This window comes from Coptis chinensis, chromosome 3 (genome assembly GCF_015680905.1).
Source record: "Coptis chinensis isolate HL-2020 chromosome 3, ASM1568090v1, whole genome shotgun sequence".
Taxonomy (NCBI): Eukaryota; Viridiplantae; Streptophyta; class Magnoliopsida; order Ranunculales; family Ranunculaceae; genus Coptis; species Coptis chinensis.
In genome coordinates, this window is record NC_141458.1 from 59,825,194 (window position 1) to 59,953,479 (window position 128,286).

General features: G+C 36.4%; 1 protein-coding gene, 1 non-coding gene and 1 pseudogene across 5 annotated transcripts; 1 reads left to right on the forward strand and 2 right to left on the reverse strand.

The window, feature by feature from the left end:
- Positions 1–20,412: 20,412 nt before the first annotated feature.
- Positions 20,413–30,496, reverse strand: LOC147510229 (cleavage and polyadenylation specificity factor subunit 3-II pseudogene; annotated as a pseudogene).
- A 16,514-nt stretch (positions 30,497–47,010) lies between these two features.
- Positions 47,011–80,776, forward strand: LOC147510230 (thylakoid lumenal 16.5 kDa protein, chloroplastic-like). Of its 4 annotated transcripts, none has more exons than XM_086602247.1 (4): positions 47,011–47,734; positions 49,458–49,597; positions 49,709–49,781; positions 50,190–50,417. In XM_086602247.1, exons 1-4 carry the CDS (start codon positions 47,350–47,352, stop codon positions 50,297–50,299), a joined length of 708 nt encoding a protein of 235 aa, XP_086458373.1. In that variant the 5' UTR covers positions 47,011–47,349; the 3' UTR covers positions 50,300–50,417. The 4 variants fall into 4 exon arrangements, with proteins under 4 accessions (XP_086458373.1, XP_086458374.1, XP_086458376.1 ...); XM_086602248.1 differs by lacking the exon at positions 50,190–50,417 and adding an exon at positions 51,641–51,907 and having other exon boundaries at positions 47,300–47,734; XM_086602250.1 differs by lacking the exon at positions 50,190–50,417 and adding an exon at positions 80,709–80,776 and having other exon boundaries at positions 47,301–47,734.
- A 1,680-nt stretch (positions 80,777–82,456) lies between these two features.
- Positions 82,457–82,563, reverse strand: LOC147510231 (small nucleolar RNA R71). The gene has a single exon (XR_015219618.1). It is a non-coding gene; the product is annotated as a small nucleolar RNA R71 (small nucleolar RNA).
- Between the last annotated feature and the right edge of the window lie 45,723 nt (positions 82,564–128,286).

Here is a 128,286-nt window from a genome sequence, read left to right on the forward strand (position 1 = left end):
TCAAACTCGTGATCCACCACCATCTACAAACCCCAATCGGGTTCAAACTTCAATGGCGAACGACGTAGAATTCTGCCGGAAAAACGTTTGTTCTCGACAGGCCAGAGGCCATTTTATGACGCGGAGATGTTTAAGAGAAATTGGAACGGACTGTGGTATTCGACAGAGGATTTCTATCACTATGATTTGGTAGAACAGTTTTATAAGAAACGAGAAGTGGAGGGAAATAGGATTTTCATTAGGATAGCAGAACGGAGGGAAGTTACGAGACGCTTGTTGATCGAGCTATTAGGAATCACCCCAGAACCAACCTAGATATCGACCAAACAGAATCCCAAGATATCGCAGTTCCTATTTTGATGAAAGATACGGTCATAGAGGGTGAATACAATACGATATCTCATTGCGTTCGCCGACGATTCTCGAGAACCAATCAACCGGTCAGTAGCTCGCTGGATTGGTAAGAACGCCCTCGGAAAGACAAAGTCACGACATCGGACTTCATTAATCCGTGACGTTCTCCGAATTTGCAAACGAAGGAGTATAATTTCTGCATCCTTGATTTAATTTTGAATGTGATTAGAGGAGGGAAAGAGCCTAGCGCCTCTTCCCGTATTGATCACTAAGATTATGCTCTCATTTAGAGCCGCCGCTAGATCTGCTCCTATTAAGATCAAATTGCCTTCTAATCCAAGTATTTATAAGGAATGCATTCAAAAGACTTGGCCGTTGTCCGCAGAGAAGGAAGTTGAGTCGGATAATGTAGGGAAGATATGACATGGTTGGTTGAGGATAATTTTGATAGTCATACTTCTAATTTAGAACGATTGATAATGCCGCGAACCTGGTTTCATGATGCGCTTATCATATCTGTGGAAGATATTAGACATAGACAAATGGTACTTCGAATAAGCAAAACGAACCTTCGTGACGATAGTTGAAATGCTCGTGAAAGGGTCGGGACGATATCTTGTCTAACATGGAGGTTATCCACAATAATCACCAAGCCCAGTATGCCGTACTCAAGACTGAGATGGAAGCACAGCGCTTGTTCAGGATAGAGATGCTACGACGCATGCCACTCGTGGATGAGTCTGTCTCAGCTGAGTCTGAGAGGCATGAGCGTCGTCGCCAAGAGCCGATGGCTCAAGCCATTCGTCACCACCACAGAGCCAGTCTCCATCTCGTGGACCATCTTCTTCACACTGCGCCTAGGTGTTCACCATCAGTTGTGTCCTTTAATTACATTGTTTTTATTGTTTTCTTAGTGGAATTTTGTTTCAGTAGTTAGATTTGAGTATTAAGTTGTTTGTTTTAGATTGCTTGGATTTCATATTATTTTAATATAATTTATTTTTATCATCTTCAGATAGTTGTCTTGGAAGTAAAAGTTGAAAATTATCGATACCGCATATCTATGATTTTTTTGTAGTGGTAGCATGATATGTAGGAGAGTTTAGAAGTTATCGTTCTAAACCAAGTAAAAGATACCTGTGGTTGTTAGGAAATCAAAACAATGGTTAGTTTCGGTTTGGGTTTGGCAGTTTTCTATTTCCCGAAATTGCCTTTAAAACAATTTGGCAATTTGCCGATTCGCTTTGGAAACCTTAACCTATTTAAACTTCCATCATACTACACTCATAACCCACACTACACACCACAATCATCTTTCACTTTTCACTCCAACCTTTTTTTCTTGTTTTTCTTAGAAACTCACTTTTCGCGACCTCTGGCTCACGCTTCAAGCAGAGCGACTTCGCCTCTATTATAATCGTAGAATCGAAAAATCCCTAGAAGCTACGCTTCAAGTAGAGCGCCAATTCGCCACCAAACACCGGAAATCGAAAAAAATCACCGAAGATACCGCTTCAAGTAGAGCGACCCGCTTAAAAACATCGTAATTTCAAAACCAAAGAGAGCGACTTTCGCTTTTATACGAAGCGCCACGCGCTCTCTCCAAGAATCACGTAGAAATTTTCGATTTTCCGAGGTTCTTCCGTGTTTTCGCAGCTATTCTACAAGTAGTGTTGAGATGACACCACCTATAGTGATTCCCGAACAGTCTTTTGAAGACTTGATGGGAACCTATACCTATGGAGCATCGTTCGCGAGCGGATCGCGGCAATTAGGATGGCGGCATCTTCTCGTAAGTGATGACGATTCTTTTTCACCTAAGCTAACTGAATTCTTCTATAATAATATTTTTTTTTTTGTACCCAAGAAGGAGAACAAAAATTTTCCCTTTACTATTGATGGTACGACTATGGAATTCAATAAACACTTGATAGCTTTTGTTTTCGGATTGCCATTACCGACCCCTATGCACACGTGGGGATATATGATGATAACTCATACCTATATGAATATGCCTATTTCCATGAGTATTATGGGGAGGGGTATTTCAGATCATGGACCAAGACCAATATAACATCGCCTCGAAAGTAGCCTATCACTGAATGTAGGCACAACCATGTTATTCATCATGATGAACATTCTAGGGGAACGGCAGTTTTACGCCAATAAATACCGCCGGGTGACGTTTTCCTTGCTTTAGCCGAGGGACGCCGAGGTATGACATTCCCCGAAGTTTTAGTTGCTACTGCGGCGAGCCCATACCTTGAGGCATAAGTACCTTCTTATGCCTGCCTTGGTTTGTCGCCTTTACGCGCGCTTTTGCCTACCCAGATTCTCAGATTACGCATTACCAGATTGGAAAAGGGTCGAAATCATGAGACCCACCAATCATGTGGTAAGATCATTCCGAGCCATGACTTGGCCGGGATGGCAGGTGCAACCACATTTGGTTGCTCCTTACACCCCATCAGACCAAATAACACTAGAGAGGTTAGCATTAGTTGATGATACACGACGTAAGGCGTGGCAAGTTGTTATGGCATGGCAGGATGCGAAAGAACCTCATATAGAAGAGGAGGATGACGAGTAGATGTTGGGGTGCAGGTAAGTTTTAGTTAAGTTAGTGTCTGCTTATGTCCCAAGCAATTTAATTCTGTTAACCCCATAATGGGTGGAACTCTTTATAGTGTTACGCTTTTATTTCCTATATTAGCACGCTCTAACATTGTTTTGCGATGTTTCAATTTCCGCTTTCAATGGTATTTTTCCTACCCTCTTTATTTAAACGCTTTGAGGACAAAGCATGCTTTTGTTTGGGGGCATAGAAACACGGTAATTAAGACATCTGTTAGGATAGAGATATGTATAATGTGCACTTGTTTTCTAGTTAAAATTTCAAAAATTCAAAAATATAAAAAAAAAAAATATGCTATACACTTAGGAATATTTGTATTGTTTTCTTCCTCCATGCTCTTAACAATCTAGAAGTCTCACGTAGGCTGTTGATCGTAATAATTGTTAGAAACTTAGGTTAATATGTATGTAATAATCTTTGCATCTATCTATAAATTTATTACATGAGTATCTATGATTGCTAGCAAAGTAAGTTTCAAATCTAGGCTAGAGTACTTATTCTACAAATCCTGTGGAGAATATAGCCTAAAGCCTTATATGATTTAAACATTTGAGAAATGACACAAGGGAGAAGTAAAACCGGATAGAGAAATCACACGCCCACTTGCTTGATCACTAAACCATATCCTAAGCGAGAATTTAGGCCTCTTTGGATCGATATATTTTAAATTCAAACCTATGAATTATGTTCCACTAGTCGCCCTCCGAGCCCTTTCTTTAGCCTTCCATAAACCACAATTCCTTTACCCTCGCTACAAAAACAAAACAAAATAAAAAATCAACCTACCCAATTTAGAATAAGTCCGAGAATAGAATGAGGAAGAAAGAAGAAGAGAAAACCCGTGGTAAACAAAAAAATTAGTTAGTTGTTTCTTAAAAATAAAGAAAAGAAGTTTCCATCCAAAAGAAAAAAAAAAAAAAAAAAAAAAAAAAAAAAAAAAAAAAAATAGAAATAAATAAAAAACAAAAAAAAATAGAATAAAAGGGAGTCAAAGGCCAAAGAAAAGAAAAAAAAAAAAAAAAAATATGGCTAAGGATGGAAACAAAGTGTAGAAGCAAAAGTAATTAACAAGGTTTTTCTAAGTTACATAATATGAAGACTCTATTATCTCAGACTTGTCCTTTTGAATATCCATTTCCTTCCTTCTTAAACCATCTCCTAATCCCCAAGAACACCTAATAAAGACCTCTAGCTCAATTAGAAATAGGTTAGTGTGATAGTAAAGTGGCGATGTGTTTGATCGACCCCGCTTCCTTGATGTCATTGAGATTTAAGGTAAAGTGTGCCCACCGCATTAACCGGAGTAGCTTAAACTTGAGTGGAAAAATCAGAGAGGTTTTGTCTTGACATTTATGTGAGGACCTACTTAAGGACGCTTATTCCGAAGTTCTAAAACAAACCTCTCTTGAACATTTCATAGTATTACTCATTGTTATATGTTTATTGTAGATGATTGTTTATTATGCATATATTAACTTAGGTTTTGATGTTATTCTTATGTAATTGCTAGAGAGATGTATAGATAGTTGAGCATGAATAAGGAAACAATAGTTTTATTTTCTTAGTCGTTGTAGTATAGATGAAGTTTGTAAGTACCTTCATCGAAAACTCTCACGAGGCTATAACTCGTCCGCTAGGGAATTCCTAGTGGTTTAAGGCCTTGTTGCATATGGTCAATGCAATCGCGACTCAGTAAACGAGAGTAGTTAGAACTCCATTTTTGGTCACTTATTCTAATTTCTCATCTTTGCTTGAGGACAAGCAAAATGCTGTTTGGGGGTGGTTTGATAAGAGCCCAAAACTGTAGTTTTAACCCCTTAATAATCATATCTTTGTTAGACCAATTATGTGAATAATAAGTAAGAGTTAATAATCGATTACGTGTTTCTATGCATTTCAGGCTTCAAAGTCCATTATGTGCAGAAATGTGCCACTTTAGCGAGATAAAGGAGCAACAGTCAGCAGAACTTCCGAATGCCATATCTTTGGACTCAGACATCGGATTGAGGCCTACCTTATGTCAAAACGACCGCTCGGAAAGAGCTTTCCAATGGTCCAAGCCTTGACCCAATCAGAGGAGCAGAAGTGGACAAAAAGTCTGTGGAAGCCAACTGCAGCTGAAGAGGCCTTTTTGATCGAAAGATTGGGTTTTGGGCCCGATTCTCCGCCCAACCCATGGCTCCAAGCCCATGCACGAATTTTGGATCTGGATGTATAAAACAAAAGCTTAGCTCTTTGTTAATGGTAGCTAGTTAGACCTAAATTAAAAATATAGAATTATAGATCTAGTTTTATTAATGAAATTAAGTTTTAGTTCCATTTAAATTTTTTGTTTTAGATTAAATCTCCGAATCATTGTTCTTGATTGATTAGATAAATAAAATAGATAGTTTGTCAATTTCGAATTTGTCATTTCCATTCTAGATCTAATTTCAATTCTTGTTCCTATTTCATTCCAGCCATTAAGTTAGATTCATTATTGTTCAAATTAAGTAAATCTAAATTTCTTACATTATGTTTAGTTTAGATTCAATGGGAAATGTTAGATTGATGATTCAAGGCTAAACCTCCATTAGAGGGGTTGATGAAGCCTTGATGAAAACTTAGTTGTTTAGTATAGAAACGTTGTAGCATCTATTCCACTCTAGAAGGTCGTGGTTTCGCCATGAAAATGGGTGGGCTTAACCTCACATGCTAGTTAGTACTTGGTAGAAATGCCATGAACACTAGGGATTAGACTTCGAATTCTTGCCGTTGGAAAACGTAAGGATCGAGATACCACAATCTGTACTAGGTCATTAAGTTGGATTCGAGGTGGATTCGATTCCCCTAAATTCCTTTATCTAGAGTCAAACAATAGTATTTCCATAGCATTTGTAGTTAATTTCTAGTAATTATCTTAATTAAGTATCGTGAGTATAATATTTAAGTAAAGCTCTCATTGACTTAAGACGGACTAGTTAGACTTAGAAAACAATCCATGCTAGGGAACTAGGAGTGGAACGAACTTCGTACTCCATTTAGTGCAATTCGCATTGAGAGTAGAAGATTTGATAATTGAGTATAAAAGAATAGTTTTAGTTTACTTACGTTTTGAATTCATAGTTCATTTCGTAGGTAGACTAGTCATTTTACAGTTATCAATTCCTACCACATTCAAGGAATACCCATCATACACTAACAGGTCATTTATTGCACATTCAATGAATACCTTGGGTCATTCCTGCCACATTCAAGGAATACCCATCATAACATTAACAGGTCATTCATGACACATTCAATTAATACCTTGGGTCATTCCCGCCACATTCAAGGAATATTCATCATAACACTAACAGGTCATTCATGGCACATTTAATGAATGCCTTCCTATTCTATAACATCTCCAGTCATAATATATCATTACCAAATCCTGAGGCGTGGAGAGTTCTAAAGGTGTGGTCGACTCGTTGAAAATATTATATTATCAGCTCATTTATCATTGTACTAGCATTAATCATGCACAACAATTGATCACACATGCAGAAAGTTATTTTCACTCATCATTGGAAATAAATCACGCATTTAAATATCATTGAATGTAACACGAATGCTCATCAATCAAATACAATTCAAACAGCCACAATCGCGTACACAATTAAATACTAATATTATATACATATAGTTATCACAAAAACCAATATATAATATATAATATAATGGCTGCACTTGTACATAATGCTTTCTACGTATCCAATTTTTCAAGATTAGAATCAAGCCTTACTTAACTCTTAACTAATAAATATCAACATCATTTTATGTACCTTTAAGGAAAACAACAAGCAATAAGTTTCAAATACTCCCATAATCATATACATAAAGTTTCATACCCAGAGATACATTATGAACGTTTAAATCCAAAAACTCATAAATGGATATTTCTCTACTTTGATTCTCAAAAAAACTATCTTATGAACCATGTCGGTTCTAAATAAAACCGAAGTCGAAAAGTAGGCTACAAACACTATATAAAACACCTAAAAAAAGTTTAAGAGACTCTTAATTCATTACTAGACATATTTCCCAAAATAGGTTCATGCACATAAAGGATAACACAGTAGGTTTTCTAGCTAACTTGTCAATGCTATAGTTTTTCCTACATTCATCCAAATGATACACCACAGGATTATTTGACAACTAGGATATGTACACTTTAATTTCCATGTAGAAGTCAAAGTCCCAAACTCAGCCCATCTAGAAGAAAACTTAGGTCGAAAATGGTAAAAATTCTAATTTTTAGCAAACTAGATTTCTGACAGACTATCTTCCGAATGTCACAACTCTTTCCACAAATATCCAAATTCATCGAGGATTTTTGCGTTGAAAAGCTGACATACAGAACTTACTTTCTTATGTTTTAAAAAAATATTCAATCTCATTCAAAATATGCCAAAACTAGGCTCGAACACAGTGCGCATAAACTGATTTCTGACGCACTATTTTCTGTCAACCAAACTTCAAGACATTATTATATCTATCTCCATAGACCTCGTAATGCATCAAGTCCAATTGGGTTGGAAAGAAGACTCAGAAATCTCATTATTTTATGTTTTGGAAAGAGTTTGAATCTAGCCCTAACTATGTGAAAACTCGATTCTAAACCAGGGGTAGACCTGATTTCTGCAGTCAGAAAATTCTGACGTGCTAACTTCCGAAGGGTGTAACTCCTTCTACATAAACCGAAATGCTATGGGGCTTTTTGAGTTTGAAAAAAGACGAATAACACTTACTTAACGTGCTTTAATCAAAACCTATATCAATTTCTAAAGACACTGAAAATCATCTCCAAATCAGACAAAATTCATGACTTGAATAGGACCAAACAACACCAATTTTGCAACAACATAGACACTCATGTCAGTACTTATACATCCGTTATTATTATTAGATATATATATACGATTTCTCATCTAGGGTCTATATATAAAAGCAAAGGTAATAGATAAGTTCAAAACTAAAATAAGGTTAAGCTAATGCATAACTAAAGTGTGACGACTTAGCCTTGTACCATCCATCTGAGTAATCAAAACTCGTCTAAAATACCAATATGTTGGCATCCTTTGTCATGGTTTATTTCTTATAAACATTCCAGTGCACAAGCAAGATGAACAAATAGTCGACAGTGTATTTCAAGCACACATAATTATCGTTTTCCAGATGCTAGATATCATCTTGTGTGTCGCGTCAAGTAAGACAATTTAACCATACATGGAACAGATGAATGTATATATCCATGCTTAACAGTCAAGCACGTCCGGTTATTGATCACATATATTATTAATTGAAAGAGTATTCTAAAAAGTTGTTTCTATAGCATGTATGACAATCAATCATTACCACTTATATTTTATAATTCAAATTCAATTCAAATAAGTTGCACCAGTAACTAAATATAACCACCCATACCTTCTATTTTATTTTGAGGTACTTGAAAACAACTAAAAAAAATAGGCATGCATACGGTTCGGTAGAAAACACTCACGAAGAATTATATATATAGCAAAAGGATTTTTGGACGTCAATAACTCATTATGGTTTTGATCAAACTAAATCATTTCTTTGTACATCAACGATTCCAATCAACAAAATAATCAAATTACTAACTAAAATATATATAAATCAATCAAACAAAATTTTAAAATAAAAAGATTTAGACTACTCACCGATATTAATCGAAAAGCGAAAACGTTTGTTTACGTAACAAACTCGAAATCCGGCGAACTCAAAAACTGGCGTTAAGATAGTTTTTCTCATTCGAAACCTTCTCTTTACCAATCTCGAGGCAGTAGCACTCTATCTCTCTCTTTTCACTCTTTATGTCTCCTTTTGTTTTCTTACCATTTATTTTTTCTTTTTCTTTTTTCTTATTTTTTGAAAGCCCTGAAAATATCCCAGAAGGAGCAAAATAGGGTTCAGTTGTAACTAAACCCCTTTTCTCTCTCTCCCCACATTTTCTCTCTCTTCTTTTACCTTTATCTTCTTTTCTTATTATTATTACTTAACTTAATATAAATTTAATTAAAAAGGAGAGTAAAAATAGGAGTGTTATAATATACACACCTTAAAGGAATCTCGTCCCGAGATTCTAGGAAAGAATGTAGATTCACCAAACAAACACTAGGCCAAACAATAAATCTTTATAGAGTATAAAGTTAACATATTATATCTTAACGACTAAACTTTATGTGATAATCTAAAACATGCCAGCAAGATTAATTACACTTCATTTACAGCTTACACCAAAAGGTCATGATAAACAATTATCAGAAATGAGATATAAGTGTATACCCAAGTATACACACCTTAAAAGGAATACACATATATAATATCATATATTCTTACATGTAGACATACGTAAATACAAACCACATAATGAGAATCACCACTTTATACAAAAATGCAGAAGACCAAAATCCAAAACGAGAATAAAACCAACTTGGAGACAACAAGGAACTTAACACCAAAAATAAAAACACTCTCACCACCCATATACCATAATCCGAGGATCACCTAGACCTTTTCATTCTAGGCTAACCCAAGCTCTGATACCAAACTGTCACACCACAAATTTCCAGAAAATTAAAATAGGGAATTATCCAAGATATAATTATCTCAATTATCACCCTATTCCATCTTCTGAAAACCCAGGATGAAATGAAACCCTAATAACCAATACCAAACACAATATAGAAAAATGAGATCAAATTAAAACCGAAAAAACTCTTCATTCACAAATAAAAATTACTAACCAACTCTATTACATCTGTTTCAAATCAAAACTTTCCACTTTAGAAAACTTAAACCACTAAGGCTCCAAAAGCGAACCCAAATCAAACATCGTCATCCACTGCATTCAACCATATATGTTTCAAAGAACACACCCACGTTGCAAAAGAAAACAAACATGGGTCAGCAAATTGAATTTGCTGGTATGAATAAGACTAAATATAAAAACAATATGTTCAATATTTCAATAAAGAAATATACTATTACAATCATTTTAATTTGGAAGACAAGTTAGTTCATTTTTCTCAAAACGACATCTAGTTTCTTCACAAGTAAGATTTCACCCCTAATATACAATTCCAAGAATCTCATATAACAGTACTCATCATTCCTACTTTTCAAAATAACTCACAACATAAATACAACTTACATTCCACTTATTAAATGCACATATGATAACCTAATTAAATATGAGTTTGATACACCTTACATTTAAGCCAACACGTCGTCTTAGGGTAGCATATTTACGTCGCTGCATAAAATATTAATAGATCCTACCCTCCTGCAAAACAGGGTTAAACATCACAATAAAATGATTTATCTCAGTCAATCAACTTTCCATTCATTATCAAACCTCATTTAAGACATTTAAGTCTAATTGATACAACCTGGTTCATCTCGCATATTCGAGGAATACCACTTATCATAATATCCATATCAAGGGTAGTCATTCACATGACATCATTACGTCATAAATTTTCTTCGTGCATAACCATAAATCTCAGACTATCACAAGTTATTAATATTTTTGTAATAACATATCAAGTTATAGTCATTTCACAATCACATAAAATATCACAAGCATTCACTAATATTATTCACAGTCACACTTCACATCCATAACATCACACAAATTCACATACTTTTAGTTCATTCAATTCCAGAATGTATCTTGTTTATTAATCACTTATTTACTGACCTCACTTTTAGTTCCTACTTCATAATTTGCACTTCACACATTTGCCAAATCACACATACCCATGTGCCTCTTTCACACCGAGTACCACTACAAGACATATGTCTCAAGCAGGGATATCGCCTCCAGGAACATATTTACATCTTGCAAACTTGTAATTTGTGAGTCATAGCCATCTCTAGGCTTTCCATGTGCATAATCACAGCCTCTTATGGGCATTCAAAATCTCAGGTCATTTCATGGCAAATTCAATGAATACCTTGGGTTATTCCTACCACATTCAAAGAATACCCATCATACACTAACAGGTCATTCATGGCATATTCAATAAGTACCTTAGGTCATTCCCACCACATTCAAGGAATACCCATCATAACACTAGCAGATCATTCATTGCACATTCAATGAATACCTTCCTATCACATGACATCTTAAGTCATAATATATTATTACCAAATCCTGAGGCGTGGAGAGTTCTAAAGGTGTGGTTGACTCATTGAAAATGTTATTCTCAGCTCACTTATCATTATACTAGCATTAATCATGCACAACAATTGATCACACTTGCAGAAAGTTATTTTCACACATCAATGCAAATCAATCATGCATTTAAATATCATTGAACGTAACACCAATGGTCATCAATCAAATACAATTCAAATAGCCACAATCACGTACACAATTAAATACTAATATTATACACATATAGTTATCACAAAAACTAATATATAATATATAATATAATGGTTGCACCTGCACATAAGGCTGCCTACGTATCCAATCTTTCAAGATTAGAATCAAGCTTTACGTAGCTCTTAACCAATAAATATCAACATCCTTGTATGTACCTTTAAGAAAAACAACCATTTATACTATATAGAATCACATACAATAAGTTTCAAATATTCCCACAATCATATACGTAAAGTTTCATACCCAGAGATACACTATATTTGGATCAGTTTACATAGGTACTCTCTCTCGATCAAAGGAATATCTCTCTCCTTATTTCTCTCAACAATTTGGGGTTTATTTTGGGAGGTATTTTTGAGATTATAGGGAGAAATATTTTGAATATCTGGAGTGAGAAGTTTAATGAGTTTCAAGTTGTATCGATGGAGTATCCTGTACCTATATATGTACCATACCATGTGGATATGGGTGCAATGGCATAACTGTCGTATCCGTGCATATGAGCGACAATATATGATCAAGCCTCGTAGTTATAATTCGACCCTACTGTTTGCCTTCTCATAAAAAACAAGATTGAGAAATGAGACCTAGATACATGTAATATTCATCACAAAGCACATAACTGTAATATAAGAAAAGAGGTTTATCAGTTAATTACCTATGACCTTCTCTGGGCGGCCTTTTGGCTGGTCTCAGAATTTCAACGTTTAATATCTTCACTTTTGACTTTCTCCAACTATTATAAATCATGAAGCAATGCTATTCTATATATCATCCCTAACTGAACTAAAAAAACGAAGAAGGTTAAGCAAACCATTATTTTTATCTGTGTTTCAAAACCAAATAGGTTAACAACTTCTATAAAAATTCAATTGCAGTTCCCATGTGTAATGTGTTAAAGCTAAGTTTAAACCATTCAAAGGCTTCTGCACGCTTTTGGTTTTTCTCATTTCTACTAAAGGCCTCTAAGAATGATGACAATAGTCTGTACTATATACCACTCAAAGGTTTCTTTAACTTTAGTATTCTCCCCCTTATAATCATAGTTAATCTTTAGTAGGTAGCATACGCATAATATGAACCAAAAACCTCAAATATAAGTCCAATTACGGCCTGACTCAATAATTGCAATTGGAGAAAACAAAACTTAGATGAATTGACGTGACAATAACCTTTCAAAAACAAAAATTATTTTGAAAATGGGAAGTAATAAATGGGTGGACAATCATACTTTGAGCAATTTCAATAATATCACATCATTAACAGGTGGTTGCTTAGCTGACAATTGTTCATGAAATCAAATATTAATTTAAAAAATTGAAAGTTGTCTACACACAAAAAAAAAAAAAAGTCAATAGGGGGTTAACTTTGGAACATGGTTAAAAAGGGGCTAGGTTGTTTGCTTTGAAATCACTACCCAAATTACCAACCATATGCCTCTGAATTCTTATCAACAACTATAAAATCCATGCATACCGTACAAAAATGAAGGCAAGCACCAGTTGCTGACCAGACATAAGGATAACATAAGCCTTTAAGGCCATACCACATAAAAATGCTCATGTTACAAAGACAAAAGGTCGCATAAAAGAAAACTCCACATTAACTATACTTTAAAAACATTGATTTAGATGAGCACTAACAGTATAGGGAGAAGCAGAATCTGTGTGCATGAAACCAATTAGAAACAGAAGAACATAATGTTTGAGAAAGTACCAATCTACCACCCTCATCTACAAATCTCAGACAAGATGTTTAACTGCATCAACTGCAACAAATCACCCAACATGCTTAGCAGTTATAAACAATGTCACTTGAGACAGAAAACATAAAGGAGTACAAAATGACACCTGAATGTCATCAAGAAATGAAAGAGGAAATTAATAAAGATGATAGTGATTTACACAAATTTAAACCAAGAAACAATTGAAATTGCAAACCTCAATGAAGAGAATTCAGTAAGGTCGACTTAAAATGGAAATACATGGGAGTTTTTTTAACCTTTACTTGTAATCTCCAAATGAATTGCATTCACGTACAAAGAAACAAAAAAAAATAGCTTAGCAATGAATTCGCTGGCCAAAATAATCACAAATTAACTCCAAAAACATAACCAAAATGGGCAAACATTAAAAAAAAAAAGGGGGTGTCAAATAAATTTAGTAAAAATAAGAGATACACATGTTAAAAAGTGGTGGATGAAAGCCAAGATGAAGAAGGAAGTAGTTAAGTACCTAACCAGAGAATTACGAATGGGAACAACTATCTTTCAGTTTATCTAAGCCCTTGAAGAATCTAATTCAATCCATCAATACAACTGAATGGAACCTCAATCACTGTCTTCTTCAAGCTTGATTTGCAAATTGTGTGATGATAGTACAAACTAGTAAAGTGGCTACGCCATGAGAATAATGTAGATGGGGAACAATGGATGAACTTTGAAACCCATCTAATCTCCCACCATGATATCAGTTTCAAGCCCTACACAAAACATACGTTCTTTGTAAGACTATAGTCAAAATAAAAGACTAAAAGCATAATGTGACAATCATACTACCATTTAGTGGAAAATCTTTAATCTATAAGCTCATAATGTGAAATCTGTAACATGAAAATTAGATTTATTGGACAATTGGGATGATGTTGATAAGAAATAAGAACATATAATACCACCCCCCACACACACACACACACACACACAGACACACAAAACACAAAACAAAAGAGCTTGGGTTGGGCGTGGTATTACTGGATATTAATCTTTTGATTCCTTGAGCAATGATCACTGATGAGAGATGAATTGTAAAGCCAATAATGCAAACAAAAGGGAACATGGAACTATAAATGCAAATATTAATAGAGAGAAATATATTAACACAACAAAAAATTTGATTTTCAATGGAACATATGGAAAGATTAAATTGATTCTGAGAAGAAAAGAAAATACAATAAAGAAGAATGAGGTAATTACTAACGTTCATGTCCAGCATCTAAGAGTATTTGATCTCATTTAAAATAGGCTAAGCAATAAATTTTTTAAAAAAAAAAGAAAAAAAAAAACTTTCATGTGAAACCTGAACTCCAACAACGTAGGTAGAGAAAACAATCACTTAGACAAATGGGTACTGAAAGTGACACTAGAGAATCAATATACTTGAAAAATATAGTACTTCAAATTTCAAAAAAGAAATCACATATGCTTTGGCAGCAATTTCAAGCACCAACGATTTCAACAAATGAACCAATTTTTTAAACAAACCATATACCCAAACCTACAAATTCTCAGACAAATGAGAGTATTTTTTTATCATGCAAGTGAATAATGTTTTTGTTTTATTATTGTTGTAGATAAAGGTTTTGAGTAAGAATCATATGCATCAAACGAATTAGAACACGAAAAATTGTGAATTAAACTAGTACCAATTGTTTCTGGCCTAATAATTGAAGATGATTAGAGGCTAGCTGTTGGTGAGATGGTACACAATCTATCCGATCACCATCAGGACTTTGCAACAAGAACTCAATTCATTAATACCAAAACAGAACATAACTAAACCAATTAGGAGCATTGTACACAGGAAAGCCTCACATATTTTTATACTTCGATTTCTATATTTATTCAGTTTTTGAAGACTCAACTCCCTCATAACTTCTTTAAGAGTAAACAATCCCTATTAGATTATGTTTTGAGCATCAAAATATCTCATCTATTAGAAATCCCAAATTTCCAACATCAAACCCCATTTTTACTTACTTTTCTTCATTTTACTTTTATTTTTTGGATTGAGGTTTAAGTCTCAAAGCCTCCGAGGCTAGCCTCAAGCCTGACAGAGGGCCTGAGTCTCAAGGCTCTGATGCATTTTTTAAACACTACTCCTTACCACCAATTTGGATTTGACTCTTTGGCTTGGTCTTACTTGACATGCTTTATTGAAGTTCACTTACCATACTAATACTATAGCTCTCCTTGCATCCTCGTAACTGTTTGAAGTATAAATAACTAGAACAAAATGCATCATGAATTTATGATAAACTAATTACTTAACAGGTATCCACAAATAAAAAAAAGTCACAGATATGAGTAAAAATTAGTAATCCCCATAACCTGATGGCTAAGGAAAGTCAGTAAAACACGCTAAGTGCCAATCAGAATTTTGATGAACAAACCGAGCTATGCAAGTGCTTGCAAAAGCTGATGTTCACCTATAACCGAGCTTCCATGAGAGTCTTGCATATAACCTGATTGCTGATTGTAAAAATGTCCATATGCATATAGTTGCTGATGAGAGTACTTACATCGGTACTCTATTTAAGACAACTGATGAGAGTACTTACAGTTATTTGGAGTCTGCAATTTCAGTAGCTTGATAAAAAATTTTGGCAGCCATGGACATATTGGGGTGCATCCCACCCCCGTGGCCCCCTTCAAACATGTTATACGTCTCTTTTGGTCATAGGTGGTAAAGAAATTCAAGCACTAGCAACCTTCCTTTTCAACTTAAGGAATGCAGCTAACAGTGTTATAAACCCCTTGTCCCTATTCCTCCAAATTAGAAGGATAAAGAGTTGGTTTTGTTGATCCAATGGTTTGAAAATACTACACCAATTCAACTGGCGTAGTCTGAAGCCTTGTGATTTGGTGGGGACACAAAAAATGAGATATATCGGAAATATCATAGATATCCATTTTTTTTGTTGACTAGTCAAAATTTTGTTTTGTATGTCAATATATCAAAAAATATCAAAAATATCGTTGATATATTAATAAAAATCGGTCAAAGTCAACAATTTATATCGTATATATTGTATATATCAGTCGATACATATCGATATATCAGAAATTGTGATATATATCGGCAAAAACAAGATTTAATATTTGGTGGAGATATATCAAATATTTCCATCTTGTATACCCAAAAAACAAGATATATCGGTAATATTTCATAAATCTTGGCGATATTTTGGGCCTTGCTTCAAATGGCGCCAAATGACATGTATTTTTTTTATTCTGCCCCAATTCAAGTGTCGGGGCATTTGTATTTTCTAGAATCAACTCTGCATTCCTCAAAATCACTCTCTATATTTAGGGAGTAAAATCCGGACGAGGAGTGAAATCCGCCACTTTCCACTCCACTTTTATGAGGATGCGGAGCCATTGAACTCAGCCTTAATTAGTCTAGTGGTTGAAGGAATGACAATGTGGATTTCAAGAAACATCAGATGGCTTACGCTTATAACTTTCTAAACATTGAGATGGTTCAACTAGTCTATATAGATTATTTTGTTTTTACCTCAATTTGTTTGCCATTCTCACCAAATTGAACTTAAACTCGTGCACATCCAAGTGTTTCATCCATCATGAATGCATTAGTAGCATGGTGCATACATTCTTTGTAGTGTGCATCAGATCAAAATATGGTGCACACATATCAGTAATATGTTGGGCAGTTAAATTGTTTAGTACTCCCCGAGTAATCAGTGAGTAGTCGTTACTCGTTGCTTTGAGCCGACCCGACTAACAATTTAATCCCTGATCACGATCGGGCTCAAAAACTCCCCGAGTACTAGCCCTGATTAGCTGATTGCCAGTTAGCCGAGTAATTATGTTAACTATTTCACTGTTAAACATCGAACTCGACATTTTGCTGATTCAATCACCTCCCGATTCTTTAAAGTTCTACACTTTAATCATATTTATTTTAGTTGATTGAGTGTTTTGATTGTTTATTGATTGATTGGGTTCTTAATTGGCTCCATATGTTGGTATTTCAAGGTTTAAATATATTTAATAAGTATTTGTAAAGAAATATAGTGTTATGAAAAATCGCCCGATTAATCCCCGGCCGATTACACCTACTATACTCGCTACTTGCTTTTCAAACGAGTAGCGATTTAACTGCATAGGTAATATGTCGTTGTCCTAAAGTGTGTTAAACCTAACAAAACATCTAATCGACGCATCCTTAGTTGAATAATTTTCTCATTATTTTGTTGTTACTACAGGTGTTAAATACTTGGAAGATTAACCATAACTTGTTTACAAAGAAAACTGTGTCAGTGTTCATCCTTCAATGGAATTATGGGTTTTTAGCCTAGTTCCTAGTTCCTACACATGCAAAATCTTGTCATTTTTCTTCTACACATGGTTCAAATTACCGATGCATGCATTTTCATCAACAAAAAGAGTTTGGGGCCTCATGGGACCATTTCAAGAATTGTATCCAATGCTAGAGAGATCCCGACCTTCCGAACATGTTCTAACAGATGCATCATATTCTTTTCCCAAATCATATTTGATCAAAACATTATAAGCCTCATTCAACATCAGTGTGTACTCATGCCCTTGAAACCAGAGTTCTAAAAACCAGGCTAAGCAACCAGGCGCTAGTAGTGCCCAACCGCCTCGCCTAGATAGGCCTAAATCGGTTAAAAAAGTGGTGGACCAATTAGGCAGGATAATCGGCCTCTAGGCGGTCTATTCGGGATCAAGTTTTATTTTATTTTTTCTAATTCTTTTTTTTGGAAAATGATTTAATGTCGAAAATAAGAGGCCCATGAATACTTAAGATTTGAATGAGTTTAAAAGACTAAAGCTCAATGTAAACTATATGCCACTTCAAGAAAGAGAATGTGTTTTTATATGAAGTTGGTCTTCGGTCTTCCTATTCAACTTGAGTAGATCGCTTGCCATCTTCTTCAATTGTCACACCTATTTGTAATAAATATTTTTGTTTGTGTTTAATTTTTTAATTATGAGAAATGTTTGATTTATTTATTACTTGTAGTATGGTTGTGTATGACTATATATATATATATATATATAGTTGGAATAATAACTGCCTAGGTCCTAGCCCATCTAGCTTGGTGCTCTCCCACCGCCAGACCACTCCTAGCATTTTTTAGAACATTTATCTGAAACAAGGTTAACAAAGCCTACACACCAATATCAATAGTGTAACATTCAATGAAATTTTATATCCTAGAAACATCCTTTAAGATTCCATTATATTACCTTACAATATTAGGAAATACTATTATTTGATACTACATCTTGATTCAAATTACCATTTATCAGAGCAGGTTGACTTCTATCAAGAGTGACACCTAAGTGGTTTTGGTCTTAAAGTGATCTAGATCACATAGTAAGAATATACACATGGTGTCTACATCATTAGTTGAGGTGTGTTCTAGATGAAAAATGTAGGAGGCTTAAATTGCTTCGAAACTTGAAAAGAAAAATAGTTTGTACATACATACTGACCTACTGTCCTGCAATATCTGGATGGTGTTTCTTTTAAAGCTTCCTGTAAGTTTCATTGATTGCTTTTGGATTTGAATCAACTGAAACTCTAACAAACTCATAGTAATTCTCTGGTATAACACTCTGAGCAGTGCTTCGAAAACACTTGAATACCTGATTACTATAAAATTCTTCCTCCGTCTCATAACAGGAAAACAGAAAAAGGAAAGACAGACAACAATAGTGAGATCATCAAGTAAAACATCAATTCACTTGATTATAGTCAGACTGACCTGAGCATATTAGTGCCGTGGATATTACTTTTGAAGGTCGGGAAAGAGACATAAACTTTTATCAACCTGTAGATATTTTCAAAATGATGAACAAATAATTTTTTTTTTCATTGTCCTCCTTTTTATATTTACTTTTGGGTGATAAAGCATTAAAAGCCCTTGATGAGATAAGAAGTCTGCAAATTAAAATTGGATTGATGTTATAGTTGTTAGCCTTCTGTAAGACTCAACTAGTTTGCACAACGTCCAACTTTTATGAGAGTTCAATCCTGCAACATATATGTAGAGGCCAAATTACTGTTTACTAAAGTAATTAACTTAACCTCTAACAACAAAGGGAATGGCGGAATTGATCCGTACATTTTTAATCAATTCGATACTCTTATCTTGAAACTGTAAACAGGAAAAGTAGATAAAGAAATACAATAAGGGAGAAAATCTCCCTTGATCTTTCTTTACTATATGTCTATCTTCTTATATATGCCTAGACAATGTGAGCCATGTACAGTACAAAACATAACTATTTGGATGAAAAGTACTATCTATTCCTTACTTCATTAGTTGTATACCATTATTACATAAGGAGGACTAGCCTCTCCCCCAGGGCTTCCACCTTTCTATTATTTACAAATTTCTACATCTCATTCCATATCATGCCTATTACTCCACCTCAACAATTCCACCTCATTCATTTATTTCATGCCAACTCATACTTATGATGCCACTTCATGCTACAAGAAATCAGGTGTGTCAACTATTTATCAAGAGTCTTGTGGCCACGTGTCACTTTGTTACTGGGTTAATGATTAAGCAATATTAAGTCACTTACATTATAGAGTAACCCAATTGGTATTCGAATCCAAAAAGAGTTTCTTTAATAGTTCGCTACAACTACATGATCTAAAACCATAATCAAACCATTTTTGTTGAGTTCTATATCATGTTCTGTAAAAATCAAGAATTTAAAAGAATTCAACAAGAATATGAGATTAATTCTTTCTCTTTTGACGAGTATACGGTCCTTACATTATCATAATTATTTAAAGTACAATCAACAAGAACAAAAAACATCATATAACTAATTGGCTTATAGAATTAAACAATCAAAAGCAGCCATAAATATTAACAAAAACCAAAAATCTCCATACATCAAAATCAAAATTACGAGCTAGATACCAATCAAAATTTGGATGAATGAAGACCAAACAATGCATGCGCCTATGAAAGCTTATGGACCTGCTTATAAGCGAGCTTCCATGAGGGTCTTGCATAACACCTGATTCTAGATTTTCAAATTTTTACCGGGCCTAGTTGTCATAAATAAGTGCCCAACTTCAGCAGAATATACTGTTCAGGCAAGTATAATCATGGTTCAACACGAGAAACATTTCTAGCCGATAGAAAATACAAGAGAAAAGAATTGTTCTTTGGTCTCATATACCGCAGAACCTGACACTCAAGTTTGTGTTCTTTTGACTTGCAACATCGACAAAAGTTTATCCTGATACACAACCTTTGGTCGTTTTGTTTTGTCTGATCTATAACCAATATACCTTCAACTACCTTTTATCATCTGTTTCCTTTACAGGGGATGAAACCAGTGTCTTTGCCCCTTAAATCAGAGGTACCTTCGACCTTACTACCAAAAGACTTTGCATTTGGATTTATGCAATTATCAACAAATGTTTTCGTGGCATCCATTTCCATATAATGAGGTGAAGTTATGTGGACCACATCATTGTTTGTAGGATCATAACACTTGATTCCCAATTCATATTCTATTTTTCCTTTCAGCTTAGCCATCTTCGGCTTCTCACCATGGACAAGAATCACATTCTTCAGAGAGAGAAACTTGACTAGATCCATATTCCCTTTGGAATCTATATGAGGACTAAATGACAACTGATGAATTTTGCATCAAACGTCAACCTGAGTCTCTTTGTCCACCTGAATCTTAGCCACTTTGCCAGACATCAATTTATGTCCTATAGTTCCCGCCATGCAGTACCCAGGAAGTGTAATAAGATTTATTTCTGATGGAGCCCATTGCTTGAAAACCTTAAGTGAAAATCCACCACTAATCATACAAGGTGTTGCAAACAAAACACAAGTACCACGATCATTTAACATAGACCACTCAAAACTGCAAACATGCTTGAAGTCGAACGCATTGCGATAGGAATGTTCTTCAAATTCATTTTCTCCTAATAATCATCCAATAAAATACAGAGTTCTTGCGCCCTCCCCAAAGCAAATGTAGGAATTAAGACCTTGCCCCCATTACGGTTGGAGTTATCCCTCACATGAGGATGAGGAAGAGGAAGAAGGGGAGAGAAATCAAGACTGTTCGCATGAAAAGGTTTGAGCGCGTGCACGCTCAGATTGGTCTAGCCCAAGGCATGCCCTCGCCCTTGTCACTGGAAAACGGAACAGACATTTGAGGGCGCGCGCGCTCGAAATTGGTCTTACTGAGAGCACGCCTGCACCCATGCCTATATTTGCAATTCTAATTCGCTACAGTAACCGCGAAATTGAAAGGGCAATATAAAACCAAAAACAAGGTTTTGGAAAACCTAACACAAAAAGGAGCCAACACAAGAAACCCAATTTTGAGAACAATCAAGATTGAGAGATAACCTTTGTAGAGAGAAATGCCTGTAAAGAGAAAGGAGTGATCTAGTAAGGTGGAGAAACTTGAGAGGAGTGATTGTAATCTTCCTTACCACGTTATAAAATGATTAGCTCTTGTCAAAGTAGGCATCATTGGCCGAACCACGGTACATCTTTGTGTTGTGGTATGCTTTATATTTTCCTTACATTATTATTTGTTGTTAATAGTTGTTTAGAGAGTTGGACATGCTAGGTTGGTTGTAGTAGATATTTAGAATTTGTCTGGAGTAGTAGTGTGTTCATATTACAAGTTATCTATGTAGTGATCATCAATTGGAATCGTTATTCCCCAACAAGTGGTATCGGAGCTAGGTTAGATTAACCTAGGTTGTTATCTGAATTTTGCTCAGAAGGTGTTTAACAAAATTCCTGAAAGAAGGTTTGAGTTGAAATAGCTTGTAGAGATAGACCATTCAGTGAACACTTTCATGACTAGTCTGAATAGAGCGAACTATACTATTTGGAAGGCCAGGATGGAAGACTTGCTCTATTGCAAGGACTTAACACAACCCATTGAAAATGAAGGAGAAAAACCGAAAACGATTGTTGCAGTTGAGTAGAGCAAGCTTGACAGAAAAGCAATATGGTACATTCGACAGTAGATTGACGATAGTGTCTTCCACCATGTATCCTAAGAGACTATTGCTTTTGGCTTGTGGAAGAAACTCAAAGACCTCTATGAGAGGAAGTCGGCCGGAAACAAAGTGCTGCTCATTAAAAAGTTTGCCAACACAAAGTATAACGAAGGTTCTTCAATGTCTGAGCATCTTAATGAAGCATAGAATACCATCAATCAATTGCACTTGATGAAGATTGATATGCGAGACAAAGTTGAGGCTTTGTTCCTATTAAACTCTCTACCCGACAATTGGGAGACGTTAGTAGTTTCTCTTAATAGAGCCGCTAAGGATGGAGTTATTTCCATGGAGATGGCTACCAGGGCATTGTTAAATGAGGAGACAATAAGGGGTTCAAGAAGCAGCTCTTCTCACTCAAAGATCCTTGTACAAAGAAGCAGGGGAGAGGTAAGAGAAGAAAACCATCTCATTCTAGAGGTGATGACAGAAGCAAATCTAGGGGTGAAGCTAGAACTCCTAAGGCAGAAAGACAATGTTATTATTGTGCTACCAAGGGTCACTTCAGGTATGAGTGCAGAACAGTGAAGATGGATGAGAAAAATAACTGTGTACATGAAGACGTGGTAAAGAGGAACGGAAACACAGGCAGAGATACTACCACACTAGTCGACGATGGTCTAGTGGGAATTGTGTCAGAATGTGGTGTGTGCTGTCTTAGTACCTCATGCCAGGATACAGATTGGATGATAGATACAAGAGCATCCTATCACGTCACACCGCACAGGGGATTTTTCACTACCTACAGTTGTGGTGAATTTGGTGAGGTAAAGATGGGTAACATTGGAGTCTCGAAGATTGTATACATTGGTGATGTTCATGTAGAAACCAATGTCAGATACACCTTGACACTCAAGAATGTAAGACATGTCCCTGACATTCAGCTAAGCCTAATTTATGATAGAAAGTTAGATGATGATGGCTTTCTAAACTCGTTTAGTATCGAGGTATGAAAACTGAGCAGAGGTTCCATTGTAGCAGCCAAAGGGAAGAAAACTTACTCTCTTTACAAGACATATGCTAGTTTGTGTAAAGCAGAAGTAAATGCGGCAGAAGAAGAAGTTTCCCCCGAGCTATGGCATAAGAGACTATGCCATATGGGAGAAAAAGGCATGGAAGTTCTTACCAAGCAAAAGGCCTTGCCAAACATTAAAGGTACTGTAAGACCCCAATTATTTTTACATTATTTCATAACAGTATTTAGTATTTTGGAATTTGATATTTATTTCCTGGTCAACGTGCTATTAAATGTGGGCTTGACTTTTTGATAGAAAGAGAAAGGAGGGAAAACAAGATGGTATTTTCGAAAATTTGATTAAAGGAATTTAGTGTTTTGAATTTTAAGTTTTTGTGGAGATTTTTAATATTCGGAAAGTTTTCAAATAAAAGTGAAATAAAATATTAATATAAGGTATATAATAAATATAGTACTTATAATATAGAAAAATATTCTATAGTTAGGAATAGAGATATTTGGTAAAATAGGAAGTTTCTAAAATGTTAAGCATAATATAAATTCTTTAGAATGGAATGGTTTATGATAAATTTAGGATTTTTAAGAAAAATAAGTTTTTACTTAGAACTAGACAAGTTAAGTAAAAGAAAGAAGGAGAAATGGCAGATTCGTGCATCTTTTAGCTAGCTTGGGATCAGATTTCTGGCGTAATATTCTCGATACTCTTTTTCGCAGTACGAGAGGTGAGTAGTTATTTTTTTTTTTCTATTTCACCAAAACGAAGAAAAAACTTTACTGTCAGAGTTTTTCCACTCCGTTTTTGTTCTGCTTATTCTTCTTTCAATATTTCTCTTATACTGCCGAATTGTTAAACTAGTTAAATGTTATATATTGTTTTTCTTAATTATTGAAATTATTGAAACTGTTGGAACTCTAAAGAAGTTAATGGCCGTGTAAGCCCAAAGAACAGAGAAATCGACCTGTATATTGTTTGAACCTTTATTATGTTTATAATGTTGTTATTTTGGGCTGTTGGTTGATGTCGGGGCATTAAGGGATTGATGTTGGTTGTTGGTTGATTAGGTGGGTGCTGTTGAAGATTGAAGGAGGCGTTAATGGCGTCGAACGCGATTTGTGAGGAGTGAGGATTTTTGGGTTTTGATTATACCCAAAGGTTTAGCTTTTGATGGGGATCATAACCCAACCATTTGGTGGTGGTTGGTGGTTGGCAGAGGTGCTGTTGAAGCTCCGAAGACTCGTTAATGGCGGTGCGATCGAGTTTTGGAGCAGCGAGGGTTTTGAGTTTTGATTGTATCGAAAGATTGGGTTTTTGGTGAGGGTTAAAACCGATGGGTTTAGAAGGGCCAAATGTGGGTGGTTGATGGTGGCTGACCGGTGGAGGGGTGAGCTATTGAGGAAGAAGAAGGAGGGGTGGCGATCCTGTTTCTTTTTTTGGTTGGGCTTGGGCCGGAATAACTTAGTCTGTTTCTTTGGGCTGGTTTCTATTTTTGTTTTGGGTCGGGTCCATATGACTTTAAGTGGGTCAATTTGAGTTTTTAAGTTGTTTAGACTTTTGGGCTTTGGTTTTGGGCCTTGGTTTTGGGTTTTGTTTTGGTTAGTTGGATTAGGACCATGGGTTGAAGTGTTTTACATACGGGTTTGCGTCAGGACCCGTATGGATGAATACCGGTTTGGGACTATTAGGCTTGACCTGTTGACCAGTCAACCCTTTGATTGTTGACCGTTGACTGTTGATTGTTTATTGCGTTACATTTTGTATATATTAAATTTTATAGACTAATCCAATAGTAGCATGTTGTGGAAGCCTGTATAAACTATTTTGTCATTATCTAAGAAAGATTTGACGTTGATATTGTCCAATTATTAGCACATGACGAAAGTGAAATTTTAAGAGACATAATATTCTTAAAACACTATAAAAATGTTATACGGTACATTTGGAGCAATTGTGACATTATGTGGTATCTTGAAATTGTTGTTCTATTAAATGATATGATATGTTAAGATATATATATATTAAATGCAATATTTTTGAGAAATAAATGTAAACGCTCTGTCATTATATCTGTGAGATGCTACTATGAGATATTATAGTGCTACTATGAGGTATTATAGTATTTGTGGATATTTCCAACGGGATTGTGGTTTAGTACAATATATTTTATTTTGGCGTGAAAGAATGAAAATAAAAGGTATTGTGATATTTCCAAATATGGTGGCTTAGTGCAATATTTTATTTGGCACTTGATAGAGTAAAATGGTTATGAGATACTAATGTATGATACCTGAATAAATTACGTAACGAAAATCCTAGAACCTAACTACCACGACTCATGTGATTTGGCCCTTGTGTAGGGCGTATGTGATATGATTGGCCCTTATGTAGAGTGTATGGTGATGTTGATTGACCCTTGTGTAGGGCAATCATAGCCGAATAGTGGCTTGATTATCTCGTTCACAAAATTAGAATGAGATCGCGATATTTTATGCCGAATAGTGGCAGTACCCACATAATGGCGTTTGTGTGGGGGTTACCGGTATGCGATATCCCACTTAAGCTAACTACGCACGGAGTGGTTCATTATGTGAGGGGAGGCATGTGGATGTACATGTTCGGTGTAGGGAAGCGATTGTGGTAGCCAGGGAAACTAGGTAAAACATAGAGACGACGTGATTCTAGAGACGCTTGAAGAAACTCTAAACAATAATTGTGATGAGATATCAAAGTGTACATTAAATTTATAATAAATGATTGATTGTGGTTGTGAAATTTGTTCAATGAGATGATTGGAATTAGGTATATGATATATTTGTTTTATTGTAAATTTATTTTGCATTCATAATGGTTTTGTAGAAGGGTGGGTTAAATTGATTATTTATGTAGGTGTGACCTACTCTGTGATTAGGCAAACACCAGTTTAAGTATAGAGTAAGTTTTAGTTTTGTTATTTTATTATTAGATACAATTGATCTAGTATGATTTGAAGCTAAGGCGTCTCGGTGGAGAAACTAAATGCCTTGTTATTATTGAATTAGAAGCTAAGGCGCCTCAGTGGAGGAACTACCTACCGTAATTATTGTAATTAAGAATATTGTATTAGTCGTTGAAAGTTAAGGTGCCTCGGTGGAGGAACTAACTATCTTATGGATTGTGTATATATATGTATAAGTATATTTTGTATTTTTATGGCTACTCATACCAGCATTATTTATAATGCTGACCCAATTTGCATGTTTGCTTATCGGGTGTGTTCATAAAATGAACATAGTTAATAAGTCTTGACAAGATTAGTGTTGAAGAAGGTTGATTGTTACTTGTGGTTTGCGTTAGCATCTCATTACAGAATATGTTTTGTTTTCCCTTGAGGTGCAATAGATTTTCAATTGAGACAATGTTTTTTTGTATTTTCAGTTGTAATTATAATTAAAGAGTTATTGAAAGGAAATTTGTAACTTAATCATATTTGTGAATTTTTGTAATGAAGAGAACTTTTGTTTATTTAAGATTTTTTTATTGGTTTCCAATTATTGGAATAATCAAACGGATAATGGGTTTTTTGGAAGTTGAGAGTGCATCACACCTTGAAAATCGAAGAGTCGGGAACAAATATTGTTTTTCTGATTTTGTCGAAATTCGAGGTATGGCAGGTATGTATTTAAATAGATGTACTCATTATTTGGTAGGAAAGCAACACAAGGTGTCTTTCCAAAGATTCTCGTCTCACAGAAAGAACAATGTCCTTGAGCTAGTTCACACTGACTTATATGGTCCTATGAAAGTAAAGTCCCATGGGGGAGCTTTGTACTTCTTGACTTTCGTTGATGATGCTTCAAGAATTATATGGGCATATAGTCTGAAGACCAAGGATAAAGTACTTGGCGTGTTCAAGATCTTCCATAGCATGGTGGAAAGAGAGACAGGGAAGCTTTTGAAGTGTATTTGCTCAGATAATGGGGGTGAGTACATAGGGCCATTTGAAGAGTATTGCAAGAATCATGAGATTCGTCATGAGCAAACCATTCCCAAGACACCGCAACAAAATGGTATAGCCGAGAGGATGAATCGTACCATTGTAGAGAGGATGAGATGCATGATGTCTCACTCTAAGTTACCGAGAAATTACTAGGTAGAAGCAATATACACAGCCGTACATGTGATCAACCTATCTCCGTAAAGCCTCTAAATAGTGACTATCAAGAGAGTATGGTCAGGCAGAGATGTTGATTATGGATACTTAAGGGTATTTGGGTGCAGGGCATTTATTCATATTCCCAAGGATGAGAGATCCAAGCTTGATGACAAAGCTAAGCAATACATTTTTCTAGGTTATGGGGATGAGAAGTTTGGCTACAAAGTCTATGATCCGATTAACAAGAATGTAATCCGAAGTAGAGATGTTGTGTTCTTGGAAGACCAAACCATAGCAGACTTTGAGAATGGTGAGAAGCTAGAAGCTAGAAGCTTTCACTAATGATCTTGTTAATTCAGAACCAGAAGTTCCTACTGTGAAACGTGTAGAAGGCATTGAGAATGTAGAGAACCATGGGTTTGAAGCACATGATGATGATCTTATTGCCCATGATGGGATAGAACCTATTGATATAAAAGATGAAGATGAAGTGCATGAACCACCACCTTAGCAAGCAGAAGTGCATCATCCTGAGCCACAAGAAGATGGTGCAAGGAGGTCAGACAGAGAGAGACAAGCTTCAACTAGGTATCCACCACATACGTATGTTTTACTATATGATGGTGGAGAACCTATGTACTATCAAGATGCTCTTGTAGGTTCAGACAAAGAGAAGTGGTTGAAGGACATGCATGATGAGATGGATTCTTTGCATAAGAATCACACTTATGAGTTAATTGAGAAACCGAAAGGAAGAAAAATTCTCAAGAATAAGTGGATCTACAAAGTCAAGCATGAAGAAAACAATCCACACCCAAGGCACAAAGCTCGCCTTGTTGTGAAGGGATTCGGTCAAAGAAAAGATATTGACTTTGATGAAATTTTCTCTCCTGTAGTTAAGATGACTTCTATCAGGGTTGTATTGGGTCTGACCGCAAGTATGAACCTAGAGGTTGAGCAACTAGATATTAAGATAGCTTTTCTTCATGGAGACCTTGAAGAAGATGTCTACATAGACCAGCCAGAGCGGTTTGAGGTCGAAGGCAAGGAGCACCTAGTATACAAGCTGATAAAGAGCTTGTATGGGTTGAAGCAGGCACCGAGATAGTGGCATATAAAGTTTGATTCCTTTATGGCTAAGAAAGGATACAAGAAGTCTACTTCAATCATTGTGTGTTTGTTTAGAAATTTCCAGATGGGGATTTCATAGTGCTCTTGTTGTATGTGGATGATATGTTGATAGTTGGCCCGAATCCAAGCTGAAGAAAGACTTGAGTAAGTCCTTTGAGATGAAGGATTTAGGTCAAGCAAAGAAGATACTTGGGATGTGGATAACTCGTGACAGAAAGAGTGGGAAGTTGTGGCTTTCTCAAGAAAGCTACATTGAGAAAGTGTTAAAGAGATTCAACATGGATCAAGCGAAGCCAGTTAGTTGTTTGCTTGGTGGGTAGTTCTGCATGACCAAAGAGATGTGTGCAAAAGGTGAGCATGAGCAGAGTTAGATGGAAAAGATTCCTTATGCATCCGCAGTGGGCAGCTTGATGAATACAATGGTGTGTACAAGACCGGATATTGCTTTCACCGTTGGTGTTGTAAGCCGATTTCTGTCAAATCCGGGTAAGGAGCATTGGGAAGGTGTTAAGTGGATATTGAGATATCTCAAGGGCACTTCCAAAGCTTGTTTGTGTTTTGGTGGAAGTAAGCCCTTACTTGAAGGCTACACTGATGCAGACATGGCAGGTGATGTTGACTCAATGAAGTCCACCTTCGGTTATCTATTTACTTTTGCATGGGGAGCAGTTTCTTGGCAATCTAAGTTGCAAAAGTGTGTTGCTCTCTCTACTACAGAAGCCGAGTATATTGCAGCCACTGAGTGTTGTAAAGAGATGTTATGGATGAAGAGGTTCTTTAATGAACTAGGGCAAAAGCAGAAATAGTTTGTAGTTCTATGTGACAGTCAGAGCGCCATCTATTTGAGCAAGAATCCGAGTTTTCATTCTAGATCCAAGTACATACATGTGCATTATCATTAGATTAGAGAAGTACTCGAAGACAAGCATTTGTGCATTGAAAAGATCCATACCGACAAGAACGGGTCATATATGATAACCAAGGTCTTATCGAAAGGTAAGTTTGATGTTTGTTGTGCTACCGTCGAAATGGTAGCACACTCCTCCTGTTGATTTGGAAATTGCATGGAGGTAACCCCCCTCACTGTTCGGGAGGGGGAGATTGTTGGAGTTATCTCTCACATGAGGATGAGGAAGAAGAGAAGAGAAATTAGGACTGTTCACATGAAGAGGTCTAAGTGCGTGAGTGCTCAGATTGGTTCAGCCCAAAGCGCGCCACACCCTTGTCACTAGAAAATGGAACAGGCACTTGAGGGCGCGCGCTCGGAATTGGCCTTGCCGAGTGCGCGCCCGTGCCAATGCCTATATTTGCAATTTCTAATTTGCTACAGTAACTACGAAATTGAAAGGGCAGTATAAAACCAAAAACAAGGTTTTGGAAAACCTAACACAAAAAGGAGCGAACACAAGAAACCCAATTTTGAGAGCAATCAAGATTGAGAGATAACCTTTGCAGAGAGAAAAATCTATAAGGAGAGAGGAGTGATCTAGTAAGGTGGAGAGACTTGAGAGGAGTGATTGTAATCTTCCTTCCCACTTTATAAAAAGATTAGCTCTTGTGGAAGTAGGCATCATTGGCTGAACCAGGGTACATCTTTGTGTTGTGGTATGCTTTATATTTTCTTTGCATTATTATTTGTTGTTAATAGTTGTTTAGAGAGTTGGGCATGCTAGGTTGGTTATAGTGGATATTTAGAATTTGTCTGGAGTAGTAGTGTGTTCATATTACAAGTTATCTGTGTAGTGAGGATCGATTGGAATCGTTATTCCCCAACAATTACGAACACATTGATGAACCACTTTAAGAAACTCCCTCTTGGGAGCATACTTTGACTCACGTATAGTCGTAGCATACGTCGATTCACTTATCACCAAATCCAAATACAAAAAACTTATCAATACTTGGTGCCCTGAGATGCCTATCAGGTGTCATATTATAATCCACAGTATAAACCACTGCACTATCTTTAACATTTGCATAAAACATTGCCGCTCCAATCAAACATTATACGCTTTCCACCTATTGTAACTATTACACAACTCTTTCCTACTTCTTGTCCTGCCCTTAAAACTAGACACTCAATATTTTCCATGACACGTCACAATGAAAAGCAAGCCTGATTTGAGGGTTTAGCAATGAAAGGTTTTGAAAATGAAAAGATGATTTGGTTGAACTAGTTTTTAGAGGATGTGGGATGAGAAATAGGAGAGAGATGTAGTTCAAATGTTTGAACTTCGGACCTGGTTAATTGATTTTCAAGTAAAAAGCCCACCATCAAGTTGGCACACTATCCTTTGGGCTCTCCAATTCTTGGCAATTGGATTGCTTTGCTACACGTGTCTGCTAGAAATTATATTTTTGAACGAATTCCTTCAGACAAGTAGTACAACAGATATAGTCCTTGGAAAAGCTATTAATTCCCTCGCTATGGCTAGTAGTATTCAAACCAGCAAAGAACATTGTTTGATTATACACTGGAACCCATGCCTCTCTATCTTTATAAAGTCCGTCCAACCAAGCATTTTCGGTCAGCCCATATTTAGGTATCAATGATTTCCATCTTCTCTCAAAATCCTAAATCCTAAATGTAAATCTCAAACATTCCTTTATGCCCCTTTTGAAACTTGATTTTTTGTAGGACAAATATCCTAATTTTTTTACCAAACTTCTTCTTAATATGCCAATAACATAACCTGTGTCGTGTGGTAGGAAGCACCTTAGAAACAACAACTCTCATGGCTGGATCTGAGTCAGTAATAAAATAAATCGGAGCCTTTCCCCCCATCGCTTCCTTCCAAGTCTCGAATACCCATAAGAAACTCTTCTCCATTTCGTCTTGTAACAATGCACATCCAAATTGGATAGTTTGAAAGTGATAGTTTACACCAGTGAATGGTGAAAAAGGTAACTCGTACTTTTTTAAAAAAAATAAGCGTGGCTTATAGCAGACCCTAGCCTGTATTAATTAAGATAACCTTGAGTACATTTTACCTTCCTTGTCCTCTTTTATAATTTTGGACAGGCAGTCATCAAAGGGTGGGAAAAAATACATGTATCTTTCTGGTGCAGTGTTAGGGAAGGGGTGTCCTAGTGAGGCTTGTTAGTCTTGTATGTTGTATCAAAAGTGACTATATCTCCTAACTATTCATAGGACATGCGTGACCTAGCATCAACCCAAAAGAAATTAACAACTCCCCCTTCTAAATCACACTGATGAGCATGGTAAAACTGAGGATTATCAATTTTTCTTCTTTGGAAGTGATTAAAAACCCATTGAGCATCACCAACATCAAGTTTTTGTCTCACATCACGAAGATGATTCCAACAACCACGATCGTTGACACCAAGCACTTCACCTCCAAGAACAGTATTGACTTTGTTTATCTTTAGATTTGCATCATAAAAATGCTCAACCATACCTTTCACTGCATCGGGCATTTCGATTTAGCTTTAGGTGGTTTCTTTTTTAGGGCGATACAAAGGAGTGATTATGCTCATCACAAAACTGCCTAACCTCCCATTTCATTATGGTTCGAATGAGCATAATATGAATTTGTTCTTTGAATTCCCCTCTTTGTGTTGAGGTATTCAATCGTGGCCTTGACACCTCCTTATTAAACTTTTTTTTGTAAGACCCAAAATGCGAGCATGCAAAAGAGATGTTTGTCACTTTATCACAATTACTCTAGGATTTGTTAGACGATCGATCTTCTAATGATTGAAAACCCCTTGCTAAGACCATACTTTTCGTAGTATTCTTTCGCCTCTTCGCTTGAATCAAAACCCATGCCCTCAAATGGTGTTTGAATATTATGTTCAATATCCTTATAAGGAAATCCGGTGACCTGCCTCATATCTTCAAACAATTTTGTACATGATTCTTCCATTTTTAACAACACTGCACCTGTGAGGGCAGGCGTGCCTTGGGTGGTTTGTTCAGAACTCAAAAGAAGAAAGAGAGGAGAGAGAGAGAAAGTTGGGAGAGAGAAATAGAGAGAGACTGTAAAATTTTGGTCAAAGGCTTGCTTACCCATTAGTTGAGCCGAGCCATATTTTCATCATTTTTTTAGAGTCAATTATGACAGCTGGACCCTAGGATTTGGTGTGTTGTAAGGTCCACATTCATTGTAAGATCCGTTATACAAAATATGTTGTATACTGATCCCTCCATTTTATCCATTTTAACTGTGATTGGCAATGGCAATTTGACAGATTTTGGGAGGCAGGATTCATCTCTTTCTTTTATTAATTCGAATCAAGGTGAGAAATTTAATGGTTTTCACTTTTATCACTCTCCATATATATAGAGAGTATTTTTGAGGAATGCGGAGTGCATTCTACTCGAGTTGAAATGGCATCAAATGAAAAAAAAACCCAAATGGCGCTAGTTTAACTGGAGCGGAATGTAAAATAGAATTTCATTTGAAGCCATTTGAAGTGGAGTCATTTTATTGTGTCCCCACCAAACCACATGCTAATTATGAGAACAGTGAATTACTATAATACCCCCACTACTTCTATTTTATTACGAATGTGTCCTTTTACTCAATTTAATTTAATTTTGTTGTGTTTTTGCATAATTAAAACAAAGTTTTCCAAATTAGTTAACAATTATAAAATAATACAAGTTGCATAACATAAAAAAAACATTCCATTATTACAACACACACAAATTAAAATTGCATAAAATAAACACAACACTTTCAAAAGATATACAATTTCAATCGGAATCTTCGTCGCATTGGGTAAAGCCCAGGTTCCTTGATACACCAGACATACATGCTTGCGTGTCCAAGTTAATTTGACGTTTCATCCCCTTATAATACATTTTCCCCTTTGGTGTCATATTTGAAATATTTGCGCTCATGATTTTTGACTCCCACTCCAATCTCGTGAGGGCGGGCTCCTTCTCTTTATTTTTACCACGTTAAGATTTTTTTTCACTGGATTCGTAAACTTCATAGGCATTTTTCCCACAGTCACGTGAGTCTTCAATAGCCTCCATCACTTGTCGAGAATATTCTTCAGACTGGATGCATTTTGTGATTAAGCTCTTTTCACTTGTTTTGCTTTGTCAAGCCCACGTACCCTTGTTGACGAAGAATTTCCTGGCATATCGGAATCAGGTGTTGCTCCAGTCTCGACACCAATGTTTACCGACGCGGGTGATGTGAAATTCATATTGTTAATGGAGATGCTAGGTGTAGGTGGGACTTTATGTGGAGCCCATTTTGGTTGTCTTTCAATAGTTCCCATGCGTGATCCAGGGTGAAATTCTTGTAACCTGTTGACCTTTCAACTTACATCTATTTTGCTTGTGCCATCTGTTAAGAAAAATTATATAAACTGTAAATAAAATGAAATACAAATTAAAATTAATAATACTAGTGAATTTACAATCAGTACTTACAATATGTGCTTCATTTGCTCTAGAAATGTTAAAAGATTCAGCTTGATGGGCACAACCACAAATACAAAGTTATAGCTTTGTTGATCATTCCCCATCGACATTCCAAGCTTTTTGTGGTTCGATGAATATAACAGAACTTCAATCTCTCTGTCTCGTAGTGATTTGCAATATTATCCTATAGCATGTTGTAGGACTGGTTGATCCCGATAATTAGATAAATTGAGAATTGTAACCATGCTTCAATCAAAATTGTGTCTTCCATTGGGTTAAACGACGATTTCCTAGAAGACATTGCTATAAAACAACAAAATTAATACTAAATGAGAAAAAAAAAATTTGAGAGAATGAGATTTTGGTTTTTGTTGGTTCAAAAGAGAATAAGAAACATGTGTGAATTGTACGATGAGAATGGATACGTATTTATAACTAAGAAATATAATAGTCATTATTAGATATGTTATCTTTATAGGATTTCCAGGAAGTCAAGTCATTTCAATCTTTTGGCAGTGAATTGAAGTGAAGTCTCATTTCAATCTTTTGGTAGTGAAGTGAAGTCAGGAAATAAATGTGGCGTTTGCTCTGATCTTCATTATCAATTATTATCCATATTATTAACCAATCTCCAATATCCATTATTATCCAATGGTAAAGTTTAAATATGCTAATTTCGTAGAAATTGAAACTGTAACTTTCCATTAGTAAAATTGTTACAGTAAAATTAGTAAGGTAAATTTCCTTAGGTAAATTTGAAACGGTAACTTTCCAATAGTAAATTTCAAATATACTAATTTATGAAAAATTGTAACTGTTACAATCTAATGGTAAAACTGTTACAGTAAAATTGGTAAAGTTATTTTCCAACTGTAAATTTTTAATAGTAACTTTCTAATGGTAAATTTGTAACGGTAACTTTCACCCTTCACTTGGTGCCAGCTACACTCTCCCAAATACCATATATGTACATGAGCTCCAAACACAATCGTAGGTCAATCAACTCTTTAGCCCTCTGAACGTAATGATGTGCTATGTAACCCTTCCATGGCTGCCATATAATAGAAGCCCAACTATGAAACTCTAACTATTGTCGAACTAGGTCTAAAATATGATGACCTTCACTCGAAGCACGCTGATGAAAACTTGGTCCCCAATTATTTATAGCTGGAAACTGGTTAGGCTCAGGTACTTTGCAAACGTGCATGCCATTTTGGCAATAAGAGTAATCCCAGTATTGAACACAATTAATATAGATTAACTCACAAATTAAAATAACTAAGTACTTAATTTCATAAATAACATGTAATTAATTTTCATTACCTCAAGCACTTGCCATATCGCCAACATAGTTTTAGCCCCAGGTTCAATGCCATAGCAACATACTCTATCTAAAGATCGAATTAGGTATGCATACGCAACTCTTCCCCAATCATAACCACAAATATCAACTATAGTAATAAGACTCGCCAAATACCCCAAACGCACCGTGCTATTGTTTTTTGGACACAAAATATGACCAATAGCAAACAACATAAAAGCTCGTAAAAACATATACCTTTCCACCTTTTCATCAAAATATGCATAACACGTATATTGCTCCAAATGAACCAACTTGATGCCATGATGAATGTCATTTTCATTCAGCAATGTGAATATTCTTCAGCCAACTCAAATGACTCAAATGTCTTATCATAAGTTGGCGACTTCTTGACAAGTTGAGAAAGTGGGAGTTGGGTTTATTGTTCATCTTAAATTATTAGGTTGGAGGAATGATTTGATGGATGGAAAAAACTCTCACTAAACTCTCTAAACTTTCTTACTTTTTTTTTTACTATTTAAATGGTGGAAAGCACTCTCTACTTTGAAGAACATGAAGGACATGAAAGCAAATAAGGACTTTGATGAAAAACAATGGAAATTAAGAATAAAGCAATTAAAATTAAATAAAAATACTTGAAATTAAATTTAGGTTACATTACTCCGAACAAACGAAATGGTTTGGACCCTAAAACATTGGATAACTAATTCTCTACATCTCATTGGTATATATATATATATATGACACTATTTACAATTATACCCTTCCTTCTAGAAACAATCTCATGGGCTTTTGACCTAAGCCCATACAATAGAAGTCTTTAATTTAGCTTTAGGTCCTTGGGTCAGTAGCTTTCAGTCTTGAGTCCTTGAGTCTTTGACTTTGACTTTCTGGCAACTTTGCTCTTAAGCTGGAATCTTCCCAAGCATTGTGAATATCCATCATTTGTGTGTTAAATGACATGTATCCTGCAAACGGTAGCAAAAACTATAAGTTGTTTGTTCATTAAGTATAAGAAGGGCATATTCAAAGCATTGTAAATGTAAGAAAACGTAGATTTAGAGGCTAATCAACTACCCCCAAATAGCATTTTGCTTGTCCTTAAGCAAAAGATGAGAGAGAAAAACTAAGATCACAAATGTGTGATTTATTATACTAGTCTTGTTTCGCAGAGTGGGATTGCATTGACCATATGCAACAAGGCCTTAAACCACTAGGACTTCCCTAGTGGACGAGCTTAAGCCTCATGAGAGTTTTCCAGAGAAGGTACTCACAAACTTCCTCTATCTAGTACAAAAGGTCTCGTTTTCTTAATTATTCTTAGAGGTTTATACATCTCATTAGCGGGGAATAAAGAAAAGCTCATTTGAACTCAGAATAGTATATATACAGTAGTTTAATCATCTAAAAATAAACGTGCAAAACATAAGCGGTGAAATGCAAAAGCAGAGTCGTTTCAGAAACTTTTGGAGAGCGTCTTTAAGTTGGGTCCTCATAGGGGTGTGTTGTAATCACAACTCTCTGATAGATTCACTCAAGTTTTGTTTTCTCAAGTACAGAGGGCACTTACATTCCTCACATACTCGAATGACGTCCAAGGAAACCGGGGTTGATTGATCACAATATCCACTTACTATCACACCATCATATGTCTAGTTGAGCTAGAGGTCTTTTATTAGGAATTATGGGGCTAAGGTAGTGGTTTAGAAATAAAGGGAAGGGAAAACAAACTCTGATAAGTTGAGAAATTGGGTCTTCATCTCATTAGCGGGGAATAAAGAAAAGCTCATTTCAACTCAAAATAATATATATACAGTAGTTTAATCATCTAAAGATAAACGTGCAAAATATGAGCGGTGAAATGCAAAAGCAGAGTCGTTTCTGAAACTTTTAGAGAGCATCCTTAAGTTGGGTCCTCATAGGGGTGTGTTGTAATCACAACTCTTTGATAGATTCACTCAAGTTTCATTTTCTCAAGTACAGAGGGCACTTACATTCCTCACATACTCGAATGACGTCCAAGGAAACCGGGGTCGATTGATCACAATATCCACTTACTATCACACCATCATATTTCTAGTTGAGCTAGAGGTCTTTTATTAGGAATTATGGGGCTAAGGTAGTGGTTTAGAAATAAAGAGAAGGGAAAACAAACTCTGATAAGTTAAGAAATTGGGTCTTCAAGATATTTGTAACTAGAGAAGAACCTCGTTTTGTTCTTTACTTCCAAAATTGTGATTCATTCTTTTAGCCCTTTGGCTTTGTGACTCCATATGATTTTGAATTTTTTGGAGTTCTAACTTTGATTTTGTTTCTTTTGAAATCGACTCCTTTTTTAACTTTTGGGAGATTAATTTCGATCTTTGAATCTTTCTTTCTTTTATTTCTTTTTCTTTCTTGTCTCTTTTGAAGCTTCTAACTATTCTGTTTTTGTACAAGGCCTTCTCTTCTCTTTTTACATTTCATCAAATTCTCAACTCGTCAGCTGGGTAAGTTTTTTATTATGTGTAGTAACAATTCAAGGATTGATGGCGAAGAATTAAAAAGACTTTTAGAAATTGGTGAAGGCTCAAGGGGGGTAACTAGAGAAAAACTATCTTTTTGGGTTTTGAACGTTTATTTGGCTATATTGATCCAAAAATGGCCTGAATTCTCTCCTAGGATATGGCGTAGTAATCAAGCAAGTGGACGTGTTATCTTTCTATCCGGATATCCTTGTGTCATCACTCAATAATCATTCAGATGAGGCTTTTGGCTAGATTCTAACAGGATATGGAACTTAACTGTTCTAACCTAGGTCTCGGAAACTCACTGCTATATACAATCAAATATTGATGCATGCCATTCATGAAAAGGTGCAGAAACTATTGTATGTATATTAGTCTGAGTTCGAAGAATGAATCTTTACTTTATTGCTATAATGAGACTTCTAAACCATTTATTCATCATAGAAAAAAGAAAACAAGACTTTTGGTACTAAACAGAAAAATATTTTTTGGTCGTTTCAAAATATTTGAAGAAAGAAAGAAATATAGAAAATCTATCTAATATAAGAAATGTTATATAAATAAATGCCTAGTTTTTGTAAAATGTTACTATACCACCCCCAAACATAAATATGATTTGTCCTCAAAGTATGAAAAAAAAGAAAAGAGATTACCATAGGAACTTGAGCAAAAATAGCAGTAACCTGTACTATATTCTTCGTGATGAGAATATACTACCCCCAAACAAGTTTGGAGAGTGAGTTGATAGATATAGAATGAGAAATACATGGTTTATCTAAAAGGTAAGCTACGTAATTATTTTACTATGAAATACTTAACATGCATGCAGAATTATATTTAGAAGTTAAGAATTAAAAAGATGGGAATTGAAATGCAAGTATGTAAACAACTATCTATATGAAATGTGTGTGTGTGTGTTTTTGTTTTTTTTTTTGAATAAGTTGTTTTTCTCAATCTAAATGTATCTCTAACCATATATAGGGTTTATACAAGAGAATAAAATCATACGTTTATCCAGTATCATTTTGGTTACTCTGGGACGTAAGATTTTTATTTTTATATCCTCATATTTTGAAAACTATTTAGAGATGATATAAATAGACTCGTACTCAAAAGCAGTGATTGAAAACAAAGCATAACATGTGATTTTAGGCAACTTTCGTGTCGGCTTTTCATTGAACCCAATCCAGTCAGACTATGGCTTCAGTTATGTGTGTTGCGGGATTTACTGCGTAGAACGTAGTGGGATGGTTTATCTGATTGGACACTAGTAGATGGTGGAACTAGGTCTCTTTGGTAGATTTTGATAGTTCTTGTTAAAATGGGGTGGAACCAATGCTTTATTCTGATTGTTGTAGGTACTTTGTCTTTATCTGAATGCAGTTGGTGGTTTGACGAACCCTGAAGGTGGTTGGGTTTGTGTCTTTAGGTGTTGCCTCCATGGTGCATTTGGTATATTGAAAGCACAGACTTCTTGATGGTATGTTGGTGCGCAAGGGATAATTGGTATCTATATGGGTTAACCTGAGACAGAAAGTGCATGGTGATATGGGCGACCCATAGTAACACATAACTGATCCTCAAACCGGCCTTAGAAGAATGGAGATTGCGTACTTCTAAGGGTTGGTCTATGTGGTATCCATCGCCCGTTTTGTTTTTGGAAAATCACATAACTATTGATGTATCGAGAAACTCTATTATAAGCACGGTGAAAACAATAATTTTATTAAAGAAAGAAAGAAACATTTGTTTTTGGCTTTTTGGTTTTTATGTTCCTAAATTACTATGACAGAAAAATATAAACTATAAAACTACTAAGAAAAATCACTATGACGAAAGTGATCCTCCCAATAGAAGGTGCTTAAAATTAAGTGATTCTAATTGAGAACCTGTGTGGGATTTGGCTTGCCCTAGATTGTGCACTTCCTTGTTTTGCAAGAAAGCGAATCTAGTGAAGAGGACTAGCTCTATTGCTAGATAATCTAGTCTCTCCTCTCCTAATCTCTAGTTAGCCCTATTTTGTAGTTATTCCATCCAGAGAGAAAAATGAAGCTTGAAACAATTAGAAATCACCCATAGAAGGAAAAAAGTTTTCGAAATCAAGGGCTTCAACTGCCAACCATCCCACGGTATGGCATGCCTATAGAAGACGAGACATGCTAAACAACCATAATAGACAACCGTAAGACACCTTCACTCAATCCCCATCACCCTATGCTTTGTTTCACATCTCTTCTTTATATAGGAAAGATTACTCAGCATCAAAGGTGAGAAAAAAAAAAATGCTTATGTAAAGACAAAAAACGTAAAAACAGAAAGTAGGTAAATGAAAATAAAGACAGGAATTGTAAATGACAAGAGTAGAAAAAGCTATTCTAAAGAGAGTGTAAAATAAAGGGAAAAAAATTGTATACTTGCTCCAACGGGGCATACTACTCAAACTACGAGTAAAAGTGCGAACAAGGAATATGCAAGATATTCGTGGACTCAAGGCTCGGCACTTACAACCACACACTCCAAGTGGAGTGGTCCGGTTACCTTAAGGATGCACTCCCATGGAATGCATCGAAAAAACCCAATGTTTCTTTTATAGTCAAGACTATATGTGGGTCGTTTTAAGTCAGATTCCCCAAGATTATATGCATATGATGGATGATATGTTATTAATTAGTTATATACTAATAATCTAAACAGTTAGGGATCTTTATAGAAAAACATGTAAAAGTATACACCCCCAAACAGAATGAAATGATGCATTTGGAGTGTAAGATACAGAATGATAAGAGAAATTTTATGCAACCCATCATGAAACTTATGCAATAACCCGTCATAGTTGAATTGTTCAAGGGAGTGTAAGTGTGGTAGCAGTTGTTCTTCATGAGGCTTAGATGATGCGACATATGACAAACTGGGTTTTTCAACCACTTGAATAAAGGGATCATCGTATGCTCTCAAGAGCTCATATTCCACCTTAGATTCTATTTTCTCTTTTTCTGGCACTTCAAACAATGTGAGGCTCTTCTCAACTGGAATGATAGTCTCGGGAGTTTGTATGTTGGGCAAAGTCTCTTTACTGGGAAGGTTTAGAAAATTATGAAGGATTTCAAAGGCAATTGGCATAAGTGCGAGCTTGAGGTTTCTTTGAAATGGTTTAGAGGTGCAGTCCTCAGAATTTGGTGGATTTTTTATGAATAGAGGTTGGCTTTCGAGAGGTGTCAATTCGGGGGACTAATGGTCGGGTGGTGCTTCTTCATATGATCTCGAGGACTCAAAGAATTCTTCATCTAGCTTTGCCGTTTCCACAAATTTGTGGTTCATATCGGCAATATTAGGGATCGGATGTCACAAATTTGTTCCATCGATAAGTCTTTAACGACCAAACTAAAATTAGATCCACTTTCCACTATATAATTTATATCCTCTTTTCCAGGCACTTCATTTTCTTTGTCTTCTTTATCTAGAACTTCATAAATTTTCTCAATTTCATCATCCAAGTTTGTCAAGTTACTCTCCAACACATGTTCTAGAGTTTCTTTTGTCGGAGTGGTCTCATGCATATAGTCATCATCATAGAATCTGGAATTCACATGATAGTCAGGTGGATGGTGATGTGGCTTCAATTGGTCATAAATATCAGGATGGGCTTTAGCAATTGGCTCTGTTATAACAACACCTTGTTCCTCTTTTTGGTTGGGTTCTAGACTGGTGGGGAAAACATTAGTCTCAGATGTGGTATTGATTGAAATGGATTGGAGAGAACAAAAGGTCTTTGCTACTATTTGCTATTTGCTGAATTTGTATTGTTTGCTCAACCATTGCCTGATAAAGTTGGTCTGTGATAGATGATGGAGTAGAATATGAATTGGAAATGGATGGTGATATGAATGGTAATGGACTTTGGGTGAAACCGTACTCTGACTGACCATATGGATGCATGAATGATGGTTGACTATTTGTGGTGGAATTCAATGAATTGTCTGCATGATTAGAAAACTCTGGGGTATATTGGGTACTAGGAAAATTTGAAAATTGAGGTTCGTAATCGTAAGAATATTCCATAGGAGGCTCGAACTCGGTATATGATGTGCATTGAGACGCCCAATGATACGGACTACCACAACAAAAATAAGGTTTTGGGCTTGTATTGTAATTCCATGACGGTTGCGATGCATATCGATAAGATATGAATGCTCAAACAAGAATGATGCATAATTTGCAAAAATTCATTTGTGACCATGAAGTTTTTGAAAAGTTTGCATGCAATGTCTATAGATTAGAAACTATGCCCTATTTAAATTTAACAGTGGGCGCGAAACTGGGTTTTGGGAATTACACGCATCAAGGGAGAAGATCGTTACTTCACCAGATGGTGTGCCACAAAGAATCTCACCCACGGTATTTTTTAGGGAGGGAGTGAGGAAAGTGGTTGGTCTACTAGAATCTGGTAGTTCACTACTCTCTTTGTTCATGCTAGATGTTTGTCCTGATGGACGTGACTAAATTGGCTCTACTTGATTGATTTTATCTTTTAATTTGGTCTATGTAACAAACATTTCACGCAACATTCGTTCAGTGGGTTTTAATCCCACTTTTTGTTCTTTTAGGGCTCGGGTTTAGCCTCAGCGTTAAATGTAAAGACGAGACTTAAATGTAAATCACACAATCATCCAAGCATGCTTAGTAACACACAAGTATCCTCTTACACTTTGTAGCAAGGAGATTTAAAATTACCACCCAAGGTGTGCATACACGACCCTTGGGGTGAAGGCGATGTGGTAGGGTTGACGAAGTGTTTGGTGTCTTGTGTGTCAACCCACCATTCGAGCTTTTCCTTACGGTTACAAATTTAATCTAACTAAGAGCCACAAGTCGGGTCGAAATGTTGGGAAAGCCAATAAGTTACAATTGATTGGCTTCGTGGGCCTAAAACAAATTTGCCTTCGTGGGCTTAAACTATAAAAGTTGTAAACATGAAAAATTAACTACGTTTAACTTAATTAACTATTCACTTAATTAAACAAAATACGTAAAAGTTTGGAAAGTGTTCGTCAAAGATTGGAATTGCAACCCCCAAGTTGGGTTGAGATGCGCGAGCGTGATGTTACACTACTCATCTCGCACATCAAACCGGTCCAAGTTGGTTGAATCTCCAACTCTTAGCAAGTAAACTTAAACAAAAAAACTAAACTTTCAAAACTTAAACTATTTTGTATTTATCCTAATTTTTATTTTTTTAGTTTTTATTTTATTATTATTTTAATACTAAAAAATAAAAAAAACATAATAAAGATAATGTTAAAATATGATATTATCCTAAAAATCTAACATTTTTCAAATAGTGAAAATTAACTAATTATTTTTATGTCTTTTTATTTTTTTTTACTCAAACTTTGCAAATCTATCTACTTTTTATCTACAAACAACTGAATTAAAAAGACTAGGGGAAACTATAGATCTTTTACATACGAAGAATCTGATCGAACAGAATCTTCGCTGGAAAAAATCAAGGTGCGGCACGGGTGAAAACAGAATCTTCACTGGAAAAAATCAAGGTGCGGCACGGGTGAATGAGGCGCGGATGCGTGTCGCATGCGGACACGGGGAAATGACGTGTGGGTACGTGTGTTATGCGGGTGCGTGTAAATGATTTGCGAGCGCGTGGATGACAGGTGCGGTGCGGGTCAATTTGCTCTGTTTGCGCTCGTTTTTCTCTAGCAGTCTCCGGTGAATCCTCTCGTGCTATTCCCGGGATCCGTTTGCGTAGAAATGTGTTGGGAACATACGAAAACGAAACATCAGTAATGAAATTAAGGAAAAAAAAATAAAAAATTGAAATAAAGATTGAGTAGAAAGTTCAATGGTTGTTGCTTTTCTCCATCTTCCTCTTCCCATATGAATCCATGATGGCGGCGCCATTTGACATGTTGAGAAAGTGGGAGTTGGGTTTGTTGTTCATCTTAAATTCTTAGGTTGGAGGAATGATTTGATGGATGGAAAAAACTCTCTAAACTTTCTTACTGTTTTTCTTACTATTTAAATGGTGGAAAATACTCTCTACTTTGAAAAATATGAAGGACATTAAAGCAAATAAGGACTTTGATGAAAAACAATGGAAATTAAGAATAAAGCAATTAAAATAAAATAAAATAAAAATACTTGAAATTAAATTTAGGTTATACTACTCCTAACAAACCAAATGGTTTGAACCCTAAAACATTGGATAAGTTCTCTACATCTCTTTGGTTTATATAGGACACCATTTACAATTATACCCTTCCTTCTAGAAACAATCTCATGGGCTTTTGACCTAAGCCCATACAATAGAAGTCTTGAATTTAGCTTTAGGTCCTTGGGTCAGTAGCTTTCAGTCTTGAGTCCTTGAGTCTTTGACTTTGACAGTTGACTTTGACATTCCGACAACTTTGCTCCTAAGCTGGAATATTCCCAAGCAGCATGAATAGCCATCCTTTTTGTGCTAAAATGCACGTATTAGGAATATGGGTCCTAAATGACATATATCTTGCAAACGGTAGCAAAATCTATAAGTTGTTTGTTTATTAAGCATAAGAAGGGCATATTCGAAGCATTATAAAGGTAATAAAATACACATTTGGGGGCTAATCACTTCCCAACTCCAATACACAAACTAGTCAACATAGCGAAATCAAGTGGCGTGATTCCTAGCTCAGCACACAGTAAGTGAAACGTATGGGTAGAATCTCACCATCTCTCCACAATGGCCTCTATTAAAGCATGGTCAGCCTGCTCATCATCTATTCGTGCAAAAATGTCGAACCCAATGTCATTAATGAATTGCCTAAATTTTACGGTGTCTATCAATTTGATCAGCTTCAATACAGGAGTCCAAGTCCCTTTGAGACCAATTTTTGCAACTGTCCCACCATTTCGAAGACTGTAAGATACATGTGTCTCTTCATTTGGAACAACACGTTCATACGACGTGGGATCATACAATGTAATAGTAAGATTTGTATCCTCTGAACGAGAAGATATTTGTTTCATGGCCTTTTTTCTACTCCTTGAACTCCAAAGTACACGCCCAAATCTGGACATTTTACTGGAGATCAACTCGAATTAAACAATGTACATGAAGATATAATTTAATAATAATTCCATTAAACTAACGTGTTTCATGAGTCAAATACGAAACAAACTACATTAAGCTAACCTTATTAAACAAAGTTCCGTGAATTATCAATTTCTAAGCTAACGTGTTTTCATGAGTAAAATTCAAAAAATAATGAAAATCTAATCCAATTCAAAAAATAAATCAAAGAGTGAAAGAATACATACAGTTCTAATAAGCAAGACAATAAATAATGTATTTTTTCTTTTCCAGGCAATCTGGGTGTATTACAAATAAAATGATACCCAACTCCCACCCACAAATAGATTTCAACACCCTTCAATCCACATGATAATTATCAATGAAATAACAATAGAGTAAACATAAGAATTCTTACCAAGTCAGTGAATGAACTCGCAATTGCCGCTTTTTTCTTCAAGGAAGTGTAAGCACCATCAACTATAGCTATTGTGGACTGAGATTATCAATAGTTTGGAAAGGAATCAGCCATCCATCCATCACCTTTGATTCTTCCTTCCTCAAAGTCCTAGCTCCACTTGCTTGTGTCAACTCTCGATCAAGCAAACTCTGCCATTTTAAAATTGAGCAAGAAAGAGAGGCGTGAGGAATCTCTTAAAGAACTAGAATCGAAATCTAGCAAAAATATAGAAGAATTGTTGGTTGTTGAATTGGAAGTGTTGGGGTACTCCTCATTCGGTGGTGGTGTTCACCAATTGTTGAGTGGAAGGGAAGTGGCACTAAAAAGTTTTTGGGGGCAAAATTGGTTGAGGAAGAAAGTGGGTTCTATTTAAGAGGGCGTAAGGGCACTTTCGTCTTTTACAAAATCTGGGTATCTATTCTATGCAACTTGGAAGAAGCATAGAATAGCTTTTATTATTATTTTTTTGTTTTCATTATGCGCTGGTCGAAGTGGCATTAAAAAAAACATGGATTTCAAACCACGCCAATTAAAGTGGAGTAGTATTTTTCAGACCATTGAATTAGCAAAACCTACTCTTTATCCGTATAACACTGTATTTTTTAGGAATAGGGATGGAGAGTGCAGAGAGTCCATATTCAGGAATTGGTGACATGGCAGTCATGTTTACCTTGTATAGGTGTTTGGCATGTCTAAACCGTGGATACTCTAGTAAGCCCCTTGAATTTCGGGAACACAAAAGTGTGGATAAGCAAATCCAACGGAAAAGCCCAGATTCGCTAAAATGTGTTTTCTATCCATGAGAGAAAAAAATAATAATAAGAAAAATACATAAAGAATGCTCTCTCTCTCTCTCTCTCTCTCTCTGCCTTATTTATTTCTTTTCATTAAAACTTTTTTTTTTCTCTTTTATTTATTTTTTCTCCAAAAAGTAATGTTTAAATCTTCACATTATTCATCAAATTGGGATTTCCCTTTTTTTTTGGGATTTTTTTTGTATAAATCAATTAGGTGTTTATGTATTCAATATTTAATTAGAGTTTTTCCCTTTAATTTGTTTATGAGTTTTTATTTGTTTTTAAGTTTTTATTTGTAAATTTTGTTTATGAGTTTTTTTTTTATAGTTTTTCTTTTGTATGATATCAAAAATGAGTATATAGGTGTGAATGTTAACCAAACAGTAGCTAAGTAAAACATGTGACAGGATAAAAGGCAGACACACAATTAGTTAATCTCATGACTTGTATCACCTAACCATAATTAAAGTAATACAATATCTCTTGCAGCCAAACAGAGCCTTAGTTTTTTGGTTAACATGAGCTTGAATAATTGGTTCTAGGCTTCTAGCTCGAGGAAAGATTAACTCTTATGGCCTTATGGTAATCCTTCAATTCTTCATATCTACGAGCTTACAATGTCATCTACATTGTAAATAACTTCAACATTACGTTGTCATCTCTGGGAGCCATAAACATTTTGAAAGGGAGTGAGCGCTGCCCATGGTATTGTTCTAATATGCCTGCCTGTATTAGAAGTATTACTCGCACATTTGTTAAATGCTCTTTTAGTCATATTTTTCGAGAAGGAAATCGGGCAGCTGACTACCTTTCAAAAATGTATAGATCGCCAGAAGAAGGTGTTGTTTTATTTTCTCTTTCTGTAGATGAAAAGTTACACCATATCATAGAGAAAAATAGAATAGGCACTATGTATCCCCGTTTTTCTTTTAATACTGGTTGAGCTCAGCCATAACCTCTAGATTATTAAAAAAAAAAAAAAAAATCAACATTACTTAGGTTGCAGAGTGCGTAATAGACTTATAGAAGGGAGTTCACAGACCCGAAGAGAGTTGAAATGCCTGCTGCAGACTTGATCAAGCACTCAGTTGAGATCTCTAGTAAAAGGTCAATTTTCAAATTTCCGTGGGAATACTGAGTCTCTCTTATGGACCTACTAATTGTCCAGTTTGACCTTTTCGCTGCAAAGATATTGGGCAGAAAAATGACTGGTTTTCGGAAAACAGTAATCTTATCCATGAAAAAGTCCCAAGTGGCCATGGCTCGGCCTTGTTTCCCACCAAAACTGAAGGAACGAAAATGGCGACAACACTGCTCTCTTCTACCAACATCCTTTTCAATGACTCTCTTGTCTTTTCATCTGTTTCTTTTCCTTCAACAGCAACAATAACTGGAAGGAGATCAAACTCTTATTCTCTCACTAGAATCATGTGCAAAGCTGCTAACGTATCTTCTTCTTCTTCACCTGAACCTGATTATAGCCCAGTTATTATGATGAACAAAAGAAGCCTATTTGCTTTTTCCCTGGCCACAACTACCACCTTGGCTCTTTCCTTGGCAAATATATCAAATGCTGCGATATTGGAGGCAGATGACGACATAGAACTCTTGGAGAAGGTGAAAAAGGACCGGAAGAAGAGGCTTGAGAGACAAGAAATGATCAATGCATCTAACAAAGAGGCAGGTCAGAAACATTCTTTCCAATTATTCTGTGATTTTCTCGTTTTCAATACTTAATTCCTCGTTAGTTCTCTTAGTAGTTAATCGTACTGGTTGATAGGAAGTGATTTCTTGTAAAGAACCATATCTCAAAGTTGGTATTGAAAAATTAAATTTATGCTGTTTGGTAGAAATAATTATGATGTCTGTAGGCTGATGCGAATTTGCACCGATGAGGTTGTGCAGTAGTCAGTAGAGGTTATCTTTACCATGGCAAGTTTGCCAAAAATGATGTAGTTCATTGATACGAAGGCAAAGCCACATCAAGATCAAGTTATTGTCTTATGGCTTAACAATGACCTATGAATGACATGATATATCAGCTCCAACCAAGTTGATCACTGCATTAAGGAAATGAGTAGGCCGCCAACTGATAAGATACAGGCCATCATTAAAGTCAGAACATTGCCAACACATTCTGAATAGTAGTCATCAATGAAATGTATACTTAAGAAGCATATGGTAATCCACTTTTTTGTGGTCTTAAACTCTATGGAAAAGAAATATATATTTCTGGATAAACCTGCCTTGCTAGTTGCTACAGAAGAATGAACCCTGTCAATGTATGATGGAACAGAGACACTATTGTAGCTGCGCGTTTATACTCTTACTATCCCACAAGAAAATGGGGGTAATTCAAACTTCCTAAAAAGGTAGAGCATGTACTGTCATGGGGGGGGGGGGTGAGTATTCATAAGACCTACCCACCTTTTTTTGCAATATGTAGGAGGATATAAAAATGGACCACCCTTCTACCTGCTCTCCACCTCTTCAAAACCCTCAGCCCTTGGATTCCTTCCAGTAAAGACTATTCGACAGTTCAGTTGATGTTGCACATGTCGAAACCATTTGCATCGTGTTACCCCTTAGTTTGTCAGTTACTGGAACTGATATTTAGTCATAAGTTTTCCTTTACTTGCACGATCCAATTCATCTAAACATCCTGGATCCTGCAAGGCAGAGTCTGTGAACATGTTTCTTAAATTCTAGCTATAGGATATAGCTGGTACATTTGTCAGCTTAAACGTACCTTTCAATTCTGTGTATATTTCTGTCACATATTTGTTTTAGTGAAGCTTATATCTGCATTTCTCGGTAAAAGGTTACATATATATAGCCTAATCAACATCAGCTTGGTTTAGCTATACAAAGGATTTGGTGCAAACTATTGTATATTGGCATCCCTGTGTTTTGCTTGTAACAGTTATGGAAAACAGCCATGACAATATTCATATTTGCTTCTCAAGTCTTGACAAGCATAGGAATAGTGTGTGTGTGCATTTTTCCTCTGCATCTTTGAATTACCATTTCCTTACAAGGATTGTAGTTTTTGAACCAAATGTGAATGTAAACAGCAACACTTTTTTTTATATCCATATCTACCAGAGATCAAAGCGGACATCCAAATAGCTCGAAAAAAGAGTATAGAATACTAGATACAATGTATTGCACCTGTCCCTGATATTCACAAAAGACCTCAGCTCAGGTAAGGCATATAAGATTTGAAGCAAAAGGCCAACCAATCACCTTAATTTATATAAACAGTCCCAAAAGCTTTGGAACTAGGCGGTTTTGTGTTTTTTCTTCTTTTCATAGCAACCAGGTTGTTTTGTTACACAGTAAAAAGATCAAGTTAGTGCCATGACTAGGTTGTACTGATAACCCATTGAGAAATCCCTGTGTTACAGCATATGTGCAAGAGGTAGTATACAAACTCAGCAAAGCGGGTCAAGCCATTGAGAACAATGATCTCACTGCAGCAAGTTCGGTTCTTGGTCCAAGCACTGATGCAGATTGGGTCAAAAAAGGCAATGTAGCTTTCAAAAAGGTCATTCTAATGTTTTTCTGAATTTGAAGCTTTCGTATCTGTTTGATATCTCATTTCAATTTATCATATATGCCTTTGAAGAAATGTTTTTTGTATGTAACCTTTCCACAGCTGAGCTCCAATTTAGAAGAAAAGACTGAGGTGGATACATTCAACTCCTCATTAGCTTCCTTGATCTCATCAGGTGAATTTTCTTTAATATTTCTCCAACCGTACGTTCATCCAAAAAATAGTATCAAACATGAAAAAGCTTAACTTTCACAATATACAACACAAACTATTAACACAAAGTTTCCTATGTAAGAGATCTCCAAATTTAACATCTCAATTTGGTAATGTGGTCTTAACTACTACACCTCTAGATGATCCTCTTTACTAGAGTAATTACAATTGGTTGCTCCTATGATGGAGGTGACATGATCTTCAAGGTAAAATCCATTTGTCGGTGGATTCTAACCGTCATGCGCACCATGCATCTTGATATTCAATATTACAGTACTAGCTTCTTTTTAAATATACCAAGGAATGGATTCTTCCCATATCAAAAGATACAACTGTATATGTAAGTAAACAAAACTTCCTCCCTTTGTAGTGGCCAAAGATGACATCAGATCATCCAAAGTTGCATTTATCTCTTCAGCCAGTGCATTGGAGAAATGGACAGCCTTAACCGGGTTGGCTGCCCTACTTAAAGGTCTTTGAAGAGAAGCAGGATACTCATTTTAAATTCATTGTGATTCCAGAAAGAAATACAGCAATGTTTTTTCATTTCTTTTTGTCTTCCATTACTTAATGATCAAAATGCCGCAGTTTTTGCTCATATTCAAATTTAGTGGCTAGCTCAACTGGTTCTCACCTGTAACCATTCATAAGGAAGAAGCATTGCATGTATTGTCACCAAGTTCGGCGTTTTTTTGAAAAAAACGCGTTTAAAACCCAAGATATTGGCAAGGCGTCTGGTTCCAGTTTAAAACCCAGGTTTTTCAAAAAAGCTCGTTTTAAACTTAAAAAACGTTTAAAACCCGAGATTTTGAAAATCTCCCGTTTAAAACTTATTATTATTATTTTTTATTTATTTATTTATTTTTAAATCTAAAAGAAAACACGAAGAAGAAAAAGGGGTTTTGGAGTTTACCTTTTTAAAGAGTGGGACGTTAGATTGATTTATTGAGACAGTTTTATTTTGTTTTGGACTATTAATAATTAATTATAAATTTTAAAGTTATTAACTTATTTGTAGAATTTGATTATGCCATTATGGTTGGTAATTAGTAGTATCTTATTTAGAGTCGTGTTTTGGTAATGAATCTAAAACTTCTAGTATTTGGATGAGTAATGATAATTTGATACTTTTATGTATTTGAATTTTCTTTCATTTGTATTTTTTTTATTTTTATTTTATGTGTCAATTTTTTTTTTCACTCTTATAAAAAAATCAAATTCTTTATCTATTATATTCTTTATCATCGGTTTTTACCGTTTCTTTTACGTATTGTATGTTTTAAACCCGTTTTACCGTTTTAAACCCGTTTTTTATGTCCCACGTTTTTTTATGTTTTTTTTCCGTTTTTTTCCCGAGACGTTCCGTTTAAAACACGAACTAAGTCTTTTTCAAATACACCGTTTTAAACCCGTACCGTACTTGGTGACAATGATTGCATGTGCAGTGACTGCATTCAGTTGCAATTTTGATAGATTCGCCAATGTTAGAAGTTCTATTCCAATGCTGACTAAACTAGACTGCAGTAAGCAATGGATGGCCTTCCTGGATAATTAGCACATATTCTTTGCAGAAAGGAAACTAGATTAGGAGGAATTAAATATCTTACGTAAACTACAGACAGTTGTTTTTGGTTTTTCTTTTTTCTGCAAACCCTGTTTTAAATGAGATCTGTAACTCGTGTAACGCGGATTGGCTGATTCGAAGGTTTTACCCAAAGGTTTTACCAAGTAAGCTAGCACTGCCAGTTATGTATTTATGATTTGAAGAAACGTTTCGTCAGAATCCTAATATTAGTGAATTTGTTGGGCATGTATTAATAGGGTTTGGGCTTGATGTTTTTACCTGGACTCGAATTCTGATGTTACCTGAACTAGGTGTCTAGGTAATGGATGGCCGCTGCACGTACGCTCTTTTATTTTGCAATGAAGCCTAACAATGGCCAACAAAATGTCCAAATTCAATAATTTCTTTCATAAAATTAGCAGATACTCGTGCGATATTATTGGCACTGTACACATTATCAATTCACTCAGCAATGTAACATGATTAGCAATGAATGATATGAGCAGCAACAAAATTCACCTCCCTCCAAATTGAGATCGAAATACTACTTTTACCCTGGTGTGTTTTATATGTAAACGAAAGAAATTTTCGAAGTAAGAAATCACCACTTCACATTGTGCGCTCGGGTTTTAGGGGAGAGCGAAAATCAAGTGATTTCCTCAAATCTCAACTTAAGCTTTTCAATCAATTTCTTCTTCTTCCGGTCATCTAAAAAGGTTTATTCTATTTGATTTCAATATGATTACTAATAAAACTTTTGAATAATGATCTATATGTTGATACCAATTTCAAATCATACTTTGAAATCATATAATGCTCTTGAGGTTGTTTATGATTTAGATTGTTTATGCTTTTTCGATTAGATCTTTAGATCTGATTGAGGTTGGTTTATGTTTTTTGTAATGTTTTGTTTATTTTCTTATTGTTATGATTGAAAATGCTTCATTATGGACTATTCATAAGAACCATTTTTTAGGATTTGATTTTTGCTATAGTTCTTAAAATTTGGTTTATTGAACAATAATTGTTCATACCTCACCAATATATATAGCATTTTGTGAATATGAACAATGATTGTTCATACCTTACTGCAGCATTTATGAATATGAACAAAGTTTGTTCATACTTTGATCACTATATCATTTGCGAATATAAACAAAGTTTGTTCATACCTCACTAAAGTATTGTGAATGATTTTGTTTGTTGTTGTTTTTTACAAATGGAAATTTTATTGATAATGAGTAATAAGTTTTACAAATAATTAAGACAAGTGTGTAACAAGCTGTGCCGTAAGTCCTTTCTAAATAGCAAATTCTATTCTTCTAAAAACAAACTTATTACAATCAGTCGTCATTACATTATTGTTCATAAATTTATGTAATCTCTTAAGGAGTTTAACAGACTGTTGTGCCAAGAAACCGAAAGTGTCAAAACTGAACGAAATAAAACAATGCTAGTTAGCCATACAAGCTTCCTCGTGTTTCTCTGTCTTCCTTACCGCATCTCTATTTGATGCTTCTCCCACCTCAAAGACTTTATTCCTAAGCCTTACCAATGGAAAGGCTCTAGTTACATCAACACATGTACATGCATGTTTCCCCTCAGACCAACTGTATATAGATTACAACATCCATAGGCCGAAGTGTCAATATCATTTCTTTCGGATTAGTGAGAAAATTGACGGGAGCCTTTTTCTTTACTTGTATCCCAGCCTTCCAAAATGCATCACATAAAACGTCTCTGATATGATCATGTCGGTATTTGAAACTTGGAAAATGTCTACAATGTACTGCATGGTTCCCAAAAACATCCAATATGCTAGTTTTACATACAAGACAAAGACCACTATCAGAGTACAAAGGGATCGTAAGACGGTACCGGAGAATAACACGATACTCCACTGGCAACATATGTCGTCTAAGTCCTTCCATTGGAATAGCGCACAAGTAGAAAATATTTTGCATGTTCAAACTGTAAACAACCAATGACTGCCTTTTGTTTAGCATATAACTCAAACTCCCTTTCAAGACTAGCAACAATCTTACCGTAAAACGCTTCTACCAAATCTTTTTGTGGTTTTGAGGGAATGGTGCTAATTCACAGCCAGAGAGTTGAGGTCAAAATCTAGTAGACAGAGACTCAATGCACTACTAATATCATCAAAGATATCATCCATAGGCACTAGACATAACTCCTAAAAATGTGGTTCTGAAGTTCAGAAGTCTGAAAATTGGAGGCCACAAAAGCAAATGTAGAAACATCAATGGCACAATAGATACATAACCCACCCAGACATAATGGGAGTGTCGTTAAATGCTATTGCAAATCACCGAAGCCAAGACCATCAGAAACTACAATATCCTGAAGAACACTGCGGATATGTCGATCAAAAGTCTTAGCTACCTCTCTAAAAGATAATAGTAGACAAGTACGAATCACAGTGACCATCTTAGAGAGCTCAACACAAGCTTGTAAGAGCGCTAACTCACATTGTGGATCCTCCAATATAGCTAAACATTCCATTAAAGCCACCTTATCAATATGTTTGCGAGCAAGTTCCATGGCAAAAGATGAATCAGTGTTAACCGCCCCTCCAAGCTAAGCAACCTAACCACCTGCTGAGGACGGGACAAATGTGAATGAAAGAGACCAGGAGTGGAGTGATGTGGATCCAGTGATGGCCAAAATATCTCAGAAGTCTAAAGCACTAAACACAACTCCTAAAAATGTAGTTCTGAAGCTCAGAAGTCTGAAAATGGGAGGCCACAAAAGCAAATGTAGAAACATCAATGGCACAATAGATACCTAACCCACCCAGACATAATGGGAGTGTCGTTAAATGCCACTGCAAATCACCAAAGCCAAGATCATCAGAAACTACAATACCCTGAAGAACACTGCAGAGATGCTAATCCTCTCTAAAAAAAGATAGTGGACAAGTACGAATCACAAAGACCAACTTAAAGACGAACACAAGCCTGTAAGAGCGCTAACTCACATTGTGGATCCTCCAATATAACTAAACAGTCCATCAAAGTCACCTTATCAACATGCTTGCGAGCAAGTTCCATGACAAAAGATGAATCAGTGTTAACCGCCCCTCCAAGCAACCTAACAACCTGCTGAGGACGAGACAAGTCTGAATGAAAGAGACCAGGAGTGGAGCGATGTGGATCCAGTGATGGCCAAAATATCTCAGTTTTAGCCACATTAAGAACCAGCCCATAAAAAGGTCCTTCTTTCTAAATCATACGCAAAGTTGTCGCCACCTGTTTTGTATCCTTGATCAGAGTTCCATCATCTAAGTACCAAGTCTGTAGCAATAACTGACAACTAGATTGGATCTGAGAGAATGCAACACCAGTGCAAAGATAAGGGGACCCAAAGGGTCGCTTTGCTGGACCCCAGTAGCATATGTAATCATCCCCCATGTATAATAACATCAGCTCGCAGGTTGATAATACAAGTACTCAACCCAAGGGGCAATAGCTGGGCATCTGATACAAACCTCTTTTAACATAGTGGTCCAATCAATAATGTTAAAAGCATTCTGGAAATCTACAAGCATCATAGTAAAAGAGGTATTGTCACTGTTAGCATACATCATACGATTGACAGCGTGCAAAATCGCCGATGCTCCACCAGAAACACCAACCCCATACTGAAAATCTTACAAGTACCCTACCATATCTTTGGAAACTCCTTTCATTGTAATCTTGGAGACAAAATGGTGCCAAACCATGCCCACAGTTATAGGACGCATGTTATTATTCGACTTAAGAAGTGGAGTAAGCGGAGCACTCGCTATGAATTCCGCTAACGGCTGTAGACATCGTCCCTATAACCAAAGATTCACCACAGGGGTCAAGACATCTAACAAGTCATACAATATCCAAGTATTTTTTTTTAATTTTTAATTATAATTTTTTTTTTGGGTAAGCGAGGTTTTTATAGAGGACCCCTACCCTTTTAAATTTAAAAGAAACGAAATGAAATACATTCTCACAGTCTTACATATTTCTTGCCTATGACATCCTCAGTGAAATTTTCCTGGACTCTTGATCATGTAGAGTGTACGGATCAACTTCAATGCATCTTACAGGTGGTGTGTTTGAGGCTAATGCATCAGCTAGCCTATTGGCCTCTATAAAAATGTGGCTTATATAGAACAGTTCCATATGAGCTTTCATGTTGTGAATACTCCTCATGAGCCCATTTGCTTCCCAAGGATAGTTATCTCGATTGATAAAAGATACAACATTACTCGAGTCCGTTTGTGCGCATACCCTCCTGATGTTGTGGTTTTTAGCAAGTTTGAGTCCTTGTTTGACCCCTTAGAGCTCTATCAGTGCAATGTTAAGGTAGTCATACTTCCCATGTGCTACAACAATTACTTTTCCTTACTTGTTACTAATAACTACAACCCATCCACTGTCGGTTCCTTGCAATGTACCATCACTGTTTAGAATTGCTACATCTGCCTCCAAGGTCTCCTATTTGCACTTGCTGGCTTCTTTGCATCTGTTCACCACTTGTATGTTCCATCTTGTACTAAGTCGCGGGTTGCTGGTCCTCTCTCCATCTCTATGTGTAATGAACTCAACTTGGTTTTTGTGTCTCTTATCACTTCATGTATGATGTGGTCAGCACGTACTATTTTGCTTGTGTTGAAAGATTCTTGAATTTCTCTCTCGCCATAGCCCATAAATGAAGCCATTCATGATCAGTCTTATAGCATCTTGTTTCCCTCTGTTTTCACTCACATCCATAAGCCATTCAAGTTCATCACTCCAACTATTTGACCTCAGTCTATCATAACCAACATGTTTCAAAAGAGTAGCCCAAACATATTACGCGGGTAGGTGCTCCTCCGTTTCTCTGTCTCCAATAGAGTACACATATATTAGATTGGACTGTGCCCCATTCTTTCAACTTGCTCAGAGTTTTCAGCCCTCCTTGTAGTACAAGGAACTTTTTTAGAGCCTCCACTAGTCTTTCGAGATTCCACTTTGCACACCTCGGCGATGAATCTTCCTGACCTTGAACTTACAACTAAATTGCAATGTCCACAACAAAAATTGAATTAGCGAAACAAGTAAACATAAAAAGGTGCCATAATATCTTACAAGAAGTATACAAAAGAAAATAAATTTCTTTTTACCTAAAGTATAGTAATGCACATCCACTGGATGCTCTTTCAACCTTATACTCATCTACCACTTGATGCAATAATTCCTCTAAAACTAGATGTGGCCAACAGAGCTTGTTCATCAATCTAAAATCTTTGATGCACTCCACCAGATACTTAGATACGCTATGGTTTGAATCGATCAAGGGAATGGAAGTAATGGTGTGCAAAGAGACAAGTCCAGCAAAATCATTGTGCCCATCTGTATCTGTGCTCACCATAACAATGTGTGTTTTTTATGTGTGCTAGAATATGTACTTTTTTATGCAGGGCGTGTGCACAAACTATTGTTTTTCTATCGAATCAGTTAAACGTCACAATAACGTTACCTGAAACTAGACAAACTATTGTTTTTCTATCGAATCAATTGAATGTCACAATAATGTTACCTGAAACTAGACGAACTTCCTTCTAATCAATTGAAATTCACAAATAACTTATTTCAAAATCGAAAGGTATCCAAGACTTGTTGATTCCACTAAGGTTGTGTTTGGAAGTTTTCCTTTGGAATTGGAATTGAAAATATAATTCCAAAACTTACAATTTCAAATAGTTACAATTCCTGAATATATGGAAATCTCAAGTTTTTGCCCCCTATAGAAACTTACAATTCATTGATTTTGGGGATTTGAGGTTTCTATTCCAGTGCATAAAAAGTTGCCAAACAGGTTGACTCTTAATTTTCGGAAATATATTATGAATTCCACCTTAAAATCCTGGTTGCCAAACACACCCTAATAGAATACCAAGATATAGGAGATAAACAAGAGAAAACACTTCTCTAAACAATTCCCAGTAATCAATAAGCTAATTTTCGTGTTACAACTCTGAGCCACATATATAGGCTTCAAAACACTCCAAAACATAAATAGAAACATCTAGAAAACCCCTAAATTGATACTACTACCTTTAAAAGACTTAAAACTACTTAAAACACTTCAAAAACAACTTTGGAAACTTCTAAAAACATCCTAGAATCCTAAATAGCGAAAATACATAAAATAAATAATTTCTAATATCACATATGGGGTGAAACTTTGGAATTCCATAAATCTCATTGATTTTGACTTGCATCATTCTCCCGATCTTGGAAAAAATTCGTCATCGAATTTTACTTGCGTAATTACTGATGAAGAATAGACATATATACTGTAGTCTTCCTCGAATTTTTCCATTATACTTTCTAACATCCATAGCTTGTCGAAAGTAATTATTTTTCATAAACTTGCACAATAAAAATTCTCGCTAAAACAAAACAATGATTCTTTGACATAACTATGTCTTCAAAGCCCTCTAGGAATGGATCTTCGAAATCGTCAAACAATACTCTTCTATCATAGAGAAACAACTACGCAAAACCTTCACAAGTAGATTTATCCTCCACATAAGACAAACTCATATCAACAAAACTTAAAGCAAGAATTTCTTCATCATTAGGATATACGTCATAAACTGGTGGTAAATCCTAATTGACAAAGACCTCTTCTTCTTCTTCTTCTTCAATAAAATAAATTGATCTTTATTACTTTTTTTTTTCTTAGAAAAATTTATAAACAAATAACTAGCAATACAGACTCACCAAAAATGACCGTAGGCTCTTGATACCAACTGATGCAGTGAGTGTGGACAAACTATTGTTTTTCTATTAAATCAATTGAATGTCACAATAACATTACTTGAAACTCGACGAACTTCCTTCGAATCAATTGAAATTCACAAATAACTTATTTGAAAATCGAAAGGCATCCAAGACTTGTTGATTCCACTAATAGAATACTAAGATATGGAAGATAAACAATATAAAACACTTCTCTAAATAATTCTCATTAATCAATAAGCTAATTTTTGTATTACAACTCTGAGCCACATATATAGGCTTCAAAACACTCCAAAACATAAATAGAAACATCCAGAAAACCCCTAAATTGATATTACTACCTTCAAGGACTTAAAACTACTTCAAACACTTCAAAAACAACTTTGGAAACATCTAAAAACACTCTGGAATCTTAAATAACGAAAATACACAAAATAAGTAATTTCTAAAATCACATATGGGTTGAAACTTTGGAATTCCATCAATCTCATTGATTTTGACTTGCATCAACTCTACCAAAATACCTTTTCACAAACCTCAAACCCAAGTTTGCCTTCCAATGTCGATGGTTACAACTCCGCTCCAAGTGTCTCTATCCTTGAGGCAACCAAGAACCAATATAGTATCCTCCAAAGTCAACTTAATCGACTTTTCTCCAATCATGAATGCATCACGTTTTGTGGAGTACGTTCTAAGAATACTTAATCGTCTATTTGGAGGTTTTTTCAAAACTTCCATTGACAAATTTTCCACTATAAAACACAACAATTAAAGAAAATATGAAATGGCTTTTTCTGCATTGCCATCACATATTTCTCTATAATTAGTGTCCTATTTTCTTCAATCAATTCATACAAATTGCTTCGACAGTGTGGCAACTTAGTTGTATTTTTCATCTGGAACACCGACTCTTCTTCCTTTCTCATCTTCCTTTTGTTGCCACAAGTTTTTGTCTTCTTCTTTTTGTTACCACCATATTTTGTCTTCTTACTTTTATTTGTTCTTTGACTTCTCCATCATTTATCTCTTTTTAAGCTCCTGAATAAGTATTGAAGAAGTATTGAATTTTTTTTGAGCTAAATTAGTAATAGAAATATGTAGTATGCACAAAATAGTGCATACCACAATTTTTCAACTCAACCAAAATACTTTGCCTAGTTAATCTATTATAGGATAACATTTTATTTTTCTTTTATTATAAACAAACATGTACAATAACATATCACAATTTTATGCAGGGTTAAAACACACTATCTACTTTTCATAAATCTATTTTCCACAAACAAAAACAAGTATAAAATTTATTTAGAATGCACATACAACTATTTCTACAATAAATCCTCACAAACAAAACATAAAGAAGAATAAATTTCTTTGGTATGAACAGGCAAAAGAAACGTTCACAAAGAAAACAGCGACACCAATAAAATAGGTATAGAAACTCCATATGCACGGTTGTGTGTGCATACCCAAATTTCTTACAAAAACACATGCATGAAACAATTTATTTACAATGCATATTTAGTTGAAATGAACAAACTGAAACAACATTTACCACAAGTGTTTGTTCAATTGGATCCTCACTTTTAGTTTCTTAACGATCATCCTATCATCCCTATAATCTTCTTATGGCTCATTACATTCACTTTCTCCATCATTGAAATTTTTTTCTTCACTTTTTTGGGTCTTTTTTTGTTTCTTCGCCTTCTAAATTTTGTACAAATCACATGAAATTATCAGCACAATAACCTTTACCTTCCAACACAATAAATTTTTTTTTATAGATGAGCTAGGGTTTGGTATACCCTCACTTGCATTAATTAATCAAGTCTTACAAAGCTCGTACCTATTGCATCCTCCTCTATGAACTTATACAAATCTCTATCTAAGGGAGGACCAAAAATCATGAAGTCATTACATCGTGAAGGACTAAGACCTACAAGATAGTATGTAGGCTAGCTTGTTTGTCTTTTTAAAAATAGGGTTAGTTAGACTTACACTTTACATTACTACTAGTTGCAATTAGTGTTTGTTTTCAAGAGTTCCAAAGCCCCCGTTTTCAAAAATATTAGTGAGATTGAATTTCCAACGGTTTGAGATGATTTTTTTTTTGGATGAAAAAATGGACCGTTGGATCACTCAAATGGGGGGGGGGGGGGTATCACTAATATTTTTGAAAACGGGGGGGTAAATACTAATTGCAACTAGTAATGGGGTAAGGGTAAGTCTAACTAACCCTTAAAAATATGATTAAAGGAGCAATACATGAATGATAAGTTCTCAAAAAGTGTATTCCAACCCTTGATTATACCTCTTGTTTGTCCCTCTTAGTGGACTAATCATGCTCGTAAGTTAAGTTTTGTGACTTTACAGGTGAAAAAAAAAGTTTAGAGTTAAAAGGGAAAAAAGGAGTTACTCGGAGGATTAAAAGATCATATGAAGCTTATGGATTATTATGCAGAAGACCCAAAGTTTATAAATCATGAAAAGAAAATACTTGGATCTATTTTAAAACTTATTTGGGAGCCCAAGACATTGGACTCATTGATTGGATCAAAGCCCACAAAAATAGACCTTTTTAGAAACCTTGTTGGATGACAAAGACATTGATAAAGACTTCAGCCACAATATCTCCATCAAACATTACAATATCATATACCGTAGTGTAGAGCTTGTCACAGTGATCATTTTGATAGGTTGCACATCTCAAATGGACTTATGGTTCAAAAGATATAGAGTTTACAAGATATGCATCCCGTGCTGAAAAAGGAATGCGTCCCAGACGCACGGAAATAACAAAACCTTAATTTTAGGTTAAACAATGGTCAAGATCGGTTGGGACTTAGTCAAGGTCGATGGAATAGGTAAATGGACCCAAAAGCCCATGTTTTAGATGTTTCTAGAACTCATTGTAACCTCTAAATAAGGAGCACCTTAGTGCTAGTTGTAATTAACAATTCATATTATTCTTTTCTCCATAACTTGAGCCAAAGAGAGGTTAATAATAAAATATTCAGTTTTCACTAGGCAAATTTTAATAAGTTAATTTCTCTAGTCTTATATTCTTCTTTCTTTCTTCTTCTTGTTTTTCATTATCTATGGAAAGCTAATCTTCTCCTTCAAGGGAGGAGATGAAGCCAGTGGTTAGGGTTTGGTGATTATTTTGGTTAATGGTGTTCTCCAATCAGGTTAGTTGTTATGTTTGTTAGTTATTAGTCTGATTGCCCAAATAAGGGGATGGAAGTAATAAATTAGGGTTTTTATTTATTGCAATTAAATATCATACTAGTTTAGGGTTTTATTTATTGTAATTGAATATTTATGATAGTGACAAACTTTTATTTATTGTAATTGAATATAATTCTATAGGGTTTTATTTATTGACACACTTAATTTTGGAGGTTGTTATGGAGATGGGTAGAGAATATGATGGATGAGAGATGATGGATGTCGTTGACCAAAACTATGTGAGATCAAAACCTAATTATCCCTCTATAAGTAAAGAATGAGTATAATATCGTTCCACTTTTAAATTGTATTGTGAATAAAGACAGGATTGGAAAGGGGGTTGAGGAATTAAAAACAATGGTTATAGAGATTGTGAATTACTAATGTTAAACTAAACTAAACTAGTAATTTATTCTATGAGAGGGAATTCAAGAGATTTGAATACACCGATACCTTTGATCCGTGACCTTTTACTTCATGGTTGTTCTCACATGTTCTCACAAGTAGACTATAATTAGGCCATCAAGCAAGTGTTGATCCCTTCTTAGACGAAACCTCGTTAACACTTATTTCTACTTAAGATTGTTCCTATGTTTATGTTATTAATATCTTCTTTCAATTTATGTAATCCCGGGCAGCCATTCAATGTATTACGGAGAGCAACATCAAGGAGTACTTCCTAATTAGGCAGCCATTCAATGAATCACCACTTAAGGCAAACACAAAGAATACTTCTCCTAGGCAGCCACTCCTTGAGCTACCCATTCTAGGGTAATACAAAGAATACTTCCCTAACTCTAAGGAACTATACTACTAAAAGAAAAGTAAAGAACACTAGCATGATATTAATATTGCAAAACATAAACCCTATTCAATATTTCCATCTCTGGTGTGGGCAATGAAACTAATAACTAAAAACATAAAGAACTAACCTGATTGGAGAACACCATGAACCAGAATAATCACTGAATTATAAACACCGGCTTCATCTCCTCTCTTGAAGGAGAATACTAGCCTTCTACCAAGAAGGAAGAACATGAAGAAGAACATAAGACTAGAGAGATTAATTTATTAAGACTTAGCTAGTGAAAACCGAATCTCTTATTATTAACCTCTCTCTACCTTAAGTTCTGGAGACAAGAATGAATGAATGTGAATTGACAATTACAACTGGCACTAAAGTGCTCTATTTATAAGGGTTACAATGAATTCTACAACATCTCAAAGCATGGGCTTTTGGACCTAGTTTCCAATTACATCTCGACCTCCTTCCGCTTCCATCTTTGTTTCCATATGCTTAAAGAGGTGGAACTGCTAAGTCGGTTCCATGCATCTGGATGCATAGGATAGAACGAATCCATGCGTCCCAGACGCATGAGTCTATTTTCCTAACACTACTATATCGGGTCCATGCTTTTGGATGCACGGAACAGTATGAATCCATGTGTCCTAGACGCATGAGTCTATTTTCCTCTTTTGTCCTATCTTTTGTTTCTCTTTTGTAGACTTTGGTCCAACTAACGGGTCCTTTTGCCTTGGCCTTCCAAGTGAGCTTTAAAACAGGTCCATGTCCTATCTTCTCATAGCTTCAAACCATTGGGCTTTCTTCATCATAATTATCCATGAGCTCCCATGTGATCCTTAATACTTTAAATTGCTCCATTTTGCGTCTTTAACTCTAATATTTGGCGAAACTCTCTTTTTTCACATGTAAAGTCATAAAACACAACTTACAAGTACTATTAGTCCAATAAGCTGGCTAAACAAAGGATATAACTGAGGGTTAAAATACACTTTTTGAGCACATATCATTTATTGTAATTGAATATTATACTGTTGTTCTTTACTTTTCTTCTATTTATATAGTGTTCTAGAGTACAGGAAGTATTCCTTGTGTTTTCCTTGAATGGATGCCCGAGCTTACATAAAAGGAAAGAATATACTAATAACACATGCATAGGAATAACAACAGTAAAGTATAAATAATTGTTTAACGATGTTTCACCTAAGAAGGCATCAACACTTACTTGATTGCCCGATTATAATATACTTGTGAGAACAACATAAAGCCAAATGTCCTTGAATCAAAAGCACTGGTGGATTTGAATCTCTCTCTCTCTCTCTCTAATTTTTAAGTATTAGTTTAGTTAGTTAGTAATCCATAATCTCTATAATAAAAGTTTTTAATCCCTCGACACCCCTTTCCACTCTCATCCTTTATCAGTGATACAAGTCATAAACGGATTGATACCTTACTCATCATTGACTCATCGAGGGATATTATGTTTTGATATTATTGTGTGGTTTTGACCAACGACACCATTATTCATCATCATCCATATTTTCTTCCCATCTCCATTCCATCCATAAAACCACGCTTGTCAAATGCGCCACTGCTGGGGATACGCTAGTTAAATGGCACCTGTGATTCTGATTTCATTAATCGTATGTTCTCTTTAAAGATCAAAACTTTTGATCTTGAAAAATATTTTAGCAACATCATCCATCTTTTGTAAAAGAAAGAAGCAGTGAAGGACAACCAGAAAATGAGATTGCCCTATCCAGGTCAGTCAAATCTTCATTTTTTTTTCTCATAGATAGTATAATTGTATCATAGTTAATTAGTTTATCATTACATATTAGTTTAATTAATTTACTCTTATTTTAGTTTCATTATTCATTATTAAATAGGATTAGTATTTTTTTTTTTCTTATTTTAGCAAAGCCCAATCTCAATTGAAGAAAAATATAAGTCATTCATCATAAAAAAAAACCTGCATATTAGCATAATTTTAGAATAGTTGCATTCATTCATATAGAATACGATAGTTCTTTTTCATTCTCGCATAACATATTCTAGTGTTTGTCATGTCGTCTGGTAAGAATAATAGATGTGATTGAAATAATGGTCGCATAAGGAGTTGTGAACCCAAATGAAGAGACTATTCATGTCATGCAAGGACAACAGAAGAAGAAGAGCGATTTCTATTCGCTAATAATTAGAGACCCACCCAGCAGTATTGTGTTCCCAAAGAGCAAGTCAAACCAATTTGAACATAGAGCATCTACCATCTGAATGGTTATCAGCTCAATCGATCAATTACATTGATTCCTAGGAGAAGTTAAGAACAAAGTTTATGAACAAGTTCTACCCACCCCAGAAGACAGATGTCATGCAACAAGCTATCAACAATTTCAAAGGAAAGGCGACTGAAGAATATCATTATAGTTGGGAGTGATTAAACAATCTGCTAGTCTCATGTCCACATCATGGATATGAAAAGAGCACACTTGCTCATTTTTTCTATCAAGGACTCTCGATGATAAACAAGCAGATGATACAATCAATGCACAAAGGCAAGTTTACATCAATGAATGGAGAGGAAGCTTACAACTTTCTCGAGAATTTAGCTGAAGAAACTCAAGAATGGACTACTAGCAATGAGGATGTCACTACAATGGAGGGGATGCTAATCAGCTCCCAAATGTGTGTTTTATTACCCTTATATTATTGCATTACAGACCTTTTTACGTTTAATGAAAAGACAACTCATAGCTTTTATTGCCTTTTTTAGGTTATGGAGAATTTCAGACCACTTATCATAAAATCTACATCTTAGCACCAAAAGGAGCCTTAATCACACTTATTATGAAGATCAGAAACTGCTATGAAAAAGTGTTGAAAAAGTCAAAGTCAAAGGTCAAAGCCCTCAACTCAGAAGACCAAAGATGGATGCCCTTATCTTAAAATATGGCATTCTCTAAAACCTATCTTGGTCAAGAAGAAATCAAAAAGTAAAAGCAAAAACAAAAGCATAAAGTGAAGTGTGAGGTGTCTCAATTGTAATGGAGAAGAGCAAATCTGTAAAAGGCATAAAGTAGGGGTATATAATCTAAAATTTAGGGAGAGAGAAAGTATCAATTATTTTAGGGTCCAAACTGTTTCAGCAAGATTTGCCAAAACACACCAGTTGAGGGTTATGAGTAATGTTTTTTGGAGATGGTGAAGGAGATGGTGATTGGGGAAAGATGAAATTTGGACTTGGGTTTTGAAGTTGCCTACGCATCCAAAGATATTGCTTGGGATCAAGTCTCGATTGCGAAGTTCGGAAAAAAATGACGAAGGTTGGATTTTATAGGTAGCATTGGTGATAGTTACTTCCTCGTTCTCCAATATTCCAATCGTGGGATGAAGTTAGATCTTGGGGGAGAACTGCCCAATCATGGGATGAAGTTTGGAGAATTTGGCGGGACTCGTCGTGGGTTGAAGTTCGAGAATTAGGCGGGAAGAAGCTGTCGGTTTCGTGGATTGAAGTTCGAGAACTGGGCGGGAGAACTGTCGGTTCGTGGATTGAAGTCGAGGCTGGCGGGACAACCGTAGCTTCGTGGAATGAAGTCGAGGCTGGCGGGACATCGGTCATTTCGTAGGATGAAGTTGGAGAACTAAGCGGGAGAACTGCCGATTCGTGGATTGAAGTTGGAGAACTGGGGGAGAATCATTTCATGGAATGTAGGCTTTGAGCATGGGCTTTTTCAAAGATAAGCTCTGAGCATGGGCTCTGAGCGTGGGCTTGTTTATAGTTGGGCTCTGAGCGTGGGCTTGTTTATAGTTAAGCTCTGAGCATGGGCTCTGAGCGTGGGCTTGTTTATAGTTGGGCTCTGAGCATGGGCTCTGAGCGTGGGCTTGTTTATAGTTGGGCTCTGATCGTGGGCTTGTTTATAGTTAAGCTCGGCGTGGGCTTGTTTATAGTTGGAGCTCTGAGCATGGGCTCGGCGTGGGCTTGTTTATAGTTGGGCTCTGATCGTGGGCTTGTTTATAGTTAAGCTCTGAGCATGGGCTCTGAGCGTGGGCTTGTTTATAGTTGGGCTCTGAGCATGGGCTCTGAGCGTGGGCTTGTTTATAGTTGGGCTCTGAGCGTGAGCTTGTTTATAGTTGGGCTTATATTGGGCCACATTTGTGGGGGCCGGAACATCGCCCTCTCTTTGTTACATGGGCAAGGCCCGTGTGCCAAAGAAGTAAAATAAAAGTGGTCGGAATTTTTTTTGAAGAGTTTGACATGAAATCGGTATAAAAAATCAAATTTGTTCGATAAAAGATGGTATTTTGGTAAATATGGGAGGAATTGGAATTGGGCTTTGATAATGGGCTCTACAATATTTAAATAAATACGAGGAGCAAGTGGCTAAAAGAGCTTGTAGGATCGGTCTAATTTGAAAGTTGGAAAAATGAGAAGAAGTTATCACCAGCGGCAAAAGTTTTTAGGTAGGTGTTACTCAAATTGGGTGGGATATTGATCGGGAAATTTTGAATTTAGTTTATTTTGATAGAGAAGGATTTGCCAAATTGGATTGGCAATGCGTGCGGCATTTATGTGATCCGAAACAGTGGAAAATTTGAATTGCTCTGAAAACACACATCCAGGGCATTTCAATACAGCGGCATTTCAATTCGAAAACACAAATCAGCGGCAATATATCCAGCGGCATTTCAATCAAGCGGCAACATATCCAGCCATCTGACCATATCTTGATCCCATTAGGTTTTAGGAGTATCTTTGGCACACAAAGCGGCATATCTAACACACTTTGGGTCGCCAATTCGAATCTCCATCAGCGGCTGTTAGAGCAACTTCTGCCTGTGTCTTTTCAAAACCCATTGCCAACATATGGAGAAACCTGATTCGGAACCTCCTAGTGTCAAAGATATTAACCATTTATACCAGTTTGTTGATCCAAGAACGAAGCTCGTTGTTACGACCGAGGCGAGGAATAAGCACAGAAAGTGGCATTCCAGATTATAGAAGCCCTAATGGAGCTTATAGTACTGGTTTCAAACCAATTACACATCAGGAGTTTGTCCGATCAAGTCGGGCTCGTAGGGAGGTACCGGGCAAGAAGTTTTCTTTGGATGGAGACGATTCATCTGCGGCCACGGCCAGTCCAGCCATATTTTCTAGCATCATCACTGAATGAATGAGTATGCTTCGATATCGATTTAAACTTTGATTCTCGTGACTTTTTCATGTCATTTGGAAAACGATCGAGGTGAGATTCCCATGCTTTCCTTTTATATCTTTGCTTTAACCTCGAGATGGAGAGGGTCGAGAATCGGTGGGAACCCAAGAAGGTCCCTTGCCACGCTTCCCTCCATTTTTCTTTTCTTTTTCCGCCGGTTCAACCTTTCTTTCCAATTTAATTCAAACAAGTGTATCCGACCGATGACCATGGCTCTTGTCTATCACAAACATTTAGTTCTTGTCTCAAGCTTTCATAATTTGAGAGGCATGGGCGATCCTATAAATCAGGATTTCAAGCAACGTATATTAGGATTTCAACCTAGGTAATCCCTTAAAACCTCCACTATTCATTGACGAGAGAACTAAAAAAGTCGAACAACATAAGCGTAAAAAAGGACCCCGGCGAGAATTCTAGTTCAGATAAGTTCTGTATCACGACCTCAATATTTCATAACGTGCTTACAAATCAGCTTTGAAACTTGGCTTTACGGAAATTCGAGTTTACTATTGGCGTGACAAATCAAGGTTACTATAGCCGGCCTTCGCCGGCACATCTGGCAATTCAAAGCGGCTATTCTTCGCCGGTTATTCTTCGTGGCTATTCTATGGATCAACAGCGCACCCGTATTGGGACAATCACGGCGGCGCATTATTGGATCGGCTACTCGGCGGCAATAAAACAGTGTAGATAGCCATCAAACTCTGAATATAAAATCCCACCCATACACGGATAATGTTCCATCTCGAATGTGTTGCCAATCACATTGACCAACCAGTATTCTCTACACGAGTACCACCTTTGCCGCCCCATACAAAAAGTTTTTTCGAGAGTATTGGTATTGGGCTTTTGCTTAGGGGCTAATTAGATATTAGGATTAGATATTAGATATTAGGATCAACGAAACAAAGAGAGAACAAAGATACGGGGTGGCAAAGAAAGATAATGATATTTATCTCAATCTCTAAAAACAAGAAATTTTTTTCAATTCAAAAGGATCGTGATTGATTCCAACCCAACTACGATGCCAATTAAATTTTCTTTGATAGCGATTCGGACCCAACCCAATTTGTCATGTCATTTTTCAAACTCCAAAATTGAATGATATTCAGCATAGCTTGGGGTCGGCAATTTAATGGATTGGCTGGTCTGGGATCGGCAACTCATGCGACTTTATTTCTTTATAAGTTCAGGAGCGGCAATAGAAACCCATTGTTTGTGAAAGACCCAATCGATTCGGGAGCGGCAATAGAAACCCATTGTTTTGTGAAAGACCCAACACAAGAAACCTTTTGAATTTTATTGGTTGTGAAACACATGGAAACCTATTGGTTTAGGTTATTTATTAGTCCTTGGATATAAAAAAGAACTAAGTCGGCTCTTCATCGGTCATAATCTGAGAGAGAAGAGAAAAACAAAAATCAAAATAAAACAAAGTTCTGATTTTATAATTCTTTTCGTTCGTCTTGCTCGAAGAAGGTTTGCACGTTGGAGACTCTAGTGCTTACCAAGGTGATTACATGTTTGGGTTTGATCAATTGAATTGAGGTTTGTGAAACGGTTAGATTTTTATTTTGTTTAGTTTTGACAAGTATTGAAAATATTTGATAATGGAGAAGAATTATAACTTGAAGAGGAGATGGGGTGATAAGGGGATTTTAATATGAATAGGGTGGCGAAGGGAATTGATCGCGATAGTTTGAGAGCAAAGTATGATATCGGAGATGATGTTTCTATTGAGTATGTTGGTAGCGATATCGACCAAAAAATGTGAAAATGATGAGATAATTTTATTGTTTTCACATTTTTGGCTTGGTTGTAGTGTTCCATTTCGAAATCGGTTTCGAGTTATTAGCTTCGATGGAGAGTACATCCCTTACAATTATCTCCTGGCTATTGGGCTATATTTGCACGTGTAGCGAGAATTTGTAAGGTTTATCAAAATAGTATGTCGTCAGACCTTTTGTTTGAGTTATTGAAGCCTCTGCGGCAAAACAAGGCCTCTTCAAAAAGTTATGCATTGGGATATCATAACCATCATAACGAATTATCGGTTTTATGGGATGCCTTGAACTACAAGAATGCGAAATTGTATGGTTTTAAGATTAAAGGCAATTGGAGGTTCGAAGATATTGATTATCCTAACAATATATCAGGTAAAACTTAATATTCTTATAATTATAATTTTAAATAGTTAGCATCACATTTTGATTATCATGTTTTTTTTTTTTTTTTTTTAGGAGAGATTTTTAGGGAAGTTTCCAAATATAAATTCAGGTGTTTAGCGGTGAGATGATAAAAAGAAATTTGTTAGTTTGTTTAGTCATAATGGATGTCTATGATCTTTCGTTTCGCACGATATAGTAGATTATTATCATGATTTAGAAACTAGACTACTTGAATGAGCCTAGGGAATTAGCACCTTCTTGTGGCTCAAAGAAGAGAAAGAATATTATTGTGGATGATAGCGGTGAAGATGACGAAGAAGTAGAAGGAGATGACTCGAGGATAGTGGACAAGAAAATATTAGAAAGAAGAAAAGAAATGTCGTCCAAAAAAGAAGGAAAAAAAATGGGGATAACTCAAGTAAAATTGAGGAAGAGATTGATAGTCGAGAACTGTGCATTATATAATATTTCTTTTAAAATATCATATATGTAATACCTATAATATGTTTTGGAATGATGTTTCAATGTCACGGGTTTTTGTCTTCCGTACATAAAACTACCTTGATGTGCTTGATATTGATGATGATGATGATATCGATTGGGAAGCGATGACTAACGATTATATCTGGACTTGATGTTAGTGTTGATCTTGTTTACGTGATTTTTGAATAATATTCGCTATTTATTGTTTAATGGTTCTTTTGGTAATGTAGATGGAAAAAGTTGGCGATGGTGGAGATCAATGGGTTCAAATTACATTTGTCAAAATCAATTTTGATTTGCCAACTTCTTTTGGTGGAAGTAGTATTGGAGTTCCAACACTGTTGTTGGCACCATCTTTGGTGTAGCAACTTCTGCCCGATGGCACCATTGATGGTGTGTCGAGTTTAGTATCAACCGCATTGTTTGCACTAATCTTTGGATTGCCGACTTACATTTGTTAATACCGATGCGGGTATGTTAACGAAGAAGTGTCAACGATTGTTGGTACAAATCTTTGGATTGCCGACTTCGGCCGACACCGATGCAGTGTGTCAACCGAAGTGTCTACTTTTGTTAGTGCCGACATCATCATTGATCAATACGTACCTTCTTCGTTGCAGCCGAGGGGATGAGCGGTTGTTCTACAACACCTATGCTCATCACTCGGGCATCGCAAGCCTTGGCAATTGAAGGTTAGATGTTGAATAGCTATTTAAATAGTATTTCTTGATTATTATATATTTTTATTTTAAATCCTTTTGTCTAATATTTCAGATCGAGTTATTGTGTTTGGATTATCAACGAAGTGTAGATTTTGGAAAAACCGTTAATATGTTGAATTCAAAGCTTGCAGAGGTAATTTTAGTGTGTGTGTGTGTTTTTTTTTTTTTTTTAAGGGTAACACATTATTTTTTTTCTATTAGGCCCTCGAAGCTTGGGGATTGTGCTAAAGAAATCTTAGAAGCAAAAAGAAAATCATAAGATTAAAACCAAATTGAATATGCAAGATTGAGAAATATTTGGAAGGAGAGAGATCTCATCTTTCGGAGAATGAACATTTGAGAGGAGTAATTTTGAGAAATGAAGTAGTTTTGCACGACTATGAGATGAAAATGAATATCATGAAAATTTGAAGTGTCGAAACGAGAATCAAGAAATTGTTGTTCTCAAGGAGCGAGAAGGTTTTGAGTGATGAAGTTGCAATTTTAAAATGTGAGAAATTGGAATTGTCAAAACAAGTTTATGAGGTGAGGGATTAGAGGAGACTACAAGGTACTATTGGAAGAGAATGCATTTTTGAAGAAGGAGTTATATGAATGTCATGAGAGGGTGGAAAATTTTTAGAGTAGGGTGTGAAGAGAAGGATGATATAATTGAGAAGCATGCGGTTGAAACTAAGAAATCTGGTTGTTGCGTGAAGCATCGGCAAATGTTGGACTTTGGAAATCAAGAGATTACGAGAGCGGGGAAAAATTGCAGCATTTGTCCGATTATTATACTATGTGTTATAGGAAGTTGGAAGATGTATCTCCGTCGGATCTATTAGGTGTTCCAGTTCCAGTGGAGGATAGCATTATGCCGCAACTTCTTGAGTGAAGCATTTATTTTTTATTGTTATGATGATATGAGGTTAGGTTACGGTTTTTTCTTTCTCGATATATTTATTTTTTCCACTGTATTCATGATATTTGGTTTTTATCTATTTTTTATTAGATTGGTAATCATAATAGGTCGGTCAAAATATATAATAGTTGGGTAATCTCGCCTTGAGGTAGGTCGGCAAAATAGATATAAGTATTAAGGATAATGTAAATGGGGTGTCGCCGTCCCCGTAATATAATAACGTAATGAAATTTGGGGTGTCGCCGCCCCCATAGTGTAATGATAACGTAATGAAATTTGGGGTGTCGCCGCCCCCATAGTTTAATGATAACGTAATGAAATTTGGGGTGTCGCCGCCCCCATTATGTAATGATAACGTAATGAAATTTGGGGTGTCGCCCCATGGTGTAATGATAACGTAATGAAATTTGGGGTGTCGCCGCCCCATAGTTTAATGATAACATAATGAAATTTGGGGTGTCGCCGCCCCATAGTGTAATGATAGCGTAATGAAATTTGGGGTGTAGCCGCCCCATAGTTTAATGATAGCATAATGAAATTTGGGGTGTCGCGCCCCCATAGTGTAATGATAACATAATGAAATTTGGGGTGTAGCCCCCCATATTGTAATGATAACGTAATGAAATTTGGGGTGTAACGCGCCCCATAGTGTAATGATAAGCGTAATGAAATTTGGGGTGTCGCCGCCCCCATAGTTTAATGATAACATAATGAAATTTGGGGAATCGCCGCCCCCGTAGTGTAATGATAACATAATAAAATTTGGGGGGTCGCCGCCCCCATAGTGTAATGATAACATAATGAAATTTGGGGAGTCGCCGCCCCCAAAGTGTAATGATAACATAATTTGGGATATTTGATCTCTAGTTAAAGCGAAAGATGGATCGAATTTTATTGAATTATAAAATGATTACAATGAATGAAAAACAAACATTCAACGATAAAACTTTTTCAAATGAAAAGCATTCCATGGCTTGGCAAATTTTTCTCGGTGATTAAACGAAGGAAATAAGACCCTTTGGATCTTTGGTCTATCAATAATGAGCGGTCCTTCCCAATTCTCGGCGACTTCCCATTCAATGAGCTTACGTTTTGCGGCTAAGTACCCAATCTTACGGTTCAAAACTCTTGAGGCAAAGCTTTTTATCATATTTGCGTTTCATGGTGCCGATATTTTATTAGACATTGTAAAGCTTCTTCTCGAGTGTTATCAATTGAGTCACGCCACCAAAGTTAGAGCAAAGACATCATTGTTACCGGTTTATCTTTATACGTCCTTGTAGTTGGTGCAATTAATGCATGGGAGGGGGCGGCATCCATGCCATAAGCTAGATTGAAAGGGGAAAGATTGGTAGAATGCTTTGGAGTGGTGCGATAAGCCCAAAGCACTGCTGGCAACTCTTTAACCCAATTTCCTTTTGCTTCATTAAGCTTCTTCTTCAAAGTCGAGAGAATCGTCTTATTGGTTTATACCTTGTCCATTTGCTTGTGGATAATATGGAGCGGAGAAATTATCTTTGAATTTTTAGTGGCAAAATTTGTGAATTTCTTCGCGATCGAATTGTTTACCGTTGTCGGAGACAATGTTAGATGGAATTCCAAAGCGACAAGCGATGTCTTTCCATAAGAAGCGCGCCGTACATCCATTCTTTGAGATGTTGACAAGCGGTTGAGCTTCTACCCATTTAGTGAAATAATCGGTCGCGAACCAATAAAAATCATTACACTTCCGGGGAGCCTTTGGTAGGGGTCCCACAATATCAAGCCCCATTTCGCAAAAGGCCAAGGGCTTTAGAATTGGGTGGAGTTCGTTCTTTGGAAGTTTGCCCATATTTGCATGTTTTGACATGGTATGCATTTTGGGCAAATTCATTTGAGTGTCTTTGCATGCTAGGCCACCATATCCTTGAGTCATGGCTTTATGTGCAAGACTTCGTCCCCGAGAATGGTTTCCACAAAGTCCGGAGTGTATCTCTTGAGAACTAGATGACCTTGATCTTTGGAAAGACATCGAAAAGAGGATTTGAAATTATTTGCTTTCCTATAAAGTAGGAGATTTCCTTTAGAATTTGGAATTATGACAAATTTCCGGGCATCTCTTAATTTTGTAGGAAAGCGGCGAATCGAGGGTAGAGTTCCATGTTGTAGAAATTCTAAATAAATAGGTCTCCAATCATCGGTGAAGTGTCACCGTCGATGGATGGAGATCCAAATAATGGTACTTTATACGGAGAATTATCCGCCGTGGGACTCATCTTCCATATCAACATTGATTTGGTCGGCATCATGTGTGGGTGGAGAATCACTCTCAACACGATGATCGGCCAAACCTGATGATGGTCGGCTAAATCTTCTTGAAGCTGCTTTCTCTCGAGTGAGATTCTCGAACTTGTGCCGGCCGATTGAGCTAGCTCTTCTCTCTTTCTTTTCCTTGTTGTTACGGCATTCACTTGCTCGAATTCGAATTTCCGAGATGTCGTCTGAAAATAGCATAGATGAGCAATATATAAGTTTTGAACATGTTCTTCTATGACAGTTATGCTTGGAAAAGGTTGGAAATCAATATAGATTTTTCTTTCATTGTTAACATCAACTGCAGCAGAGAGATAGGCTAAGGCATCGGCATGACGATTATCATTGCGAGAGCGCTGGTGAACAACAATGGATTTGAAATGAATGGATAGCTCATGCATTTTTTGGACATATCGCGACCATCCTATCATTTTGAGCAACAAAAGATCCGCCAAATTGATTCGCAACAAGCTTTGAGTCGGTGAATAACTTCGATTTTTTCGCCCCGAGGTCAAGTGCCGTTCGCATTGCATAAAGAACCGCTTCATATTGACTTCATTGTTTGATCGCCAAAATCCGAGGTGAACATTTTTCAATTTTTCGCCATCGAAGTCGGATCAAAACACAACCAAGGCCTGAACACGATTTGTTCTTGGAACCGTCCGTGTGTATAGTCCATAAAGTAGAAGTCGGCACTTGTGGATGGAGCGGACGATCCTTGTTGTGGATTAGGAGGAGGTTCATCAAACCGCTGCTCTTCCATGGTCGGTATGTCATCGGCGGAAAATCGGCCATAAGTGATGCCATTCGTGGCCTTTCTCGGATGATCGGGCTTTGTAGATAATTTCGTAGGCACTCAAATATGTTTCCCATTACGCTAATCGGCTCGAATCAGCATTTCGAAGAACTTTTCTCAAAGGGTATTGGTGTAGACATTGATGATCGTCCTTGAAAATAAGGCTTCAATCTTCGTGCACTATGGACAAAGTGAGAGCTATTTTCTCAATCTGTGAATACCTTGTTTCGGCTGTAAGGGTCTTACTTATGAAGAAAATTGATTTGTTCATTTTCATCATCAATGAATAAGGCGGCACTCAGCGGCTATTTCGATCTTTGCCAAATAGATGCCAATTGTTTGTCCGGTGGTCGGACTAGCAAGAATTGGCGGTACTAGGTATTCTTTCATTTTTACGAAAAGCTCACGTCACACTCATCGTCCATTTTGGGGATCCCTTTAATGGCTTGGAAAAAGGGGTGGAGCCGATCCGAATATTTTGAGATAAAATCTACCCAAAGGCTATCCTACCCGTAAGTTCTTTGGATTTGCTTCTTGGTTTTGGTGAGGGCATTTCAGTAATTGCACGGATTTGATCGGGGATTAGCTTGATGCCTCGTTTGGTCATAAGATATCCAAGAAATTTTCCGATGCTAATCAAATCGCATTTTGATGGATTTAGGCGCATTCGAATATGTATCGGCCGATCAAAATATTTTTGCAAGTGATGAAGGTGTGATGACTCTTCATGCGACTTGATGACCATATCGTCAATATAAGCTTCCATAAACTTGCCTAAAAGTCTGAAAATGATGTATTAATGAATTTCGATATGTTGCGGTGCATTTTTTAGACCGAAAAGGCATTACCTTATAGCAAAATAAGCCTTGGTGCGTTATGAAAGTTGTAAGTTCTTGTTCATCTTCGGCTAATGCAATTTGATAAAATCCCGTTGAGGCATCCATAAAAGAAATTCGTTTAAACCCGGAAGTGGCATCAACCATTTCAGAAATACTGAGGCAAAGGATACGGGTGAAGCGGGACATTTTTATTGACATCGATAAAATCAACACAAATTCTAAGTTTCCCATTTTTCTTAGGAATTTGCTACTACATTTGATATCCATTTTAGGATATAGTACGTGCCTAATAAAATTAACACTTAGAAGTTTGTCGATCTCTTCTTTCACTTTGAGCTTTTCGATCGGGGAGCCATTAGTGAGGCTTACGATGACTGGCTTTTGTGTTTTGTCGATATCCGCCTATGACATGCAAGTGAAGGATCAATCGGGCATTTGTTCGACCGTCCACGCAAAACATTGTGCAATTTTTCTTCAAAAGCTCAATGAGATTATCTGTTCTTTCTTGGAAATTTCCGAGAAATAAAAGTGGTTTCTTCTTCCTTGTTGCCGATCGTACTTGAGGAGTCTATCGATGGATTAGGGGGCCACCTAAAGCGCTGCTCCATAAGCGTTAACCCGCCAATGGAATTCTGTAATTGCTACTTTTCCCATCGACATTTAGGATGGTGTTACCCCGACTTCGAATCTTTATAATCTTGATCTACGGACTCATGGCACTTCAAAGCTGCTATCGATCGCCGAACTTTGCATACCCTACCATCACACGAACTTGATAGGCGATGAAAAGTAGAAATGGCGGCTCCCATTGAGTGAATCAATCTCTTCCCTGAGAATGACATTGTAGGAAGAGTTACAATCAAGAGAAGAAAATCAATTGTAACTTCCTTGTTCATTAATGTCACGAGGAAGAGCATCTACCAACCGATGTTCTTTCTTTGTCCCATCGAAGCCAATGATAGGATTTGGATCGGGAACTATCATTTTGTCGGGGAGGTTGAGTCCTTTGTAACAACGCTTGTAGATCACACTTGCCGAACTACCGTATCGATCATGATTTTTCTGCACCGCGATGAATTCCAACAAAAGCTTGTATTCTGGCGGCATCATAATGAGGATGGTGCACTCTATCTAGGTCATTGTCGAATCAATGAGAGGTCCTTCCTCATAAGTTTCAGTACCCATTCCGTGGAGAAAATCATATCCACTATAAACATAGTGGTGGCTGAGATCAGTGATCTTGGAGTGATTGAAATTCTTGCGCTGGGTGTTAGACATTGAATCAACTCTGGCATGACCGACTTTGATTACATTGTAATGCGGTAGCGACTAAAGCTTGTTTCGTTTTACCCAAAGACATAATCTAGAGCATACCCTTCTCGATCAAACCTTGGATTCTACCCGCAGAGATCGGCATTGTTTCAGTTTCATGACCAAAATCATCGTGAAATTTGCACCACAGGGATTTGTCACGTGTAGCCTTGGTATCTTCGGAGAGAGGAAAAGGTGGAGATAAGATATTCTTTCCTTTAATCTTCTCATAGATAACAGCGTACTTCTCGTTGAGGGCGGTAAGCTTTAACTCTGGAAGTTTCTTTTGTTCTTTTTGCCGTTCCATTGTTGTGGCCTACCATCACTCTTGGACTTTTGATCGGTTGTTTGTTGAAACCGGCTTTTTGACTCTGTTCTGCGGCTTGCTTATTCGATCCCTATCTCGTGAACTTCGTGCGATCATCATCTTCAACTTCGAATAAACTGTTGAGTTGAGAGAAAAGTTCATAACGAGTTGTTGGGACGTCTTTTACAATAGAGTTGTAAATGCGTCCCCTATCATAATTAATGCCTTCCTTGAAGGCATAAATGACAAGAATATCGGATGCATCACGGGATTTCAACGACCGCTTTCGAAATCTCGCGAACAAACTTCATCGAGCTTTTCTTCTTTTGTTGTTTTAATCTTGAATAGAGAATCAATATGTTTGGTTCTTTCCGGTTGTGACGAAAATGCTCGGCAAACTTGTAAGCGGATCGATAAAATTGTGGATGGATCTTTACGGAAGCATGTTAAACCATCTCATCGACTCAATTCAATGAGTGTGGGCCGGGGAATAACTTGCAAAGAAGAGAATCGTCGAAAGTCCATAAGATCATCTTGTTTACGTAATTAACAAGATGCATCAAAGGATCTCCATCAATCTCATCATACTTTTCGAATTACGCTTGAAGTCCTTGTGATGAGCGGTTGTTTGGATTGAGAGAGAGAAGGGAGAATCTATACCACTTTCTATAGCGAGATTTGAATTTTGTTTTCGTGACTCCTTATCATTAACGACGCCCGATTATCATCTCATGGAGGCGTCGTTCAGAAAATGGAACATTCTCGACGATGGTCCCGAACCCGAGCTGTGGGCGTTTTGGCCAAGATTTCTTGAGGAGGGGAGTGAATTCCGTCGACCCATCCATGCAGTGAAGGTGACCGAGCGATGAGGAGTTCGGTTCCTTCGTCTCCTATGGTGAACATCGGGAGAATCTGGACGGAGAGTCTTTGGATATCACTACCATTTTCTTGACTGTTGCAAGTGAGTCTCCATCTCCATGGCTACCATTGTCAACATACTTTGGTCGACAATGAGCTCTTGGATTGGGACTACAACTTGGCGACTTTGTTGTGGCTGAGGCGCTTGGTGAATAGTCTTCTTTGTTCGAGATCGGGCGATCTTGCTATTGCGGCGAGGACTTGCGATGGCTTGCCTACCCCTTCTATAGTTTGGGGTAGGAACTTCATTGGTTTTTCGTTGGTTGGGTATTCTATCTTGCCGACCTATATGAATATTTTGCCGATCTCCCTTTAATGCGGTTCAAATCGGTAAAACCGGTTTTCGTCATGAGATCTTTTGTGAGTTGGTGATCCCGGCGGGGTGGTCCGGCATCAAGGTCGGCGAGAGGAGTTTGTGGATTAAACTACGATTACCTTTGGAAAGTGTAGGCTTTCGGCGTTGCACATTTTGTTTTGTGAAGCCTTCGTAGTAGCGACTTCGCCGCGGTTTCTCTTTAGTGCGGGAGTTTGTACTTTCGAGTCTTTGTGAGAGATGCTCGGTGTTCAAGCGATCCCAAACACTTTTTTGCCGTGGAGCTGAATCATCTCGAGAAGCCGAGCGGTTTTTTTCTTGATTGTTATTCTTGCTCTCCAATTGCCGGAGGCGACGGTCTACGAGTTGATGGATCTGAATGCGTGAATACCCACTCTCTCGGTCGCGGATGGCGAGGACCATCGGACTTGGAAAATGAATTCGCAGCGAAGGTGAATCTTGAACTTGCGGTAAAAGGGATACTTTCACCGTTGTTTGTTTTTCGAGAAGCCATTGGCGTAACTTTTGTTTTGTGGTTGAGGGTAGAACCTGAATATGGCGCCAAATATGTTTCAAAGAAGATTTGCCAAAACACACGATTGAGGGTTATGAGTAATGTTTTTGGAGATGGTGAAGGAGATGGTGATTGGGGAAAGATGAGGCCTGGACTTCGGTTTTGAAGTTGCCCTCATTACCCAAAGATATTGCTTGGGATCAAGTCTCGATTCGCGTAGTTCGGAAAAATGACGAAGGTTGGATTTTATAGGTAGCATTGGTGATAGTTACTTCCTCGTTTCTCAATATTCCAATCGTGGGATGAAGTTGGAGAACTTGGGGCTGTCAATCATGGGATGAAGTTGAGAGGTTTGGCAGGACATTTGTCATTTCGTGGGCTCGTGGGTTGAAGTTGGAGAATCGATGGGAGAACTGTCGGTTCGTGGATTGAAGCGGGAGAATCGGGCGAGAACCGTCGATTCGTGGATTGAAGCCGAGAACTGGGCGGGACAATCGTAGCTTCGTGGAATGAAGTTGGAGAACTGGCGGGACATCGGTCAGCTCGTAGGATGAAGTTGGAGAACTAGCGGGAGAACTGTCAGTTCGTGGATTGAAGTTGGAGAACTGGCGGGAGAACTGTCAACTCATGGAATGTAGGCTTTGAGCATGGGCTTTTTCAAAGATAAGCTCTGAGCATGGGCTCTGAGCGTGGGCTTGTTTATAGTTGGGCTCTGAGCGTGGGCTTGTTTATAGTTAAGCTTTGAGCATGGGCTCTGAGCGTGGGCTTGTTTATAGTTGGGCTCTGAGCATGGGCTCTGAGCGTGGGCTTGTTTATAGTTGGGCTCTGAGCGTGGGCTTGTTTATAGTTGGAGCTCGAGCATGGGCTCGGCGTGGGCTTGTTTATAGTTGGGCTCTGATCGTGGGCTTGTTTATAGTTAAGCTCGAGCATGGGCTCTGGCGTGGGCTTGTTTATAGTTGGGCTCGGCATGGGCTCGCGTGCGTGGCTTGTTTATAGTTGGGCTCTGAGCGTGGGCTCTGAGCGTGGGCTTGTTTATAGTTGGGCTCTGATCGTGGGCTTGTTTATAGTTAAGCTCTGAGCATGGGCTCTGAGCGTGGGCTTGTTTATAGTTGGGCTCTGAGCATGGGCTCTGAGCGTGGGCTTGTTTATAGTTGGGCTCTGAGCGTGAGCTTGTTTATAGTTGGGCTTATATTGGGCCACATTTGTGGGGGCCGGAACACAAACCATTTGGTTTGTAGGATTTAGTTCTTATTTTTCAATTCAAGCCTTTTACTTTATTGTTATTCATTTCTTTCCTTTTAATCTTGTTATTTTTGCTTATTTCAATTAATCAATCAATCTTATTTTGTTGTTCTTTGTTTCAATCTTCATTCCAATACTTGCTTTAAATGTTTTCATGTCATTTCCATCTTAAACAACTTAAGTTTTCATGTTCTTCATTAGCTTAAAACTACACAAGTTCTACACTAAGAGTCTACTTGCTTCCTTCTTCTTCAACTCCCACATTCAAACTCTACACAATTTATAATGAACCTCACTTCTAATATTTTGAAGACTACACCACCATACACAACTTCAAATGGTGCCACCGTCATGGATTGAAGGAGCAAGAGTGCTTGGTTGAGAATCTAAGGAGGAAGCACCATTCTCATCTTTCCAGTTCTATTTTTTTTTAATTTTTCGTTGTTTTATTTTGTTGTTTTTCAGTACTGACTTACTTTTTTACAAATCAGGGTTCGAGATCAACAAGTTGGAGAGGAGCTGAAGCAGTGGACAAAAGCCGACAGAAGTTTGTCTGAATCAAGACGACGATGCGACAAGGGCCCATCGCCAAGATACCACCACCGATTTTTCCAATATCAGTTGTGTTAAAGTGTTTACATGAACTCCGAACCCGGATTTTGTAATAGAGTAGGATAAATTAGTGGAACTTGTTTGTAATAGTTAGAGATAAAAAGAAAAATGAAAAAATTAGGAAAATTTGGTTTTTGATTGATTTTTGTGGAAGAACATGAGTTGAACTTGGTTGAAGTTGAATACTTACCAAGGGATTAGAGCTTTCATTGCCTTGGGAAGTTCAAGTGTGTGAGGCAAATTGTGAATCTAGATTGACTCTAGTTAATCTACTTGGAAATCAACACTCTAAGTCCATTTGACTCTAGTTAATCTAGATTGTCAATCTAAAACTAGTTAATCTAGTAGATTAGTATAGTATTAGTTTAGTTTTAAGTTTTGGTCCCTTGAAGGCAAAGTTGTCTAATTATCAAAAACCCAACTTGTGGGCTTTTTAAGTGGACCTTTTTTGTAACTTAAAACAGGGTAAAGCTCGAAAGTTTGGGCCTGATTCTCAGATCACGCGCCAACCGACGTCGCCTTCTCCTCAAGCAATGTGTAAGCACGACTTGAGAGGTAAATTATAAACCTCCTCGAAGCCCAAGTAAGAGGATACCTTTAGTGTTCAAGCATGCTTACATGTTTGTTTAAAATTTAATTTCCACACTTTAATTTACATTCACGCATAAGGCTGAACTCGAGCCACATAACAACCATTGGGAAGTCATTCCCCAATATAGGTAAATTGGACGTTGCTTGATTCTTGAAGCCCTAGACCAAAAAAATGAATTAAAATTAATCAACTATATAGCCCAAAGTAGTCACGCTCCTCCAGAAAAGGACAAAAATATAGCCATAAGGATTTAGAGTAATCAGTTACTAGATTTCGGTGGACCAACTACCTTCCTCATTCCCCTCCCCCAGATTCATCATGAGTGAGATTCTTGGTAGCACACCACTTAGCGAAGTGACTGCCTACTCTTCTGAGACGTATAGTAAAGCCATCCTAGTCTCGCGCCCAATTATTCTCTTAAACAGGGCACAGTAAATTATAAACCAAAACAAAGTTTTCAAAACTCCATACTTGCAAAAACGAATTTCAATTCTTGAGCATACATTGCACCATTTGTTTGCTCATGTTAGGATAGTTTTGGGGTCCTGCTAAAAAGGCATGATATTGCGTTCAGGCACTACTGGTATTAGCAAGAATAAAGCTTACTCATGTAGGAGAGCACGTCGTCCTAGACAATCTCTTATTTCTAGTCCTCCATCTACTAAGATGGCTAAAGAAGTAGTACAAGCTGAAGAGCGTCTCTCCAACATCTACACACCGTTGCAAGATGGACCTTCATCTTGTATACGACTCACACTGCTCACGAGCAATTTTCGCATTCCACCGGACGTGTTCAATCTTTTACCCATCTTCCACGAGTTACCGTACGAACATCTACGCCGGATACATGAAGTATGTAACACTTTTCACCATCCGGGCATCACCAACGATCAGGTTAAGCTACGAGTGTTTCCTTTCACTCTAGCTAGTAAGAGTCACGTTTGGCTTCTTTTGTAGAAGGTCGACTTTTTCGATTCATTGGAAAATGTTGTGTTCTCCTTCATGAAGAAGTACTTTCCGCCGAAGAAAACAGAAAAGATAAGAAGCAAGATATAGTTCTTCAGACAGACTCCAAGTGAGACATTTTTCGAAGCATGGGATAGATTCTCTGACCTACTCCATTCATGTCCTCACCATAAACTAGAAAAATCCACTCTTGTCCAATGTTTCTTCGAAGGCCTTCTCCAAGAACACAATATAACCCTCAACATCATGAGTAATGTTAATTTTTTGGATAGAGGTGCAACTGAAGCCTTAACCTTTCTTGAAAACCAAGATGAAAAGAGTATCTATTAAGGCAACATAAACAATTCCAAAACTGTCCAACCCAATACATCTAAGGCTAGTGGTATTTTTGAGGTGAAATCAGATCCAGAAATCAAAACTTTAATTGAAACCCTCAAAAGAAAGATAGATGCCCTCACAACCAAACAAAAAGACCAAACTCCTCATCTTGTCATAAACATAAATGCCTGAAGCTGTGTAAGTGATTTGTAACTTCAAAAGATTTTGTTTAGAAGTGAGGTTCATCGTAAACTGTTTAGAGTTTGAGTGTGGGAGTTGTGAAGAAGAAAGGTCGACTCTTGTATAGATTAGATTGGTTTCAAGCTATTGAAAACAAGAAAGCTTTAGTTGTTGGAATTAAAATGATATAAAAATATTGAAATAAAGATTTATTGAAGATTGAAATAAGAACAACAAAGATTGATTGAAGATTGAAATAAGAACAAATGAAAATAACAAGTTTTAATTAAAAGGGAATGAAAAACAATAAAGTAAAAAACTTGAATTGAAAAACTAGACAAGAAATTAAACAAACCAAATGGTTTGGATCCTAAGACAATGGATGTTTTCTCTCTCCCTTACTTTTGGATTATATACCCATACTTTTGCCTTTTACAGATTTGCCCTTCTCCATTACAAATGAGACACCTGACACATCACTTTTGCTTTTGCTTTTTCTTTTGTTTTATTGATTTCTTCTTGACAAAGGTAGGTTATAGGAGAATGTCATATTTTGAGATAAGGGCCTCCATCTCTGGTATTCTAAGTTGAGGGCTTTGACTTTTGACCTTGACCTTTGACTTTGACCGTTGACTTTGACTTTTTCAGCACTTTTCCCTAGCATATTCTGGTCTTCATAATAAGCGTGATTAAGGCTCATTTCAGTGCTAAGATGCATCTTTTATGATAAGTGGTCAGAAATATTCCATAACCTGAAAAGGATAATAAAAGCTATGAGTTGTCTTTTCGTTATGCGTAAGACGAGATGTAATGCAGTAATATAAGGGTAATAAAATGCACATTTAGGAGCTGATCACCACCCCCAAATAGCATCTTGTTTGTCCTTAAGCAAGGATGAGAGAAAAAACTAAGATCACAAATGAGTGATTTATTATAAGTTATACTAATCTCGTTTTGCAGAGTGCGATTGCATTGACCATATGCAACAAGGCCTTAAACCACTAGGATTCCCTAGTGGATGAGCTTTAAGCCTCATGAGACTTTTCCAGTGAAGGTACTCACAAATTTTTTCTATTTAGTACAAAGGGTCTTGTTTCTTTATTTATTCTCAGAAGTTCATACATCTCATTAGCAGTGAATAAGGACAAGCTCCTTTGAACTTAGAATAACATATGTACTGTAATTTAATCATCTAAAGATAAATGTGCAAAACATGAGTAATGAAATGCAAAAGCAGAGTTGTTTCCGAGGCTTTTGGAGACCATTCACAGGGGTGTATTGCAATCACAACTCTCTAATATATTCACTCAAGGTTTGTTCTTTCAAGTGCAATGGGCACTTATATTCCTCACATACTCAAATGACGTCCAAAGAAACCGGGGTCGATTGATCACGCTTGTCACTTATTATCACATCATCCTATTTTTAATCGAGCTAGAGGTCTTTTATTAGGAGTTACAGGGCTAGGATAATGGTTTAGAAAGAAAAAGGAAGGGAAAAACAAAATATGATAAGTAGAGAAATTGGGTCTTCAAGATACTTGTAACTAGAGAAGAACCTCGTTTTGTTCTTTTGCTTCCGAATTGTGAGACATTCTTTTAGCCCTTTGGCTTTGTGACTCCATATGATTTTGAATTTTTGAGAGTTCTAACTTTTCTTTTGTTTGTGATATGGTCTCCTTTTAAGTTTGAACCTTTGGGACATTCAATTTTTTTATTCGTTTAATTTTTTTTGGAGTTTTGGTTTTTGATAGGTCTTTCTTTTCTTCTCTTTCTTTTCTTTTCTTTTTGAAGCAAATAACTGTTCTATTTTTGTACAAGGTCTTCTCTTAAGCTTAAAAAGAAAAAAGAAACTTAAATATGTTTCAGCTTACTCTAAATGGGGACCTTGAGGAGGAGAAAAGGAGTAACTTAAGCTGACTCTAATTCAGCTCTTTTTTTTATCCAGTACTCCAAATTATTGCCACTTTTAGTTAAATATGTTTGGTGAGCTAGTCTTATCCTCTCCATCCTTTTTTTTTCATTCCCTTTCAGGTAAAATCCACCATTGTTACAGTGGGAGTTTTGAAAGGTTATGGTAGTAAATCAATCTCAGTTTATAATAGTGAGACAAGAAGCGCGATATCTTTTAATTTTCTTTTTCTTGTTTCGATAAAATCCTCTTTAGTGAGTTCAAAACAAGGAATTACGCTGGTTGATAATTACAAATTTATGTAAACTAACTATTTATGCGTAAACACAAATAATCAATCACATAAACAAGTGCTTAGATCAATATTCCTACTCTCAATTCATTATACAATATAGAGAGTCAAGATTCATTCCACTCTTAATCTATCAAGACTAAATAGAATCCAATTAATCTAACACAAAGAAACAATGGTAAGAGTAATGTTATGTTGAGAGATTTCTATTCTACGATTATACTATGAATTCAAATAAATCTAAATTAACTAAACTAATAAAAATAGGGTTTTGATGGAAGAGAAAGTTATAGAGAAGAGTAATCAATCCACCTAATAACTAGTTTCATGCAAGAATCGAATTATTCATTGAAAAGAGATCATATTTAGGTTTTCACGCAATGATTCAACCTAAAGCCTCAACCTTTAGCATCCCTAGCAACAACCTACATCTCTATAGTCATTATTACTAGCATGTAGGATTATTACAACCAAGTCTCTCGATTTAATTATAATAATCCCTAGTTTAATTTACTATATTCTTATTTTGGAAGTCATACAATAAACTAAACTCATTGAAATACATACACAATTAAATAATTCTACTAAGCAATATATTTCTCATTAGGCTTTATAATCACTCCCTCTAATGGGGGGGATTAGCCTAATATCATTGGAATAATTAAACTAAAGCAAGAAAAAGAAATCATAATAATAACTTGAATTGGATTGAAGTAATGGTGGCTAGGCTAAAGAAAACATAAATTAGGTTATACTAAAGAGAGAGAGAGAGAGAGCTAATTTAATTAAACTAATAGGGGAGTAGCCAAGTTTTGTTTTGCCTTAACCCTCTTTATATAGGAGAGGGTTAGGTTTACAATTTTGTACATGGGATTTTAGGCTAGGTTATAGACCCATAAATCAAGTCCAAAACCCAATTTGTTGAATCCAAGACTTCCAATTCTAGTCGTATTATTGTAGTGCGAGTTTTCACCAACTTATATTACTCTGATCGAGTCAAGGTCTAGACCATTGGAAAGAGCTTTCTGAGCCGGTCATTTTGATATAAAATGGGCCCAAATCCGAGGTATGAGTCCAAAGATATGGCTTTTTGAAGTTTTGTTAACTTTTCTTCAGCTTTCTAATCCAGTTTGACTTTCACTTAACAACTTTGACTTGGGCTTTTTAAGGGTTTTTTTTCTCAATGAAACTTGGGCGTTCTTCATAAAACTTTCGTAACAATCACTTTAGCTCATTTTAGCGCCTAATTAGTACCGAATTTACATTTATTCAACTCTGAAACCTGAAATACTCAAAAGCATGTAATTAGTGATAAACTTATATTATTAATAACATAATTAGCTAAATAGAAATACTATTAAAGGATTGAAACTACAGTTTTGGGCTCTTATCAAACCACCCCCAAACAGCATTTTGATTATCCTCAAGCAAATATGTGAAATTAAAATAAGTGACCAAAAATGTATTTTTAACTAGTCTCAAGCAAATATGACCATATGCAATAAGGTCTTAAACCACTAAGAATTCCCTAGTGGACAAGTTATACCCTCGTGAGAGTTTTCTAGAGAAGGTACTCACAAACTTCATTTATACTACAACGACTAAGAAATAACAGTAATTGTTCCCTAATTTTATCTCAGAATCTATACATCTCACTAGTATTTAAACAAGGATGATCATTCTAAAACTTAAACTAATACATGTATAATAATCAAATCCTCTTAAGATAAACAACTATATAATGAACTATGATATGAAATGCAATGGTAGGTCCATTTCTGAAACTTTTGGGTAGCGTGCCCAAGTACGTTCTTACAAAGAATGTGTCAAAACATATAACACTCTGATTTTTCAACTCAAGTTTGCTAACTCCAGTGTGCAATGGGCACACATTTCCTTGCAATCTCAATGACAATCCAAGAAAGACGAGGTCGATCAAACACATCTACCACTTACTATCACACCAACCTATTTCTAATTGAGCTAGATGTATTTATTAGGTGATACGGGGTGTAGGTGTTGGTTAAAGAAAGAAGGAAATGGATATTCAAAAAGACAAGTCTGAGAAAATAGTGTCTTCATATTATATAACTAAAGAAAACCTTGTTCTTTTGCTTCTACACTTTGTTTCCATCCTTAGCCTTTTTATTGTGGCTTTTTTATTCCTTTTATTCTATTTTTGGAGTTTTTATTTTATTTTATTTTTCTTTTCTTTTCTTTGGATGTAAACTTCTTTTTCTTTTTCTTTTCTGAAACAACTAACTAATTTTTGTTTACACAGGTTTTTCTCTTCTCTTTTCTTCACTCATCCTATTTATCAGACTTATCCAGATAGGTAGGCTGATTTTATTTTTTATTTTATTTTATTGGGTAAAGGATTTGTGGTTTGTGAAAAGGTTAATGAAAGGCTCAGTAGGTGTGAATTTCTGGCTATATCAATCCAAAGAGAGCCTAAATTCCGCTTAGGATATGGTGTGGTGATCAAGCAAGTGGATATGTGATTTCTCTACTCGGATTTGACTTCTCCCTTGTGTCATCACTCAAATATTTCACTCTTATGAGGCTTTTAGGCTAGATGCTCACAGGATATGTATTAAGTACGATAACCTAGGTCTCAGAAATTACTGCCAAGTACAATCAAAGATGCTCATGCAAGATGTTCGTGAAAAGATTCCACAGAAAGATTCCCAAAAGAAAGAGTCATTGAACCATCCCGACAATTGACACCGGGTATTGGTTTGCCAAGAAATCTAAGATGATGGGAATGGAATCATGAGCAACTTCGTGTCGAGAATAACAAAGTCGGCTGGATAGTAAAATTCACGAACTTTAACAAGAATATTTTCAACTACACCCTTGGGATACTTAATAGATATTAACCGCAAAGTCATTTTGGTTGGTTGAAGTTTTGTTAGACCTAGTTGTTTATATAAATAAAAGGGAGTAAGTTAACACTCGCTCCCGTGTCTAATAAATTGGTTATAAGGTATCACCTAAGGTGCATTGTATAGTTTTTCCTTGTTCTTAACAAGCTATGTTCGGATAAAAGAGATATTGTTGGTTAAGAAGGTTTCATTGGGTATGTTGGTTTTCCTCTTCTTGGTGCACAACTCTTTTAGAAACTTAGCGTGTCTAGATAGACTTTTTATAGCATCTAGAAAAGGTAGGTTTATAGTCATATTTTTAAACACTTCCCTAATCTCATCAAAATTCTCGTCCTTTTTAGATACAACTAGTCTCTGGGGATACGGTGGTTTATCTCTATATTTAGCATAAGGTTCAAAAGTATTATTAGTCTTTGCGTTATTTTTAGCCGTTTTCCATCTAGGTGTCCATACTATAACATCTACAGTTGTAGGGTCTTCAGTTTCTATGACAATATTCGATATGGTTTCATTTTCAGCATCTGTTTGCGAGCAATCTGCAGGCATAGTCACTTTGTTATCAACTACTCTCCTCCTGAGAACGGGGTAGTGATCGCTTTAGTCCCCCGGGTTATATTACCATTACATTGAATATTGTTTATTCCGAGTTTTTGGTTATTAGTTTAGTTAGGAGACATGTCAATAACCTTTTGGCACAAAGACAACATCATTTGCATCGTTTGTTGCATCATTTTAGAGTTTTGATCATGCTGATCTTTCATCAAGTTAGAGTTCTGTTACATAATTTGATTTTGTTTTTCCAACAAGGTCACTACTACTTTGTTTGTAGATGGTTGAACTGGAATTAAGGCTTGTTGAGCGTTCATGTCTTGATGTTGATAGTTCTGGGTCATGGGCACTAAACCTCTATTCTGGTCACTTAAGTTTCCTTGTCCTTGAAGTTGAGTTAACTGGTTGAAGTTTGATGGTTGTGGTGGTGGAGAGGACAATAGAAGTCGGAATGCTCAAGACTAAAACAAACATTACAACGAGTAGATTTAATGTTCATTACTGGAGTGGGTTGTTATTAAACAAAGAGGACATCTACCTTTTCAGTGAGGGCATCGATAAGAGTTTTAAGCTCGGAATCAGGTTTATCCTCAAAAGAAGAAGTGGAGCGGGAAGAGTCGTTACCTCCCCAATTGTTGTTCCTCTTCGATTGATCTTCTAAGAATTTATAAGCCTCCAAGGCTCCTTTACTAAGAAAACTACCCCAGTCATGATATCTAGAACCTCTTTATGATAATGTGAAAGCCCTTTGAAGAAAGCACGAACAAGCGTATCTTTTGCAAGGTTATGATGCGGACATTCTATGAGAATATTAGTGAAATGGTTCCAGGCCTCTAAAAAGGATTCATGAGGGTTATGGTGGAAGAAATGAATCTTTTAAAGCATTTCATCGGTCTTCAGTGGTGGGTAAAACTGTTCCATGAACAATTGAACAAGTTGAGCCCATTAGTCCACAGAGTTTGCCATTTGGACAGTTAACCAAGACGCCACCTTGTCGGCTTGGGTGAAAGGAAACACCCTAAGTTTAACTTGATCCGGACTTACGCTAGGATGATGGAATGTAGTGAGAACTTGTTCTATCCTACACATATGCTGTAAGGCTTCTTGTGGTCTAAACCATAAAAACCGATAACAAGTTAAATATATTAGGGGGAATTCGAAAATCCCCTACTAGGTCTGCAAGAACGATGCACAACTTAGGGCCATCATTTAGGGCTTTATAAAAATCAAAGAGATGAGTCTCTGGTTCTTTAGCTATTGATGCAGGCTGTAGTGTGTGAAATTCTAGATAGGCATGTGGTATTTATGTCTATGAAAAACAAACCTGATTATACTAGAATTAAACTCCTCTGACTGAAGAAATGAAGAGTGAAAGAAGAAATACATGAATGCCTCCTTACTACGCATTTGAATAACATCTTGTACACGCGATCTCAATGTATTCAAGAAGATAGAAACATTGAATAACTTGAATAAACGAAAGTTTGAACTAACTTATGAAATCAGGCTTATTCAGAAGAGGGCGCGGGCGCGCTTGGAATTAGCCTAATAAGGGAGCGGGGCGCGCTCTTTCCTGACTCGAAGTCCAGGCGCTTGAGGGCGGGGTGCTCTTGGAATTTGGCTAAAATGGGTATGGGCGCGCACTCCAAAAAATTTGAAATTTTTACAGTAGTTTGCTAAGACGTCCAATAAGTGGTCTGTAAAATTTTAGATTCATCAGAGTTATAAAAGTCCTTTTACTTCCTTACAAAGTTTGTGAAACAGTTTTCAAACACAACACAAACAACCGAATGGTTAACCAATCAAAACAGAGCCACAAATCGCCAAAATTTTACTGGAGACTTTTGAAAGATCATGCGGGTTGCTGTAAAAATTTAGAGCAATTGGAGTTCTACAAACTCTCTTTATCGGTTGTTGTTTCAGAAATTAAGTGTTGCCAAACTGCAGAAATACACTGAAAATAATCAACTAGTTAGATGGTCAAAACAAATAAAAATCTCTTCAAACTTTTATTGTAAACTTCTGACTTATGATAGATACTACTGTCAAAATCTTAGAATTTTTGGACCTGTCTAAGTAACCTTACTCGTCAGTTTTTCCCAAAACTTAAGGCTTGAATGCTGAAATGCAGCACTATAAAGATGGTATTAGTTAGCTAGGTGAAACAAATAGCAAATATCTGAAATTATTTCAGAAAATCAACAACACCTTAAATATTATGTCTATAAATTTTTAGAATTTTTCAAAATTTACAAATACATTTTCTGCAGTGTTCTTCACTGTGAATCCGCATACACAAGGGAGGGCGGGCGCGCTTTGAACAAGGCAAAATGGAGGGCGGGCGCCTCTGTGCCTAAAATAGTGAATAGTACTAAAAATGCAAGAATAAGAAAGAAAAATTAAGAGGGTGGGTGGGTTGAGAATGGGGGATTGCCCCTTGGATTCAACCAATTGAATTCTTGTCCTGAAAGAGTTTAAGATGGCAACGGCTCCATTTGATATAGACAAAATTTATATAATCTAACTATCTATGCGTAAACACAAATAATCAATCACATAAACAAGTGCTTAGATCAATATTCCTACTCTCAATTCATTATACAATATAGAGAGTCAGGATTCGTTCCACTCTTAATATATCAAGACTAAATAGAATCCAATTAATCTAATATAAAGAAACAATGGTGAGAGTAATGTTATGTTGAGAGATTTATATTCTATGATTATACTATGAATTCAAATAAATCTAAATTAACTAAACTAATAAAAATAAGGTTTTGATGGAAGAGAAAATTATAGAGAAGAGTAATCAATCCACCTAATAACTAGTTTCATACAAGAATCGAATTATTCGTTGAAAAGAGATCATATCTAGGTTTTCATGCAATAATTCAACCTAAAGCCTCAACCTTTATCATCCCTAGCAACAACCTACATCTCTATAGTCATTATTACTAGTATGTAGGATTATTACAACCAAGTTTCTCGACTTAATTATAATAATCCCTAGTTTAATTTACTATATATGCTTATTTTGGAAGTCATACAATAAACTAAACTAATTGAAATACATACACAATTAAATAATTCTACTAAGCAATTTATTCCTCATTAGGCTTCATAATCACTCTCTCTAATGGGGATTAGCCTAATATCATTGAAATAATTAAACTAAAGTAAGAAAAAGATGTCATAATAATAATTTGAATTGGATTGAAGTAATGGTGGCTAGGCTAAAGAAAATATAAAAGAGTTATAGAGAGAGAGAGAGAGAGTTAGAGAGAGAGAGAGAGCTAATTTAATTAAACTAAAAGGGGAGTAGCCAAGTTTTGTTTTTCCTTAACCCTCTTTATATAGGAGAGGGTTAGGTTTACAATTTTTTGCATGGGCTTTTAGACTAGGTTGTAGACCCATAAATCAAGTCCAAAACTCAATTTGTTGAATCCAAGACTTCCAATTCTGATCATGTTGCTATAGCACAAGTTTTCACCAACTTATACTACTCTAATCGAGATAAGTTCTAAACCATTGGAAAGAGCTTTCTGAGCCGGTCATTTTGATATAAAATGGGCCCAAATCTGAGGTCTGAGTCCAAAGATATGACTTTTTGAAGTTCTATTAACTTTTCTTCAGCTTTCTAATCCGGTTTGACTTTCACTTAACAACTCTGACTTGGGCTTTTTAAGGGCTTTTTTCTCCATGAAACTTGGGCTTTCTTTATAGAACTTTCATAGCAATCACTTTAGCTCATTTTAGCGCCTAATTAGTAACGAATTATCATTTATTTAACTCTGAAGCCTGAAATACTTAAAAGCACATAATTAGTGATAAACTTATATTAATAATAACATAATTGGCTAAATAGAAATACTATTAAAGGGTTTAAACTATAATTTTGGGCTCTTATCACTGTTCATCTCTTCAGTTTGTTCCCTGAAGCTTCTATCTCTGCTGGTTCCCTAAGGTATTATCGTTCAGTTCAGTTCAAAACAAAGGTATGTCTCGCTGGTCTTCGTCCCCATCACCTACTCTGCCTTTTGATGGTTCCGTCTCGCTGGTTCTGCCTTGCAGTTCGCTCAAAAAAAGGTTTTATCTCGCTGGTCTCGGTTCTTTTTCTGCAGTATGGCTTCTACTCCTCTCGGTTTGGGCTGTGGAAGAAACCAGGTGTTCTTTAATGGTGATTCGTCGACCCAAGGTGGTAGGAATAATGTGACAACATCGTTGGCTACTCCTATTGATGCTCCCTCTTACGCTGCATTCACTTCAGCAGGATTGGAACAAACTTTTGATCTATCAAAGATCCCCATCCCTTCTACAAAGGGGATAAACCGCCATCAAAATACCATTGAAAGTCGTTGAAAAGGTATGAAGCGTGTAAGCATACACTGGTGGGACGGTTGGATATGTAAGTATCAATGCTGGAAGCTATTAAAGCTGAGGTATATGCAAAATGGGGACTTTCAAGTAAGGTAAAGCTTACACCGATGGGAAAAGGCTTTGTTTTGTTTAAGATGGACAATGAAGCTGATTTTAATCGAGTACAGTTAGGTGGTCCATGGAGTATTACAAGTAAGCCCATTCGGTTTAAGCTCTGGACGCTTAACTTTTGTACAGAGATGTACAAGCACACTTCTGCTCCTGTATGGGTTAGATTCCCAGGTCTCCCTCTTGAGTATTGAGAAATAGAAACGCTTATGGCAATGGGTAGAGGGTTGGGAGGACCCATTCGGGTGGACAAAAACTCTGTTGAAAAAGATAACTGTTTTTGTGCGAGTGTGTTGGTGGACATAGATCTCTCTGAACCGATTCCTGACAAAATTTTGGGGGAAGTGGTTGAAACTGGTTATGAGTTTTGGCAAGAAATTCGATTGGGGAAGATGCCAAAATTCTGCAACCACTGCAAAATAATTGGTCATACGATTAATGAATGTAGGAAAGTGACTAGACATAATACAACCAGTGACAAAGGTAAGGAAAAAGTAGTTGAACCTTCGCTTTCCAAGAGTCAGAGAAGGAGGGTAAGAAGGAGAGCTAGGGAAGCAGAAAATTCTCGAGATACTCCAAGCGCAGAAGCATAACATGGAGATGATGTGCATATTGTGGAAGCTATACCAGTGCAAACTGAGGAAAACAGTCCAGGACATGCAGACCAATCTAGGGAACCTACTACCCAATTTAGTAATGCAATAGTGCAGTTTGACCCTGACGAGTCGGCCGCAGTACAAGATAGGGTGATGTTGGACTTGGTATTGGCCAACTCTGTTCCTAATGCTATGTTGGGTGCTGATGATTCTCCCACTATTGGGGAAGAAATGCTCTATGTTTTGGACCATAACAGGATTTCTACTCTTGAAGAGGAGTTAGAAAGTGTTCTTAACCCAAGTGAGATTTCTGAGGAGGAAACTGAGCACTTTCAAGATGAGGTTATTTTGAATGTTAATTCTTTGCTATTCACACAGTGTCCATCGGGTGTTGTAACAAGGGCAGGTACAAGGAGTAGGAAAGACATGCCTCCTCAAACTGTGAATGTGAATTCTTTGCTCTCCCCTCCTCTATCTGGAGTTGTAACAAGGGCAAGTACAAGGAGTGGGCAAGGCGAGATGAGACAAAGTGTTATCCCCAATCAAAGGATAGCAAATGGTGCTATCCCCAATCAAAGGATAGCATTACAACAGAAAGTGCAACAAGGAAGTTCATTTGAGCAACCAAGCAGTAGTAAAAGAAGGGGTAGGCCCAAGGGGGCAAAAAATAAACGTCATTAATATCTACACCAATCTGTGTGTGGAATGTGCGGGGCACTAATGAAGTTCAAAAAGCTAAAGAAATAAATAAAATGAGAATACATAAGAAGTTGAGTGCGTTTTGCTTGCTAGAAACTAAAGTAAGGCAGGACAAGTGTGAACTCATGCAGAATATGTGTTGTCTTCAGTGGGAACATATAAATAACTACAGCAGAGATCCTTCAGGCAGAGTCTGGATATGTTGGGACCTAAGTATACTGCAATTTGTCAAGATTATGGAATCCGACCAATATATTCATTGTAAGGTAACCCATATACCTTACAATGAAGTGTTCTTTTTTATAGTGGTCTATGCTAGGAATGCTAAAGTTGAAAGATTGAAGCTATGGCAAGACATTAGAACTATCCATAATTCTATTAATCTTCCTTGGAATGTTGTTGGTGACTTTAATAATATTACCAAGGCAGAGGAGAGAATGAGTGGGGCATCTATGCACCCGAGAGAAGCTAGTGATTTTACTGATTGTCTAGTAGCTTGTGGTCTTTCTGACTTAGCTTTTAATAGTGTTTTCTTTACCTGGAGCAACAACGTGAATGGGCCTGGAAGGATTATGACCAAGATTGATAGGTGCATGGTTTTAATAGCCCATGGCTGGCACGATTTCCGTCCTCTAAAGGGGAATTCCTGCCACATGGAATCTTTGACCATTCCTCTATTCTTATTGAGTGGAATGCACAGAGAAGAAACACATCACCGTTTAGATTCAAAAACTACTGGGTGGAGCAATCGGAGTTTCATATTATTCTTGAAGAGGTGTGGAAAACTGAAATTTTCACCAATCCCATGTATGTTCTCATGCAGAAACTAAAGCTTCTGAAGGAAAGATTAAAGCCTTGGGCCAGGAAGAATTTCTCTGATCTTCATGACAGAGTTATAAAAGCTAGAGAGGAGCTATATGATATCCAGAAGTAGTTGTAGGACAACCCTTTCAATCCATATCTGGGACAAAATGAAAAAGCTACTCTTAACAAGTACCAAATGCTTGCTAGAGCGGAAGCCTCTGAAATTCAAACTAAGGAGGATAGTGAATGGATGATGGAAGGAGATAAATGCACCGCCTTTTTCTTTAATATGTTAAAGGAAAAGAGAGCTAAAAGTGGTATTTGGACTTTTCAAGATGCACAAGGTGGCACAGTCAAAGGGCAAGAGGTTTCCAATATGATTGTGGAGTTCTACAAAGGGATTCTTGGCACAAAGGGGGCAGAGATCTCTTGTCCTGCCTTCTTTCAAAATTTATCTGTCAAAGCCACTGTCAGCGATACCATTTCTTTGGACTCTGAAGTGACAGATGAAGAAATCAAACTAGCTCTTTTTTATATGGAAGACAATAAGGCTCCTGGCCCATATGGATATACTTCGATTTTCTTTAAGAAATGTTGGGTTATTGTTGGACCAGATTTTGTTTCTACTATTAAAAATGCTTTTAGATGTTGTAAACTCCCTAGAGGAGTCAATGCAACCTTTATCTACTTTGTGCCTAAAGTTAATAACCCTACTAAGGTAGAAGATTTTAGACATATTGCCTTATGCGACACCATATACAAGTGCATGTCTAAAGTTATCACTAATAGATTGAAATTGGTGATTAATGATCTGGTTTACTCTAACTAATCAGCTTTCATCCCTGGCAGGTCCATACAAGACAACATCTTACTGTCTTATGAGCTTTTGCGAGGATATGAGCGAAAGCATGGTACTCCGAGATGTTCTATTAAATTTGATATAAGGAAAGCCTATAATATGGTTAGCTGGGACACTGTACACATCATGTTGAATACTTTCAAGTTCCCCCCTGCTATATGTAATTGGATCCATATGTGTGTATCATGTCCCTCCTATTCAGTTATGATCAATGGCTCTGCAGAAGGTTTCTTTCCTGGTGCCCGAGGCTTGAGACAAGGAGATCCTATGTCTCCATATTTATTTGTTTTGGTCATGGAAATTCTCAGTTGTATCCTTCTAAGGAGCATCAATGAGAAGAGAATCCAATTTCATCCAAGATGCAGAAAAGTGAGACTCTCACACTTGACCTTCGCTGACGATGTCCTTCTCTTTTCTAAGGGGGATAGTAACTCTATCGTGGCAATTAAAGAAGGTCTAGCAAAATTTGGAAGGGCTATAAGCCTTAGTATTAATACTCACAAAACTACCATTCTGACCGGCGCTCTAAATCATCAAGATGATTTATCTCTTGCTTCTCTGTTAGGAGCCAAGTTTGTAAAACCCCTGGTTAGGTACTTGGGACTCCCTCTGATCTCAGGGAGGTTAGGTATAAGAGAATGTCAACCACTTATCGAAAGAGTTACTCAAAAAGTCACTAACTGGAAAGCCCGACAACTCTCTGATGCCGGTAAAGCAATGCTAATCAAGTCAGTACTCTTATCTTTCCACGTTTTCTGGGCAAGAACGTTTATCCTACCTAAAACAGTTCTGGAACAAGTGGAGAGAATATGTGCTCAATTCTTATGGTCTACTAATGGTTCACAGAAAGCTTTTCACCATGCGAGTTGGTGTACTATGAGTAAACCAAAAAAGGAAGGAGGTCTTGGGTTCTCAAGGCTGCATAGATGGAATCGAGGAGTCTACTGTGGCTTGGTCTACAAGGTGGTTGTCAAGGAAGACACTGTATGGGTAGATTGGACTTGGCTGCAACACATAAAACAACAATTCTTCTGGACTATGAATACTCCGAAGGATTGCTCTTAGACTTGGTGGAACATTCTAAATGCAAGAAAGGATGTTATGAAGCTTATCAAGTATATAATTGCTGATGGGGACAACACCCTTCTTTGGCATGATATTTGGTGTGGCAATTCACCTCTCTTGTTTAATGCTGAAGCTATGTCAGCATGGCAACTCCCTCTAAATGCCAAGGTTAGCTGCTTGTTAGATAATAGGCAATGGAACAACCTAGCCTAGTCCTATAGATGCCAAATTCAGCTTTGAAGAAAGAAATACTCTCCACCTATGTCCAAAGGTATCTCCCTCAGGACAAAATTGTGTGGACTCCCCACCAGTGTGGAATCTACACCTCTTGTAGTGCCTATACTGCTCTTAGTTTAGAAAGGAATGAAATGCGATGGTCTAGTTTTGTGTGGGGGAAGTGGGTACTGCCTAGGCATTCCTTCACATGCATGCTGGCAACTGTTTTCCAACAGCATAGTCACCCAAGATTGTCTGGTGCATAAGAAAGTGTTAACTTATTCAGTTTGCTGTCTTTGTAACAATAGTAGAGAACACTCTAAGCATCTGTTCTTCGAGTGTGCTTACTCCCAGTAGGTCATCTCCAAAATCAAACAACTTCTTGGCATCGTGACAGATTCGAGATCTGCTAATCGAGAATGGTCCTCTATTTTCAGGCTTTGTAAAGGACATGAAATTGGGGAAGTCTATAAAGTCTACATATGTGTTACAGTAGATGAGATATGGAAAGAGAGAAATGGTCGGAGGTTTCAAGGTTCTTCCAAGACAGCTTCAGTCCTCTTTAACAAACTGGTAAGGGACCTCAAAAATTATCTTGTTGTTTTGAAGCATACTCTAAAAGATGCACCTGTGTCAAGAGACGTGAATGACAGACTTGGGCTTAACATGCAGTTCAAACCCAAAGGCCTTAACAGATGTTCTTGGGACCCTCCCTTAGAGAATCGAGTTAAACTTAAGGCTGATGGTAGCTTGAGCAGACATGGTACAGGGCATGGTGGAACGATCAGAGACAGATTTGGTCGGGTTGTTGCAGTGTACACAGGAAGTGGAGGAATGCTATCGGTGCTTTTCCAACAACTTTTAGCAATTGAAGTCAGGTTAAAAAAAATGTCTAAATGAGGAGTTGTTGAAAGTAGAAGTTGACTCAGACTCATTAAGAGTAGTTAACATGATTAATAAGATGGAAAAGCCTCCTTGGTACTGCGTGGACATAGTCATGGCTATCCAACTTTTGTGCCCTCTTTTTGAGTTCATTTCCTTTCGACATGCAGTCAGAGAAATTAACCGGGCAGCAAACTTTTTAGCTTCTATTAGTCAGGCCTTATATGTAAATTTTGCTTCCTTTATACCACCCCTTGATGAGACCCTCAACAACATTGTTGAAGAGGATGCACAAGGGAGAGTTTATGTAAGAATTTCTTAAGTAATACAACAGGTGAAGGCAAGCCAAACCCTAGCTTAACTTTGAAAAAAAAATGTCTTCTCTTCTCTTTTTCTGATATCCATCCAGTTCTCAACTTGTCAGTTGGGTAAGCTTTTTATTGTGTGTTGTAATGGGTTAGAAATTTTTGGAGAAGAATAAAAAGGCTTTTAAAAAAGGGTGAGGGCTCAAGAGGGGTAACTAGAGAAAAAACTATTTTTTTGGGTTTTTAATATTTATTTGGCTATATCGATCCAAAAAGGGCCTAAATTCTCTCTTAGGATATGGCGTGGTGATCAAGCAAGTGGACGTGTGGTCTTTCTATCCGGACATCCTTTATGTTATCACTCAATAAACATTCATATGAGAATTTTGGCTAGATTCTCACAGGATATGGAACTTAATTGTTCTAACCTTGGCTTCGGAAACTTACTGCTATATACAAACAAATGTTGATGCATACCATTCATAAAAAGATGCAGAAACTATTGTACGTATATTAGTCTAAGTACGAAGAACAAAACATTACTCTATTGCTATAATGAAACTTCTAAATTTTTTATTCATCATAGAAAAATGAAACAAGACTTTTTAATATTAAACGAAAAAATATTTTTGATCTATTTTGAATTTTTTTTTAGAAAGGAAGAAATATACTATTATATCTACTATATAGAAAATGCATAGTTTTTGCAAAATGTTACTATATCACCCCCAAATATAACTATGCTTTGTCCTCAAAGTATGAAGAGATAAGGGAAGAGATTACCATAGAAACATGAGCAAAAACGACAAAATGGCGATACACCTATATTATGTTCTTCATGATGAAACGTGGGTTGTTTGATATAGAACGAGAAATACATGGTTTATTATATTAGGGATAATTATTATACTATGATTTTTTTTGGGTTTTGTATTTTTTTGAAAACATATAAAATGCAAAAAATCTAACATGCATGCATGATTATAATTACACTAAAAAGTTAGAAATGTAAAGTATATAAACAACTATCTATACAGGCACATGAAATGTGTTTTGTGTGTGTGTGTTTTTTTTTTTTTTTTTTTTTTTGTTAAATGGAAATTTTATTAATACTGATAAGGAATTTTACAAATAATTAGGAAAAGCGTGCAACAAGCTGCACCGCAAGTCCTTTCTGAATAGCAAATCATATTCTTCTAAATACAAACTCATTAGAACCAGTTGTCATAACGTTATTGTTCATAACTTTCTGAAGTCTCTTGAGAAGCTCAATAGACTGTTGTTCCAAGAAACCAAAAGTGTCGAAACTAAACGGAATGAAACAATACTACTGGTTAGTCGTGCAAGCTTCCTCATGCCTCTCCATCTTCCCTGTCGTTGCTCTCTTAGCTGCTTCTCCCACCTCAAAAACTCCATTCCCAAGCCCTACCAACGGAGAGGCTCCAATTACATCAACACATGCATGTCTCCCCTTAGACCAATTGTAGATCAATACATTCGTAGGCCGAAGTGTAGATCTTCCCTCATTCGAATCAGTGAGAAAATTCACGGGAGCCTCCTTCTTCACTTATACCCCAGCCCTCCAAAATGCATCATATAAAATATCTCTGACATGATCATGTTGGTATTTGAAACCTGGAAAATATCTACAATGTGCTGCATGGTCCCCGAAAACATCTAGTCTACTTTTTTTTGCAAACAGGGCATAGACCACCATCAGAGTACAAAGGAATCATGAGACTGTACCGGAGAATAGAACGATACTTTTTTTTTCTTTTTTTTAGTAAATGTTTTTCTCAATCTAACGGTATCTCTAACCATATAAAGGTTTGACAAGAAGATAAAATTATATGTTAATCCGGTATCATTTTGGTTACTCCAGGGCGTATAATTTTCATTTTTATATTCTCCAATTTTGAAAATTGTGGAGAGATGTTTGAAGATACTCGTACTCAAAAGTCATGATTCTTAATGCTATTTTTTTAAAACAAACCATAGCTGGTGATCTCAGGCAACTTTCGTGTCGACCCTTTATTGAACCCAATCCAGTCAAATTGTGGCTTCAGTTATATGTGTTGGGGGATTTACCACGCAAGACACAATGGAATGGTTTAACTGATTGGACACTAGTGGGTGGGGGAACTAGGTCTTTTTGGTGGAATTTGGTAGTTCTGGTTAAAATGGGATGGGAACCAATGCTCTGTTCTGATTATTATAGGTACTTTATCCTTGTCTGAATGTATTTGGTGGTTGACGTGATGATATGTTGGTGAGCAAGGGACAATTGGTATTTATATAGTTTAAACTGAGACCAAAAGTGCAAAGTGATATGGCCGCGACCCTTCGTAACACATAACTAATCCTCAAACCGCCCTTAGAAGAATGGAGATTGTGCACTTCTAAGAGTTGGTCTATGTGGAATCAATTGCCCATTTTCTTTTTAGAAAAATCACATCACTATTGATGTATCAAGAACCTTGCATAATGAGAATGGAGAAAAACAACTATTTTGAAAAAGAAATGTAAAAGAAAGAAAAAGAAAATTGTATACTCGCTCCATAGGATCAGACTTACTCAAATGACGAGTAAAAATTATTTTACAAAGAATATGCGAGATATACGTGGACTAAGGCTCCAATACTTACAACCGCACACTTCAAGTGGAGTAGTCCAGTTACCTTAATGATGCATTCCCATAGAATGCACCAAGAAAACATAACATGAATATTTTATAGTCAAATATTCAAGGCTATATGTGGGGTCGTTTTAAGTCAAATTCCCCAAGACTATGTGATAAATGGTAAAACTATAGTTTTACCTACGAATAAGTGATGAAACTCAAATGTAAGTAAAACTAAAACTATTTTCGTGCATATATATCAAAGTTATCTACTCTCGTTATCAATGCAATATGTTTGAAGTAGAGAATTTGTTCCACTCCTAGCTCGTTTAGATGTAAAGTTTCATAGTTCGCGTAAGCTGATAACCCGTAAAAACTCAACTAGATTACTCTAACCTTATTTTTATGGTATCAATTATTTATTTCCTACTCACACATATATATTCATGTAATATATAGAGTACGGAATCATTCCACTCTTAACTCTCTAGACTTAAACGAATTCAACTAATCAAACACAAAGAACAATGGTGAGAGTAATGTGTGATGTGAAATTTCTATTCTACGATTATACTATGGATTCAAATAACTCTAAATTAACTAAACTAATAAAAATATAGATAAATCAAATATGGAGAAAGCTAGAGAGAGATTGAAATCCACTTTTTAAGTTCTTAACATGCTAGCATAGATTTGTATAGAAAATCCTAGTCTAGATATTCTCACACAAGATTAAAATATAAAGACTAGACCTTTAATGATCCATAATTACTTTATACTATCTCTAGTCATAAAATAATTAGCATGAGAGAAAGCTTGTTCCCATTCTCATGGCAAACTCACTATTTTCTAGTTTAGGTTAAACTCTTCTTATCTCTAAGTCAAGAAAAACATAAACTTAAAATCCTAAACAACAAATCTATATTAACAAATAAAATCCTCTCAAAGCTTTATTCAACTCCCTCTAATGGAAGTTTAGCTTTGATTCATGGGACTATCATGAACAAAATAATGAAAAGAATACATAATAGAAAGAGAAGCAATTGAATTGAATAATAATTAAGCTTTTATTAAATGGTTCTAATGGAGGCTACAAAGCTAAATCTAAATTAAAACAAGATAATATAAGTAATTACTTGAATTCTAAAACTAATTGTTATTCTAAATAATAATCTACTTTGTTCTAACACTAATTAATTTAAGGTAAAAACTAGATCTAAAACAAGCTATATGGAACTAATTAATGGAGTCTAACCTAATTTTCTAATCTAGATCTAGGTTATCTTAAGAGTTAAGTCTTCTCCATACAAATGGAGGAGACCAGATCCACTTTTTCATGCATGGGCTGAGAATTCATGTTTTGGGCCGAAAAATCGAACCCAAAACCCAATTTCTTCAGTCCACAGAGGCCTTTTCAGTTAGATTTGATTTCCACGGACTTTTTGCCTACTTCAGATCCTTTGATTATGTCAAGGCTTAGACCATTGGAAATCTCTTTCCGAGCCGGTCGTTTTGACATAACGTAGACCCAATTCCGAGGTCTGAGTCCAAAAATACAGCCTTCGGAAGTTCTGCTAATTTTTATGCGCTGTTTCTGCCCGCTTTGACTTTGACTTTTCAGCTTTGACCGGAATTTAAAAAGGTTTTTTCTCCTTGAATCTTGGCATTTAATCATAGAACTTCTTAGCAACCAACCTTTGTTTCTTTATCTCGCAAAAGGGACGCATTTCTGCACATATTCCGACTCCAATGCCTGAAATACATAAGAACATGATAACAGTACTAACTATTACTTATTAATCACATAATTGTTCTAAAAGTAATATTATTAAGGGGTTAAAACTATAGTTTTGGGCTCTTATCAAACCACCCCCAAACAGCATTTTGCTTGTCCTCAAGCAAATATGAGAAATTAGAATAAGTGACCAAAAATGGAGTTCTAACTAATCTCGTTTCGCCGAGTGCGATTTCATTGACAATATGCAACAAGGCCTTAAACCACTAGGAATTCCCTAGTGGAAGTTATAGCCTCATGAAAGTTTTCCAGTGAAGGTACTCACAAACTTCATCTATACTATAATGACTAAGAAATAAAACTATTATTTCCTTATTTATTCTCAAATATCTATACATCTCACTAGCAATGAAAACAGAATAATCAAGTCGAAACCTAATCTAATATATGCATAATAATCAATCATCTACGAATAAACATATATACAATGAGTAATGTTATGTAATGCACTAACAGGTCCGTTTCTGAAACTTTGGAATAGCGTCTTTAAGTAGGTCCTCACATAAATGTCAAGACAAAAACACTCTGATTTTTCCACTCAAGTTCGCTACTCCAGTGTGCAGTGGGCACACTTCACCTTACAATCTCAATGACACACAAGGAAACCGAAGTCGATCAAACACATCTGCCACTTACTATCACACTAACATATTCCTAATTGAACTAGAGGTTTTATTATGTGTTATGGGGATTATGTGATGGTTTAAGAATGAAGGAAATGGATATTCAAAAAGAACCAGTATGAGATAATAGAGTCTTCATATTACGTAACTAGATAAAACCTTGTTCTTTACTTTCCTTCTACACTTTGTTTCCATCCTTAGCCATTTTTTCTTTTTCTCTGGCCTTTGACTCCTTTGAGTCTGTTTTTGGAGTTCTAACTCTTTATTTTATTTTATTTTTATATATTTTTTTTTCCTGGATGGAAACTTTCTCTTCTTATTTGAAGCACTAACAAATTCTTGGTTTCAAAGGTCTTTCTCTTTTCTATTCTTCATCTCTATTCTCAGACTCATTCAAAGATGGGTCGGTTGATTTTTATTTTTATTTTGTTTTGTAAAAGGGTAAAGAATTTGCGGGTTATGAAAGGCTAATGAAAGTCTCAGAGGGGCGACTAGAGGAAAATAATTTCATAAGGTTTGAATTTCTGGCTATATCGATCCAAAAAGAGCCTAAATTCTCGTTTAGGATATGGCATAGTGATCAAGCAAGTGGACGTGTGATTTCTCTATTCAGAATTTACTTCTCCCTTGTGTCATTTCTCAAATATTTCACTCATATAAGGCTTTAAGCTATATTCTCACAGGATTTGTAGAATAAATATACTAGCCTAGATTTCAGAAACTTACTAACGATACAAACATAGATACTCATGCAATATATTTATAGAAAGATGCAAAGATGATTACCTACATATTAACCTAAGTTTCTAAAAACTATTCTAATGCAAAAGCTAACGTGAAACTTCTAGATTATTAAGAGTATAGAAAGAAAACAATATCAATATTCCTAAGTGTATAGCATAAACTTTTTTTTTTTTTTTTTTTATATTTTTGAATGTTTTACTATAAACAAGTGCATATTATACTATCTATATCCTAACAGATGCCTTAAATTACGTGTGTTTCTATGCCACCCCAAACAAAAAGCATGCTTTGTCCTCAAAGTATTGAAATAAAGAGTAGAAAAATACCATGGAAACGCGTGAAATTTTGGAACATCTGCAAAACAAAGTTAAAACATACTAATATAGATAAATAAAAACAGACGTAACTCTATATGAGTTCCACCCATTATGGGGTTATGAAAAAGTAAATTGTTTGGGACATAAGCAGACACGAACAAAAATAAAAACTTACCTCCTATCCAGCATTTAAGCGTTGTAGCCTCCACCATTGTCAAGTCATTGTACGGAAAGATCGAATAATACAATTGGTGGGTCTCACAATGTCGACCCCAACCCAATCCGTGAAACGGGTATAAAAAACAGGGAAGAAACATAGCATAATACGGCAAACTAAAATAGGCATAAGAAGGTACTTATGCCTCATGCTATGGGCTCGTGCTAAACTAGACATTAAGGTCTGGGGAATATCATAGAGCATACGTCCCCCAGCTAAAGCAAGGAAAATATCACAAGTTTCGTCATTCGCAGAAGAATAATGTCATTCCCCTCTAATGTTTAGCCTGATCCAAAACATAATAGTGCCCACGTTCATGGACAGGCTACCAAGGGCGACGTTATATTCCCCTTGGTCCTCTATCCTAAAGATTTCTGCCCCATAATTCTAATACAAATTCTCATAGTTATAGAGGTACATATTATCTACCAAATAGGCTCATGAGTCTTGTATTTTAGCGGGCATAGCAAGTCCGATAACAAAGGCTAACAAGAACATGGTAATTTCCATCGGTTCATCCTCAATGGTGATGGAGAACACTTGTTTGTTCTCCATCCGGTCTATCAAAGAACTTACAATTATCATAAAAATAATATGTAAACACAGGAGAATAAAGTTCATCAGGTCTTACCATTAGCGGTTCCCAGCCTGCTTGTATGATCACCTCGCGAAACCACGCACCATAGGTGTCACTTTGGAACAAATCTTCAAAAGAAAAAAATCATAAATTTCAGTGGCTGGCGAAGGGCAGGGTGCGGGGTGCGCTCAGAATTGGCATGTGAAGGGCGCAAGGTGCGCTCTTGCCTTGCTCGAGGTCTAGGCACTACAGCGCAGGGTGCGCTCGAATTTTGCCTATGAAGGGCACAGGGCGTGCTCTTGCCTAACTCGAGTTGCAGGCACTTCAGCGCATGGTGTGCTCGGATTTGGCCTGTTGTGGGCGCAAGGTGCGCTCCATATATCTTGAGTGCTCTGCAGTGGAAAACTAAGAGAAAAAATGAGAGTGAAAGGTGAGAGTGCAAGGTGAGAGGTGTGGTTTGTGAGTAAAGAGTGAATCAAGTATTTATAGGATTTTAGTTTCTAAAACCAACGTCCACAAGTTGCCAAAATTATTAAGGCAATTGCTAGAAACATAATATACTAAAAACCAAAACGGAAAAAAGTTAGGTACATATTCCAAATACGAACCAATAGCTTTTTGGTTGATTTCAAAATAGCAAATTCCTAATTCTATTAATTGAAATTCCATCACCACAACAATATATGATCTTAGCCACACCAATATCTGCAACATTCCCAACAACTTATATTTCCACGATTTGCAAGATTTAACTTCTAAAATGGTGGATAAGATAAAAACAATGCAAAAAATAATAACACCACCCCCAAACAATTCAGGAAGGTGGGATTCATGGAAAATTCATCGCATGCTTGGACAAAAACCAAATTCAATTAACGATCAAATATTCGAAAACGATTACATAATCCAAATCTAATTAATAAACTAAACAACTTGAAATAAAATTCTACGAAAAACTGGGAAATTTCCTAAATAAAAAACAACTACACTACTCGCCATGAGACGAGGAAGGGCCATGAGATGAAGATGGGCCAGAATCATTCGTCCTTCTGCGACGACGCTCATGCCTCATAGACTTATCTAAAGAAGAACCCTCATGGGGTGGCATGTGATGTAGAACTTCCACTCGGAACCTGCGATGTGCCTCCATAAATGCCTTCATCTCTACCCAACGCTCATCCTCGCGCTGGACGTTTGTCTCCACAGTCTTCTTCAGGTTAACATTTTCATCATGAATGGCAACCTGCCTATTCCGCAAATCTTCACAAATATGGTTCAGGGAACGCAAACCACGATGCAGCACTGACATACGTTCCATATCAGAATTACACTTCTCTAAGGCATTGGCATCAAAACATGTCGTGTCCTCCTACTCCTCATCCAAATTAATATTTTCCACAACCCTATCTCCAGGCAATCTCTACACCTTCTGAATACACTCCGTATAAGCAATTGCATTTGCATGCAACTTCAACATAATCTACTCAGTTTTCGGTTTCTCACCAAAAGACATCATGATCATAGTAATCAGAACAGGGAAGGGTGCGGTACGTGCTCAAACTCCTCTAATCATCGTTAACAAGAAGTCGATTATACAAAAATCATACCTCTTTTGTTGTAATACCCAGAGCATGTGCAAACAGTTCAGACTGATTTCACTGAACTTCTCTTTCCTAATGACATTCTTACCAACCCATCGAGCTCTGACCCGGTTGGTTAGTTCTCGAGACGATCGTCCGATGCAACGCGATTTCGCATTATGATTGTCCCTCCAAAACAATCTCTCATCAATGCCTACCCCCTCCATCTTTGGGATTCCTGCATGGTGGCTACAAGATGGCGTTTTGCATAATGCCCAGAACATGAGTCAACATCGAAGCACACACTTCTTTCTTCGCACCATTTACCTTCACAAAAACCTTCCTACCCTCAATTTCCCGCTTCTTGTAAAAATTCTAAACCAAATCCTCATGGTAAAAATCATTCTCCGTATACCACAACCATTGCCAATTCCTATGTTTCATCTCGTCATCGTAAAACGGTGCAAAATGGTCCGATATGAAAACTTGTTCCTAGAGGATTTTGCATTTTTGGGCCATTTTTTTGTTTTTGATTTCGAAAATGGGTTAGGGTAAGGTGGAGAAGAGGTATTGAACAAAGAAATCGAAATTTGGTTTGAGTGGTTGGTTGGGTTTGATTGGTGCGATTTTTGGAGAAAAATTTGGTTTATATTTATGTTTTAGGTGATTTAATGGAGGTGGAGGAGATGAATTGGTGTAAGGGTTGAATTTGGAGTGGGTGGTTTGATTGGAGTGCGAAAAAATCGATGGTGGTTTTCTTTTTTTTTTTTTTTTTGTTTTGGTTCGATGGTTTAATGGAGGCTGATGGAGGTGGAATGGAGAAGAAGACGATGCGTTTTTGGGTTTTACTGTGGACTCTGATATTTTGGGCCCAAGCCCAAACAATTTTGGAAATACCAATTTTGTCCCTATGCACGCAAAGTTAAAACTGAAATTCTCGACTCATTAACGGTCTGATTTTTGTGAATGAGCTATGGAAACGATCAGCAGAGAATTTCCAATCCAATTATCCATAAAACACTCTATTCTAATTATGGTTGGCATATAAAAAGAAGGAAAACACCTCGAAGTGCATACATGACATAAGTTATGTGAACAAATGAAATCTAAAGTTATAGATGGTGTCAACCCGAATCAAAATACTATTAAATGACATAAACAATAAGAATAGGAAGTTGAGAGATCAAGAAAAGGAAATACCAAACACCCCACCCCCAAACAAATTTTATATAACAGAGTTTAGAAAATTTGTTTTAAACGTGGGTCTTTTAAAGTCAGATTCCCGAGACTTCCTAGATTACTATTTTTATGATTTTAATATTTTTTTTTTACTTTTTATGAATAAGATTTAATATAAAGGAAATTTATAAAGCAATAGAGACATAATTCACACCATAGAGAAACATGACTCAAAAATCGAGAAAAGATGCAAGAGTGGAAAATGTGAATTATGTTAAACATGGACTTAGGATCCGGTACTTACAGCCACACACTCTAATAGGAGGGTCCGGTTACCTGAATGGTGCACTTACCAAAATATAAGAGTGGAATAGAGTACACCGAAGAATAAAATGAGCCGTTTATAGTCAGATACTCGAGACTTTAACAAATAACTAGATATATATACATACCCTGCAGTTTGTCATATATCAACAACCGAAATAGTTGTGGATCATGCCATAAATAATTATCACAGAAAATACATCCAAACACCATCAAGCACCATGATTTCCCATGATGTGGCATAACGGAATGAGAGAGAATAGTGATGAATGTAGAATCTAACCTAGCATGCAAAGTCTTCTTGTTTTTCCAACGAAAGGGTGGGCAAGTGAATGATTGTGAGAAAATGGATGGTTGTGAAAGATATGGTGGATATGGATGAATTGTAGAAGTAAGAAATGGAGGAAATGAGAGAGTGGGTTTATCACAACATGCATTGGTGGAGTAGGTTGGTATAATCACACAACTAAAAATGAAAGTATCTGGTAGTTTTTGTAGGAACCGTTATTTCAGAACGAATATTTCTACAAACTGCGAGAACCCACGCGCAGCAGAATCAATGGAGTTCTCATGATTTTGAATAGAAAACATACCTTTGAATCCGATTTAGATAACTCTGAGAATCCAAGCTTTATCAAATCCGAAATCAACCCCTTGATCTTCTGTTGTATTCCTTTAGAACATATTGGACGTTGTGTGGGCAACGATCTACCAATCCCCTTCTTTCTCTCAAGATCATAAACGAATTCAGATCTACTTTTCTTGCCTCTTTTTCAGAACAATGAATAGTGAATTTCGGCCAGAGAGAAAGAGTATTCTATTTATAGGCTACAACAGGGACCATGAGGAGAAATTAGGGTTGGGCCTCCTGACGGGCTTGGGCTTCCCATGTTCGCCCCGAACACACGGCCCAAGTCCGTCAACAAATGGCTTATTCCACTAAAGGCCATTGTTGCATTACCACCCTAATCCCAAATTACGTGTCAGCGTTTATGGGCTCCATATTATATGCTCGTTGATCTCCCCATGTTTAAGATATCGAATGTCCATTGATTAAGTCAAGTTACTGACAACTACATTAATCAACTTCTTATGTCCTTGAGTAGTACCACTCAACCTCATTGTCATGTTGGAATAAATCCACCTGCAGGGTTTACATGACAATCTTTTTGAGCTCCTCAAGGGGACATCATCAACCCGACTTCTTGCGAGACACGAATTCCTTCTATAATCAACATCACATATGAATCGAGTTTGTTGATTCACATATGAATCTCACTCATTGATGATTTAAAGCAATGTACAATGCATGTAAGTGCCCGTTATTATATCCGGATTAGGAGGACAAGCATCCATAATAACAGAGGTGTTTGTTCTCTTATATAGTCAGTATAAGGAGAAACAACCTCACTTAGTCCTGTTCAATACACACAAAGTGTACTAGTGTAATCCTATAGTCAAAATAGACTAATACCAGATTATACTACAACCATACTAATGGTTTGTCCAAATCCATCTAGGTTATGAACGATTACTTATACTTTATAAGGTACTGATGATATGATATTCTGTGTGTTCACACTATATCATCTACAACATAAAGTATTAGACACATGTATATAACTAATAACATATATAATATGCATAATATTTGCCCATATGATTCTCATTCAAAATATAAAGAATTAGAGTTAATACAAAAGTAATGCTTTTAGTATATAACCCTATCAGTTTTGTAGGTAGTAATTTCGTACTAGGAGAATTTAGAAAATTATGAAGCACAGGAGAAATGAGAGGGTCAAGTGCAAACTCAAGGTTCCTTTGAAAAGGTGGAGGGTAGGGAACATTGATGGAAGGTGAATGAGTGATAGGATAATGTGAGGTGGGTGAATGGTGTTCAGCTAGAGCTCTCAGGTCTATATCATCAGAAGTTTTTAGATATGCAAGACATTCTTCAATAGGTGGGTTAGAAGAATCACTGGGATAGTGGGTAAAAAATTCTTCTTCTGTCATGGCGTCAATGTTGGAAATTCCGAAGGAAAGAAATTGGTGCATCTGATTATCAGGAAACGTTTTGTCAAAATAATCTTGAGCTAAACTCTCGATCATGCTAATTTCTCCATCATAAGTCGTATCTGGGAACTATTTTGTTATTTTAAAAACATTTACCTCAACAGAAAAATGGCCAAAAGGCATGGACATTGAACCATTGCGGTAATTTATGAGCGTGTTGGCAGTTTCCAAGAAGGGACGCCCTAAAATGATAGGAACAGAGTCGTTAGCGACTTCTGTGTTGAGAATAACGAAATCAGTCCGGATAGTAAAAATCCTAAACCTTAACAAGCACGTTTTCAACAACACCCTTAGGATACTTAATAGATCGATCAACTAATTGCAACGTCATTTTAGTAGGTTGCATCTCCTGTAGACCTATTTGTTTATATAAATAATAAGGGGGTAAGTTAACACTCGCCCCCAGGTCTAATAGCGCGGTCGTCGTATGTGAATCTCCTAAGGTGCATTGTATAGTGGGACGACCAGGGTCCTTATACTTAATGATTCCATTATGTTCAGATAAAGTTGGAAACTGTTCAGTTAAAAAGGCATCTTTAGGAATATTTGTCTTACGCCTAGTAGTGCACAACTCTTTGACAAACTTAGCATGGTGAGGTAACTTTTCAATCACTTCAAGAAAGGGTAGGTTTATCGTTAGATTTTTGAACACTTCCCTAATCTCATCAAAATTCGTATCTTTTGTTAACATGTCTAATCTCTAGGGAAACGATTATTTCTCTCTATATTTAGCATATGGATCGATAGAATGTTTAACCTTGGCCTTTTGTTTCTTAGGTTGTGGTTTAACTGGTACCTCTATAGAGGTAGGATCTTCAGTTACTACTTCATTATCTAGTAAAATATCAGGTGTAGGGACTACTGGTGGGGTAACTACAGGCATAGTTACGGCATTATCAACCACTCTGCTAGAACGGAGAGTGGTGATGGTATTTAGCTCACCTACATTTCCATTTTCATTACTAGTATTACCGTTTACCTCGAAGACTGTGTTTGGTATTTTAGGATTAGGTATCGCTTGACCTGGAAACACACCTTTTGGTTGTACTTTCTCTTGGGTTTACTGCTGTAAGGAAAGTTGGATGGACTATAAAATCTATTGTTGGGTTTGTATAAAGGCATCGAAATGATCCGGTTGTGGATGTGTAGTTGTTACAGGTGGTGTGACAGGAACTATCTCACGTTAATTATTAACAGGTGGGTTATTAACCGGAACGATACCTCTATTAGCATTATAATTATTATTGTTATAATTATTATAATTACCTTGTCCTTGTCCTTGTCTCGGTGGAGCTTAATTATAATTGTTTGATGGCCTAACATTTTGATTATTATACCCTGGAGGTGTAACTTGTTGATTATTTCGCCAACCATAGTTAGGGTTTTGGCGCCAAAGTGTGTTAGGTTCGCTATTAATGGAATAAACATTGTCCGGCTGTGCGGATGGTCGTTCATAGACTAGAGGACAATAGGAGTCGGGATGCGCAGGACTCAAATAGAAATTACAGGGAATAGAGTTGACATTCATGGCAGGGCTAGGCTTTTGTTGAACATAAATAGCTTCTACCTTTTTAGTGAGGGATTCAATTAGAGTTTTAAGCTCAGGATCGGATTTAACCTCAAACATCTTTGGTAAATTTTGGCTGTTGAAGAAGAAGAACTAGCGGAGTAGGGGATATCGTCACTCCCCCCCCGTTATTATTACGCTTTGTTTGATCTTCTAAAAACTTATAAGCCTCTGAGACTCCTTTACTGAGGAAACTACCCCCATTCATTATATCAAGGACCTCTTTATGGTGGTGTAAAAGTCCCTTTAAAAAGGCACGAACTAACGTGTCTTTCGCAAGGTTATAATGTGGACACTCTATAAGAAGATCAGTGAAACGATTCCAAGCCTCTGAAAAGGATTCATGAGGATTCTTGCAGAAAAAATGAATCTTGGAAAGCATTTCATATGTCTTCAGTGGTGGGTAAAAATGTTCCATAAACAATTGAACAAGTTTGGCCTAAGAGCCCACAGAATTAGGCGCTTGGGCAGTTAACCAAGACGCTGCCTTATCGGCTAGGGCGAAAAGAAACACCTTCAGTTTAATTTGTTCCGCACCTACCGTAAGATGATGGAATGTGGTAAGAACTTGTTCAATCCTATGCATATGCTGATAAGGTTTTTCATGGTTTAACTCATGAAAAACTGGTAACAAATTAAATATATTCGGGGGAATTCGAAAATCCCCAACTGGGTCTGCAAGAACGATGCAAGATTTTGGGCTATCGTTCAAGGCTTTGTAAAAGTTAGAGAGAGGAGACTCTCTTTCTTCAGCCATTATTTCAGGTGTAGTGTGTGGTATACTAGATAGGTGTCTGTGTTGACGTTCACGATAGATTACGTTAATCTTTTTTTCTCTACCTAACCTTAATCTCATGCAAGGCTAAGTCTAATATTAAAGAAACACGACAACAGTCAAAATAACCCTGATATGCTAGTATAAATCTTCTAACAGGAGATGCGAGAAGTGGAAGAAAGAAGTACCTGAATGCCTCCTTGCTTCGCTTATGAATAGCGTCTTATAAACACGAGCTCAGTGTATTTAACAAGTTAGAAACACTAAATAACTTGAAGAAATAGAAGTTTGTACTAACCTGTGGAAATCGGGCTGTTCAGAAGAAGGTATGTGGCGCGATTAGATTTAGCCTATCAAGGGCGTGGGTCGCGCTCTTGCCTGACTCGAGGTCCAGGCACTTTAGCGTGGGGTACGCTTTGAATTTGCCTTGGCGCAGGGCGCGCTCGTGCCTTGGACGATGTCCAGGCACTTTAGCACGGGGTGCGCTCGAAAAATAAGCCAATGAGGCGCGGGGCACGCTCAGTGTATTTCTCCGAGAAAAAAATCAGTTCTGAAGCAAAACAACCACAGTTAGAACCAAACAAGGGTGGGTGGGTTTAATGGGACTTCGGTAGGATTAACACTACTAAGGGAAATGTAACTAAACACAACTAAGATGGCAGTGGCACCATTTGATAAATGGTAAAACTATAGTTTTACCTACGAATAAGTGATGAAACTCAAATGTAAGTAAAACTAAAACTATTTTCGTACATATATATCAAAGTTATCTACTCTCATTATCAATGCAATATGTTTGGAGTAGAGAATTCGTTCCACTCCTAGCTCGTTTAGATGTAAAGTTTCCTAGTTCGCGTAAGCTAACAAAATCGTGAGAGTAATGGAATTGAATTTAACTACGATGGTGAATCAACAATCAAGATGATATAAATCAACTACAGAAATACTAAATTAACAATATGAGGAGGAATTAGGGGAATTTGGTTCCACCTTAATTCGACTTAATAAACTAGCATAGAATACGTTGTAATCCTAATCTTTACATTTTCACGTAAAGGTTGGGTATTTCTAATTCCTAATTATTCATGGTAATCTCTACCAACTAATAACTATCATGTGAAGTAATCAAATCCATTCTCATGGTGAACTAATTACTTTCTAGAGTAGAATAGAACATTACAACCATATCTATGCTAACAAAAATCAAGCCATCATCAAGGTTTCCTCAAACCCCTATAATGGAGCTTTTAGCCTTGAATCATTACACTATCATTTCTAAAACAAGAACAATAAGAACAAGTCATTACTGAATAAGTAATTAAAGTTTACAAATCTAATAGAACAATAGTCTAATGATTTGAAATGAATTAATATTGAATTTAAAACTAAGATTATGAATAACTAATTATCAATTTAAGACAAACTAAATCTATAAATTAAGTATTGAATTCGAAATTAAAACTTGAAATACAAACTAAGTAATTGATTTTAAAAACTAAACTCTTGTTCTAACCACTAATCTCTTGATAACTAACTAGATAACTTAAGAGCTAAGCCTTAGTCTCTTGATATAGAAGAGGCTAGATCCATAATTTCGTGCATGGGCTGAGAAGTCATTTTTTGGGCCGGAAAATCGAACCCAAAACCTCATTACTTCAGTGCACAAAGGGGTTTTCAGCTAGAAATAACTTCAACAGCCTTTTCATCCACTTCTGCTCTTCTGATTGGGTCAAAGCTTAAACCATTAGAAAGCTCTTTCCAAGCTGGTCGTTTTGATATAAGGTAGGCCCAATTCTGAGGTCTGAGTCCAAAGATACGGCCTTCGAAAGTTCTATTGACTTTTGTGCGCTATTTCTACCCGCATTGACTTTGACTTTTCAGCTTTGACCGGACTTTAAAAAGGTTTTTTCTCCTTGAATCTTGGCCTTTAATCATAGAACTTCTTAGCAACCAACCTTTGTTTCTTTATCTCGCAAAAGGGACGCATTTTTGTACATATTTGACTTCAATGCCTGAAATACATAAGAACACGATAACAGTACTAACTCTTACTTATTAATCACATAATTGGTCTAAAAGTAATATTCTTAAGGGGTTAAAACTATAATTTTGGTCTCTTAAAAATCAAGTCATCATCAAGGTTTTCTCAAACCCCTCTAATGGAGATTTTAGCTTTGAATCATTACACTATCATTTCTAAAACAAGAACAATAAGAACAAGTCATTATTGAATAAGTAATTAAACTTTATAAATCTAATAGAACAATAGTTTAATGATTTGAAATGAATTAATATTGAATTTAAAACTAAGATTATGAATAACTAATTATCAATTTAAGACAAACTAAATCTATGAATTAAATATTGAATTTGAAATTAAAACTTGAAATATAAACTAAGTAATTGATTCTAAAAACTAAACTCTTGTTCTAACCACTAATTTCTTGATAACTAACTAGATAACTTAAGAGCTAAGCCTTAGTCTCTTGATATAGAAGAGGCTAGATCCACAATTTCGTGCATGGGCTGAGGAACCATATTTTGGGCCGGAAAATCGAGCCCAAAATCTTATTACTTCAGTCCACAAAGGGGTTTTCAGTTAGAAATAACTTCAACAGCCTTTTCGTCCACTTATGATTCTCTGATTGGGTCAAATCTTATACCATTAGAAAGCTCTTTCTAAGCCGGTCGTTTTGACATAAGGTAGTCCCAATTCCGAGGTCTGAGTCCAAAGATACGGCCTTCGGAAGTTCTGCTAACTTTTGTGCGCTATTTCTGTCCACGTTGACTTTGACTTTTAGCTTTGGCTAGGATTTAAAAAGGCTTTTTCTCTTTGAATCTTGGCCTTTAATCATAGAACTTCTTAGCAACCAACCTTTGCTTTTTTATCTCGCAAAAGGGACGCATTTCTGCACATATTCGACTCAAATGCCTGAAATACATAAGAACGCAATAACAGTACTAACTCTTACTTATTAATCACATAATTGATCTAAAAGTAATCTTGTTAAGGGGTTAAAACTACAATTTTGGGCTCTTATCACTATGCATATAAGATGGATGAAATGTTGTTAACTATATACTAATAATCTAAACAGTTAGGGATCTTTATAGAAAAACATATGAAAGCATATACCCTCAAACAGAATGAAATGATGTATTTGGAAAGTAAGATGCAAAATGATAAGAGAATGTTTGTGTAACCCATCATGGAATTTATACAATAACCCGTTATAGTTTACTTGTCCAGAAGAGTGAGAAGTTGGTAGTAGGCGTCCTTCATGAAACTCAGATGATAAGGAATAGGACATACCAGGTTTCTCAACTACTGAAATGATGGACTCTTGTGTTTGTATATTGGGTGAAGCCTCTTTACTGGGAAGGTTTAGAAAATTATGAATGATCTCAAAGAAAATTGGCTTAAGTGCAAATTTAAGGTTTCTTTGAAATAGTTTCGTGGTGCTGTCCTCAGAAATAGGTGGATTTTTTATGAATGGAGTTTGGATTTCAAGAGGTGCTAAATTGGGATGGTGATGGTTGGGTGGTGGTTCTTCACATGATCTCAAGGACTCAGATAATTCTTCATCTAGTTTTGGCGTTTCCACAAGATTGTGGCTCATATCTGCAATAGTAAGGATGTCACAAATTTGTACCATCGATAAGTCTTTAACGACCAAACTAAATTGAAGTCCACTTTCCACCATAGATTTTACTCCCTCTTTCTCAAGCACTTCATTTTCTTTGTCCTCTCTGCCTAGATCTTCATAAATTTTCTCAATGCCATTTTCCAAGTGTGTCGAGTCCAATACATACTCTTAAGTTTCTTCTGCTGGAGTTTCCTCATTTATGGGTGATGATACATTAAGACATGTGAGAGAAACTATGACTTGGACGTATTGTCATCATCATAAGATTTAGAATTCTCATGATAGTCAAGTGGAGGATGATGGGTTTTCAACTAGTCATGAATATTAGGATGGGTTTTAGCAGTGGGCTTTGTTATAGTAATGCCTTGTTTCTCTTTTCGGTTGGGTTCTGGATTGGTGGGAAGAATATTAGTCTCAAATGTGGTATCTTTTGAATCGGATTGGAGAAAATATAAAATAGTTGTTATTTGCTGAGTTAGTATTGTTTGCTTGGCTATTTCAGGTAAAGTTGGTATGTGATGGATGGTGGAGTGAAATATGAATTTGATATGGATGGTGATGTGAATGGTGATGGGTTTTGGGTGAAGCCGTACTTTGACTGATCATATGGATATTGGAATGGTGGTTGACTATTTTTTATGGAACTCCACGAATTGTCGACATGATTAGAAAACTCTTGAGTATATTGTGTACTCAGGAAGTTTGAAAATTGAGGTTCGTCATCGTAAGGATTTCTCGTTGAATACTTGAATTCGGTATATGATTGACAATGAGATAACCAGTGATAAGAACTACCGCAAAAAGAACAAGGTTCTGGATTTGTATTGTAATTCCATGATGGTTGTGATGCATATTGATAAGACATGAATGCTCAATCAATGATGATGCACAAATGGTAGAAATTAATTTTTTTGGATTTTTGAAAATATTTGCTTTGGTCTATAATTTACTATGCCCTGTTCAAGAGAACAATTGGGCGTGAGACTAGAATGGCTCTACTACACGTCTCAGAAGAGTAGGCAGTCACTTCTGCAACACCTCTATTTTTGTTAATGTCCAAAATTTAATATTTCACAAAATTTAATATATTATTGACTATGTCTTAAGTTGACTATTAAATTGAAGTGAATATGTATGTTTGACTTTTGGAAAAAAAAATAGGAAAAATAGTTTGTTTGGTTTGAAAATGATTTAATAGAAAAGTTTTTAAGTTTTAAAATAATGTGTAGAGATTTTATTAATAAGGAAACATGGAAAGAATAATTTCGTAATCTATGGGAGAAAATATGGAAAGACTTTGATTAGAAAGAAAATGTTTATAATTTGTGGAGAGAGAATTGTTTTTATTTGAAAGAGAAAATGGGTAGAGAATTTGTAAATATGGAAATGTCTTGAGTTGTTTTAGATCTAAAAAAAAGAAGAAAAAACAAAAAAAGAAGATTAAAAAGAATAAGAAGAAAGAATGAAGAAATGGAGTATTTCTATGCTTAGAGTTTTTCGTTGCTTAGTATTTCTATTTTTTTGGATCTATGTAGGGTATTTTTATTGCTTGAATCTTACGTGGAGTGGCGTTCTTTTTCTTATTGTTCTTTCGCTATAAGAAAAGGTGAGTAGACCTCACTAATTAGTCATTTTCAATTATTTGGTTGTTGATTCCTACATATTACATTCAATTAATTATAAAACAAAGAAATATATGTTGCGTATCTTTGAATGTTAAATATTAGTGTATGATTAATAGTCTTGAAACGGTTGTTGTAATCATAAGGGTTCACATTTTATTTGCATGAATCAAATTTAATATTGCAAAGTACTTATTAAGGTTGAATAACATAAAATAAATCAAAGAAAATGATTAAAATTGTATTAGTGATTAGACCTCACTTATAAATGATTATTCTAGTTATTTTGGTTGTTGTCTTTCTATGGTATTCAATTAATTAAAATAAAATAGGAATATAGCGGGTTGATATTTATGAAATGAATTGGTACTTGGAATGTAAAATATTAGTGTATGTATAGTAGTTATGAAATGATAGATATCAATATCGTTTTACATATATTTGCATGAATTTAATTAGTTCATAGTACTTACTAACGTTGTATAATGAAAAAGATATAAAAAGAAAAAAAAAATGCATGCCTAGTGATTAGCCGTTATTTTTAAGTTGTATATATTAGGAGTTCTAACATACAATTTTTGATGATTGTTTCATTTGGATAGTGACATGAATAAATTAAAGATTTTCGGATGAATTACAATATATGTATGAAGTGTTGGTTTTGTATGAGTATAATTACTTATAGATTTTGTTAGCATGTGATATACGTAATAAATTGGAAATGTTGTAATGGAAAATTTATTTATTGTTAAGATGTGTTTGAGGTTTAAATGGTGTTTGGATTGATTAATTAGAAATCATTGTAATGTGAATCAAAGTATACGTATGATTTTGGGGTGACATGACATTCCTAAAATGCTATAAAAATGTTATGCAGTATATTTGGAGCAATTATGACATTATGTGGTATGTTGTAATTGTTGTTCTATTAAACGATATGATATGTTATGATATCTATTAAATGCGATATTTTTGAGAATTAAATGTAAACGCTCCATTATTATATCTATGAGATGCTACTATGAGGTATTATAGTATTTGTGGATATTTCCAAAGTGATTGTGGTTTAGTGCAATATATTATATTTGGCACGTAAAAGAATGAAAATAAGATGTATTGTGATATTTACATATATTGTGGTTTAGTGCAATGATTTATTTGCCACGTGATAGAGTGAAATAGTTATGAGATACAAATGTATGATACCTGAATAAATTACGTAACAAAAATCCTAAAACCTAGCTACCACAACTCATGTGACCATTGTGTAGGGCGTATGAGATGTTGATTGACCCTTGTGTAGGGCAATCGTAGCCGAATAGTGGCTTGATTATCTCGTTTGCAAATTCAGAACGAGACGCGCGATATTTAATTTTATGCCGAATAGTGGCATTACTCACATAATGGCATCCGTGTGGGGATTACCTAGTATGCGACATTCCGCTTAAGGTAATTACGTACAGAGTGGTCCATTATGTGAGGGGAGGTATGCAGATGTGCATGTTCGGCGTTGGATAGCGATTGTGGTAGCTAGGAAAAATAGATAAAACATAGAGACGGCGTGATTCTAAGAACACTTGAAGAAACTCTAAACAATAATTATTATAATATGTCAAAGTGTAAGTTATGGACATTTATAAATGATTGACTATGGTTGTGAAATTTGTCGTGGAGTTGCTCTCGTTGGTTTGATGGAATGGTTGTAATTGTGTATATGTTGTATTTTTGTTTTATTGTAATTTATGTGTACTCACAATGGTCTTACAGAAGGGTGGGTTGAATTAATTATTTATGCAGGTATGACCCACTCTGTGATACGGCATACGCTAGTGTAAGTATAAAGCAAGTCTTGACTTTTATTATTTTTATCAATTAGATGTAGTGGAAATGCGCCTCAATGGAGGAACTAACTGCCTTGACATTATTGGATTGGAAGCTAAAGCGCCTCAATAGAGGAACTACCTGCCTTAAATTATTGTACGTATGGGTGTTGTAATATTAGTTAGAAGTTAAGACCCCTCGGTGGAGGAACTAACTACTTTATTGATTATGTACATATATGTATAAATATGATTTGTATTTTATGACTACTCATACCAGCATTGTTTATAATGCTGACCTGATTTGCATATTTGCTTATCGGGTGTGTTCATAAAATGAACATAGTCAATAAGTCTTGACAGGATTAGTGTTGAAGAAGGTTGATCGCGGCTTGTGGTTTGCGTTAACATCTCATTACATAATATGTTTTGTTTTCCCTTAAGGTGTAATAGATTTTAGTTGAGACAATATTTTGTATTTTCAGTTATAATTATAATTAAAGAGTTGTTGAAAGGAAATTTGTAACTTAATCATATTTGTGAATTTTTGTAATGAAGAGGACTTTTGTTTATTTAATTTTTTTTTATTGGTTTCAAATTATTGGAATAATTAAACATATTATGGGTTTTTGGAAGTTGAGAGTGCATCACACCTCGAAAATCGAAGAGTTAGGAACAAATATTGTTTTTCTGATTTTGTCGAAATTCAGGGTGTGACAACTTCACCAAGTGGTGTGCTACCAAGAATCTCACTCGCGATGAATCTGGGGGAGGGGAGTGAGGAATGTAGTTGGTCCACCAAAATCTAGTAACTGATTACTCTAAATCATCGTGGCTATATTTTTGTCCTTTTCTGGAGGAGCGTGACTACTTTGGGCTCTAGTTTATTGATTTTAATTCATTTTTTGGTCTAGGGCTTTCAAGAATCATGCAACGTCTAATTTACCTACATTGGGTAATGACTTCTCAATGGTTGTTATGTGGCTCGGGTTCAGCCTTATGCGCGAATGTAAATTGCAGTGCGAAAATTAAATTTCAAACAATCAAGTAAGCATGCTTGAACACACAAGGTATCCTCTTACTTGGGCTTCGAGGAGGTTTAGAATTTATTTCTCAAGCCATGCTTACACGCTGCTTAAGGAGAAGGCGATGTTGGTTGGCACGTGATCTAAGAATCAAGACCAACCTTTTGAGCTTTACCCTGTTTTAAATTACAATAAAGGCCCATTTAAAAAGCCCACAAGTTGGGTTTTTGATAATTTATACAACTTTGCTTTCAAGGGCCAAACTTAAAACTAAACATAATCATTGTTCATACATCAACATGAGTTATCAACATTTGAGTTATAAACAATCATTGTTCATAGCTATGAACAATTTGTTCATACATCAATATATGAACAATAAAATGTTCATTGTTCATAGCAAAACGATATAAATGGTAAAACATAATATTTATGATCGGGCCATTTGTCTTTAAAAGTTTTTTTTTTTTTTTTTGAACCTAGGGTTGGGAGTATGAATTAAAATCATTGTTTGCATCTCTATCCCTTTTCAACATGAGCTATGAACAATCATTGTTCATACATCAATATATTGTATGATACCTATCGTTCACATAAAGTATGAACAATCATTGTTCATCAATAGCAAAACGATATAAAATGGTAAAATCGGCAAAAAATATAAATTTCAAATTCGGGCCATCGGGCCATTCTTTAAAAGTTTTTTTTTTTTTTTTTTTTTTTTAACTAGATTAAGGGTTATGGTATCGACCGACCTATATTAAAACCTCACATAAATCTTTTTCATCTATATATCCTCTTTACATATCGTTGAGCTTCTCATCAAAGGTCTGTATGAAAAAGTTACAATATTGCCGACTAGATATGCTAGCTAAATAGTCGGCAGCCCCTGTTCGATTCTCGTAAACATGAAAACATGAACCACGAAATGTAGGGCCGTTCATGATGCTCTTAATAGCAAGTACCAAGTTTAGGCAGTACCATGGTGGCGGTTCCTTATCTGTGAGTATTCTTACAGCTCTGAGAGAGTCAGTAGCTACTATAATCTCAGACTTGTTTATCTTTTGGCACCCTTGTGTAGGAACCGTTATTCAGAATGCAATATTTCTACAAACCGCGAGAACCCACGCGCAGCGGAATCAATGGGGTTCTCACGATTTTGAATAGAAAACATACCTTTGAATCCGATTTAGATAACTCTGAGAATCCAAGCTTTATCAAATCCGAAATCAACAATCAACCCCTTGATCTTTGGTTGTATTCCTTTAGAATAGATTGGACGTTGTGTGGACAACGATCTACCAATCCCCTTCTTTTTCTCAAGATCATAAACGAATTCAGATCTACTTTTCTTGCCTCTTTTTCAGAACCAGTGAATAGTGAATTTTGGCCAAAGAGAAAGAGTATTCTATTTATAGGCTACAACAGGGACCATGAGGAGAAATTAGGGTTAGGCCTCCTGACGGGCTTGGGCTTCCCACGTTCGCCCCGAACACACGGCCCAAGTCCGTCAACAAATGGCTTATTCCACTAAAGGTCATTATTGCACTACCGCCCTAATCCCAAATTACGTGTCAGCGTTTATGGGCTCCATATTATATGCTCGTTGATCTCCCCGTGTTTAAGATATCGAATGTCCGTTGATTAAGTCAAGTTACTGACAACTACATTAATTAACTTCTTATGTCCTTGAGTAGTACCACTCAACCTCATTGTCATGTCAGAATAAATCCACCTGCAGGGTTTACATGATAATCTTTTTGAGCTCCTCAAGGGGACATCATCAACCCGACTTCTTACGGGACACGGATCCCTTCTATAATCAACAGCACACCTTACATACAATGTCATTACCCAATCCATCGAGTTTGTTGATTCACAAATAAATCTCACTCATTGATGATTTAAAACAATGTACAATGCATGTAAGTGCCCGTTATTATATCCAGATTAGGAGGACAAGAATCCATAATAACAAAGGCGTTTGTTCTCTTATATAGTCAGTATAAGGAGAAACAACCTCACTTGGTCCTGTTCAATACACACAAAGTGTACTAGTGTAATCCTATAGTCAAGATAGACTAATACCAGATTATACTACAACCGTACTAATGGTTTGTCCAAATCCATCTAGGTTGTGAACGATTATTTATACTTTATAAAGATGCATGATGATATGATCTTCTATGTGTTCACACCATATCATCTACAACATAAAGTATTAGACACATGCATATAACTAATAACATGTATAATATGCATAACATTTGCCCATATGATTCTCATTCAAAATATAAAGAATTAGAGTTAATACAAAAGTAATGTTTTTAGTATATAACCCTATCACCTTGCACCCCAAGCAAAATGCCTTTTAGTTCTTCGCTATCTCTTATAACCCTCCTTCACTGGTGTAGGCAAGTAGAACCTCCCCTTCGCTATCTCTTATAACCCTTGCTGCACTACATCTCTCGTCTGTCATTGAACCATCAGCGTTCAATTTCACTACATTTTCTGGAGGCTTGATTCATAGACATGGGATCGGCTCCTTTCTCTTGTACTTTGCTTGAAGCCCAAGTCTTTCAATTAGAATCCTCCCTCTCATTGTGTCTTCAATCTCTGAAATCTGGCTTTGCAGGTATGTTTTCATTTATGAAATCAGGTCGCTCAGCACCACCGTACAAGATAAGTTAATGTTTTTGAATCTCTTTGCATTTCTCTCCTTCCAAATATGGTCCACCGTGGCACAAACGAAGATTTTCAATATCTCTACCTCGATATCATTCCTCGTGCACAACTTCATAAGGATCCTCCATTCTATCTTTGAATCTCCTTGAATTCTGAGCCCCAACAGTTTTTTGATACCTTTCCAAACTACATTTGTGAACGAACACTCAAAAAAGAGATGTTTTGAGTTTTCTCTGGCGTTGTGACAGAAGCAACACTTCGATTCCTTTAACACATTTTTCTTGCTCAGTCTATCTTGAGTATGTAGACTACCTGACATGAGTTACCATGAGGAGAAAGAATGTTTTGGAACCACCAGTTTTCCCCACACCATATTATACCACATGACTTTCTCTCTAGGGATCCTTAGAGCATTATAGGCTGACTTTGAACTGTACATCCCATCTAGTTCTAAAGTCCACACCACTCTATCCTCTTGTACATGATTGCATATCTTTGTACTTAGAATCTTTCTTTTCAACTCTCCCTCCGGCAAACTATGGACATTAGAGTTCCATACTCCATCTGTGATCAAGTCACTAACTTTGGCTTCCAAAGGTAAATGCAGTTGGTTCTTTGCAACTGGATCATTAATAAGAATGTTGTCACTGCACCATGGTTCATACCATACTTCTATGTTTCTCCCAGAACCAACGATATATCGGATGAACTTTGAAGCCACTTTTCTTATCTGTAATATGCTCCTCCATACCCAAGAGCAATCTTGTGGTACCTTCATATGCCAGAACTTCTTTCCTTTAATGTGTTAGTTCCACACCCACTTAGTCCATAGACTCTCACCTTTAGTTACGATCTTGTACACTAACCCACAATAGGAAGCTTTATTCCAGATTCTAAGATCCATGATATTGAGCCCACCCTCATTCTTTGGTAATGGAGTTTTGAGACAGCTTGAGTGGTGCATGCTACTATTCTTCGAAGAGCCACTCCATAAGAAGTCATTACAAATCTTAGATATTTGATCAAGCACTGTGAGTGGCAGTACAAATGTTCTTACCCAGTATACATGGAAAGTTGTAAGCATTGAGTGTATAAGTTCAAGTCTTCCAGCATCGGATAGGCATCGGTTCTTCTAGTTTTGAATTCTGCAAGTGATCTTTTCTACTAGAGGGCGTGATCTTTAATGCCTGACCTAGTGGAGGTGAGTCATGAGATCCAAGGTATGTGACAGGTAGCTCAGTGAGAGTCACTCCCATATAATCTACCAAATGCTTGCTCTCTCCTTCATTCATGTCACCAGTGAGGAGAGTGGTTTTCAAGGAGTTTGCTTTTAGTCCAGTGGATTCTGCAAAACTCTCAAGAACATGTTTAACAGCTGACATAGATTGAATATCACTTTTAAAAGTTATTTTCACTCCAAAATTAGTTTTCTGGGTTATTTTCATCTGAAATTTGTATTTGAGAGTGATTAAAAAAAAATGATTTTGAGAGTGATTTTCACTCGAAAATGGGCCTTGGGCCAATTTCTTGATACACTTATACAGTACCATAAACCGTTTCAGTTTTAGAATTTTGTTAACCATAAACATTCCAGTAATGCTGTAATCCAGTCCTTACCGTGTAAATGTTGCATGGACCGACAACATATGTAGTTTGCACCTACCGAGTTGGCGAACTAGCTCTTGTTTAAAGAATTGATTTTGCCTTATAATTTGGAATTACGTAAAAAAATTTTGGCCGGAATAGAAGTAGAACATGTGGAATCAATCAATCAACAAACCCACGAATAGTACTCAACCTAAAAAACCGGCTCCCAATGCGGGGCGGGATTCACAGGGGCTTATTAACTAAGGGTTCTGTGTATTTGGCACTTATCAAATTGGATTGGACAACCCAAAAAAAAGAAATATTACAAATTTGTCATATTACAAGTTTGCCATCAAAGTCCTGCCTAACAACCAATCCAACCGGTCTTTCCATAACGAAACTCTCAGGTCAGTTTGAGTGACTCAAACGGTTTCGCCATGTCTTTTGAGTATACACTAAAACGGTTTATCCATATCATTTGAGTATACACTCAAACGATATGAAACCGTAACGGCCTCGCCGTGTCGTTTTAGTGTACACTCAAGCAGTCTTCGTCATGTCATTTGAGACAAAACTCTTGGTTTTTAGGTAGACGATATGGCAGGGTCGTTTGGATAGTCTCTAGGATAACATGGCAGGGTCGTTTGGACAGTCTCTAGGATAACATGGCAGGGTCGTTTGGAGACTCTCTTGGACAACATAGTTGGGTCGTTTGGACTTAAAAAATTCGATTTGTTTGTCACGATGTTCATTTTAAAAATCAACTTCCACTTAATCAACCCAAACTCGAACTCAAATTTACTCAACCCAATTTTCCACTAAAACTCCAAAAAAACATCAAGTTTGAAATCATCAAGTTTAATCAACCCAATCTTCCACCCCAATCAAGTTTAATCAACCCAATATTCCACCCAATCAAATTTAATCAACCCAATATTCCACCCAATCAAATTTAATCAATCTAATTAAGTTTAATCAATCCACCCAAGTTTGAGTATATACTCAAACGGGACACGACTCGAATTTGGTGAAGTCGCCAATTTCAATTCCCATTGTTAATTCACAACTCAACACTCGAAGTATAAACACGACAGAAAACTCGAAGTTTTTTTTTTTTTTTGGGGTTCAGTCTCGCGAGAGATAATACCGGCTAAAAAGGTTTGAAAAAAATGGTAGCCGGTATGCATTGAGGGGGGTGTATTGGGATATTATTGTTGGGGGCCCTAATGCAATTTGATGAGTACCCGATTAAATCACCTTAACTAATAACTACTCTCATACTCTCAGTCTAAAATGGAAGTTTACCAACCTAGCAATGGCGCAAAGCCAGTTTCAATGCTCTCCCTCCCATCGGGGCTAGAGCTTCTGTTACTAAATAGCACACCGAGTACCAAAAGAATGTAGGAAAGCGCCGAACATTATGTGCTATTGGTTCCTAACCTCGTGTCCATTGACAAGCCTTTTCAAGTCGTTGCAAAACATTTCAAAAATTGTGTGCCAAATTTCCGTGATCTCCCACACATTTCGCCTTCTAATAATTGCTAACATTAAGATGAAACATACATACCGAACTTCAGAAATTATTTTATAAGGTCTAGGCCGCTTCTGTCAATTTTCAGTACTCCAGAAGTCCACAGGCAACCGATTCCAGAACCCCATTGGGAGGTCTTCCTCCACTTACTAGTTGCATTCTCATCAAGCCAGTTCCACAAAAATGAAAATGGTATTATAAATGAAAATTGGTAACATTCTGCAAATCCGCTCTTTGCGGCTTCGAGTGCAATTGCAACATACAACCCAATCATGGTAATCCACATTTTGTAAGAACCGAGTTTGCACAACTGTGCTAGTCAAACTCGTGTCCACGACTCCACTCGACCAGCATGTTTGCCGTCAGAAATTTGATGTCTGAACATGAAAATATATTTTGAGGTAATACCCTGCTTAAAATTTAAGGACTTGAGATCTCTACAACCGGGTACAGAGATCATCTCTGTAACCGTGTTATCTCGCCGTTGATCGGAATCCGAGATGTGTGTGTGTCTCGATATCTGTGTGTGCTCCGAGATATGTTTGTGTGCACCAAGATACGAGATGTGTGTGTGTGGTACAAAGATCAATCTATGTACCCGGTTATAGAGGAACCGACTCAAAATTTAAAGGGTTTTATAGATCTGCACTCCTATTTTGAAACGAAATTAAACTTGCCCTCCAAATTCAGTGAAATTAAACTTGCCCCCCCCCCTCCCAACTCACATACCGTGAAATGTCTCTATTATCTCGTGGTAAAATGCCTTAACTATCCCTTCTTAGTTATCTTAGAATGAAAATGTTTCTCTTGTCCAGGTTTGTATTAGAAGAAACTCTAAATAAAATTGTAATACTATTAAATAAAATTGTAATACTATTGGGGGTGTTTATCTAATTATAGGTTTATATTAGGAGAGCGACTCTAAATAAAATAATAATGTTGGAGTGTTTATCTAATTATAGATTTATATTAGGGGTACATGTCTAAATAAAAAGTTAGTAAATAGTGTAATTCAGGTATAATTATTCTAGTTGTATTGCATTGTGTAAAAGATATTTTGGGTAAAAAAATTTTGGTCTTGCAATCATAACCGTTGATTAGAGTGAATAAAATGCTTAACACGTGTGCTCTATTTTTTTTTTTAAAAAAAATTGGTCTTCTAAAGTAAACAATTAAATAATTTTACACATGCAAAGGTATTTAGAACATTTCACCTCGAGATAATAGAGACATTTTCCGGTGAGTTTGGAGGGAGAGCAAGTCTAATTTCACTGAATTTGGAAGAGCAAGTCTAATTTCGTTTCAAAAATAGGGATGTAGATCTATAAAACCCAAATTTAAATTTCAAAAAAGTAAGCCCCATCGACAGATGTTTTGGGACCCTCGAGCATTCTCGGAACCAATTCAAATTAATCTGCTTAACAAACCACATGAAGAGTCATGAGGAATTCTGACCCAAACGGTCTCGAACCTACAAAAGTAGAAATCACACCTTCAAATATAAGAGTTGTGCGCCATAGTCAACCATACGCTACTTGCACACTG

Excerpts from the sequence above, each read along its gene's own strand:
- LOC147510230 (XM_086602247.1), top strand. The coding sequence starts at position 47,350 with ATGGCGACAACACTGCTCTCTTCTACCAACATCCTTTTCAATGACTCT. Across the intron at positions 49,598-49,708 it reads GCAATGTAGCTTTCAAAAAG|CTGAGCTCCAATTTAGAAGA; the intron begins GTCATTCTAATG and ends ACCTTTCCACAG. Across the intron at positions 49,782-50,189 it reads AGCTTCCTTGATCTCATCAG|TGGCCAAAGATGACATCAGA; the intron begins GTGAATTTTCTT and ends CTCCCTTTGTAG.